Consider the following 124,833-nt stretch of genomic DNA (forward strand, 5'->3'; position numbering starts at 1 on the left):
TCTTGTATACAGCAATTCTACATATATACCAAGAATCAGTATCTTTAAAGCTTTATTTATAAAGATAATATAAAATACACTGTATTTTTGAAGTATTTTTAAAATACTGGTATAGAATAGTTTACAGTTTTATAAATCTAATAAAACTCTTATTTATAGATCTATACTACTATACTCTTTATATATATATAATATCTAGCTATTCAAATAAGTAGATGTTGAGATATAGAAGTTTAAAAATGAGCTTTTTTATATGTAATACACAGGTGCCCACTCGCTTGCGGTGCCCACTCGCTTACCGATTACGTTATCTTGAGACTAAGATTCTAGTAACTTATATAGTAGTTTATCTAGAGATATTTCTTAATTTTCTCACTCTAATAATCTAAATCTCGTCTTCTATACTATATATATAAAGAAGATAAGATAAGAAATAATTAGTTTCTTCTATTCTAATATAAGTAGTAATAAAGTAATAAAGTAAATTAGTTATAATATATATTATAAGAATATCTATATCTTTCTTAATTAACTTGAAAGATATTATTAAATATTATAAAAGAAACTCTAATTAAGATAAATCTTTCAGTCTATCTTTATAATACTATTCTAGTATAGTATATAACTAAATTATCTAATATAGAGAAGTATTTTGTATTATAAATAACTCTTATATAGCTAATTCAAAGAAATAAAGAAGAAATTTAAACTAAATATCTTGATAACTATAATATAATTAAATGTAATATATTATAGTTTATTTAATATCTAAGCTAGTAGATATATTAGTTAATTTACTTAGAATATATTATATTATACTTAAAAAGCTTAATTAAATAATACTTTTAATTAGATTACTTATATCTAGAATTATCTTACTCTATATTTAAGAACTAATATACTTAGATCTACTAAAAATATGATTATATGTATATTTTTTAAATATCTTAATTAAAGATAGTATAACTAGAAGAAATTAGTCTATATTACTAAAAAAGATAATTCTCTTAGTAATTCCTATTCTATATTCTATAGTATTTAAGAATAATTTTAAGAAGATTATTATTTCTAAGATACTTAGAATAATACTAATCTTTGAAGATGTAATAATAGATACTAGAATAACTATTTATATCTACTAAGTTAATAATAGATTATGAACTACTATATTGTGTTTTAATAATTAAAGTAGTCTAAATACTAACTATATTAATAAAATTAATAGTTATACCAACTATCTTGATAAAGAGATTAAGAATAATAATAGAATTAATATTTCTATTAATAGTATATTAAGAATCAATCCTAGAATATAGTCTAAGACTAAGGTCAGAATAATTGCTAGCCCTGGAATTAACTATATTAATTCTAGAGTTAGACTCAAGAATAGTATAACTAGTAGTTCTATTACTATAATAATTATGATAATGGGAACTATAATAGAAAATATAATATATATACTGCTATTACAAATCCTATACTATCTAAATTATAAAATTATTCTAATACTTCTTATTAATATAATAATTCTTAATTTAACTTTACTTTTTTATATAAGACTATATATAGAGATAATTCTATATAATATATAGTGAATAAGTTATATCTAATTTATCTATTATTCAGATTTATCAATAAACTTTCTAATAGTTCTATTAGTCTCTATGATAAATAAAATAATATTTATAATTATAATAAAGTATATACCATTAATATTTCTTCTTTTCTTAAGCATAAGAATACTAAGACTTCTAATATTTTGTTTATTAGGAATACTAAGATCTTAGAACTTCTCCTCAATAAAGTATTTGAAGTTAAATAGAATATCTTTTTTATCTTATATATTAATTATACTATATCTTTCTTTTACAGAATATACTATATAAATATATCAAGATATATAATACTAAGTCTCAAAATATAATTCTAAGTATATTCTATATTTTTAATAACTCGATAGTAGACTCTAATTACTATAGAAAGACTTAATATCTAGACTATCTTTATATATATAGTAATTTACTAGTATGTAAGTTAAAATAATACTTAAAAGTATATTTATATATATCTTATTATAGAATGCTCTTCTACTATTATAAATACTAATCTAGTCTATTTGATTAATATCTTAATAATATCTACTAAAGTATCTTATCTCTTAGTATTATAGATATTAGTTCTATATACTAAGTTAAGAAGTATATTATTTTTGAAATATATTTTCTATACTATATTAGTCTAGTATTTATAATTTAATTAACTATTTAAATAGTTAATAATCCTAGAGAATCTATCATATCGGTATCTAATTCTATATATAATATTTTCAATATCTCTATAGTTATATATGTTATACTTAGAGTATATTTAGTTAAGAGTCTCTATTCCAACTAGTTAAAGTTAATATAATTAGATACAAAGATACTTCTTAACTATAAAATTTAGACTACTATTATTTGAGAATATTCAAAATTTATTTTTTTTATCTAAACTATCATTAAGATAGACTAAATCTATATATCTATATGTAGAGTTTAGTTCGTAGTAATTTCTATCTATTCTAAAGTATAAGTTCTAGTCAAAATCTATAACAAGCTTTCTAAATCTAACTTTATTTTTAAATCGAAATATAGTACTAGTATATTTTTAGTTACTTATTTAATTAATACTAATCTTTTCTTTATTGAAGCTATTAATAAGATATCGAAGTCTACTACTCTAGAACACTATACTTATATTAGTATTAATACTAATAATAACTATATTACTATATACTATATCTAGAAGAATTTTATTAAAGTAGTATACTTATCTTCTATATCTCTCACTATATCTTAATATATTTGAAAAACTATATTTAATAATCTATATTCTAATATAGTTAATTTAAGCTATTATCTCTATATTACTAGTATATTAACATATACTTCAAATATATTAAAAATTCTTGAGAAACTATCTTAAGTCTCTACTTTGAAACTATTAATTTTTTAGTACAGTAGTAACTTCTTAGATACTCAGTTGTTATCCTAAACTAAGAATATATCTCTAGATATACTATCTCTTGATATACTATTTTAACTATCTATTAATAGACTATCTTATAGTATACTATCTTTTAATATACTATCTAATTTATTACTATCTATTCTATTATCTTTAGAATAGTTAAAGTTAATTTAGCTATCTTTATATATTACTAATTAATCTAAATATCTTATAAATATACTAGTAAATAGTATTATTATCTATACTAAGAATCTAGATATGTAGAAAGATCTAGAAAAGATGCTCATATTATATAATATATAGATCTTATCTAATATCTTAAATAGAAGTATTATTAAAATTATAAAAAGTAGCAGCTTTATATCTCTTTAAAGAAGAGATAGAAAGAATATTCTTTAAACTATATATATATTAAGTTTCTAAAGTAAATTAAGATATTATAGATAAGATATTATAAACTACTAGATATATATCTTTATTATATTCTATCTTTATAGTATAGAAAGTTACTAATAGTTAATTTAAAGAATGTATTATTATAGACCTCTATAGTACTAATAAGAAAACTAAATGTAATCTTTACACTATTTCTATATAAGAAAATATATTATAAATAATTTAAGAATATTATTATATTAGTCTCTTTAATCTTATTATCTACTTTTATTAATAGTTTATTAGAAACGATAATAGAAAGTATCTTACTATTATTATATATAGAGATTAAGAGATCTTCTATATAGTTATTATAGACTTTATTAATTTGTTTTCTTTTATATAAAGATATATAAACCTTATATTATAAGAATTTTATATATTTACTTCTATATATATTAATAATATAATCATCTAGTTCAAAATATTTAATAAGTATTTTAAGTAACTATCTACTATTTTTATATATTTTAAAAACTTCAATTTAAAGCTTAAATTAGAAAAGACTTACAGAGAATATCTATCTATAATTAGTATATTAATATATTTAGTCTCTCTATACTAGATTTAAAGATTAAAGCTATTTAAGTTTTATTATTCTTTATACATCTTATAAAATTAGAGTATTTTCGTATACTTGCTAGCTAACTATACTACTATATAAATTACTATACTTAGAAAGTCACTCTCTTATAAGAATATAAGATATAGCTATTAAGACTATATAAGAATAAGAATAAAAAATAACAATATATATTAAAAACTACTATTATTAATTTTATATCTAAAAACTATAGTTATTTTATCTCTTATAAGATAAGTTTATAGATATAAAATATCTAGTTTATTTCTAGACTAATAAATACCTCTATATTAATATTAATATAAATTATAAAGGTATAGAAGTTATAGTCTATTATTCAAAGCTTAATTTTATTTATAATAAATTATCTAAAATATCTCTATACACTACTATTTTATCTATTATATTTCTATCTAGAATACTTATTAGGACTAAGAAGAACTACTAGTAACTAAGCTAGAAGTATCTTATCTTATATAGATATTATAGAAGATTAGATATATAATTAAGATGTTTAGATTAGATATAATTATCTATATTAATCATATATCTACTATTAGAGTTTCTCAGTTGACTATATTCATACTATCTTAATTAAATAATTAAATCTATATTTTACTTATTCTAAATATACTATAGATAGTAATATTTCTATATCTAAGAAAGTATAGCTATATATTCTATATATATTTATCTATTAACTTTTTAAAATTATCTATAATAATAATTAGTACTAAGAATATAAGAAGTATACTTTTAAGTAAGATATTCTTTCTATATACTAAGAAAGATATTAATTATAAAAATATATCTAGAGATATCTAGTATACTTAAATAATAATATTTAATACTACAAGTTATATAGTCTACTCTAGTCAATCATTCTCATTACTTTTTTCTATACTATTATTATAGACATCTTGATATCTCTTCCCTTAGCTAGTTGTAATATCTATAACGTCTTACCTATTATAGTTAATAAATTTACTAAATATGTTAGACTTATTCTAGATAAATTATTCTAGGAAATAAAGTAATAGAATATTATACTTATTAAGTATATAAAGTCTTGTAATTAGAATATACGATACTATTTTATTTTAGATTATAATTCTTATTTTATAAGTACTTTTCAAAAAGATGTCTTTTCTTATCTAAATATAAAAGAGTTTTATTCTACTATTATCCATTTATTGACTAATAGTTAGAGTAAATATATAACTAGATAGTTAAAATCATACTCTACTATAGAAATATATAAGAATATACTTTAATAGATATTAATCTTATTATTTATCTCTACTATAAATCTTTTATCTTTCACTGCTATAAAAGATATAGTATTTTATTTTATACTTAGTATCTTACTATATTAGTTATAATATTTTTAAAAAGTAATTCTATATTGGACTATTCCTAACTATATAGTCTCCAATATTTCTCCTCTAGATATAATATCTATATCTATTCTAGCTATATCAGTTCCTTTATTAGACAATACTAAGTCTGAGGATAGTCTATTACTTCTAATTATTCTGCTTATTTATATCTATATATCATGATACTTGTTTCTTCTTATATTTAAGATATTTTACTTAAATATACTATAAATAAAAGATAATATAAATATCTTAACAAAGTATTCTATTCAAGATACTATTCAAAATATTAATCTAGAAGAAGTCTAAGACTTTTTCTCTTATTTTAATACTAAGAAAGTTCTCCAGTTTACTACTATATATATAAAGTATTTATATAACTATTATCATAAATCTCTCTCTTTTACTTAAAATAATATAGTATATCTTTATCTTCATTATAGATATACTATATTCTCTATTATAAAGAAGTATCTTTTATCTTAGTATGTTAATTTATTTTATATTCTTAAAGTTATTAGTTATAATATATATTGACTAGATCTTTCTAAATTATAGAAAATATATTCTGTTGATTATACAGCTGAAATTAGTCTATTATACTAATAATTTAGACTTTTTCTGATTATACTCTATCTAAGCTATCTAAGATAATTGATAAAGTCTTTTTAAATAATAATAACTATTAGAAAGTTAAGTATATTCTAAAGTCTCATACTATTTATTATAGTTAATATTATGTTCTAGTTTTTTTATATCTTATTTAGTAGTATGGAAGAGGTTCTAAAGTATATAGATTTAAATTTTAATATCAATATTCTAGATCTTATATATATTTTTAAATATCTTAAATAGTTACTATATTAATATATTTATCTACCTATCTATTTATCTATTTATTTTACTTAGTTTTTTTCTCTATTAGAATATATTATCTTATATATTTAGTAATAAGCTATCTAATTATTCTTCTATTTATACTCCTAGTATTATATATATATAGTAATACAAATATCTATCTTGAAGTATAGTATATATATTATTCGGATTTATAAAATATTCTCAAATTAGAGTTAAAAGCTTCTCTTATAAAATAGATTTAACTTAAATCTTTATAAATTTTCTAGAGAATTTATCTACTAGATTAGACTTTTCTATTTTATATTTAATAATAAAATTAAAAGAAATTAGAAATATAAATTACTAGATTTATCTTCTGTTAATTTTAGTCTAATATATTGATAATCATAAGTTAGAATAGTTAAATAAGACTTTAATAATTTAAGAAGTATTCTTTTAAAATATTATTACTATTATTTAAATAAGTATATAATAGTAGATAACTTTTAATCTAGAGTACTATAATTTACTTTAGTATTGAAGAACTTATATAATTAAAAAGTAATTAGATAAAATATATTCTATAGTACTTAGTTAGAATAGAATTCTTTTTATTTATTCTTTAGAAGTATTAGTTTCTAAATATTGAGACTTTATAGAATTAGAATATGTTAAGAAAGATACTTATTAAAAGATAATAATTAAATAGTAGAAAGTAATCTTTTTATATATATTAAGATAAATTTATGAAGATTCCTATTTATTAACTACTTTATAAAATGGAAAGATAAGAAATAATATAATATAAAAATAGTCTCTAATAAATTATTAATAAAAGTTATAGAATTGTAAGAAGACTTAGATATTATAATAACTCTTAGATATCATCTTCTAGAGTTTTAGATACTACTTTTTATTACTATTAAGTAGATTTAGATTCTAATAGACTATCTAGAATATAGAATAAAGTATATTATTAATAGTATAGAAATTCCTAAAGCTAATAGAATCTATCTTAGAAATTAGAAAATGCTATAAATAGAACTATTCTTCTATATTAGAACTATAGTAATATATTTAATTAATTATAAACTTCTATTATTATAGCTACTATAGTTTTAAATTCTTTTCTATATTCTAAATAAAGTATTAAGATATTTCTATATACTAATAATAAATAAATTTAGAATTTAATTAGACTATTTCTATATTCTAGTTAAAGAAGACTATTAGTACACTGTAAAAAGAATATAGATAATCTATAATTTACTAAGTATCTATAATCTTAAGAAATATTATAATCTACTAATCTAGAAGATAGATAATTAGTATTATAGTTAGTTAATAGTTCTCATAAATATAGAAGCAGAGAAGATATATAATAGTCTCTATTAAACTAATATAATAATTTTTACGATACTAGTTTATCTTATTACTAGTCTAGAAATATAATATAGTATAGTTTAAATTTTTATAAATATACTTAATAATATATTTAAGTACTTAAATACTCTAGTTGACTTATATATCAATATAATTATTTAACTATAAAAGAAGAAATACATTATATAATATAATTCATATACTATTAATTTTAATCTTCTAATATTTACTAGTATTTAGATTCTTTCTATAATAAGATATCTAAGAATTATATAATAGACTATAAAAATTATACATTATATGTATATAAACAAATTTATATAGCTTGAGCTCTATAATCTAGATTAAGTAGCCTAGTTAAAATAATCTTATTTATAATATTTAGATCTAAGAATTAATTATATAGTCTATTTCTTCTAATAGAACTTTTCTTTATTATTCTAGAGTTTATAATAATAAGTAGTAATAGCTACTATTCTATACTATTGTTTAGATAAATAGAAAATATACTTCTAAATATACTAATTTAGTTCTAGAACCAGTTTAATAAAGTATAATAGAATTCTCTCTCTTTTAATTTAATAAAAAATACTACTCTAAGATATTAAGATAGATATAGAACTTTCTTAGATTTTAATTATATTACTAGTATACTTATTTAAGTTAAGCTATTATATCAGATTAAAGTATTATAATATTTGTAATTAAAATAAGAGTCTAGTTCTTAAACTAAGATTATAATTTTTTAGAAAGTTATTTTTCTTTTAAAGTTTTATTAATAATATGTTAGTACTATATCTATCTGTGAGGTGCGTTGGGAACGTGATATACTGCGTGGAATGTAGGGGTACCGTATATATTGAACTAACCGCTGAGGTCTGCTGCGGCTGCCCTCAGCGGCCCCAGTAATGGGTGTGCGTCACGTGCGCGCACCGTCGCTGCGCGGCGACCCGGGTTGTAGCCTGAGGCCGCAGTTAGGCTGCGCGGCCTGACACTATCTATATACTAGATTTATATAACTAATAATAATAATAATCTTATATTTTTCTAATAAATATTTTCTAGAGACTTTTTAAAATATATAATCTAAATTAATAATCTATTTCTAATACTTTTAAAGATTAAAGTTTAATATGAAGTAAGAAATATTAGTAAACTTAATTTTCTTTTTATTTTTATCTAATTTAGAGAATAATTAGTAGTATCTTAATAAGATTGTATTAGACAAATAATTTTCTTAAAGATAGATTATTTTTTATTATAGACTTTTAGTCTACTCTAGTTACTATATATAGTTTTTAAGTTATTAAATCTCTTTAATAGTAAAAAAAGTATATAATAATAATTCTATATTAATTTAGTTACTATCTCTAGTTCTTTTCTATCTTAATATAATAGTATCTTTCTTAGATAGTTAAAGAGAAAGAATTAAAATATAATAGAATCTACTTATTAGAGTAGAAAGTCTATTAACTAGATAAGAAATCAACTACTAAATACTATGGATTTATCTAATAATAATAAACATAATCTATATCTATAAAATAGACTAATTCCTTAAGAATCAGTAGTCTTCTACAGAGGAATTAGTATCTTATAGATATTAGAAAGATATAGATTTACTATTAATAATCTTATAACTTCTATAACTACTATAGTATATTATTCTGATAATCTTAATCCTAATAGTAGTTATTCTATTATAAAAAATATCTAAATAAAGTCTTTAGAGAATTAAAATCTTTATAATAGAGTAATAAATCTAATCTATAAAATTTTCTTAAAATAAAAAGAATAAGAGAAAAGAAATTCTTTATTACTATATATATAATAATAAATTTTATCTATTAAATTAATATTTCTAAAAGAATAGAGATAGATCTAATAAGAAATTAGTAAAAAATAAATAGTAAATTTTAATTTATATACTAAAAATAATCTTATTAGCTATTAACTTATTAGATGGTTTAATCTAGATATAGTCTATCTTATAGCTCTACTAATTACTACTATTAATTATCTTATAATATCTATATATAGTATATAGTAGATTTCTATTAGTATTATTAATTTAAGAAGAACTATATAGTCTTTTATAAGATACTATATAGTTATTAATTACAACTAATCTTTTAGAAAGCTCTATTTTACTTTTATTAATAATCTTTAAGGATATATATATCTATTTATCTATATATAATTTATTCTAACTATATATTATAAGATCTAAGTTGTCTTAGAATTTTATAATTTCTAAGACTATTTTATTAAGAATTAATTCTTAATTACTTTACTATTAATTTCTCTTTTAAGAGATACTTAAAATAATAAAAAGTCTAGAAAAATAATCTTAACTAGTAAAGAAATAATATTATTCTATAAGTTTTTTTATAGTTTTAAAAGTTATATCTCTATTAAGACACTTTAATTCTTAGAAATAAATCTAAATAAAAACAAATACTTTTTAGTAGAGTATAGTAGAAATATTATTTTAACTAGATAATTAAAAAAAATATATTACTCTATTATATTCTAATCAAAGATATTTAATAATACTAAAATCTATTATTCAATTCTAGACTAAGAGTTTTTTATGATTATTTATTTCTCTAAATATTGATATTAATATTTTGAAAAGTTATTACAAGCCTTGGTGATCCTCGCTTCGCTCGGATTACTAAAGGGTGGGCTGGGCTGCCTTACAGGGCCGGTGGCAGGCTTGCTCGTAGGGCTGTTGGCAGGGCTATTCCTTATAGGCTTGCTTACAGGGCTGTTGGCAGAGCTATTCTTCATAGGCTTGCTTATAGGGCTGTTAGCAGGGCTGTTCCTCGCAGGCTTCCTCGCAGGCTTGCTCGCAGGGCCGTTGGCAGGGCTATTCCTCATAGGCTTGCTCGCAGGGCTGTTGGCAGAGCTATTCTTCATAGGCTTGCTCGCAGGGCTGTTGGCAGAGCTATTCCTTATAGACTTGCTTGTAGGGCCGTTGGCAGGGCTGTTAGCAGGGCTATTCGCAAGCTATTCGCAGGACCGTTCGCAGGGCTGTTCATAGGATGGTTGGCAGGGTGGTTGGTAGGGTGGTTGGCAGGGTGGTTGGCAGGGGGGTTGGCAGGATAATTAGTAGAGTGGTTTATAGAATAGTTTATGTATGGATAGGGTATTAAAATCATATGATTTAGGACTAAAAGTAGAACAGCTGCGCTTATGGTATATATAGATAACCACGGGAGAGAAGTGGATCTATCTACCCTATTAAAAATAGTTATAAATTAGATAAAAATTCAGTAAAATTCAGAGAATAACTATTAGAGCCTGGGCTTATTTTTTCTATATAGAGATATATTTTAACTAAAGTATATTCTTTTTTCAAAGAGAAAGAATAAACTATTAGTATAGTATCCAATTCTAAAAAAAAAAACATATTTTTTCAGAATAACTTTCCTAAACTGGGATGGAGAATTCTAAAAATAGACCCAAAAATCCAATTAATAGTTAGATTTTTGAATCATCAAAAAGTTTTAAAACACATTAAGAATTGATTAAGTTATTAATCTTTAAAGTCAAAATCCCAAAAATTGATATTTTCGTATGGTATATAATAATAATATACTATTGAATTTCTTTTAAATTATTAGAATCTCTAAACCTTTATAAAATAATAAGACTAAATGATTATTAGACTTAATAGTATATACATCTGTATAGATATAATTATAATAATATTAATCTAATAAATATAATTCTATTAATCTACTATTAAGAATAAAGAGAGACCTAGAGTTCTATCTAATATAGAGATTCTAAAGTTAATATAATATTAATTAATTAGTAAATCTCTAGTAGATTCTTAGCTAATTTCGTCAAAATCCTATTTTATATAGAATAAGATATCTTTATAGAAGAGTTCTAAACTTAGTATCTATATAATATAAAGCTTCTAAGAACATTAAATTAAAAAGCTAATATATAAATAGCTAACTAGACTATTAGTATAATTAATTACTATATATAAAAAGTAATTATAAGGAAGTTTCTTATTCTATTGAGAGTCTGGGAGGTCGAAGGATTATACCTTGTAGTATTAATTCAGATAATATAGAAAGAAACAGAGATCTTAACATACTAGAAAGATACAGAGGCCTGTCTCTATATACCAAGCCACAGAGATAGTAGTTATAGTTATCTTTACTAAAGAAAGATATATTATTATTCTTAATACTATATATATATAGATAGAAATATATAAAGATAATATAGATATAATAGAAACTATAAAAAGATAAATAGTTAATTAATATCCACTTTAAAGATATAGATAATATTAGGTGAGTTGAGATTATATTTATATACTTATTAATTATATTCTAGACTATAGCTGAGCTAATAGACTAAGTACTTGGTATATATAGAACCATATCTATATTAATATATATATTTATTAAGAATATATTCTACTTTCTACTAGTCTTTGGCTTTATTCACTATAAGTAGTTTAGATAGCTGATAATTAAATAGATCAACTTCTTAAGATATAGATTTAAGCTGTAATACTAATATAACTAAATAAATTTTCAATATATCTAATACCTTATCGTATATATAGTATCTAATATATTTAACAATATTAAAAATATTAAAAGGACTAGAGAGCTAATATTCTAGCTTATATAGAATATTCATAGTTTATAATATAGATATAAAATAATCTTTTTATAATCTTAAATATATCTTATTATCTATATTATATTATATAGATTTATATCTAGTATTATACTTATACTTTATATAGGCTATAGTATATTCAATAGTATCTTTAATATTAAGATATATAGATATAAAGTCTTGATATATTTATATCAGTATAGGTAACTTTAGTAAACTAAGTAGCTAATTAAGCTTTATACTATATATAACTTTATATAGTATATAGTTAGTAGAGGAATAGATAGATCTATTAAAAGATATACTAAGATTTAGTAATTAAAAAATCTAGAATAGCTCTTTGGTAGTAATATACTATAGTATAACTTCTAGGAACTGGATTATATACTCTAAACTACTATTTATCTAAAAATAATATATAGTATAAGTAGCTATTAATACTTTAAGCCCTTAAATAGATTATAAGATATCTTAGTAATAAAGTATTAGTCTTAATTAGAGATCTATATATAAGATATATTCTGATTATAGATCTATAGATATATAAGAATTACTCTTCTCTATTTAAGTATCTTCTAGTTTAGTCTTATCTAGAATATACTCTGGTCTTTTAGTAAATTTATTTACTAGAATAAGTAACTAATTAAATCTATTATATATAGAAAAATCAGTAATAAAACTAGGAATAATAGTGTAAAATAACATAAAGAATAAAATAATAGACTATAAATTACTATATAACTTATATTTAGAAACTTAATATAGATAATAATAGATAATAATTAAAAGAGGAAAGTATATAGTTATATAGAAGATATTAATAATAGTAGAATATTAATTCTTCTAAGATATTAAGATACTTCTCTAGTTCTTAGTAATATTATTTATTATATACTATATAGAAGATATCTTAGATAAGACTATATAATAGATATAGTTATAGCTTCTTACTTAATATAGTATCTTTATCTTTATTATCTTAATATATACTGTATTTAAGTATATATAGAAGACTATTATATTTCATATAAGAGAGAATAATAGGATTTACTACTATAATATTATTTTAAAGAATATCTAGAATATTAAATATATAAAATCTAATATATATTCTTATCTTACTTAGTTCTTAAACTTATTAGATATATATAAGAATATAGTAAATAAATATTTAAATATATATATTATAAATACTTTAATTAGATTAAATATCTTAGTATCTTTACTAATAAATATTCTGTCTTTAATATTAAGAATAAATATTTTTCTATATAATTATCTAGATTAATATTATAAGATAGAGTATCTACTATAGTATTTATGATATCTAATCTATAATAGATATAGAGAGTAAACTACTATATATATTATAAGATATAGATAAGATATAAATTTAATTTCTTAATTATAATAGTGGTATATAAAGATATAGTATTATAAGTATAGATACTAATAGTAGATATATAATTAGTAAAGATAATAAATAGCTTAAATATAGACTTAATTATATAGCAGAGTTTATAGATTATTTACATAGGATAAATAACTTTATCTTAATAGACTAATATAATCTCTGTGTGAGCTGGCTGCCTAAGCAAGCCGGCTTCCACGCCTAGTAAAATATACTTCTATAAAAAGATGAAGCTATTATAGTCCTCTATATTAATAAATAATATGTTTAATTCGTGTTTTAGTATATTGGACATCTTGTTCTTTTATATTTAACTATATTATACTTACTATAGTGAGGTGGTGCCTAGTAGTAAGGTTGTTCCTTGTGTGCAGCTGATTCTATAGACTAACTTCTACCAGTCTAATTAGTCTTACTAATCTAATTAAATATATTTCTTACTTCTTTCATAGTAAGACTATTAAGATTAGCTATTTAATAATAAGATCTCTTCTTCTATTATTATTCTATCTCTCTAATTTAGTCTATAAACTATTAACTTTCTACTTAAGTAAAGTAGTTTAGTTAAAGATGATTTTGCATCTCTTAATAATATAAGATAATACTATTATTATCTATAATAATAGACTAATTATATATATATAGAGAAGTCTTTTAGTTATACTTTTATACCTCTTTAATTGTCTTATATTCTTAGGTGTTTTTAGTACTTTTAATATAGTAGAGATACTATTAGTTAAAGTAGACTTATAGAGCTATATAATTAGCTTACTAAGAACCTTATCTAGCTAGAATAGAACCAATCCTGAAGCTCTAAAGATATTATATATAGTTAATTCTTTAAAGATAAGAGAATATACTTCTAGATATATATCTAAGAAATTAATCTTATCTATAGAGTAAATATCCTAGCAGATCAGTTATTTTACTAAGCTATAATATACTTATTTTAATAGTATAAAGTAAGTAATATTAAGCAGTTGATAAAGATATAAAGAATATAGAGATATATAGATAGAAATAATACTATTTTAGCTATATATATTATTAAATTCTAGAGTTAAATAAGAATTATATCTATTAAGAATTAAGAGACTATATTATCTAATTTACTAATTCTTTATAAAAGAAATAAAGTATTCTTAAAGCTAATATAAACTAATCTTATTAGAAGTCTAACTATTTAGTAATAAATTAATATACTAGTTAAATAGAATAAGATCTTAGAATTATATTTTAATATAGACTTTATCCTTAAAAATCAAGTATAGTCTTAATACTATACTAATAGTATTTAATATACTTAATTAAGATTATCTATTCTTGATTCCCTAGCTGAATAAGAGATGGCTTATTAATATAATTAGATCTTATAATTATATAGACTATAGCTACTATTCTTATTATAAAGCTAGTTTTATTAAAATTCTAGATTTCTTTATTAAGAATACTATATTTATTCTTTATAGCTTTAAATCAGTTAAACTAGTTACTTAAGAGCTTAGGATCTTTATATTTAGTATACTAGATATTATATTTATAAGAAAAATAACTTTTTAAAGCTAATATATACTTAATAAAGTTATATATCTAATTATTATCTACTAAGACTATAGAATCTAAGTTATATTTTTAAAGAAGAATAGTAGCTATATTCTAAATATATAGCAGCTGAGAATAAAGTCTATATTTAATAAATAAAAGTATCTAGTCTTTTAAGGCTTCTTCTTTAGGAATAGTTAATTTTATAGAGTTAGTATATATTTTAAGATATAATTTAACTTTGTTAAACTATTATTATAGAGTTAAATATAGAATATTAAAAATCCTTATAACTTTATTTATAAGCAGAATTTTGCTAGTTTAAATAGTCTTAATTATAAGATAGATATAGTCTTCTTATTCTACTAAATAATTTAGTAATTAAGATATATTTGGTGGTGTTCTTAATAACTAAATTACTTTAAGTTAAAGAATATAAAAATAATATATATAGAAGCCGGTTTACTTAGGTAGTCAGCTTATATGTGGATTACATTAGTAGTAAGTCTCTATAGAGTATAGAAGACGACTTATAAATAGTACTAACTATATTTTAGTATAAGAAGATAGAGTTAGTTTCCTACTAAGAATAATTATATATTTAGAGATATAATATACTATAATATTATAGTCTCTTTTTATTATATTAAGATTAATATATAATTAATTATTAGAATTAAAATAAGAGAGTATATAAGAATTAATAAGATTATATTAGAGTATTTTAAATATATTAAGTTCTTTTATAGTAGACTTACCTAGTATATAAACTAAGTCGTTCTTTCTAGAATACTTTTTAGTAGAATTATCTTTTAATAAGACTATCTTCTACTATTAGAGTAGAGCAGCTTTTAGTATATATTAATATATCTAATATTAAAAGTAGCTAGTAAGATCTAGACAGTATTTTAGCTTAGTAAGAATATAAGAAAATAAGAGAATATATAATATAATAAGCTTTAATTCAAATATAATAAAACTAAGAATATTAACTTATAGATTAAGTATTTTTATTAAAGAGAATATAATAAATACTTTTCTTAACTTAATTTTTAGATTAATTAATTCTATATATCTGAAAATCTTATATAGATAATATAGATAATTATTAAAAATAATTTTATTTTTCTTCTATTCTCTATTGTTAATAATACTATTAAATATCCTAGAACTAGTAATAAAATTATCTATATATATCTTAGTATATATTAAGCTATTTAGAAGTAAATCTATATTACACTAAATATATATAATACTATTAAGATACTCTATAATAGTAATATTAAAGATTTCTTAATCTTAATAATCTAGAATAATTAAATAATTTTGATAATTATATTATACAAACTACTAATAAATATCTTAGTAGTATTAATAATAGTAATATATTAATAGTATTAAATAAACTTATATATATCTTCTTCATAGAAAATAGAATAGATATCTTAAATAGCTTTAGTATTAGTACCTCTAAGATTAATTAATATATAATTCTTATATTTATATTTACTGTCTTCAGTCTAAATATCTTTCTAAATAATAAAGATAGAATAGCTAGATAGTATAGAGAATTTAGTAAAATTAAGCTTATTTTACTTTTATAGAGATTTAAATATATTATTAATTACTTTTCTATCTTAAGAACTTATATAGTAGATATAGACTTTACAAATTTAGTCTTTCTATATATTATATAGAGATATCTATATCTACTATTCTTTAAGTATAGTAATAGTTCTAATATTACTTCTATTAGATAATACCTAACTATTATTGCTATCAATAACTTTGGTTAGATACTTAACTATATTCTTCTTACTATAGTTATATATGATTACTCTGTTTGGTAAGACAGTAATATTATTAGTATTAGGGGTAGTAGAAATACTAGATTAATAGTATTCAAGAATGGGATGCAGGTCACCGGCTATCTCTTGGATAGTCTTAGATTACAGGATGTCTTTCGGCTTTTTATCTCTAGCAGTCTCAACAGTCATAGTATATACGTCGGCCAAATCCCTAGAGATATAGTAATGGTAGTTATAGTTGATTGAATTAGTAACTATATTATAACTTAGTAACTTAATATTATCTTAGCTAATATAGATATATTTAGTATAATTATAGCTAATATATAAATTTATTATTAGATAAGATATCTAAGTAAGTATAAGAAGCTAAAATAATAGATTTAGATATCTTATTAAATACTGTAAGAAAGAAGAATTCGTAATCTACTAAATATATATATAGTATAGTATTACTAGTAGATACAGTAGCTATAGGACTAAAGACATAGTTATACTTAGAGAGAGTCTTAGATATCTTAACTTTAATAAGAATATAGATTTTTAAATATAGTAATATAATAGTATACTTTTAGGATATTATATAGATCTCAATATCGTCTATAGCTTTATATTAGATTATAAATACAAAGTTTTAATATAAGTATATTATATATATACTATATTTAAGATTAGGAATAATTTCTTTTTAAATAGTAATATTATCTTCTATAAATAGATTAGAACATATACCTAGTACTACTTAGGCTTAGACTATAATATAAATAAATAAAGGTTATTCTAATTAAGAATTTAAGTAAGAAAAATTTATATAAAATAAAGTCCACTTTACTATATAGTACTTAGAACTAAGACCTCTAATACTTAGTATCTTATATAATAATTAGATATTAATAGTAGTTAGTTTAATAAAGTCCTTACTAATAATAGTAGCTAAATAGCTAGAGTTAATATATATATTATATAGTATATTAGTATAGTTAATTCTATTCCTAGTAATTATAGAATAGAAGTTATACAGAGATACTAGATATTTAGGATTATATACTTCTTTAATTAATAAGAATTAAGTAGACTTAATAATATTAGAAGATACTAGTAATAATATAATTAGAGTAATTAGATATAGAGTATTTCTATGGAGAAGATATCTATATAGTTCATTATTTAATATAAAACTAATTCTATAATTATTATAGTATATTATAATTAGAACTTATATCTAGAATATATCTTTAAGACTTATAAGCTAAGTATCTCTATTAGTATCTGTCTTAGAGCTAGAAGATGAAGTAGAATTATCTTAAGTAATATATACTTAATTATTATATAAAGAATAATTAAAATATAGCTAATTACAAGATAGATTATATAGAGAAGTATACTTAGTCTAATAGAATTTATAAAATATAAATAATAAATATACTAATAACAGTAGCTGTATCTAATTACTAGAAGTAATATTAATACTATATATATATAAGAATAGTCTACTGTCTTAATAGTTCTATAACTAATAATTATTACTATTCTAGAATAGATAATTCTAGAATTAATATTAGATTATATTAGTTCTATTTTCTTATAGATTATTACTAAGAGTATAATTAATACTAGAATAGTAGTAATTAATATAAGATTTACTACTAGTCTTAAGAATATTATAATCTAGAATACTAGTTAGTAGTATTTATAGTATAAAATATACTAGAAGATCTATTAAATATATAGAGTGTATTTATCTATCTATATTTATATCTATTACAGAGGATCTAGAAGTAGGAATTATAGCTATATTATAACTAATCATTTTTATTTTTTTAATTATAATAATTAAACTGTTTTTTATTATTTTAATAGTTCTTTTTCTTATTATTATACTTATAATTCTAATATCTATTATAATTCTTTTTATAACTATTATATTTAGTAACTTTATCTTACGATTAGAATATCTAATACTCTAGATATTATAGAAAGATTAATAATATAGTATACTCTTTAGGCTTAGATATATTATTCTATAGATTAGGATTAAGGTGCTTCTATATTATATAAAGCTAATTATATATATTATTAATATAAGTAGACTATGTATATAGTAAGATTTCTTAGGTAAAAGTATTAATTGATTAGTTAGTATAAATATCTTAATATAGATATATAATACTATTAAGATAGTAAATAGTGTTATATATATATTAGAGTAAAACTAATATAGTAACTTATAGAATTAACTATCTTTCAGACTAAGAGTATATATTAAGTACTTCTTGTAATTAGTAATTTTAGACTAATACTATTATAATATAGTATTAAAAAGATATATCTAAATATTTACTTTAACTATAATTTTATCTTTGTAACTAATAATATTATAGAGAAAATTAATAAATAGATATATATTCTAGTAATATATCTTCTGACTATTCAGGTCTTTGTAGTAATTAGCTATTAGACTATTAGAAAGATAGTTGGGCTAGAAATAGCTAATCTTACTAATTTTTTACTAATATAAATACTTAGAAAAGTTAAATATAGAATCTTAATTATTAATTTATTATTATATCTAGGATTAAGAAGATCTCTATCTTAATTATTATAATATCTATTATTACTACTATAATTACTACTGTAATTATTTTAATATTAATTATATAAAGAAGATAGAAAAGAATTATTATTATTATCTCTATTATTTAAACTAGGATAACTAGGATTATTATTAAATTAATATTAATAATATCTTTTAGAATATTAAGAAGTTTGATATACTAAATATCTTTTATTATTACTATCTTAATATATGAAGTATCTTTTATTTTTACTATTTTAATATATTACTTCTTTAGCTTCTTAATATCTTTTATTAGTCTCTAGATATCTTATATCTTAAGATAGAAGTAGATTTAAGAAGCTAATAGTATTATTATAAAAATTAAAGTATTCTTTAATATATTTAAGGGCTTTATTATTTTAATATTTTATATTCTCTATATCTAGATATCTATTAATATCTTTAAAATATATATGAGTATTTCTATTAGTAGTATGAATTTGAGCTTATAATATAATAATTAAAGTATAAAGATCTTTCTATAAAGGGTTTTAATAAGACATTTTAGGATTAGTAATAATAATAGGATTTATTAAACTATCTAAAGCTTAAATAGCTAGACTACTAGATAGTTCTTTATTAATTTACTCCGTGTTTGTTACTCTGAATATACTAGGTATATTAGTATTACAAATCTGTGTGTATTAATAGTGTACTATGGTTAAAGGTGTGGTAGATAATATATATATAGATTTAGATAAGTTGAATTAGTTAGATATCTTAGGGATAACTGGGTGTTCCAAGTTGGTAACTAATACTATACTTATAATAAATAAGGTATATAATTATTCTAGCGAATTTAATGCGTTAATTCTAAATCTAGTATCTAACTTATATTTATTTTATTATATATAATAGTTAGGTAACTCTAATATATAATATATAAGATATAGGAACTTAGAGATAGTCTTATTTAAAGATAGGTAGTCTATAGACTAGTCTAGTAGCTACTAGAAATTATAATTATAAAGTAGATTAGATATATATAGCTGTATATATTTAGTATACTATAGGGTGTTGTTGTTAAGTTGATATATGAAGTTATACTATATATATAGTTAAAAGTTTTTATAGCTAATAGACTAACTCTATAACTTGGCTTCTTTAATATTAATAATTTAGTAATTGACTCTATACTTATCTAAGGTGTTTTCGAAGAATTAAAAAGATTATCTATAGATAGAAAGAATAATTTAAAAAAGTTAATAAGATAATACTATTTTCTTATATAATATCTTAATAATATATAGATTAAATAACTAAATAGCTATTATATATAATTTATAGAGTTTAGAAGTAATAGAAAAATTAGATTTAAAAGATATAGAAATAATAAAAAGATAAAGTTTAGAGTATTTCTATAGTAGATAAAAGTTCTGTCTTATAGTTAAGATAATAAGAAAGAAAGAAGATATTATAGTAGTTGTAAAAACAGAAGATACTATAATAATAGATTACTAGGATAGATTACTAAGATTAAGTAGAAGATATTGAGTAGATAAATACATATTAGATATAGAGAAAAGTAACTAGCTTCTTGAATAAGACCTAAGAATAATATATCTTAATATACTTTTATATATTATAAAGTAGAGAGATATATAGAATATAGATATTAAAAGAAATAATATAATTCTTAGATATACTATAGAATAAAGTACTTAAGTATATATACTATAGGATATACTATTAATTATAATTGATTACTATATATGAGAAGTGATTAAAAGAAAGTTGTTTATTCTATTAAGGGTCTGGGAGGCTGGAGGGTTATATCCCATACTATTAGTCTAGGTGATATAGAAAGGGACGGAGACCTTAATACACTAGGAAGACACAGAGACCTGCCTCTATATAATAAGTCACGGAGGCAGCAGCCATAATTAGAGTAAAAGTATTCTATAATCTATATATTAATATATTAGTAGTTCTAAGTATATAAGTATAAGAACTTATTATATTCTTTAATTAGAGGAATCTAAAATAAAGATATAAAGATATATTATTAAAAACTTACTATTTTATAAGATAATCCTAGCTTTAAATATTAGAAAATTAAATAAGAATTATATTATTTGTATTATTATAAGTAAATTAAGTAGTTTATAGTATTATAAATTAATTTAAGCTAAATCATTGAAATAATATTATAAATATTATTCTAGTATTTTATTTATTCTTTCTATTTAACTATTAATTGAAGAATAATATACTATTAAATTTTTAGAGTAATGTAACTATTATAGTATAAATCTAACTAGAATTTACTAGTAAAAATAGATTTATAATCTAATATAATATTTTTAGATAATCTAAAGACTAATTTAACTTTTTAATAAAAGAGTTTAGTAGAATCTAGAATAGTAATTGTAGATAAAATAAATAAGAAAAGAGAGTATTTTAACAAATAATCTACTGTAATTAAGATAATATTAATAATCTTTCTAAACTAAATAATTAGAAGTAGTTTTATAATAAAATCTAATATTAATTTCTTAAAGAGACAAGATAATATTAGTAGTAATTTAACTTTATTATATAGCTAATACTTTAGAGTAGTATTCTCTTAATATATTAGATAAGTTTAAATTTATTAGATTATATTATAATATAATCTATTTTAGTAGAATTTTCTATATTATAATATTTTTATTAGATTTTTTCAAAGTGTTCTACTAAGATATTATTATAATATACATAAATAAGTATCTAGTATAAGATTTCTAAGAGTAATATATAAAAATAATTCTTAAAATAATTATAATCTATAAAATTAATATTTTAATTTTTTTAGCTTCATTAATTATATTTAATAGTAATATTTTATCTCTATATTATTAAATCTTTGTTCTATAAATATAAGATTATCTTCTAGAGTTTAGAATTATATATATCTAAATATAAAACTTCTATAGTATATATATTTATTATTATAAATTAGAGAATGAATCTCTTTTAAGATAAGTTCTAAATAATCTAGTTAACTATTTCTACACTATTTTAATTATTAGAATTCTTTAAGCTTAATATTATATAAATATTAAATCTAGAATAATTCTATATATCTTAAGATTTAAACTAAGATTTCTCTTTAACTAAATCTCCAAGTACTAAAGATAATATATCTATAAGATATTTTTAAATTAGAATTAAAAGCTTCTCTTATAGAGTAGATTTAATTTATATTTTTATAAATATTCTAGAGAAGTTATCTACCAAATTAAACTTTTCTATTCTATATTCAATAATAAAGTTATAGAAAACTAGAAATATAAACTATTATATTTATCTTCTATTAATCTTAGTCTAGTATATAAATATATATAGGTTAGAATAGTTAAATAAGATCTTAATAGTCTAAGAAGTAACTTTAAATTATTATCTCTATTATTTAAATAAATAAAGAATAGTAAATAGCTCTTAATCTAGAGTAGTATAGTTTAATTTAGTATTAAAGAACTTATATAATTAAAATGTAATTAGATAAGATATATTCTTATTATTAAACTAGAATAGAATTCTACTTATTTCTTCTTTAAAAATATTAATTTTCAAATATTAGGATTTTATAGAATTAGAATATATTAAAAGAGATACTTATTAAAAGATAATAATTAAATAATGAAAAATAATCTTTTTATATAGATTTAAACAAATTTATCTAGATTTTTATCTATTGACTATTCTATAAAGTAAGAGAATAAGAAATAGTATAATATAAGAATAGTCTCTAAAAATTATTAATAAAAGTTATAGAATTCTAAGAAGACTTAGATATTATAATAATTCTTAGATATTGTTTATAAAATAATCTTATTTATATACTAAGAATTTATACAGATATCTTCACTATTAATAATATATTCTAGAAATTTAATATATAATTGATAGAAGAAATACTTGAAAAATTCAATATAAAACTAAGCTTCTTAAAGTCTCTTAAGTACTTAATAAATATATTTCATAAAAGAATCTCTATTAGATAAGAAAATAAAAATATTATCTAGATATATTATCTAAGAGTTATTAAGAAGTCTATAAAGTATAGTATATATATAGTTTTAAAAGATTATTAGAGTATTAATTAATCTAAATAATATTATTATATACTTAAAATAACTATATTTTATATAAAATACTATTTTCTATTTATCTTTTTCTTTAATATAGATTTAATAGTAGAGTAATTAATTATAATACTTTATATATAGAAGTACTTCATATTTTATAAATTACTAATCTACTAAAGATAAGAAGATTTAATCTACTAACGTCTATTTATTCTCTTTAGAATTAGAGAAAAAAATAGAGAAGTTAAAGTAGTCTTTATAATTCTAATTCTTTTATTTATGATAGAAATTATATATTACTTTGATATTTCTATTTATATTTAAAATAATCTTAAAATCTTTATAGATCTTAATAATTATTGAACTATACTAGTACTGGTCTAAAAATCTTAGTAATCCTAATTGAATAAAGTAGTTTCTACTTTTCTAACTTATAATTATAGATAATAAGATCTGACTAGTTGTCTATAGACTAGCTATAGAATAGTTTATTTTTAATCTCTAGTTAGTTAGAATTTGCTATTATAGTAATAAAAAGTAATATTAGACTATGAACTTATATAATAGCTATAGTATTATAGAAGAGCTATTATATATAGTATAGACTATCTAGAGAACTAGATAGTAGAACTACCCTATAGTCTAATTCCTTATCTATAAAGTCGATACTATCTATATATACTATTAAATCTATTAATCTACTATATAAATTAGTCTATAACTTATTCTAGTTATATTTTATCTACTCTAACTTATTATATATCTACTAAATACTACTATGCTAATTATCTAGTCTATTATGGTATATTAAAATTATTCTTGGAAATAAAAATATAATATATATAAAATATCTAGATTATTAATCAGCTATCTTTATAGTCTAGATTATTATTAGAATATAGAGTAGTACTCTTATAAAGCTATAGACCCCAGTACTAGTCTGGATTACTGTATATAGAAAGAAGAATATAATATAGAGTAAAATAGAAAGTATAGAAAGAACTAATATAGATTAGCTATAGCTATTCTTTAGTAGTATATAAATATAGAACTATGTATTAAAACATATAGTAGTTATAATTAGTATTTATATTTAGAATAATAGTAGCTATCTTAAATAATATAGAAAGATTATACTACTAATAGTTTATATCTTTCTACATTATAAGATTGATCTATAGTACTAATATAATATTAACTAGAATGGAATATAGATTAGTCTTATATAGCTATTTTTAAGTAGACTAATATATTAGAATATATAGATTATATTCTTAAGTATCTAAACTAATTAATTTAGTATATAGAACAAAAGACTTACATTATACTAGATATCAATATAATTATTAAATTCTATACCTTAAAACTAAACCTATATAAAGAAAGATAAATAATTATTGTTATATTCTAGTAGTTTATATAAGTAGATCAATTCTTCTATAATATTTATTAGAATATTTCTACTAGTAATATATCTATTAATCTAATATTTTATAGATATAAAGACTACTATACTATCATAGTACTAAGCTTCTAAGACAAATTAATAGTTATCAGAATTCTACTAAGGATAAATATAATAAAGAAACGAAAATAATATATAGATTATAGATAGAATTATATTACTTTTTATATAGTACTTTGTAAACACGAAAGAATTTATAGATAAATTATATATATATTTATCTAACTAGTATAGAGCTGTATAGAAGAAATATAGTATATTTATATAGTTAAAATTACAAAATTCAATAGATTATTAATAGAAATAATAGATATATAGTATATTCTATACTACATTTTATGATTATTTTTAATACTATAGAGATCTTCTATATAGATAAAGAGAGTTATTTCTTTATATAGTAGATAGTTAATAGACTATATTATCAATAAGTATTTATATAATTACAAAGAATTTAGAAATTAGATTAAGAGTAGATATTCTTTACACTTTATTTGATCTATAAGATAAAATAACTAGAGATGAAGAAATTATAAAGTAGCTATAAAGATATAACTAAGAATCAAGATAGATTAGTTATAGATTAATAGAAGGGTAATAGAAAGAATACTTAATAGTTCAAATATTTAAAAAAAATATATAGATCTAGAAAATAATCTAAAATTATATAGGAAAAGTGATATAGTGGATACTCATAATAGTAGTATAAACAAAGTATACTAATCTATAAAGAATTCAACTATTATAGTGATATAGAGTATAATAGAGTCCTATAATATTAGAAAATTATAGAAGAATAAAAGTAAAAATAGACAAAGCTATAAATAAGTATATAAATAGAAGTAATAGACTATAGAAATATCAAGTAGAGTTTTTTTAAATAGTAAGAACTATTAGTTAGCGATTAATAGACTGAGTAAAAGTAAAGTAAACTATTTACATCATAAAATATCAGAATTTATATTTAAAAATTTTATAAAGATTAAAAGATTGATATCTTAGGCTTTAAATAGTATTTAGCTATAGACAAAAATCTAATATATTTATAGAATATTAAATTCCTTAGAAATATAAAAAATCGAGTCTATAAAGCTAATATATATAATTCTTCTTTTTTCTTCATAACTTATGTATGTAGACAGGTGAGGCTACAAAATTAATATAGAATAAGAAATAGAATTATTCTGCATCAGATACGCCTACGTTTAGGAAATTATATAAAGAATTAACTTAGAAATCGACTTTTTAATTAAATTATAATATTTTCTTATATAATAGTAGAGATAGTATATTCTATCTTATAGTCTAGAGAATAGTAGTTAATTTAATTATAGATACTAGAATAGTTAAGGGGTATACGATAGTAGACTTATAAGAAGTTAATAAGAAAACTATTCTTATATTGGGCTCCTTCCTTTCTTCGGGCTCCTTTGGGGTCAAGCCTGTCCCTTTCGTTCATCTTTCTGGAGGCCCCCCCCTTTTTCCTGTATCTATCGGAACAACAGATTAATAAAAGAGAATATGAGCTCTAATAATAATAGCATGCTCTTTATTATATTAATAGATATTAACTTTTAATACGTCTGACTTCTCTGGTTGAGTCTAATCATTAAGAGATTACTTCTACTATTCTCTAGAGTATTCTTTTACTCTGCCTATCGGTTATCTTATATCTTGGATTTCTAGACTAAATATCTGATTATATATATTAAGAATATAATATATAAAGCTTAGATATAAAATTACTTTCTTTATCTATACTCCTTTAAGTAACTTTATTTTATAGTTTAACTATAATATAGTTAACTAAGTTATCTATATTCTATACATAATATATTACTCTGTTTCAAAGTCTTATATCTACTCTCTAGACTGGAATATTAACTCGTTAGTTCCAAATAAGATAGTTTAAAACTTCTACTGTATTATAGACTACTACCAAGTATACTATATTGCTAGTAATAGCTATAGAATTGAGTACATAGCCAGATCTAATTAAGAGAATTAGAAAAATACTCCTCAAATATTCTATCTCTAGATTAATAAGCAGAGTATCTATCACTTTATCCATATAAGTTGAATAATCTCAGTTTTTAGTATAATCTAAGTTCTCTAAATATTTGACTCTATTGATATCTACTATATATAAGTCTAATTTATTACTAACTAGACTATATTAATAATAAACTATCTATACTAGAGAAATAGATACTACTAGATATATTTTCTTTATCTTCTAGATATCTATACTATTTAAATCAGACTCTATATACTAACTATCTTTCTACTATTTAAGTTACTAAATTAAAAGTAGTATTACTGATTATATTTATATCTTCTATAAAAATTATAGTTAACTTAGTAAATCTATAGTTAACTATACTTTCTTCTCTTCTATATATTATATTATCCATTAGACCACAGATCTTTAATCTATTAATAGATAATAGACTATATTAACTAGATATATTTAGTTTCTTATATATTTCTCTATTAAAATATATTTTTATTACCTCTAATTTTTCTTTAGTTACTTCTACTTTATTAGAGAATTATACTTATTCATCTTAGTTTCTTCTTTATTAGATTATATTTTTATTTCTAGTACCTCTACACTACTATACTAATACAAATTATCTTATAAAGTTAATTTTAATGAATAATCTAGAATAACTACTTAGAAATAGTTTTATGTTTAGTAGTTGCTTACTACTATTCATAATCTGACTAAATAGATAACTAGTATTATAGACTATATAAGAGATATTAAGTAATATATCAATACTCTATATATATCATAATAGTATAGTAATACATCTATATCTATACTAGATAGAAACCACAATACTAACTATATTATCTAGATATAGTTAAGTACTAACACTAGAAAAAATTGGATTCTTCTATTTAGATATAAAGAATAACTTTAATTAAAAGTAAGTTAAAAGTATAATATAGTTTAGAAATATTAATATATTTATTAATAGAATAGATAATACTATATATTATTATAGAGGCACTATGATTAAAGCTAATATTTAGCAATATCTATATAGAACTATTCTTAACTGGTATGTATCCCTATCTAATTATTAGAAAAATATATATATTCAACTTTCTATTATTACTAAAATTCTAAAGAAAATGAAACTCTACTTTAACTAGATTCTATTTATATATTAAACTATGTATAGAATAGTAGTTATCATAATTAGACTAATATTTAAAATAGTAAATCTATTTAGACTTTTACTTACAATATTATTTATAACTATTAAGTGTCTTTAAATACTAAGTTATATAATTAGATATCTATTATATAGACTTATCTATATTTTGATCTAGTATCTGATATCAACTAGTCTACTCCAGTAATCAATATGATTAACTTTTTTAAAAAGTTAAATATAAAGATAATATTATAGTAATATAAAATAGATCTTAAGTAAGAAATCTATAAGAGATATTAGAGAAATAATAATAACTTTAATAAGAATAACTAATACTTAGATGGATTTACTATCAATTCTAAACCGCGCCAGCTACACCAAACAGCACGCCACCATTGAATTATCGATCAGGAAGAGTGGAAGATTATATATGATTCTATTCTCTATCAATCTATTGCTTTTTAATAGTGTTTCCAACTCTTGTAGTTATATAGTAGCTTAATATTATCTAAAATATTCTCTAGAAAGCTAATATAACTTTAAATCAGGACTAACTACTATTATAAAAATTTATATATATATATAATAGCTATTAATATCCTTAAGTAATTTAAAGAAGAGTAGAGAAAGATAAATAATATTTTATTAAAGTTAGTCTTTCTTCTATAAATTAAAAATCTTATTGATTCTACTAGTTAGATTATAGGGATACTCTTAGTAGATATTATCTATAAAGATCTTACGAAGATTAAAAATACTCTTTAGATATAGATAAATTAGTAGCTATAGATTATAAAAACATAAATACTCTTAGTACTAGATCTACAGCTACTACTCCTATAGGAATACTAAAGATATACTTATATATTAATACTATCTACTATATAGTTGCTACTACTATTTCTAGATTATATATAAGTAACTGGTTTACTAAGGTCTAAAAATTAATATAAATAATACTATAGACAAGTTAACTGGCTTAAGTAGTCTATTAATATAGTTAGTACTTACTAAGAATCCTATTATTTATATATATAAGACTATAGACTCTGTTGTTGATCTACTATAGTATAATAATAGAGTTCTAATAGACTATATTAATAAAAGTATTACTAATACAAAGAATAAGATAATTATCTACTATAGAATTCTTACTAGACCTATATTATCTAGTTATAATATAATTCTTATAACTAATAATCTTGAGAATCTTGAATCTTGAATATCTTATTTATATATAGATACTCTAAATTAAGATACTTGGTCTAAATATAATAATTAAGAAATATAGATATCTAATTATAGTATATAGTATAGATATTAACTATATTAGTAATAGAGACTTTATAAAACTATAGAGATTCTTAATTAAGAGGATTAAGACTACTAATATTAGTTATTTAATTATAATATCTACTAAGATTATATATTAGTTAATATAGCTATAGAAGACTATTACTAAGAAGAGTATATTCTCTATACTAGTAGTTAAATTTAATAATCTACATACTATAAATAGTAAATCTAAAGAATATACTATGGTTGATTTATATAGTATTGATTATGAAACTAAATCCAACTATTACTCTATTTCTAACTAGAATAACATTCTTAAGATACTTCTAGACTATAAGTATATTACTATTCTAGATACTATATATTACTTCTACTAATAGCTACTGAAGTAGGAATATTATAAATATCTTACTATAGTTATATATTATAGTTAAGAGATCTTTTATATATATATTATAGAATTCATCAACTCTATTTGTATATTTAGAAATATATAGATATTAATCTTACTAAATTTAAGGAGTTTTATTATAAATATATATATATATATATTAATAATATAGTTATTGCGTCCTCTATCCTTAATAAGTATATCAAGTATCTTAATCTTATCCTAGGATATCTAGTGTATTTAAATCTTAAGCTTAAACTATCTAAGATATTTATCAGCTTTCTATCTATTATACTTTCAGAATAGAGAGTAGATACCCTTGGTCTGAGTATATCTAAAGATAAACTATAGACTATTTAAGATCTTCTATTTTCTACTAATCTTACTAAACTCAACTATTTAGAATTAATAAGTTAACTTTAGTATTATATTTCTTATTATTCTTAAAGGATATTGTATCTCTAAAATTAGAAGATATTTTTATTAAAAGACTATTCTAGTAGTTATTAAGACTATACTACTTATAGAATATTTATTTCTACTAATAAGAAGTATCTAGTATTTAAGATATTAAAGTATAGATTTATAGATCTAAAGATACTTATATATTATAATCTAAAATTATTAGATATATATTAATCTTAATATATATTGAAATGGGTATAGAGTTATAATATCTTATATTAGTAATAGTTCTAAATATATTAACTTAAGTAAATTGTCTACTTATATACATTCAATCTATTCTCTTCTTATCACACACTCTGACTCCTACTGAATATAACTATTAGTCTACTAAGTTAGAGATATCTTACTTTACTTAGATATTATAAAAACTATATTATTTTATATAGACTACACCCCCAACACTTTCTATCATTATCTATACTAACTATTTAAGTACTATTACTATATCCAAGCAGACTATATTTAATATAATTATAGTTAAATACTTAAACTTATATCTTACTTATATATTATAATATATAGAGTAATACAAGCTACTTATATTATACTATATAGAGTAATACAAGCTACTTATATTATACTATTTATAAATCTTAAATACTATTACTAATACTTTATTAAGACTTTCTCACCCCAAAAGTATTCCGTATCTTACAGAAGATAATCTTGAGGATACCCTAATTAATATATTCATATCTTTAAAAGAATATTAAGAATAATAATATTATCTCTAAAGAGCTCTAGCTATATCCTCTATATTTAATTATATCTAAAGTTTTTTATACTATCTATAATAAACATAATTATCAAGGCCTTATAAGTATATAATAGAGTTGAATAGTCTTATTATTTACTAAGTCTATAAGCTTTTAGATAACTATATCCTGAGATATCCAACATATTTGAATAATCATATCTGTAAGTATTATTCCTATAGATAGTTATAATCAATCTCTATACCTATCTTACTATTCCAGATCATAACAATAGACTTTATTATTAGTCTATCTATATTAAATAGATATAACCAGCTTCTCAATATAATCAATAAATTCACAAAGCATCTTAGTCTATTACCTAGAAAGTTGAATCTAGATATCCTAGTAGTAGAGTATTACTCTTATTAACTATATTTAATCCTATATTTAGGATATTGTGGTGGTTTTCAGCCCTGTGGGCATTCTGCCCTTAGTTTCCGCCTTCGGGCATCCTTTCGACGGAGTCGATTCCCGTCTTCCTTCTTCCGTCGTCATTATCATCATCATCATCATCATAACGAATAATAAATACAGAATCCTTGCAATACCATAACAGATGGTAGCATGTCTTGCTCATGACGATCCAGTGTTTTACTCCACTGCGGAATAAGTCGTCTATGGCGTCTTTCTAGACGCTTATTCGTTATTCGTCGTTGCTGGGAAATCCGCCGACCACCACTTACGCTCTCCCCCCCCGACCGAACCAGAACCTCATTCGTGCGGCCTACATCCCGAATGTCGTCTGAACTTGCGCATCAAATCGTCAGATACTATGACAGCCATGTTCGCTCCTTTCAGAATCGTATAGAAAAAAAAAACATCCAGTTCGATTGGCTAAGTTACACTGCTTTCTCATAACTACCTGTACTAACAGATGAGAGGTTGTCCTCCGTCCGGTACCTGTTATTAACCCCCCGTTGTTGTCCCACAAGCATGTAAACTTTTCTTTCTCCCCCTTCTTCTTCCTCCCCCTGCCCCGGCCTCTCACCCCAGTATCAACCCCCCCCTCCCACAGTGGCATTATGGCAGGCATTATCTCCGCCGCCAACCTGGGTGGCATCGCTGATCCCAGACTCGGCAATGAGGCGGACCTGATTGGCACCGAGGCCGAACACGGGGTAGTCATCGAAGACCACACCGGCCACCCCCAGCATGGCAAACACAGATCGCTGCACACCATCTCCGCCCCCGTCATGCACGGCAAGGACACCATCTACCTCGACAAGAGCATCTCCTTCGAGAACTACCTGTTCTGGGCCAAGCGCTCGCGGGAGGTCGAGAAGCACATCCGCACCGACAACCAGGGATTACAGCAGTGGTGGAATCTGATGCTGGGTCGGGGCACGCGGAACACCACCCCTGCGCCGCAGATTGTCGATTCCACCGTCCAGGAGAAGAGCCCCGTGGCGGACGGGGCGATGGCTGCGGCGGGGGATGAGAAGGTGCGGCCGGAGAAGGAGGATAGCAACACCGCGGGCGACCAGCACGGCCACGATGGCGGTCGGGTGGATCAGTATGGCATTCTCGAGACGGAGTGGGAGCAGGCGCAGCGTGCAGCCCGGACGGCGACGTGGGGTAAGTCGGGATGGAGGGAGGAGGGGTGAATGGATTGATGGTTGATGCTGATGCGTGCGATCTTAGGGTCCATCTTCTATCTAATCACGACCGATATTTTGGGTCCCACGAATGTGCCGTGGGCGATTAGTGTGAGTCCATTTCTTGCATTGCATGCTGGCAGAACAGGACAGTGGTACTAACGAACTCTGTGTCCAGCAAATGGGTTATGGCCCTGGTTTTGTAAGTCGGAGGGTGGCTGCGCGCGAGGTGCTGACTGGCACTGACTGAAGGACAGGCGCTGTATACGGTGTTTGGTATCATGGCCTATTAGTATGTTTCCCCTCCTCCCTACCCCATTTTTTTCTCACGCTAACTCCCCTGTCAGCTCCGGAATGCAGCTCTGGAAGATCTTCAATGGTCTCGATTCGGCCCGCTATCCCATGCGCAGTACGTGGCCGACCCCAAAGCCCCCAGCATGACTGACTGACTGACGGACGAACGATGACCAGACTACGGTGATGTCGCTTTCCGGATCTTCGGCTCCTGGGCGCGCATCTTCGTCAACGTCCTTCAAAGCTTCCAGTTCTTCCTGAACGTGACCTTGCTGATTGTCAGCAACGGACAGGGGTTGGCGCAGATGGTTGCCGGAGAGGATGGGACGGGCTACCTCTGCTGTGAGCTCTTCTTGTCACTCCCCACCCTGGTTTTCTGCATGACTGACTGGTAGCTCGACTCGTATCTCGGTGGTAGTCATCGTGTGCGAACTCATCTTCATGCTCTGCGGCTTTGTCCTGGGCCAGATCCGCACCCTGCAGCGCCTGTCCTGGCTGTCGAACCTCGCCATCTGGATGAACTTCACCGTGATTCTCATCACGTAAGTCGCATGCATTCTGCCCATCCCTGGGGCTGGACGCGATACTAACCCACGGCCCCTCACTGCCCAGTATGATCGTCGTCTACTACTATCCGCCCAACTACAGCGCTGCGATCAAGGCCTCCTCGGGCCTGACCATAGGTCCCGTGGTCACGAGTGCGAACTGGCCCGCGCATGGTACCTTGTATAGTCGCATGACAGCGGTGATGAATTGTGTGTTTGCCTATGGAGGAGCGACGCTTTTCAACGAGCTGATGGCGGAGATGCGACGCCCGTGAGTCGCCCCCCCCTCCCCCCCTTCTCTCTCTTTCTTAAGTGGGTGGTTGACCATCGAACAGATTCGACTTCTGGAAGGGCTTCATTTGCGCCGAGGTGTTCATCTACGTATGCTATCTGGTGGAGGGTATGGTGGTGTATAACGCGCAAGGACAGTTTACCTACAACCCGGCGTACCAGGGTGAGTGCTTGTCAGATTGAGAGAGAGAGAGAGAGAGAGATCAACCAGCTGACCACATCCTCCCAGGCATCCCCGACTCAGCCTACCGATACCAGACGGCCGGAAACGCGCTCTCCCTCATCACCGGAGTCATCGCTGCCCTGTTGTACGGCAACATCGGCATCAAGGTCTTCTACGCCTCCGTCCTCCGTGACGTCTTCCACCTCCCCCCACTGGACCACCGGACGGGGAAATTGATCTGGATCGGACTGGGTGCGTTTCCCTTCCCTTCCCTCTCCCCTCATTCCCCCCTTTGCAAAAAAAAAAAAAAAAAAAAAAAAAAAAAAAACAAAACCTTCCCACAAACTAAACTTCAATTTCCACAGTCCCCGTCTACTGGTGCCTCGCCTGGGTCGTCGCCGCCGCCATCCCCCAAATCAGCAACCTGACCTCCTTCGTCGGCGCCCTCTGCATCCTGCAATTCTCCTACACCTTCCCGCCCATGCTGCTCGTCGGCTTCAACGTGCAGAAGGACGCGATCCTCCCCGAGGAGACCTTCGACCCGCACACGGGCGAGACGCGGCGCGTCGATGGGGGCTGGCAGCGCTGGATGCGCGGGTACCGGCAGAAATTCGCCCGCAATACCTTTGATGTGCTGTACTCGTTGGCCGCGCTGGGGACGGCGGGGCTGGGCCTGTGGGCGTCGATTAAAGCGATGGAGGCGGATTTCGCGTCGACCCCGTTGACCCCGTTTACTTGTACGAACCCGGCGAGTTAAAGTGGCGGAGGGGAATTTGGTAAGTGGTGAAGCTGGCAGTCTGTTGCTGCAAGGGTAGATGTGGGATGGGCAGATTGTCTCGGTAGTCTATGGCATTTCGCTTTCGCATGAGGGTACTTATAAAGGCTATTGGTGTGCCTGGCGGGTTTTGGATTTGCTGGTTGTTGATGGCACTGTCTATCCTCGCGTTGGATCGCATTGAGACGTCTTTTGCTGTCTGGTTTTGAAGGTGCTGTTTCTGGGGTTTTGCTCAGTAACTAATAATCACATAGAGCACACCCCCATTCCTTTTCCTGGGTCTTCTCCTGGTACGTCCATGACTGGCTTGACCGCCACCTGCAGTAGCAGTCCGTTCGCGAGGGGAAGAAAGAGGAAGAGACCAAACAGCCGTCCCGGTTGCTCTATATTATCTATCTGGATGAATCAATGCACATACACAACAACCAACCCCGTCGCCCTTCAATCATGCTCCCTCCTGCTGCTGCCCCTGCGCCGGGGACGGAGACGGAGACGTCGTCGACGACGACATCCCCGCGGAACTCGTCCCCGACGACGCCGCCGTCGCCGTCGCCCCCGAGGCCGACACAGTCTGATAGACCTGAAAACTATTAAACTCCCAGTAGGCATTCGTAAAGTTCGCCCCGTTGCCCGCCGCCCACTGCGTGCACGTCTCCGGACACTCATAGAGATCGGTATAATACCTGGTCGCACCGGCGAGATCGCCACAGACATCGATATTCACAATGATACTCAGGTTCGTGAAATGCGCACTGATGTCGCAGTGCGTGCTGGGGAAGTCGGCCAGCGCCTCCCCCCAGCCGGACGGGTCGGGGCGGCTGCTGACGTTGGAGATGTCGTCCGGGATCTCGTCGCGGGCCCACATCCACACCCGGATCCCGGCGTCACGGAGTTCCATTGCATAAACCTGTTTGCCGGGTGATTGTTAGTGTGTCTGTCTGTGTGAGATCTGGCGACAGGGAATGGGTTGGAGTTTTGGGTTGTGAGCTACACACGCACCCCGCCGCCATTTGCATTGAACTCCTCCCCGTACGTGGCTTTTCCCCCGGTCACGCCGCAGCCGGCATTGTCGTTGGCCGTGTTCAGGCAGTTCGTGTACGTCGGGGCGCCGGTCTCCTTGCGCTTGCCGTTCATCTTGCAGCCGCTGGTGGTGTGCAGCGTCATCGCGTTGCCCTGGGTGCCCTTGTTGTTGGACTCGAGCACGTCGATCTCGCCGTGTTCCGGCCAGTGGTTGGGGTCGGTCAGCCACAGCGCCGGCCACGTCGCGCATCCGTACGGGGTGTGCACGATGTCGAAGAGAAACAACCCGCTCTCGTACGTCTGCTTGGAGGTGATGCGCACCGACTTGCGGCCGCTGGTCTGGTTGGCGGGGCTGGTGTCGACGCGCAGGACGGCCCGCGAGCTTGAGGCGTAGGTCAGGTTGAGCTCTGATGCGGTTGATGAGTCTACATATCTGAAACGCCGACGTTAGCTGTGGCTGGTTGTGTTTGCGCGAGACGGGCGGGGGGATGGAAGCGTGTACTTACTGCACAAACCCGTCCGTTGGGTCGGTGGCGGTGTAGTAGTCGAACTCGTCGAAGAACGAGGACCCAGAGTATTGGCGGGACAGGGTGTAGTTCAGCGCAGAGTAATTGGGGTAGGAAGAAGATTTGAGCCCCTCGACGAGTCCGACGATGAGGGCAACGATGGCGACCACGACCCCGGCGCCCACAAGCGATTTGGTCAACAAGGACCAGCCACGCGGGTCATACCAGGGTCGCGCCGCGGTCGCCGGTGGGGCGGTCTTCTTCATGCCTGCTGGATGGATGGAATTGGCTGCGTTGGGGCCGGTGGTGGTGTAGGGGAGAGTCGAGAGGGGGAGGGCGATGGAAGTCAGTCAGTCAAGGGACTTGAGCGAGTCAAGTCCGTACTGTATACTCCGTATATGCACCGCACCATTTGCCCGGATTGTCCGAGAGGCTGTGGGAGGGGAGGGGCAGAAGCCAACGAGATGCTGTCCTCACGACAAAGGCATACGTAAGCCCCTGGCGGTGCCAGCAGAGCGATGCGGATGCTGGCCATCCAGGGGAGAACCCGGATCTTCCATCGGAGATGAGCACCACAGAGCCATTTCCAATGGGTCAATCCAAGGGAGACCAGAAGGGTCTGAGCCAGAAGCTACTCCGGAAGCATTGAAGGTGGATATTCAAGGGTCCAGCGGACACACCAGGGCAGAGGAAAAGATGATATGGATGAAGCTCATGCATGCATGAATCAGTCACTTCCACGTCAACGATCCACTTCTTAGCACCCAATGGAGTCTAGACCCGCTGGAAGATGATGCTTCGTTGGCGAGAAGAGGTTGAGGGATCAAAACAGTGGATAAAAGTTGATGCCTGAGATTGAGTGGGGATGTTCAATGATGACTAAGCCAAGTGGCATAAAGTGAGTCATGCACGACACATGGAATTTATGCACCACTGCACAACTATCTCATTGCAAGTCAAGGATTGAGTTGGAGGTCAACACACAGTTATACTCAAAACACAAACGCAGAGAGAGAGATGAACCTCACAATGGCTCATGCAACGCCCATGCGAGAAGGATCGAAAGAGACAGTGCGGCCAGATGCACCGACTGTCCCAGCACTGCACCTCTACTTGCGATGACCGAGGGTGAGCTGCTGGGAGTCGCAGAGGCAGACTGAGTCTTGGAAACGGCCACCCCCACGGTCGCATTTCGACATCGTGGTCAATATACAGGCCTCGGAAAAGAGCTGCCAGAATCGACCTCGGTAGATCATTCGGGAGGGAGGAACACCAAAGACGAGGGGGGCACGTCCTTCGTGAGAAGGGTGTCGTTGACGGGCACGTCGGCCAAGAAGGCCATGAGAGTGCCTTCCAACAGATAGGAGTCCAGCTCGCCCAACACCTACCTGGGTGCCAGTCGAGTGGCTCCCCAGCACAATCCCGAAGCGACACGAGGAGACCAGGCCCTGCAGGCAGAGGGAGTGGAAGAAAGGCGGTGCACCGTGGGGGAACTGAGCCACCTCACCACCCGCGAAGCCCACGATGCCATCCCCCGGAATGAGAGGGGTGCCATCGGCAGCCCCAAGGGTCTGGTCAATGGTCCAACGGCCGTACGTGAAGGGGTCGTTGTATAAGGTGCCTGTTACCTGCTGCGAATCAATATACGCCGCCGAAGCACTCTTTCCCGCCTGTCACATACCGAGCCCGTTCTAGCGCCATCACTCTGTGTCGTCCCTTAAGCATTCTCAAAGGGGAGATTGAGTGTCACAGATGAGGGACTCGAGTTATATTACCCCGGGTTTACAATGTGCAAGCTCGCGAACCAGAAGCCCTAACCCGCGGGGAATAGCCATGCAATCCATAGAACGTGGAATCGCCTACATCGGACTCGGAGACGGTCTCAAGACCAGATTTGGTGCGACGCGACCACCTGGCTGCTGGATCCGACCGCCGTACTAATGAGAGGTGCGCGGAGATTGGACGCGCTGAGTTCTGGGGCGTGGCCAGGCACAATGCCAGCAACCAAGAGCCGTAAGAACTACCCAGTGCTGGGGAGGAGTCATTCTGGATTACAGATAAGGTCTCTTGAGTTATATATGAGGTCCAAAGCAAAGAGGAGCCGTCGGGCGCGTGGATCTGATCTTTCCAAGGATGGAGGCCATCTCTGTGACTTTATAGTCCATCTCGCACATCTCGCAAAGAGGCTGAGCAGACACATACCGTATCCCATTCCAGCAATGAAGACGAGCGACGATCTGAGAATCTGGGGTCCAACGCGATCTCCACCGGTGTGGAGTATGATCTACACCAGGTATCTCGCTTAGCAGAGTACCCTACTCAGCCTCGTGTTTTCTCTCCCTGGAAGGTCAAGGTAGTTCCAACTCAGCCACGACTGGTCCGCTCGCGTAGACTAACCCAACGTCGATTAGCCGCCGGATTCGCATCAGGCTGAGGCTCGTTAACCTTAGTTTTAAAGTCACACCTGCGGCCACGTCGGGGGGTCTGACCGTTGGTGACTTCCCTGGCTACATCCACTCATCGGTCTGCCCTCGCGTACGCTAACCGCCATAGGCTTCTTTCTCGGCGGCACCAAGGGCTGTGATCAACGGGCAACCGGCGGACAACCAGCGGACAACCAATCGAGTTCAGCATGAACCTTTGTCCGAGACTCGGTTCGAAGGCGCCATGACCATGACGGGAAGACCCCAAGCTGCAAGGTCCCGGAACGGCTGCATCACCTGCAAGTAAGTGAGGGATCGTATTGGGATGTCTGCGTCGTGGTCGAGCAGATTCAACTAATCCTCGGTAGGATTCGTCGAGTGAAATGTGACGAGCAGAAGCCGGAGTGCAACCGATGCGTGTCCACCGGACGGACTTGCGACGGATACCAGGATGGATCCCAGTCGCCGACGCACCGGTCCTGCTCGTTGCGAATCATCCAACATATTCCCCCGGGCCGAAAGCCCCCGTCTGCCGTGCCGCTGACTGCCGCTGAGCTTCGTTGTCTGGAGTTCTTCCACCACTATACCCTCCCGAGCTTAGGACCAGAAGTAGGCTCGTATCTGCTGCAAGCGACGAGCAGTGAGCCGGTCATCCGATCAATCGCGCTGGCCGTGGGCTCCGTGCACCGGTCCTTTGCTTTCTTCAGCGACGAAGACACCACCTTTACCTTGACTCACTACAATAAAGCCATCCGACAGCTGGTGGGGACGCAGCAGGACAGAAACCTCGTGCTCCTGGCATGCATCCTGTTCTTTTGCTGCGAGTGTCTGCAAGGCCGCTACAGGACCGCCATTCAGCATGCCTTATCAGGCATTCGCATTCTCCAGCAGCAACAGGTGCTCTCCGAGGCCTCTTCCGAGAAGGCCCCACCAGCGGTGGCCACCCTCTTCCATGCCGTGCAAAACCAGGTGCTCGAGATCGAGGGCATGGACGGGATGGACCCTGAGTCGCAGCCCAGGCTCTCCCCATCCGCTGCAACGTTAGCCCTACTCAGTCAGCCACTAAACATCACGGACCACCAACGCATCTTCCGACAATTGTACCATCGATTCATGCAGATCGACGCACTAGCCGAGGCGTTCGAGATGACTCCCCACGACCACTCCCCGGCCCGCGTTGCACACGAACAACAGTTGCTGACGGAGTGGTTCCGGGTCCGCGCGGACCTGAAAGGCTGGATGCAGGACTTCGACCATCAGATCATCCATGCATGGCAGACCGACCCCACCACCGGATCGCTGCGCGCCAAGTCCACCGCCATCCTCCAGGCCTGGAAGCTGCTATTCGACATGTACTTCCGGATGGACTGGCCCCCGTCTGAGCTGGCGTGGGATCCGTTCATCCCCGTGTTCCAGTCGATTGTCTCCCTGCTATCCTCTGTGCCGGCGATTCTCCCCAGGCATACCCCCTGTGGTCAGTCCCTTCCACGGACCACACCGGCAACATGCAAGGTCTTCGGCCCAGTGCCGCACTCCCCTCCCAGCCCACATTCACTCTCTCTCTCGGCTTCCTCACCCTCCTCTACATCTGCGCCACCCGCTGCCGCGACTCCACGATCCGCCGCCGCGCGCTCCGGCTGCTGGAGACTTGTCGCCGCCGCGAAGGCGTCTGGGACTCGGATCTGGCCGGCCGGGTGGCGCGTCGGCTCATCGAAATCGAGGAACATGCTGCCGGGTTGGCGCCGGATGCTGCCTATTCGCCAGCCGACATCAGCCTGGATGCGCGGGTGCGGTCCTCATCGCCGCAGTTTGGGGAGGGGAGGGAGGCCCGACTGCGGTATATTGGCGGTAGTTGCCAGTCTGAGGTGGAACCGGTGGAAGAGACGATCCTCTGGTGACTCTGTCTTAAATTACCGGATACGTTGGGAGGTCTTTGAAGGACACGAGTTGTGCTTTCGTGTTTGTCACTCTATAGCCAATTCGTTATGATAATAAGGTCAGGTCAAGATCAGACCTTAATGGCCAAGCTTTTATTGACGGCCCATTTCACAGAGCTTGGTTGCGCTCACAGACTAAATAATGACTGCGAATCGGCTGTCTTATGTATGTTCAGGTCTTGTTGTCTGGCTTCATTATTGTTAGAACTTCTGTTAACCCGAACGCAGCGTAAAGCAGTCCTGTGTGATATATACATCCACGCAATAGTTGTCGGTGCTGGCTGGGAGACGTTCACCGCCCGTTGTTTGACATGAGAGGACGTAGAACTAGAATCATCCGTCTTTGGAGTGTCCAAGTAGACTGTTTGATGATTAAACACCCTTCAGATGCTAGTCATGTGCGTGCGTTCATATACAAAGTGATCAATTATCATCGGCAGCGTGGTGGTCCTAGGCATATATTGCTATAAAAGAACACAGTTTTCAACAATTGGGGCTGTGGTTTAGTGGTATAATATTCCCTTAGCATGGGAGAGGTCCGGGGTTCGATTCCCCGCAGCTCCATCTTTTTGTTTTTTTCCTTCTCTTCTTTCTTCTCTTGTCAACTTATTGATTTATTGACTCCTGCATCAACAGTGGCTCTCTCTACTCACAAGCGTCGAGTATTTGATGATGAAGCAATTGAAACATGAAGATACATCATCGTCCACCTCCATCCCCACCGTGCTGTGCCTCCATCCACACCGACCGCATGTTATCCACCCATCCCAACGACGTCAACCTCCGCCATACGGACTGCCCCGGAATCTTCATCCACAGCCACCATCCACCATCCACCATCCACCTCTTCACTCCGATCTCCATCCCAGACTACTGTCTTCAAAATGCTTAGTCTCAACAGGCACATCAATCATCATGACACCCCCATGACGCAACCAGCGCAGACAATCAACATATATCCGCCCTCCTCATCACCCTGCTAGCTAAACCATTCATCACAAACCAAGCCATCTCATACACTGCTACTACATCCACCTTAACAACAACCAACCTCAACCCATCCACCACAAACTACGCAACCTCCATCAAACCAATCCTCTTTACCCACAGCCAACCCCAAAATGTCCTCGCAATCCACCAACCGCGACTTCGCGTCCGCCACGAACGTCGAGCCTCTCAACGACCGCAACACCCAGTCGCAGGACGCCGCCCAGCAGCCCTCCTTCTCCGGGCCGGGGGCCAGCACCTCTGCCGCATCGACCACCAAGCCCCACGGCAACAAGCTGCTGAACAAGCTGGACCCGCGGTTTGATAGCGATATGCTGGAGGAGCAGCAGCAGGAGCGGGAGAAGCGGGAGGGGCCGCAGGAGTAGGAGGCAGCAGATCCCAGCGGGGATATGATGCATGCACGCGTCAGATAGGGGTGGGTCTATGTTGGTTATGTTGATTATGTTGAACAAGCGAGGGATGGGATTTGTACTGTATACACTATATTACTATATGCACAGGAAAGTTAAAAAATGACTGTCCCTGCAAGGGTCAGAGGCGTAAGCAGCAGCGCTCTACGCATCAATTCGAACCGTTAATAATCGCCTCGGAGATCTTCTCTGCCAACATATCTACCCCCCCAGAAATTAGCAACCCATCCTTTCCCTCGGACCACCACGCATAGAGAAATCAAGGAAGGGTACTCACAAACAGTCGATTGCGGATGCCCCGGCGGCAAGAAAGGAAACGCACTCGCATCCACCACCCGCAACCCCTGGACGCCATACACGCGCGCCTGGGGGTCGACGACCGCCATCTCATCGCTCGCCACCCCCATCTTGCACGTCCCCGCGGCGTGCCACAGGGTCATCACGTTCTCCCGGATAAAGGCGAGGATCTGCGCGTCCGTCTGCGTCTGCGGGCCCGGGAAGTACTCCGCGCCCAACACGACGGGCGCCATCGCTGCGCTCTGGAAGGCGGCGCGCATGCGCTTGAACATCGCCACTGCCACCTCCTGATCGGTCTGCGTGGCCAGCCAGTTCGGCTGGATGAGGGGCAGGTCCGCCGTGTCCGCGGACTGCAGCGTCACGTTGCCGCGCGAGGTCGGGGTGATCAGCACCCCCAGCATGGAGGCGTATTGGTAGCCGTCGCGGGGCTGGCTGGTGAGCAGGTTGGAGAGGTTGCCGATGTAGCCGGCGCCGGAGATGTACTGCCGATAGGTTAGTGGGGGGTGTATGTTTGAGAGCGTAGACGATATCTGGAGGGGAAGGGGGGCTATACCTCTGCCTCGGGCCAGTCGTCGGGGAAGGTGGCCAGATCTGCCTGGGTCTGCTGGCTGAATGCGGAGCGCAGGCTGGCGGGGATCTTCTCCCAGGCGAGGTAGTCGGCGATAGGGTTGGTCAGGGGCCCGGTGCGAGTGGCAACCATGTTGAGGAACTGGCCCACCAGATCCAGCAGGTTCAGCGCAATAGCCGTGAAAGTTGGCACGTTGACGCGATATGAGGGGGCGAAGAAGGGGTGATCCCACATATTCTGCCCGACACCGGGGCGGTTGGCGACGAGGGTGATCTGATGCTGCGCCAGGATCTCCTGGGGTCCGACCCCCGAGACCATCAGGAGCTGCGGCGACTGGAAGGCGCCGGCCGACACGATCACCTCCTTCTGGGCCTGGAGGGTGAAGACGTTGCCCAGCGCCCCCTTGACCTGCACCCCGGTGGCCCGTTTGTCGCTGTTGAAGAGGATCTTCTTGGCGAGGGTATTCGTGTACGTGGTCAGCGTGGCGGGCTTGATGGTGGCCAGAAAGGACGACTCGGAGCTGCTGCGCAGCTCGTCCTGGGGGTTGATGGTCGAGGAGCAGTACTGCGCGCCCAGCAGCGAGCCCGAGTTGAAGTCGTCGGTCGTGTTGATCCCGATGGCCTGCATCCCGAGATCCATCCACGTCGAGAAGGGCATCGCGTAGTTGGCATACGAGACCTGCAGGGGCCCGCCACTGCCGCTCGATGCGAAGGCACTGCTGTCGTCTGCGACCGTCGCGTTTTTGAATCGCAGCTCGCTGTTCGCGGGCGTGAACGTCACGCTGCGCTTGTAGTAGGGCAAGACCTGGTCGAACTCGTAGCTGCTGTCGTTCACGGCCGTGGCCCATTCATGCATCGCGTCACGGGTTGGTCTGTTGGGCGCAGCAGTCAGTCACACGACCGTCTAATTCTCTATCCTGCCTCGCAGTCGGACACTCACCGTTGGTATATCATAAAGTTCATCGCCGACCTGTCATCCCTTTGGTTAGCACCACTCGTCTCAGGCGTCCCGGGGAGCGCATCACATACGACCCGCCCAGGCACTTCCCCCGTGCATAGTGAATCGACCGTCCATTGGCACCGGGCACCTTCTCAGCGACAAACCCCCAGTCATGGAGCGCAGAGGTCGTGGGGTCCGATCCGACCGGGATCACATCCGCCGCCGGCACCTCCGCCACGGACTCCAGCTCGTATTGGCCGCCAGCCTCCACCAAGGCAACCTTGAATTTTTGCTGCGCCAGACGCGTCGCCATCACAATGCCTCCCGTGCCGCCCCCGACGACCACATAGTCGAAGCTGTCATCGAAGAGGCCGCGCGCCGGGTGGGCCGTGGGGGAAGCGGCGGTCCCCGGGACCAGCCATGGTACAGCGAGCGACGCAAGAACGAGGCGACCCTTCATCTGGGCTGTGGTTAAGAGAGTGTGAGTGCCAGAGAAGGCAGAGAACGAAAGCAGAAAGGAGAGTGGGAGGGATGAGAGGACAAGGGGTCAAAGGAGTGGACGACCAGCGGGAGGACAGCTGCAGCAGTAGCTTCTGAAATATGAAGCCTACTCGAGCGGGTGTCTCCTCTGAAGTAGGGCAGAACTAAGGAGATTGGGATCCTGGCCGTCCAGATTCCCAACCGCCATTGTGGATCAGTCGAGCTGGAAAGTGACCAGTCCATGGCCCAATCTTCAGCCACAAACTGTATCCTCATCCCCCCTGGGAGCAGCTGTACGCGAATGCTGAATCCGCAATTCCTGCCAGGGGGCCCAGGAATGAATTTCTCTCCGAGTCAGCATTCCTGGCATCACGAGACAAGATTCCACACAACACATAACGGCACTGTTTCCTCACTGCCTGGCTGGAGCAAGCCAGATATCGCGATCAGGCTCTGGACTCTGTGCTCCCCTTTGCGCGTGGGGGGAGGACACCACGAAGCTGGCAAAGCAGGAATTTTGAGCAATGAGATCGACAGGGACGGGAGACTCAGGCTGAAACAACCGAGCGGAGGCGTTCACGAGCGAAGTGGATGCGGAGGACTGGCCCGATCGCAAATCTGAGATGGGCCCAAAATTGGGTGGTTTTAGGATTTTGGCGGAGATACACTAAAGATCGGCTGGGGTTTCTTGGAAAAGTGCCTTGACTCCTGAAGATTCGTATCTGAGACACCTTCCAGACAGTCAAGCGCCATGACGAGATGATCTTGCACTCAGAGAGACCCGTAAGACCAGCCAGCGAGGCTGGAAAAAGGCCTTGGTGTGGGATTGTGTGATATCAGGGCTTGCCGAGGTGTTCCGATGCACGCGTCGGGGAAAACCAGGCAACCCCGCAATTTCTTCCTGCAGCTCCTTTCGTACTGCCCTGTACATATTGTACATATCAACGGTCTGCCATCGCACCCTGCAGGAGAGCCAGAAATTCAGGTTAGCGACATGGTGCATCGAAGTAGGGCTGTGGATTGTATGTAGATGAATTGTTGTGCAGGGGGGATTCAGAGAGGGGCTGACTAAGCCTTCTGAGGAGGAGAGGAGAGAGGAAGCTCGGTCTACGCAGTGTATCTACCCAGAGGATCAGATCCTCAGGATGATGTGTAGTCCTCATACTCCAGGAAGCGAGGTCGTACATGCAGTTGAAAGTAGGAGAGTCCCCTGGCGGAGTATACGTTTAGCCGATGATACTGACTGAACCCTCATTCACCCTGAGCCACGATCTCCCCTCCCCCACCACCGAGGTATCATCCATCCCCAACAGAAGATAACCCGCAAACTCTACTGCATGTGCAAGGGAGAGGCTCTGAGAAGTCAAGTGCTACGAGCAACTCCAAGGCCGGTTGAGCCGCCCCGTTGTCGCCGTAGCCACCGACGGCCCTACCCTGCAAAGGAAGATCTGCATAGCCGCGGTGATTGTCCCCTCACCCTCACCCAGCAGCCGAACCATTCTCTACCACCGCATGAACTCGGACGCCAAATTGTGACTTATCACATGCCAAACCACCGAGTTTATCCAGGAGTCGGAAGGGGTTCTGCCTCTTCATAACCGCTGGGGTCAACGAGGTACATCTTTCTATATAGGGTCCCCCCTCCACCACCCCCCCTGACAGCCACTAGACCCCTCCAACCACCGGCCTGAAGAACCTCCTCGCCTTTGTGACAGCACCAACACCATGAGTGGAACACATCCCAAGCCACAGGACTCGATGAAGTCCACGTGGCGCCAGATTGAGCGCAAGCAGTGGAGGTATCCTCACTGGATGATCGAGCTCCTGGGCATCCACCACATCAATCTGGATCAAGAGGTTCCTGTCCACGCCAAAGATGCGAAGATGCCCTATCTCCCCGAATACTCGCTTCACCGCTGGATTCTCTGGCACGCCCTGCTCCCCCTGCTCGTGCACCAGCTCTATGTCACCTACACTGGCCACGCGATGAGCCGGGTCGGCGCCTTCGTCTTCTACAGCGTCGCCTTCAAATTGATCGCCGTTCACCAACTGCACGTCTTGCGCCGACTCGGCCATGTGGTCGGCTTCTTCGATGGCGACCAACATCCGCGCGACGGGGTCCCCGACGTGGGGATTGGCAAAGTCGTCCAGTCCCTCCTGTCGACCTCCACCTTCCGCCCCGTCATGACCGTCTTCTTGGCCTACCAACCCAGTCAAGCCCCCTCACACATGAGCTGGACCTGGCTGATGCTCGAAATCGGGCTATATGGGATCGTCCTCGATTTCTGGTTCTACTGGTATCACCGCCTCATGCACGACGTCGAGGGTCTGTGGAAATACCACCGCACCCACCATCTCACCAAGCACCCCAACCCGCTGCTATCCCTCTACGCCGACACGGAACAGGAGATCTTCGACATCGCAGGGATTCCCCTGCTGGCATACTGGTCGCTCAAGCTGATGGGGTGCCCCATGGGGTTCTACGAGTGGTGGATCTGCCACCAATATGTCATGTTCTCCGAGCTGACCGGCCATAGTGGGCTGCGCGTCTGGTCCACGGCGCCTTCGACCCTGAGTTGGCTCCTGCGGCTCACGGGGACGGAGCTCGTGCTCGAGGACCACGATCTGCATCATCGCAAGGGGTGGAAGCAGAGCGCCAACTACGGCAAGCAGACCCGTCTCTGGGATCGGCTGTTCGGGACCTGTCGCGAGCGGATTGAATGCCGACCGGAGAATGTGGACTGGGATAGACCAGTCCCAATGCCTATCTTCTAGCCTGGGTGGGAGGCGAGTGGTTGGTGGATGGACGGCTGTGGGGGGGGAAGTGGTTGGCCCGTTTTTTTTGGATTTCTGAAGAGTGGTTTGATATTGGGATCTCTGGACCTTGTCACGAATTACTCTTGCCAATGAACGACGTTTCGGACCTCGTTGCGCTGCTTAGGCGTATGTGACACCCATTCAAGCAGACTTGGAGTAGAGACTTCTGAACCCCTTTCCCGGGGCCTAAAGTCTCTCATTGATGATCATCGGTGTCTACAGCTCTGCCGTCCGTGGCTCTCACTCGCCCACCCTCATCGCCGGTCAGGTTGATGCAGAGCTATGTTGAAGGTGGGTGCCGGATGAGGGCACTTGGAAGGATCCCATGGGTGGTAGACTTCGCATGCCTTGGCCATTGACGATTTAAAAGGGGGCCTGATGGCGAGGAGCTCGCCGAGCACGGTGTATGGTCGATCGATGAGCGAGTCTCTCGAAATCTACACAAGTCATCAAACTGGCAGGCTCGATTTGGAACCGGACTTACGAGCGTATCTAGGCATCATCCACTGGCTCTATCTTGCCTTCTCTCTTTTGCGCCTCTGTTCCACTCTCTGCTGAAGACTAAGCCAGTAGGGATATTTAGTAGTCGAAACTTGGCAGCCACAGTCTGGGTAATTCACTTCTTTTCATACGATCTGCCTAGTACCCCGTCCAATGTAGCAGAGTAACATCTCTGAATCTTCACGGTGTGCCGTGGCGATTTGCATCTGGGCGGCGAGGAGCTGCAGGCCAGAGACTGACAAGATCCGGTCAGTGCGCAAGGAGTCATCCTGAATCTGCTCTCATGCCTGTAGGGAACCTCTCTATAAAGATTCCCCGGACGGGAGGTGGACAAGCCAGCAGATCCTTTTCTAGTTCCTATTAAAGGCTGGAATTGCTTCCTCCCATCAAACATCTTTTTCTTACATATACCTCCATACTATCTACCCTTCTTCTTCTGCTGCTGCTACCCACCCTGTTACCCATGTTGCTCCCAGCTAAAAGCCTACCCAACGAGTCTGCCATCCCAGCGGTATGGATGCGCTCCGGCACGTCCAAGGGGTTGTTCCTGCGGCGCGAGCACCTCCCCGTTCACGAGGCAGAGTGGGAGCCCACCCTCCTGGCCCTCATGGGGTCCACGAAGTCCCAGCAGTCAGGGGAGGAAGCACCGCAGACCGACGGTCTCGGCGGGGGAACGTCCACAACGTCCAAAGTAGCCATCGTGGCGCGGTGCCCCCGGCCCGGCATCGACTTGGAATACAGCTTTGTCCAGGTGGACTTCCAGGCCGGCCGGGTGGATCGCTCGGGGACATGTGGGAATATGGTCGCTGGAGTGGGCCCATTTGCGTGGGATCAGGGGCTTCTCAGTGCATCGTCAGGATGGTCCTCCTCCTCCTCTTCTTCTTCTTCCTCTTCCTCCGCCCTGTCAACGACAGGGGACGGAGAGGATGAAGCAGTCGCCCCGAGTGTGAGTTATGATTTGCCGCAGAGACTGGGTCCGTTGTGGTGATTGATGCTGTTTTCTCTAGATTGATGTCCGAGTCCTCGATACGAATACCGGCCAAATCTTTCGTCTCACGATGCCGAACCCCCACTACCGCCACCAACCTCCCCCTTCATCCTTCCTGTCTACATGGGAGAACATAAAGGTGACGCTCATGCGCCCTGCAGGCCGCCTGACGGGGTCACTATTCCCCAAGCGGGGGAGCAGCAACAGCAGCAGCGAAGGGGAACGCACTACCGTGCTCGAGATTCCCTGTGGCTGGACTAGCCAGCTCCTCCGCGTCCGCGCTACGCTGATCGACTGCGGCAACCCCTTCGTGCTGGTGGTGGCGGCTGACATGCCCGCACAGTACAATGAGCAGCCGCAGGATGCGCTCTCCAGCGAGGCAGCTCGCCGGACGGTGGAAACCCTCCGTCGAGCTGCCTCGCTCTGCTTCGGGCTGGCTACCAGCTGGGACGCGGCGGCTCGCCAGAGAACGATCCCCAAGATCGCAGTGGTGACAGCCGCGGCCCCAGAGACAGCTACAAGCACGGTGCATGCGAGCGTTACTGCCTATAGTCTGGGCGAGGTGCATCCGACGATCCAGCTCACCGGCGCAGTCGCGGTGGCGGCGGCCCTTACTGTGCCGGGCACGGTCCTTGCTGCGGCGTCAATGGCCAAGGGGGAGAATAATAATGGCTGCTCCTCAACATCCACTCGGGCCTGGCGTATTGCGCACCCCCGAGGTACGGTGGAGGTCGAGGTTGTCTTGTCGCACGGGGCGGAGGGGTACTGCATTGAGAGTGCGTCGGTGATGAGGTCAGCGCGGAAATTGTTTGAGGGGCAGGCCTTTTATTCCTTGAGATAGATAAATAGTAGTTGGAATCGAGGAGATTGCGAGATCAGCATGAATGGGGGACGAATACCTGATACGCTGTACTTTGAAGGACTTTTGCTAAACTTGCCGGATTAGCTCCAGCCCTAATGCTTCTGCTTCTGTTTTCAATCTGGGACGGAAGTGTCACTGTAAGAAGACCGCTCAGCCCAAGCCGGGGAGGAAATGGTCTCTCGCGTGACATGCAGATACAGACTAGGAGATCAGCAGTCACACGTCAGTCGCGGCCTGATTTGGCTAGAAGGGCATGAAGACATGTCTTCTCGCGAACAACATCACGCGGACTCTAGCGCCTACTGGCGTCGACTCAAGGTCTAGACCAGGATGCATGAACGAGCGATCGAAGACGCAGTGTGACAAGGGAAACTTGTATGAGTCAGTGATCTGGCCCTTGCTACCAAGTCATTACTGTCCTCCCCTCACGAGAGAGCCTATCCGAAAATCATGTCCAGCGACGCCTTTCAGAGGCTCGGATTGTACGGGCCTAGTGTCATGCGCAGGGAACATCCTGGCTTAGGAATGATTCAGGATGCAGATCCAGACAAGCAGTCACTTACAAACAAGACTTACACTTGAGAAGCCTCAGCATAGGGCTTATCTCCATCACAAGTTGGACGCTAATAACGGTAGCCTGAGAATACTATTTATAAGATGCTTCCCCCTATCTCACTACAGGGCGCCAGAACTTCTACTGAGTTGATCGCCTCACTCACAGCAACCCATCCACATCGTTTTCACAACAGACTATCCTTTACCCTAGCTCATCACCAAAATGAAGCTATTCACTGCCGTATTCTTGTTTCTGTCTACGCTGCTTGCAGCTGATGCTGCCCCGGCGAAACGGTAAGCTCTATCATTATGGCTGGTCGTTGGCATTCATTTTGTGAGCTTTTTGGCCGATCTGGTGAATAGAGCCCCCAATTCCGTGGATGTGACGTCCAACTATGACTGGAACGACCGCGAGGCGCGAGCTGTGGATATATCATCGAAGTACGATTGAGGCATCCGAGGGGCATTGGGGTGGCTGCAATCTAGGAGACACAGAGCAGTCATGCTTCCCCCGGAATGGTCAGACTCAAGTCTTAGTGAAAGGATACCATGTTGAACAGATTGAATCTCATCCTCGCTTCCTCATGTTCCTCTGCCACCGTACGAGATACTCTGTCCTCAATCAGGAAACGTCTGAGAAGCATTATCAATGAATCCAACTCCATGTCCCAGAATGCGCAATCCCTGTGTGACAGGGAACACTTGAGTACATGCCATGCTAGACAGTCATTCCAATTGGAAGCATAAGAGGCTAGGTAGAAACTGTACTTGAAAGACGATAATGGTCATTCCCCGATCACCAATGGAACACACCTGTCCAGTCCATCATCCCAGAGCACTTTACTATGATTGATCCCTGGTATACAGCCCCTGTGACCATCACCGACATTCTGTCCATCCCATTGATCCGATCTGCCGCGCCACGACTGGCTGCTGCTGGCAAATCTGACTCCGCAGGAGATTGTCCAAAGAGTACAATATCGGCCACTGACGGCTGAGATCCATACCAGGTTTCAGTATAACCACCTCATGTATGTTGCAGCAGCCCCGATCATTGAGTCTGTTTGCGGTCAACCCTTGCAATCCTTCAAGGCAGAGAGAATCTGCGCCCCCTTGAACATGTGCGCAGCCTATCTTTCATTGGCCGACGCCCAGCAAGCAGGCAGTCATGTCTCACAGGGCTATTACATCGAGACCCAAGCCAGGCTCACACCCATCCACGCGCGTGAGATGAAGAGTGCCGGAGGTGCGGGGAACATCCTGTCCTCTGTCTCGGATTCCGCCAGATGGAAACGTATCTACCCTCCTTCGTCGAGGGCCGCCGATCTCAGAGGCCGCTTACCACGCTTTCTTCGGTGCAGTCGCACCTTTCTCGTCACCCCCACTATACGCACTGGGCTAGGTGCTACAGACACACCGCGGTGAAACCGTAATCCAGCACACTGGATTCCAGTATGGGTACGGCTCCCTGGTGTTACTGTACTACGGTCTAAGCGAAAACTGGGATTCGTGATCATGGGCGATAACCTGCGTGGAACCAATGCGGCTGCGGATATCATTTCTGATGATCTCATCGATGATGTTCTCAGCGTTCCGATGAATGATTGCTTTGACTGGATACGAAGGGTTGTGACAGCCCAGCGATGGGATTGTGTAACTGTGGTCTGTGATTGACTGGATGCACCGTGTTGTAATCCATAGAGCCGATCAAAGGCTAGAAGCTGATGACTGACGGCGACACTTTTCGTCAATTCCACCCCTCTACCCTACCCGCTCCACCTGCCGGCATCTGAGGGCACATTTGTGCCTCCTGCAATCCTCATTTGACGATATCCAGTGATTGTGGCAATGTTGAAGGCCGAATACCGACGCGGAAGGGAAAGATCCCGGGCTTTGCGCATTTTCTGTTGCGCCTGGTGAGCATGTTGTCGGTGGAACTGTATCTGATCACTGAGGCCTCTTGGGGTCTGGTCACCACGATGTATGGTAAGTCATATGAATGCTGAGGTGGAATTGTTTGTGGCTGGCTCGAAAGGGGGAGAAGATCTGGTGGACGCAGGTTGAAACATCGTACCCGGGGTATATCGGATAGTCAGTTGAGTGATTTTCAGTTCTGTGTTTGGCGAGCACATCCTGAAGCCAGCTGGCTATAGTGCTCGGATCCATACAAAGATCAGGTTGTTCTCTGCACCCTCAAACGCTTCTCTTAACCATAAACTGCGGAATTGAGCCTGATCCAACATCTCTCCCTAGAAGACGCTCTTCAGAGCTCCATAACCCCTGGGACAAACTGTTCAGAATGGAAAGGCCAGAGCTGCAGACCCTATACTCCCTTCTTGACCATGTCAAAGCCTGTATCGCGTTATACGAAGCGACGTACTCCGATCGCGCACGACTGCAGGCGTATGAAACGTCTGTGAAGCTGACCAGGGCTCTCGAAGACCCCAAAAATGCAGTGTTCAAGCTTTTTCTCTCGGTAAGTGAAACACCCTACCACTCCTCCACGTCGAAGCTCACTCGCCAGCCGACCCAAGCGATGGCAGTCAAGATTGCGCATGACCTCGGTCTCTTTGCGATTCTGGCAGCTTCAGACGTGGCGGTTTCGTGCAAAGAATTGGCTGATCGGAGCGGTGCCCATCCACTGCTTGTCGGTTCGTCATCCCTGTTGTTGTTGTTGTTGTTGTTGTTGTTGTTGTTGTTGTTCTGTCCCCAACCCCTGCTGCTCCAGAGGCCCCTTATCACACGTACGAATCAATCATTTACTAATCGTGTTCCAGAACGGATCATGCGGGTCCTCGTCGCAATGGCCTTCGCCCAGGAGCATAGTGGTCGGAAGTATTGTGCGACCTTGCTCTCGAAGGAGATGGTAGGCAAGAAATCTGCCATTGTCGACACGTTGTATGTCGCACATGGTCCCCTGCAATCCCTGCGTATATTTTCGACCCAATAACTGAGATGGCGTGCATCAGATTCGTCGACATTGCCCCAGCGATTCTGAAAACGCCCAAGATCCTCCGCGAAACGAACTACCAGAACCCCGAAACCCCCTGCGCCGGACCGATCCAGCATACGTACGGCACCCCGCTGGCGACCTTTGACTGGCTGGCTGAGAATAAACCTATCCAGCAACGCTTCCACGCCTATGTGGAGGCCGTCAGAGCGGGTCAGCCCTATTGGGTGGATTGGTTCCCCGTGCAGGAGAGGATTCTGCACGACTGCTGCTGTGGCCCCGATGATCCACTCATCGTGGATCTGGCGGCCGGCCGTGGAGGTGATATGTGGGCCTTCAAGCGGAAGTTCCCTGATGCCACCGGGAGAGTCATTATCCAGGACCTTCCGGCGGTGTTCCAGGACGTCTACGGTCAGGACCTGGGGCTCGAGAGGATCGAGCATGATATTTTCGATCCCCAGCCGATAATTGGCAAGTCGACGAATTTTATCTCCTGTGTGGCGAACATGGGCCAAGAGCTAATATCGCACCATGCAGGGGCGCGCGTCTACTACCTCCGATGGATTTTACATGAGTTCTCGGACGACGGCTGCAGAAGGATCCTCCAGGGCCTCACCCAGGTGATGCGAAAGGGGCACTCGAAGATCCTGATCGAGGAGTTTATTCTTCCGGATGAGAATGCAGGGTTGTTCCCGTCGATGGTGGACATGCTCCTGATGGTCTTCGGTCCGGGAATCGCGCGTACGGAGGGCCGGTGGCGCACGATGCTGACCTCTGTGGGGCTCAGGGTCAACCTTGTGGCGCACGCGAACGGTGAAGGGCCGTCTATCATTGAGGCGGAATTGTAGGTTGAGGTGCTGCTTGCGTTTGGCCCACCTGGGCTGAAGTCGGGTGCTACACATGTGGACGCACTACTGCCGCTAAGCCCATGCATGGCTGGGAAACATGCATTGGAAGGACGATGTTTCTAGGCATCTAGCAGGTTGGACACAGTCTGATGTCAATACAATCACCTTATCATTGGTTTCCAAACTGGCGAAAAAAGCAACTCCAGTCCTCACGGACAAGCCTCATCCGGCGCAGCATTCGTACATGGTGGCTCCAACAGCTCCAGGGAATCGGAGCGTCTCACCGGCTCCGTGTCGATATCGTTGGCCTCTGAGTACCGCAAGATTGGATCGAGCTTGCGGCACTTATGCCACACATTGAAGTCCGGATAGCTAATCCGACGACCCTTGACCCAGCTGCGAGTCACCACGCCGACATCGCCCCCGCACTGGATCACTTGTCTCAGCAGATCGATGCAGTGGTCTAGGAAATCAGCAGTCTGCACGCACAGGGAGACCGCAGATGCCTTACCCACATGTAAACGCAGGGTTTCCTTGGAGTCGTGGAACTCTGCCGGCTTATTGTCCAGGTTCGCGTAGTAATCGTAGTAGGTATATTGTCGGACCAGATTGACGCAGTGGAGCTGATCACTGGATTAGTCTTGGGGGATCTGTGTACGGAACAGCTGTGATGCCATGCAGGGATAGTGAGCAACCTGATGAAACACCTCGATCCCCGCCGCGTATCCGTCGCCTTCCGTTTCGGCCACCTTCACTTGCGTCAAGGGTTTGTTCAATCGCAGCATGTCCTCGGCGGAGACTTTCAGTTGCGCCACTAGAGACGTCAATAGCAAGACCTGTGAGCCGGGAGGCCAGGATGAATACTATGAGTTATGCGTTTCCATGCCGCATCCAGGTCTGGGGTTGGAGGTCCCTTGTATGGGTTTGTGTCGAAGAGACTGCCCTGGAATCGAACCTGTTCGTACTCCACGAGACCTATGTAGGGGGCTGAATGGTTGTCATTTAGCTGTGAAGCTGGTCTGAACCAATCGAACCACTCACAATATGCCGATAGCTGTTCTGCACATTTCTGATCAGTAGGAAAGGCTTGACGTCGCTGTAGTGCAGAGAACATCATCGAGAAAGATAGAAGGAAAGACAAGGTGTGCAAAAGCCAGAGCCATCGCGCGGTGCGATTGTGAAAGCGAGATGGACTGGGTCTGTTCACGTCACATAAGCGAGCGTCACTGTTAGCTTCTCCAAGATCCTCTGCGGAGGTCTTGTGGTGGAGGGGGATTGAATCCATTGAATCCATTAGTCTCAGCTCATGTTGTTCAGTTCAGTTGAATTGTCAATGCATCTGTGTATGATGATAGGTCTCATGTCTTATCATTTGAAGTTATGTCTTTGAGGGTGTCATACCCCGCGCTATCCAGCATGTCGCACAATGACAAAGACCTCATCTCTACGTGACAATCCTTGTGCCGCCAGCTGTAGTTGTGTCCTGGGTTACCCCAGTTGATATGACTCTTACTCTTATTATGCATAGTAGTACCTTACTAGTTATAATAGTCTAAAAACATAAGGAAGATATACTCCTTGCAACCCCGCCCTTAGCCGAGTCGCGCTCCGGGCCGATGGCGGACGGGAGATCATTCGCCCGAGGCTAGCCGATCCACCCAAAGTTGGCGGGCGGGTCTTTCCTCTCCTTCGCTTTCATCATCCCCCATCCAAATATACACACATATATATACTATACATCCACTCCGAGAGTCTCCCTCATGGCTCCCCCTCCAATCCATATTCTAGGATTGGGAAGCATTGGGACATTCATCGCTCATTCGTTACGATCCCTGCCGACACGTCCACCCGTGACCTTACTTCTCCATCGACCTGGCTTGTACGACCAGTTGGTCGCCCGCCAGGGAAACCTACGCCTCCAGATCGGGGAATCTGGACCCTCGGCCGAACAAGGCGGGTTTGATGTTGAGCTGCTGGGGCAACAAGAATCCACCCCCATCCAGTGTTTGATTGTCACCGTCAAGGCGTCCGCGACTCTCGCGGCGCTGCAATCCATTCACCACCGCCTCAACCGCCAGTCCACGGTCTGTCTTCTGCAGAATGGGCTGGGTCAGATCGAGCAGCTGAACGCACAGCTCTTCCCCCACCCAGATACGCGACCCACCTATATCTCCGGCATCATGCGTCTCGGGGTCTACCTACGAGCGCCCTTCGACGCGGTGCTGGCGGGCATGACCGGCTCGGTTACCGTGGGGATTGTCGGCGGCCACGGCGCTGCTCGCTCGGCCGAATCCTCTGAATCCGCCTCCACTCGCTACCTACTGGATCGGCTGACCGAGTCGCCCATCCTGAGCTGCACGGAAGCACCCTGGACGGAGCTTTTTCAGGCGCAGCTCCTCAAACTCTCCGCCAACTGCATCATCAACCCGTTGACAGCCTTACTGGATGTGCGCAACGGGGCTCTGCTCCACAATCTCGAGGTCCTCCCCCTCCAGCGCCAACTGCTCCACGAGGTCTCGCAGGTCTTCCAACGGTTACCCGCGCTGCAGTCGCACCCCGACGCGCAGCAACAGTTCTCGTCTGCCTCGCTGGAGGCCTCGCTGGTGAGTGTAATTCAGCAGACGGCCAGCAACTCGAGTAGCATGCGCGAGGATCTGCACAAGGGCCGTGCGACGGAGATTGAGTTTATCAACGGGTGGGTGGTGCAACAAGGCGAGAAATTGGGGGTGGATTGTTCGGCCAACCGCCTGCTGAGACAGCTCATCCGAGCCAAGCGCAGTTCGGCTGGACCGGAGGGCTGAATTTCTGCTGATCGAGAGGGTTGGTGGTTGGTGCAAGTATCGGTGTATGATCGTTCATGCTGTGTGGGCGGTGGACTGAGTCTATTCTTGGAGTAAAATGAAACGGGCGGTGAGTTCTTCCGCCGACTGTCCACTGCAGATGTTGTGCCTGGTGTAATTGCAGCGGAGGGAATAGCCGAAGTCGATCAACCACCGTATGATGGATGTCTGTGAGAGATGAGGGAGCGTATGTATGTACTGAGTAAGTACTACTACTTACCGACTAACGTAATCGGTAAGCGAGTGGGCACGGCAAGCGAGTGGGCACCCTGTGTATTGCATATAAAAGAGTATATTTTAAAGACTTATAGCTTCACCAACTTTAATAACAACTTTATCAAAATTATAAAGTAGTCTTGTATATAGCAATTCTATATATATACCAAGAATCAGTATCTTTAAAGCCTTATTCATAAAGATAATATAAAATACACTGTATTTTTGAAGTATTTTTAAAATACTGGTATATAATAGTTTACAGTTTTATAAATCTAATAAAACTCTTATTTATAGATCTATACTACTATACTCTTTATATATATATAATATCTAGCTATTCAAATAAGTAGATGTGGAGATATAGAAGTTTAAAAATGAGCTTTTTTATATGTAATGCACAGGTGCCCACTCGCTTGCGGTGCCCACTCGCTTACCGATTACGTTACTACTAGGGATGTACTTGGCAGTGGATCCTGCCACCCAACCCAATTATTGAGAGGATAATTGGGCAGCCATGATCTCCAGGCAGCCGCGCGGGCTCTCCTTCCGCCTTCCCGATGGGGCAAGAGTCAGCCCCACTGCGGTGAAGCTTCCGAATCGATCGATATTAGTCAAGTGTTAGTAATTGAGTTTTCAGATATTAGGCGCCACCGAAAAAGGAATTTTCCAGTCGCCTGCAAGCAGAAAAAAGTTCATGATCTCCATTCACGTGGCAAATTATCGGAACTTTGAGACCGTGGGCGCGACTCAACTTACACCTTCCGATGAGAATCGAGGATGGGTATACCATGTGCGAAAGCCACTCACTCAATGCGCACAACATGTGTGTGTGTGGGAAGTAGAACAGTCGATTCTAATCTTGGATTTCTCCTTCCATCACAAGGAAGCATCAAGAAGGTTCATGATGAATAATAGTAATGAAAAAAAAAAAAAAAAAATAGTTACGACATGCACGACTAATCAAACACTTGACGTCATGCCGGGATTTTCTCCGCTATCTTCCTTGATGCCTAGACACCTCAGGCCGTCAAGGCTCCTGGTGTTCGTCGCAACCGCTGCCTCATACCACCTCGCTCACCCACTCAATGGGTAGGTACAGTACGAGATAGTACGGTTTTGATTGATCACTTGCATCTCGCATCTATCATCATGTATTGGGGTGTCTGGGAGCTCTCTGTGGTCGTCTGGGGATGGCTGGGTTCGGCAATGCCTTCGATGCCCGGAAGCCGTTAAATGTGGGGCTGGAGCAGCTGAACGGATAAGTCGGAATCTTCCATTGGGGCTGGATTATGGTGGCTCTGGCCGATGGCAAATTTGGTCAAATAACGCTGGTGTCCCTTATTATTTGTTCTGCGATTCGGCGTGTATCTGGTCCAGTCCCTGAAGCTTCTGGAGGTCAATTCTCGATTCAACCTCCTCCTCCTCCTCCTCCGACTCCTCCCCCCCCCCCCATCCTCTCCTCTCCTCCATCTCCCGTTCCCTGGAGTCGATCCAGCAATCATGTCTGAATTCGACAAAGAGCTCGAGATGGCGGAGGCTGATGCTCGGCCGCATGTGCCCCATTCGACTAAAGAAGACACCCACCGGAATTCGTCTGACGACCTCGTCCGGCCGACCTCGTCCGGCTCAGCCTCGTCGGGTTCGAGCAGCTCCGTCGACTATAACCCTCAGATGCACCGTCTCCAATCGCGAAATACCGAAGTTGATCTCGAGCGCCTGCGCACGGGCACCTCGCATGCCCTCAGTCGCATTGAAACCCAGCGCCTGCAGCACGCCTTGACTGTAGGGGAAAGTGTCAAGTCGCGACCATCCAAAGGCCCGTTGCCAGCCTTTGGCGCGGGCAAACCCTATCCGCCGCCTCTCCCCGCCCGCGAAGACTATGTCGTCGAGTTCGACGGGCCTGCCGACCCCTTATACCCCCAGAATTGGCCTTGGAAGCGCAAGTAAGTCCCCCCCCCCCGACCCCGACGGCTCTGCGGGAGGTCGCCGCATGGGCTGACTCGTCTGCCAGAATCTACATTAGTGCCATCCTCGCGTTCACCAGTATTTGTTCCACTTTTGACTCGGCCGTCTTCAGCGGCTCCTCCTCGAATGTCGCCAAACACTTCCATGTGGGTCTGGAAGTAGCAACGCTGTCCAGCTCGCTCTATATTGTCGGGTATGCATCGGGTCCGCTGATCTGGGCGCCCTTGTCCGAATTGAAGGGGCGGAAACTGCCGATTGTCCTTGCGATGTTAGGGTTTGGGATTTTCAATACCGCCGTCGCCGTCGCCAAGGATCTCCAAACGCTGATGATCTGTCGCTTCTTCTGCGGCATCTTCGGCAGTTCCCCATTGGCGGTCGTCGCCGCCATCTTCTCCGATATGTATGATAACCGCACGCGCGGGGTGGCCATCGCCATGTTCTCCGGCACCGTCTTCCTGGGTCCCCTGCTGGCCCCCTTTATCTCTGGGTTTATCAACGCCTCGTATCTGGGCTGGCGCTGGACCGCCTATATTCCGGCCTTCATGGGTTATGCGGCCTTTGTGATGAACCTCTTCTTCTTGCGAGAATCCTATCCCCCCGTCATCCTCATCGCCAAGGCCTCCGAGCTGCGCCGGCGCACCAAGAACTGGGGGATCCACGCCAAGCAAGAGGAAATCGAGGTCGACCTGCGCGAGCTGGTGGTCAACAACTTCTCCCGCCCGCTGCGGCTGCTCATAAACGAGCCCTTGATCCTGGCCGTGACCATCTATCTCAGCTTCATCTACGGCCTACTGTACTGCTTCCTCACGGCGTATACTCTGGTCTTCCAGGGGGTCTACATGATGCCAGCCGGGGTCAGCGGGCTGCCGCTCTTCGGCATGGTGGTGGGTCTCTTCATCGCGGCTGCGTATATCATCTATAGCTCGCGGGGCTACAACCGGAAGCTGGAAGCCAACGGCGGCGTCCCGGTGCCCGAATGGCGGCTGCCCCCCGTCATGGTGGGCGGCGCGCTCTTCGCGGCGGGGCTGTTTTGGTTTGGCTGGGCCGGGTATACGGGGAAAGTCCACTGGATTGTGCCCACGCTGAGCGGACTGTTCACGGGCTTCGGGCTGCTGATCATCTTCATTCAATTGTTCAACTATCTGATCGACACCTACCTCATGTTGTACGTACCACTCCCCCTCTCCTCTGGCGTTGCGCGCGCGGGAGCCGCCATCGCATTGACCCAGTCCGTTACTAACCCCGGGGGTATTCGCACAGCGCCGCCTCGGCCATCGCCGCCAACACCTTCTGTCGGTCCATGGTGGCCGCCAGTTTCCCCCTCTTCTCGCGCCAGATGTTCGACAACATGGGCATCGAGTGGGCCTCAACCCTGCTGGGCTGTCTGGCGGCCATTCTTGTGCCCATCCCCGTGGGCTTCTACTTCTTCGGCCGCCGGCTACGGATGAAGAGCAAGTTCGCCCCCTTCTACGAGAAGGCGCAGGAGTCGCATGCGCCGGACGAGGATGACTACGTTCCCGAGGCGCCGGAGAATGGTTCTGCGGGACATTAGACTCTGCATTCTCGCCTTCATTGGGAGGAGTGCTGTCTGTTGATGTCACGGCCGGCAAGGAAAAAAAATACTTAGATGATATACCACATGTTACATTTTAATGATAATCTTGGACGTGAAGCGTTCTGTGGGGTGTTTACGGCCCTTGCATATCTAGCATAGAAAAGTTTAATTGAATGAGATATATCTTTCACTGTCATTGTCTTATGTCTGGAAGAAGTTATGGGAGGAGATTATACTCTCGGTCAGATGTTCGTGCTGGCTTCTTGTAGTAGGCGGCGTGTTAATTGAGATATATAACCAAGAAGAAGAGCAAATTATATAATCAAGGTGCTGTGGTCTAGTGGTATGACGTCACGTTGTGGCCGTGCCAGCCCCGGTTCGATTCCGGGCAGCGCCACTTTCTTTTTTAATTCTTTACGATTTCTTATGGTACTTGTTCTTCTTGTTAGTTATTGGATTTCTGGGAGGATGAAATAAATTTCTCTTCCTGCTTTAAGTTTAACTTAGTCCTACATTTTGTGTACTTAGCAGCCTAAAGTATAGGAGAAGTATAGAAATCTCTAAGTAGTAGGAAAAGGCACTCCCCTTGCAGACCAAGTCCCACCCAGCACAGGCAACATCACGTGACTGGTCGGTGCCTGGCCGGTCCACTCCCGCTGTGGCCAATCACAGCGGCCAATCTTTCAGGGTCTTCAGGCAACAGCCGGGCGCTGAAGGCCTCAGGCTCGCGATCGGCCTGGCTGCGGGGATAACATTGCATCTATACTACACCTCTTCATCGGTTTATAAACATGCACGTCTCCTTCAGTTGATCCTCTCCTTCAGCTTCATTCTTCGCGATCTTAATTGGCTCTGCCTTTGATTGTTGAGCGACCTTCAACCTCCTCCGCTCGCAACCCCTCATTAAACACAATCCGAACCGCAAGGCCTCGTTGGATTCGCAATCAAACTAACCAACCATTGTGAATTTGCCCTCTGCATCTCACCACATCTTGTCCTGTACTCCAATTCTATGACGAAGCTACCTTTCGACGGGTTGGTCATCGCCGTGGGCGGGACTTTCCCCGGCTACAGACAATGTGAGCATTAGTTATCTGAGGATCTACTCGTCTCATCGGCTAGCTGGCAGGTCCCCCAAGCTAACCATCGACAGCCGACCTCAATTCCATCATCAAACGCCTTGGCGGTGAAGTCAGTGCCGCCATCACAGAACAATTGACCCACTTGATCTCAACTCCCAAGGACGTTGCCAACAAGAGTCGCAAATGTGAGCTTATCCCCCGCGAACAGGCCCAGCGGACACTGCGGACGACCGAGCCTCGCATTGTCTGATCAATGAGCCACCACTCTGGACGTCTATTGACCCTCCTCCTCAGACACGCAGGCATGCAAGGTTCCCTACTGCAACATTGTCTCGCTGGACTGGCTGCTCGATTCCGAAACAGCCGGGAAGAGACTCGCGGAGAAGGACTTCCTGCTGGGAACCGCAGACAGCAAGGGGCAGAGTGACGGTGAAGCCGACGAGGGGACTAAGAAAAAACGCACACTGGAACAGGCGCTGGGTGTCAACGAGGATGGCACGAGCAAGAAGCTCAAGAACGCGCAGAAGGCCGGGACGAAGCCCTTGAACATTCCGGTCGATGATGAGTGTCCGCTCCGAGGTACGTGGTCGGGTCTTGATGGCGAACGGAGTAGATCGCGCTGACATGAGGTCGATCAGGCTCTCATCAAGTGTACATTGATCCCGATGCTACCATTTGGGATGCCACCCTGAACCAGACCAGCTCGACCAACAACAATAACAAGTTCTATCGCATCCAGCTGCTGACCAACCGCTCCAAGACGGCGTTCAAGACTTGGACGCACTGGGGCCGGGTGGGCGAGAGCGGCCAGCATGCGCTGTTGGGGGACGGCTCCTATGCGCGCGCAGAGGCCGAGTTCAAGAAGAAGTTCAAGGATAAATCGGGTCTTACATGGGAGAACCGGCTCGAAGCCCCCAAGAACAACAAGTACACGTTCATCGAGCGCAACTACGAAGAGGGTTCGGACTCGGACTCGGAAGATGAGGCAGCCACGGCCCAAAAGAGGGCCCAGAAGCAGTCCACGGGGGAGGTGAAGAGCGCTCTGCCCGTCCAAGTCCAGGACTTGATGGCTTTCATCTTCAACCAGGAGTTCTTCTTGTCGACCATGGCGGCCATGTCGTATGATGCTCAGAAGTTGCCGCTGGGTAAGCTGAGCAAGCGTACGCTGCGGGCGGGTTTCCAGGCGCTGAAGGATCTGTCCGAACTCGTGGCCGATCCCGCGTTGGCAGCCTCGAAGTACGGGATGACTTTCCAGGCGGCTGCGGAAGGCCTCAGCAACCGATACTTCACCACCATTCCCCATGTATTTGGCCGGAACCGCCCCCCGGTCCTCACCCACGGGGATCTCTTGAAGAAGGAGATTGAGTTGCTGGAAACCTTGACCGATATGGAGGTTGCGAACAATATCATGAAGGATGCGGAGGACGCGGAGATGATTCACCACCTCGACAAACAGTTCCAGGGCTTGGGCATGAACGAGATGACTCCCCGTATGATCCACCCCCGCGTCAAGCGCTGCTTGGTTACTGACTGGAGATAGTGGCGCGCGACTCGACTGAGTTCGCCGAGCTAGAAACCTATCTGGTCCGTTCCCGGGGTGCCACTCACGGAGTGGGCCTCAAGGTGAGACGAAGTATGCCATACGGACGGTCGAGCGGACAGCTAATTCAGGTTAGGTTCTCAACATCTTCCGCATCGAGCGCCAAGGGGAGGAGGACCGTTTCAACTCGTCTCGGTTCGCCCAACTGAAGAATAGCGACCGTCGTCTCTTGTGGCACGGATCCCGCAGCACCAACTTTGGTGGTATCCTGAGCCAGGGTCTCCGGATCGCGCCCCCCGAGGCGCCCGTCAACGGCTACATGTTCGGCAAGGGCGTCTACCTGGCCGATATGTCCAGCAAGTCGGCCAATTACTGCTGCGCCTCCGGCAGTGGCGGCAAAGGTCTGCTGCTTCTGTGCGACGCGGAACTCGGAGACCCTATGCTCGAGCTAGAACACGGAAACTTCCACGCCGGTGAGGATGCGGCGAAGCAGGGCAAGATCGCCACCCTCGGCCGCGGCCGCTCGATCCCCGGTGGGTGGAAGGATGCAGGCTGCGTCCATCCCAACCTGCGCGGGGTGAAGATGCCGGACAGTGCGCACGGGGCGGCCGTGGCCACTGCGGCGTCGCTCATGTACAACGAGTACATTGTGTACGATGTAGCACAGATCCGGCAGCGGTACCTTTTTCATGTGGACATGCGGTAGGCTGCGGGACGGGGGCTTCTTTCTTTTCATTTGTCTGCTGGTGGTGGATTCGGAGCATGCAAGGCATTAGCGGGCGTCATGGGCATATATTAGTTATTGCTTGAGGTTATTTCGATTCGATGATTTTCCCCAAGCCCAAGGCAAATTTTAGCATAAGGATGTATTGATTCATGATAGATCTGACGTTTTTCCATACCTAGCGAGATACCACGAGGCGAAAGGCAGCCCGCATGGTGGCTGGAGTAGAAAAGGGATTTGCTCTTCTGCTCGCTAGAATGTGTATTGTGTGCCTCAGGCAGCAATATCTTACCCTAGACGCCCAGGTCACTTCTCTGCTCAACCATGACCCATCCTCTTTTGTCAACGCCTTGATTCACAGGCGTAGACTCTAAATGTATGCTTGATCACCGTTTCCATTCAAGATATGGAGCTACTAGCAGCAAGCAATCAAAGGTCGCCACTGGGTATGACACGGGAGAAATGTCCTACCAGTACAACCATGAGGACATTCACTTACGTTCACTTATGTTCACTTACAGTCACTTACAGTCACTGTGGGATCAACCGACAAAGAAGGTCCTCACATGGAAGCGAGATTGATGGGATCTGCAGGTAATTTCACCAGTCGGTCACCAGTCGGTGAGAATTCAAGTATGACCCCTGGTCGACTTCTTTGTTATCTTGGCTGATCAAGCAAACTTTCCTCCTTTCCTTCACCGTCTCTCCCCCAAGGCATACCTTTTATACTCTCCTCAGGTACCACCCACATATGCCGATCGCCATTCCACCACAGACTCTGTCATGCTGCTCTCTCATATCGCGCACTTCTTCGCCCAGGCCTCCCTGCTGGGCCACCGCCGGGGCCCCCAGCCCTGCGAGGGAGTGGCCATCAAACCCATTCCTGGCATTGAGATCCATTCGCTCACCAGCCACGAGGTCCACGGCTACGAGTCCCCCTACACCCTGGGACACCAGCTCGACTTCTGCGATGTCACCGTCCTTCTCAGCCACCAAGGCGAAGACGATCAGGTCCAGCTTTCCGTCTGGCTGCCCTTCCCCGAGGCATGGAACGGACGCTTCCTGGCCACGGGGGGCGGGGGGCTGGCGACAGGATATATCGGATACACGCAGCCCGCCGCGGTGATTCAGGGATACGCCGCGGCAGCCACCGAGGGCGGACTGACGCTCAACAACACCATCGACCCGCAGAGCGGCCAGTGGGCGCTGCGTGCGGACGGCTCGCTCAACCGGGCCCTGCTGCAGAACTACGCCCACCGCTCCATCCACGACCTGGCCGTCGTCGGCAAAGCCGTCACCCAGGCCTTCTACGGCCGGGCGCCGCGCTTCTCCTACTGGAACGGCTGCTCCACGGGGGGCCGGCAGGGGATTGTGGCTGCCGCGCTGTATCCCCGCCAGTTCAACGGCATCCTGGCCGCCAGCCCGGGCATCTACCAGCCGGACCTCTTCGCCTGGTTCCTCTGGCCGCCGCTTGTCATGCTCAACAACACCACCACCATCCCCCCCCAGTGCGTCTTCTCCGCCTTCCAGCAGGCCATCCTCGCCACCTGCGACGGGCTGGACGGGGTGGTGGATGGTCTGATCTCCGCATACCGCGAGCCCTGCCCCTTCAACCCGGCCTCCCTGATCAACACGTCCATTGGCTGCCCCGAGACCAACTCGACCCTCACCATCACCGCCCACCACGCAGCCCTCGTGCAATCCATCCTTGCCGGACCCGTCGACCCCGGCACCGGCGAACAACTCTGGTACGGTCTCCCCCCCGGCGCATCCTTCCGCGGCACCGCCGACACCATCACTGTCAACCGAACCACACAAATCAACCCCTTCCTCCCCGCCACCAGCTGGCTCCGCCACTTCCTCCTCCACGATCCCACCTACAACATCTCCACCCTCACCATGCCCCAATTCCTGGCCGCCGTGCATCGCTCCCGCACGCAATTCGGGGACCTCCTCACGGCGGAGCAGCACCACACCCTGGACAAGTTTCAACAGGCAGGAGGGAGATTGCTCGCGTGGCATGGGCTCGCGGATGAGATCATCCCCGCCCAGGGGACGATCCAGTACCGAGAGGCGGTGGAGAGGGCGTTTCAGGCTGCGGGGAGGAAAGTCGAGGTGGATGACTTCTTTCGCTTGTTTCTGGCGCCCGGGGCGGGACATTGTGGGGGGACGCTGCAGGTGGGGTATGGCCCTGTGCCGGTGGATGCGTTGGGCGCGGTGGTGAGGTGGGTGGAGGAGGGGGTGCGGCCGGATACCTTGTTTGCTGAGGTGGTTAGTACAGGGGAGGGGGGGTCTGGGGCTGGGGCTGGGGCTGGGGCTGGGGCTGGGAAGCCTGGAGGAAGGACTGTGAGTAGGGGGCTATGTCGATGGCCTGGGGTGTTGAAGTATGATGGGCAAGGGGATGTGGATGTCGCGGGGAGTTTTGTGTGCGAGAAGTAGGGCTGGGGGTGGAGGGTACCTAGCAATGGTGATGGTGGTTTTGTGGTGCCATGGAATTCTCTATGGGTTCCCAGATCTTGACTGATATTTAATTTAGTTGGAGCTTCTCAAATGAACTATGAGGATTGTCTTTCTCTGATGATTAAATTCTGCTATTCTTGACTCTGGTAGTGTGCATGTCAGATCTCAACAGCACTTCAAGCCTAGGCTCACAGCTGGCTCACAGCCATCTGGCTCGGACAAGGTTAGCAAGCCATACTTGCATCATCCCGGCTGATCCAATGCCCAATCGCACTAGTCCAGACTGTCAGACCAGAACGACCGCTGAGAGGTCAACGAAAGCAAGGAGGCCCCGAGGCTGAAGCGGGGCAAATGCTCGACCCCGCCCTAACTCCGCTGCCCACCGAATACAAGAGATGCTTCTCCCGTCAGCGTTACCTCCCAACCCACCCATCGCATTTATCTAGGTATATTACTAGGTAAAGTGAAGCTATCGACAGTGGCAGACGGAATTCCAGCCAGATTAGCATCCATCATGGACTCAGAAGTCGCTAAATGCTCCTTTGACCTTGTCATCGTTGGAGCGGGCATCGCCGGTAAGCCCCCCCCCTTCCCCCTTTTTCATCGCCACGACTAGTAGACTTGCTGAATGCCGATTCAGGCTGCGTCCTCGCGAGTCGCATCTCGCAAGCCCGCCCCGACATCCGCATCCTTCTCATCGAAGCCGGCATCGAGACAGACGACCGCGTCACCCCCGCCCTCGGCATCCTGGGGGGCCTCGACTCGGATCTGGAATGGAACTATCGGTCGGTACCGCAGGCACGGGGGTTCGGCGGCGCGGTGGTCAATCTCACCTCGGGGAAGATGGTGGGTGGAGGCTCCGCGGTGAACTATCAGGTCTTCACGCGGGGTCCAGCTGTGGACTAGTACTCAACCTTCGACTTCTCTCTATCACACACACACTAACCCCGAGCCACCCTCGCAGTCATCAATGGGCGGAGCTGGTCCAAGACCCGCGCTGGTCCTGGGATAGCCTCCTGCCGTACTTCAAAAAGTCGGAGACATGGTTCCCTTCCACCGAATTAACCCGACAAGGTCTGTTGACACGGGATGCGCATGGGTTCGACGGTCCGATCAAGGTCGGTTGCTGACGGCATCGTCGCCGTGGGACTGCGATGATGGCACGATGGGCGCTAACTCGTGCTTTAGGTCAGCCATGTGACGAACAGCGGCAGACCGCGCAACTATCCCCTGCGGGAGAAGATTCGGCAGTTCCACGAGCTGCTAGGCTGCCAGCACGCGGTGGATATCAACGCGGGCCAGCCCGAGGGCTACGCGGAGGGGTTCAACTCCACCTACGAGGGGCGGCGGAGCTATGCGGCGGGCTACGTGCTCGGGGCGAATGTCACGCTGTGGAGTCGTTCCTGGGTGGAGAAGGTGGTCGTGGAGGGGGGGAACGCCCAGGGAGTGATCGTCACGCGGTCTGGGGAGGATGGTAAACCGGCGCGAGTCTACGTCGAGGCGACCAAGGAGGTCATTCTCTCCGCGGGGGCCCAAAGCTCGCCCAAAATCCTGCTTCTGAGGTGGGTGCATGCCCCAACACGACCGGGGGTGAACCATGAGAATACTCACAAGAGTCCTGGGGGGGCAGCGGCATCGGACCAGCTGCCGATCTGGCCCTCCATCAGATCAACCCTATCGTCGACCTCCCCGTCGGCCGCAACTACACCGACCACGCCGGCATCTTCACCTACTGGGCCATCGACCTCCCGAACGCAGTCCTGGGCGACGGCGAGATGCAGGGCCCGGACCTCGACTGGACCGCCGGCCTGCCCTACGACTGGATCTCCTTTGCGCCGGCCGACGGATCAACCCGCGAATTGGCCCGCCAACTCCTCCCACCGGACAAATACCGCCGCTACTCGGCGGCCGGGAAGCTCCAGATCGAGGTTTTCATCGTGTAAGCCTGCCGATCGATCTTTGCCCCCCTTTCCCTCTCGGCTTCTCTTGGAGCGATGACTTGTCCCGTTGACCACCCCCCATCAGATACACCTCCGTCGACACCTGCACGCGCACTCCGCCTCCAGCACCCGGCTGGCCCGGCCGAGGCGTCTTCACCATCGCCCACATCCTCGTCGATCCCGTCTCCCGCGGCACCGTCACCCTGCAGTCCACCGACCCCGCCGACCCCCCGATCCTCGACCCGCAGCTCCTAGCTTCCCCCGTCGACCGCTCCGCGCTGTACGAGTGCGTGCGCGACTGCGCGCGCGCCGTGCAGGCCGTGGAGGGTCTGAACGCCGTGGAGTGGGGGGTCGAGGATGCGCTGCGCGGGGATTGGTCGGATGAGGCGATTGAGCGTCGCACGAGCCGGATGGGCGCCGGCACGGTGTTCCATCCCTCGGGGACGTGCTCCATGGGGGAGGTGGTGGATAGCGAGTGTAGGGTGTTTTGGGTGGAGAGGTTACGGGTCGTGGATGCGGGTGTGATCCCGCTGCCGTTGGCGGCGCATTATCAGGCGCCTATCTATGGGATTGCGGAGCAGGTGAGTGTTCTTCTCTGCCGTGTGCTGTGAAGGCGTGCGCTGATGGGGTTGGTAGGCTGCGGAGATGATTGTGAGGGGGTTGTGAAGTTGAAAACTGGGGGTGGGAATCGGAAGACGTGATTAAGATGTTATGGGTGGTCCAGGTGGTTAGGTGGACAATGTTTCTGTCAGATACGTGGCGGTTAGTTCCAATAATGAACGAGGATGATGCGAATCGATGGCGGCAGAAGATGCAGAAATGATGGAGAGAGAAAAAAAGAAACGACCGAGACGTGACTCGAACACGCAACCACTGCCACATCCTGCACCGGAAGGCAGCGCGCTACCATTGCGCCACCCGGCCATTATTGAGAAAATTGGCTGCAGCTGCGTACCATATTCAACATGGCAACTGTGGCAGATTGGGTAGACCTCGAGGTCGTTTCCTCCATCAGCTACCAAATAAGACACTCCTCGCCGTACTGTAACTCAAGCTACGCTTTTTTGTCAAGTCTCGTTCTCATATATGCTAAACTGGGCTACTGTTTCCTTCAAACAGAGCCGTTGCATCGAATGCGATAATACATCAGGGTTAGGGCAGCGGCAGCGGGAATACATGGTACTTGATATATTTCTCCAGCAAGACCGATGTATCTCGATTACTTAACTCCCAAAAGCAGTGAGGAAACCCTCTCTACCCGGCAAGTATCGCCACTTTCCACGAGTCAAGGGGTGGCTGTCCAGAGCTACCTTCTCAACTGTCATTAGCAGGATATCGCCTACTCGAGCCGCTCTGGGTTTCTTCCACCTGTCGGACCAGGTTGCTCGTGTATCTCTTCCTGGCGAACGTCAGCAGCCAATCCGAGGGCTACCGACGCAACCTCTTCCTCGAAGCAATCCAAAACCACTACCCCGTGCAGAACACTACCAGCAACATACGTGAGGGTGATATGGGGGGTAGGGAATCATCCACTTTGCTATACCTTGGACATCCCATCCAATGCAGCTACACTTTGGTCCAGCCCGGGTTTGTGCTTCTTATCAATCATGAATCCGCTTATCAGTCGGTGATAGTCGGCGAATCGATTCCCTTGAGAAATTGGCCCAATCAGCGACGGCCACATCGTCCCCCACTTGCTATAACAAGGACGAATATAGAGAGGCACACCACCACGTGCCGGAGGATATCAGCACTACCAGCCTGGCCCAGATTCATTCCTTCCGCACTCCGTAATGACTAGCTTATCTTTGCTTCTGTGTAGCTGCAATTGACCTGTGTTTGTCCCCTAGTCACCCCCAGGTTACCCCCCAGTCACCCCCGAATGTCTTCTGCATTTTCGCCCGATGAGACATGGATCGAAGTCGATGCACAGCCGTATCCACTCAACGATGAGGAGCTGTTAGCCAGCGACGCTCTCTCCTTTGCCTCCTCCTTGTCCTCATCCGTCAAGAAGTACCGTTTCGAGAATGGCCGTCGCTACCATGCCTACCGGGAGGGCGAATATCCCTTCCCCAACGACGACGCCGAGCAGGACCGCCTCGACATGGTCCACTACATATTCCGCATGGTCTCGCGGGGGCGTCTGTACCACGCGCCCCTCCGCGAGCCTGTCGGACGCATCCTCGATCTCGGGACCGGCACGGGGATCTGGGCGATCGATATTGCCGACGAGATGCCGCAGGCCAGTGTGCTGGGCAATGATCTGAGTCCGATTCAGCCCACTTGGTGCGCCTGCCACCCACGCCCTGCCTGCCTGATGTAGCGAGAACCGGACCCACGGCGCACTGCATCATCTTCTGAACTAAGGGACCCTCTCTCACCATCTTGTGTTGCTATCTCCTAGTGTGCCCCCGAACCTCGAATTCGTCGTCGACGACATCGAAGCCGTCTGGCCGTACGCGACAACCGAGGTCTTCGACTTCATCCACCAGCGCAACCTGGTCGGCTCCATCTCCGACTGGGACCACCTCTTCGCGCAGGCGCACCGGCATCTCCGCCCCGGCGGCTACTACGAGATCCAGGAGTTTCGCGTCGACTTCCAGTCGCAGGCCGCCGGGGGGTTGCCCGAGGACTCGAGCCTGGCGCGCTGGCAGCGGCAGCTCCGGGACGCGTCCCGCCGGTTTGGCAAGCCATTGAATGTCGTCCAGACGCTGGCGGACACGCTGCGCCGGCAGGGGTTCGTGGATGTCACGGAGCAGATCCGCAAAGTGCCGATCGGGACGTGGGCGCGCGACGAGGCGCTCAAGCGGATGGGAATTCTGATGCAGGACCATGCGATTGAGTCGGTCGAGCCGCTGACTATGGCGCTCTTCACGCGCGTGCTGGGCTGGTCGGAGGGGGATTGTCGCGCGGTAGTGAAGGAGGTGCAGGCGGAATTTACGACTCGGCCGCAGTTGTTTGTGTATATGCATTTCATTTATGGGCGCAGGGCGTGATGTGGTGGGTAGCGTAGCGTTTGCTGGCGTTGTTGGCGTCTCGAGAGAAAATTGGATTGGTATCCAATTTTTTTGATATCGAAGTATGGAGCAGAGTATTCTTGCGCGAGACAAGACTCATCTTACCCACAATCATGCAATGAGACTTGAACCTCGAGCATAACAGACCGGAACACTGCCACATGGTTCCGGGTCTTGTGGACTACCTACAATTGATCTCAGAGACTGTGCCTAAACACGGTATATGCCGCCTTAAATTCCCCGGAGCATATCATTTGTGTCTGGTCAAGTCATGTATGTAACTTGCTGGCACCGATAGGCTGATGTTGTGTAAAGGGGGATACGCGGGGATGAATGCGGGCTGCTCTGGGCGTGGCTACACGTGTATAGGGCACTATCTCACAGTCATTGAACGTGTGATACGGTGCCTAAGTACGACGTGAATGAGAGGGTGTTGTTACTCTTATTCCCGTAAAACTCCATTGGCCCAGGAGACTCTCCGTCTGAATTCGATGGCTGATCTGCCTTCACCCGCATTTTCCTCTCATCCAAGCCACTTTCGAGATCTCAAGATCACCTCCATCAACTCCTACACGGTTCACAAGGTGGAATCCATACTAGAGATGAAAATCGTGACCTCGACGACTGTATTCAAGTCGCTTTCTCCGGCCAGGAGGACCTGCTCGAGGTTGCGCGGAGCTTGAACCTGAATAGAATGGTGGCAGCTGGGCCACTTGGACGAGATCGCGAACTACATACGGTTCTTTCTCCCACGTCCTCACTGAAAACGTCCCTGAAGCGGGGTAAATGCCCAGACTACCAGAGCAGTACAGCATGCCGTTGGAGTTGATGCCCTGCGAGGGGTCGGGGCGGGGCTTGTTGGCTGAAAACGGGGCCTTTGGTGGGAGGCATTGTGAGGGATGGGGAGTGAATTCGCGGTTCGTTCTGCGATTATTCTTCCTTCATATTCATAATAAAGAGCGAAGGGTTATCCCGACTGAGTGTCTTCATAGATATCATAGTTTCTGGGATAGTTTTCCTCGTTGATGGGTATTTGGGAGGCAAGTCATCCCGCAGACGGGCAAGTAAGCCCTATCCATGACCCATGCGGTTGCAACCTAGTCGGATCCTACGAGAGTGCAAAATAGCTAAGGTATCGCCTAGAGTGGGGCGGGGGCTCGCTCGTACTTTGTGATTTATATTGTCGCTGCGATGATTGGCAACCGGCAAGCCACGACCGGCGTTGTTGTCCGTTGCCGTTATCGAGGTACTAGAACTGTTCATGAGTGGGGTCCCTTGAGTCCTCTGGAAGGCTACGGCGAGAATTTTAATCTTTCGAGGCTCGCTGATTCCTAGCACATGTGGGATTGGCTTGACGTTAACCGAGTCCCTGATAAAGTCATGTTTCTCGAGCATGCGATCCTTTCATGTCACATCAGCATCCGTGGTTCTTCAGGTACGGATGCGAGTTACAATAACTACAGTCGGGCCTGAGGTGGGGGTTGGAACGCTATTCCAGAATCGAAGGCAGACTGATTAGGGTTTATATTAAGTAGGACCGAAGGAGCATTGGCTTTAAAAAAAAAAAAAGAAAAAAAAAACAAAGGAACATGTCCGAGCACCGACCGCCGCTCGGGAGAACCAGACCGGCATCCCAAATATTCACTGCCACAGAATATCGTCCTGATACCCTTGATTAAGAATCATGCACAGTTGCCCGAACCCGCAGTCTCGATCCCCGACGGCCGATGATGACAGCCGGGAGGCGCCTCCGACGGGTCATGACGTCTGAAGAATCTCGGCGCTATTGACCACTATAAGCAGGAAATTCTCATCCACACTCGGCCGTAAGATCTAAAGCCGACGACCTTAGCCCTGGAAGTCTAGGGACTTTGCGTCACGGCGCGGGAGAATCGAGGTTTCGTGGGGGCATCATGATATAGAGGTGAATACGTGGACATGGGCCGTCTGCCATCATTGCCCTGCGATAAGTCCAGGCAACCACCAGTCGCAGAGTTGCAATTGGAAGAAGGGCCCTTAGGGCGTGCTAACTATAGCTGACGGAGTGAGTGGACGGGAGAGCCGGACCGAGGTTGGAGGAGGGGAGAGTGGCTTGGCAGGTGGGTATACAGTGGGTATACAGTGGAGATACAGTGGAGATAAGGTGGGAATCACCTCGGAGGTCGGGGCTGTCTGCCTCAATTCATCACCGACCACTTTATCACTGACCCTGGGCCCCGACGATTTCCCGCAACGCAGAGCCCCCCGGCTCCCACTCGTGCGGGTCGAGGGGGGGGTAAATCCCTTCCTTTCTAGTGGGTTTAGTGGTCTCAGCCGTCTGGGTCCCCCCTATCAACTTATCATTTCTTCTCCCGCCCGGCCATAATCTTATTATCTGATCGGGCCCCGGTCATGCCCTTAGCCTTGGAAGTGGATCACTCGGGGGCGAAGAGGGAGGAAAACGAAAGAAAGGGAAGGCGTTTGGGTAGCATGTTTGTATGATATCATCCGGTTTATTCACTCAGAGGATGATGCTTTCCATCCCGATAGTCGTCACGCTTCGCCTACAGTGCGTCTTTCTCAATCTAAACTCAGCTCGAAATTAATACGAGCTCTTATCGAGACTGCCAAGTAACTGCCAAGTCGGAGGTCGAACGGACAAAGGGCGATCGTCATCCCCCAGAGACAAATCAAGGCATTTTTTGCCCCGGATGGTGTCGATCGTGATCTTTTGGGCAGTGGAGAGAATGTCGGGGGTCGGAGGGAAACGTCTCGTGCCAAGCATGTAATTTCAGCATCATCTTCGTGCACTGATGGCTTCTGCGATTCGAATCCGCGGATTCTGATGGGCTGCTTCGCTTGACAGGGCGTCAGCTCCAGGCGAAAAGCCATCACCACCGCTCCGAAAAGATTTAGCCCCGCCGCGAGCATATAAGGAGGGGATCGTCCCCCGTTTCACAGACTCCTGACGATCTTTGCAAGTCATTACCTCCCCTTCTTTCTCACTGTAAAGGACAAAATGCGCCTTCCCAGTGCCGTCGCATTAACAGCCCTGGTGGCCGGGTCTGCCGCCGCCGGCTGTCCGTATGCAGAGCGTGCCAACGAGGCTGCTGCTGGTTCTGTTGGATGTCCTTATGCGAGACGCGCAGCGGCGGCGGCGGCTGCTGCTGATGCCGTCCACATGAAGAAGTCTTCCATCCCAACATCAAGTGGCGCCATTGAGGGCAAGAAGGGAATTTTCTACAGTGAGTGCCGTCCAGAACCCCTCACCGAGTGAGCGAAGTGACCAACCAGCCTCCCAGTGAACCGCATTGGCCCTTCCGGGTCGCAGCTTTGGATTGCCAACGCCGATGGTAGCAATGCCACCAAGCTGATGGGGAACCAAACACATGCCTTTGACTACCACCCGTCCTGGTCCCAAGACGGCCAATGGATTGTCTTCACGAGCGAGCGTCGTGGCGCCGGTCAGTCCGACCTGTACCGGGTGCGTCCGGACGGCACGGGACTCGAAGCCCTGGTGACGACGAACAGTGCGGAAGATATCGGGGTGCTGTCGCCGGATGGAAACCAGCTGGCTTACGTCTCGACCCAGGGCAACTACACCATGAACGTCTGGGTCAAGGATCTGAAGACGGGCAAGGCGCAGAACCTGACCGATACCGCGCTGACGCGCGCGGATCCCACCTGGCCCACGGGTCATTTCCGACCTTCCTGGTCACCCAACGGCGACTGGCTGGTCTTCAGCTCGGATCGCAACACTGACTGGACGGGCCACAGCGAGGGTGTGGGCTGGGAGCACACCCAAAGCCTGGGACTGTATGTGATCCGGCCCAACGGCACGGATATGCGCACGCTGCTGCGTCAGGATGGGTACTCGTTCGGTACCCCTCAGTGGTCGCGCGATGGCAAGCGCATCATCTACAACAACATGACCCGGGAGGCCACCTATGGCGCGCACGGAGTCTCCGAGCAGCAGGCCGCCGTCTCTTCCCAGATCTACAGCGTCGACTTTGCCACGGGGACCGATATCCAAGCCCACACGACGGGCAGCTACCCCAAGGTCGGCCAGCACTACATCGGCAACTCCTCCAACATCGGCTATCTGATCAAGGCCGGGCCCTACGAAGGCATCAACTACACCAGCCCCGATCGAACCCACAAGGGCTTCAACACGACCAACATCCGTGATCCCTGGTGGTCCCCCGACGGATCGCAGGTCGTGTACGAAGTCTGGAACTGGACGCAGCAGGCGGCCGGGCTGAAGCTGTGGAGCTTCGATGACGAGTGGGAGTACCGCTATATGGACGTCTTCCCCATGCACCACCCCCCCACCAACCGACTGGCCACGACGCAGAAGGTGTTGGGCAGCGCGAATGGCTCGATGGTGACCTCCACCCCGCTGTACACCGACGTGCACGAGGCGCTAGACTCGTACGACGTCTACAGCATCCACAACGCCACCGAGGCCGAGTACCTGGCCGAGGGTCAAGCCGGGGCATTCCAGCCCTCCTGGAACCCGGACGGAGACGAGCTCGTCGTCGGCTTCGGCGCCTGGTTCACCTCTCGCGCGGCCAACAACGCGACGCTCTACCGTGCCTTCGCCAACGGGACCTTCCACACGAACCTGACCGACGGTAGCACCAATGCCGGCTTCCCCTCCTGGTCCCCCGATGGATCGGCCATGGTCTATCGCCAATGGAGCCTCGCGACCGGGGCCCCCGAGGGTCTGCACATTTTCAACTTCACCACCGGCCAGACCCGCCAACTGACCTTGGGCTGGGACAACACCCCCGGCTGGTCGCCGGACGGGGAGCGCATTGTCTTCACCCGCAACAACAACTGGACCAGCGCCTACGGGGCGCGCTGGTACGCCGATCGCTTCGACATCTACACCATCCGCCCCGACGGCTCCGAGCTCACCCGTGTGACGGACAGTCTGTCGAACGATGCACAGTAAGGAATCTCTATACCTCTTGACCTACCAAGTACATGCTAACCCCAGACAGCGCCGTGTGGTCCCAGGATGGCCGCATCATGTGGAGTACCGGTATGTACGGCTTCAAGGACGAGAGTCCCCTGTTCGACGACACCTTCCAGCCCTACGGCCAGATCATGGTCATGAACTATGATGGGTCGAACAAGACCTTGGTGACGGATACGATCTGGGAGGATTCGATGCCGTTGTACATGCCTAATGAATATCTCGAGTAGTAGGGCGTGGGGTGGTTGTTGGTGACCTGGGATTGATATACCCTCGAGTTGTGTTTTTTTGATTTAATGCTGCCAATGAAATCACCATGTTACGTTTTATGGATGCAAGTAGATGCCCATACAGGGTTGGAGTACTAGGAATGCACGATGCCTACTCCACAAATGTGCAAGATGTAAGCGGAAAAGAAATTCGGTTTATTAGATTATGTCCGATGTGTATCATCTGAGTTCAAGAGGGGAGTCACCTAGGGAACAGAGCACAACTCACTTGCTCCAGGCGACAACGGCGCAGTGAAATCTCCCCAAGCCAAATGGAGCGGTTCCACCTCCATCGGAGCATCTTCTCCCCCGCGCTTCTCCACAGACATCTCCGGCTGAATGAACGGTAGTATGTTGTGGCTTCTTCCACCCACAGGGTCCAAGCCGTTCATAGCTTGAACACTCTAGCGACAGCATCTTCGGACACATACTACTGCTATGGCCGTGACGACAAGTTTACTGGGTTTTTGCTTCGCTCGTGCACCAGGCATATCATCGGGAAAGAGTTCATCGTGGAATTGCAATTGCACTGTTTTTCTTGCCGCTATAATCTCCACAACACTAAGATAATGGCATAGATGAAGATTAACTTTCGGCACACTCCGGCTAAGACGCGATCTCGGGAACGAGATTCGGCAGCGGGGATTGCCGCGAATATAAGCCCCCCCCCCCCCCCCCCCATCTCCGCAACTTCCACCCTCCCTCTCCCTCTCGTCTCCAACTCCATCTCAACAACCCTCAAAATGATAGCCCCCATCCCCACCACCCAGCAGGGCGCCGTGGTCCTCGACCCGGGCCCAAGCTACCGGATTGTCCACCGTGACGACCTCCCCGTGCCCACCCCGGGCGACCACGAAGTGCTCGTCAAATTATCCTGCACCGGCCTTTGGTAACCCCTCATCCTCATCCTCCTTCCTCACAATCGCTACACTATTCCCAAACCAATCCATCCCCCCCTCGAAACACTAACACCCTACCAGCCACTCCGAAATCCGCGCCACCCTGAACTGGAGCACCTACAACCCGATCATCGGCCACGAAGGCATCGGCACCGTCGTGCAACTCGGCCCCCACACGTCCCCCGCCCTCCTCGGCCACCGCGTGGGGGTGAAATGGCTCTACAGCGCCTGCGCCACCTGCTCGGTGTGCACGCGCGGCCACCCGCACTACTGCCCGCACCAACGCAACACCAGCCGCCACGTCCCCGGCACGCTGCAGCAGTACGTCCTCGCGGACGCGCGGTTCCTCACCCCAATCCCGACGGGGGTGGCCGACGAGATCGCGGCGCCCTTGCTGTGCGCGGGGCTGACGATGGCGGGGGCGTTGGGGCGGTTGGACGGGGTGGTGCGGGCGGGGGAGGTGGTGGTGATTTCCGGGGCGGGTGGGGGACTGGGGCATCTGGGGGTGCAGCTGGCGGCGCGGGTGAAGGGGCTGCGAGTGATTGCGGTGGATACTGGGGCGGAGAAGCAGAGACTCAGTCTGGCGGCGGGGGCGGAGCGGTTTGTGGATTTCCGGACGGAGGATGTGGTGGCGGCCGTCAGGGAGTGGACGGGGGGGGAGGGGGCCCATGCGACGATCGTCGTGCCGGGGACAGAGGCGGCGTTTGCGATGGCACCGGAGTTGGTGCGGAATATGGGGTATGTGGTTTGTGTGGGGTTGCCGAGGAATGATATACGGTTGCCGGTGTCGGCGACGCTGTGTGCTGCACGAGGTAGGTTATTTTTTTCTTTTGTGGCTGCCCTGCTGGCGGGCGGATGGAGAAACGAAGGCTGATGGATGGGGTTTTGATGCAGGGATCTCGATTATTGGCTCCTCGGTGGGGACGGAGGCGCAGATGGAGGAGCTGTTGCAGCTCGCGGCCCAGGGGGTGATCACGCCAGAGGTGAGGACGTATGCATTCCAGGAGACAGAGGCGTTGATTCGTGGTCTGGAGAAGGATACGATCACAGGAAGGGCGGTGGTGCAAATCCCACAGTAGTTACAGTAATCACAGTAAAACGGAATGGGGAGATGGGACTGGGTTAGGGTTGCAGGAAAAGGCTGGCCCTCCCCTCAACACGCAAAGAGCATTCATTCCCATGTTCACTGGCACACATCGACTCGCGGTTGATATCTTGATCATCGCAACAATTCCAACTTCAACAAGCATCCATTTTTCCCTCATGCACCGCCGTTCCACACTCCGAGCCCTCCCCCTCCCCTGCCAATTGCACCCCCTCCTCACTACTAGCCACACTGGCAATCTGCCACCCTCGAATCACATCCCCCTTCCACATCAACAACCCCACACACAGAAATGACACCACCGCGAAGAAGGCCATCATGCCATACACCCAGCCGACGCCCACCGCCGCGACCCACGGGTCGATGTAGAAGCTGATCGTCAGCCCATAGACAATCCGATACGCCCCGACCACGATCCCTGCTTCCGCCGGATACCGCGTGAAGCACTCGACCACATAGTTCACCGTCACAGGCACACTCGCCAAGGAGCCGATCGTGACGAGGAAGACGGCGAGGGCCAGCACCATATAGTGCAGATGATACTGGAGAGTGGCGCCGAAGAGGCCCAGCCCGATGGGATTGAGGATCAAACTGGGGATCCAGAGGACATGCAGCCGATACTCGGGCTTCCACACCCCGTGGGAGCGACGGCGGGCCAGGAGCAGCGGCAGCCGGTCGTTGTAGTGGTGGCCGCCGAGCTGGACGAGGAGGATCCCAATCCAGTGGCAGAAGGTGAAGGCGGCGTTTTGCCGCAGGGTGAACCCGTAGCCGCCCTCCGCGGGGGAGCGCTGCAGCCAGACGGGGACGAGGGCGTTCATGCCAACATAAAAGCCGAAAGAGATCAGGGTGAAGGTGCCCATGATCAGCGTGACGGGGCAGAGGCCGATGAGGAGGGGGGCCACCGCGATCCGCGCGGTGGTGGACCAGGGGCTCGGCGGAAGGAGCTGCTGGCCAAACAAGAACGTGGCGCGCCGGTTAGCGAGCCAGTTGGCCGGGGGGAGACGATTGCGTTCGGGGTCGATGCGGTCGAAGGCGGTTTCTTCGAGGCAGAGCAGGATGAGAATGGCGGTGGCGCCCAGGAGGCCCACCGACCACCAGAACTCCACCGGGAAGAAGGTCCCCGCCGAGATGAAGGCGGAGAAAGTTGGGCCGGCGATGGTGCCCATGAGAAAGGACATGTGCAGTGCTGTGAAGGCTCGTCCGCGCTGGTGCAGGAACAGAAGATCGGTGATCATCCGCGGCCCGATGACGGTGGGCACTGCCCCGAAGAACCCGGCGAACAACCGAGACATCACGAAGGCGATATACTCGTCCGAGTGGGTCATGACAGCGGCCCAGATCTGGCAGACCAGGGTACACACCATACACCAGAAGATGACGGAGCTGCGGCCCAGTCGATGGGCCAAGGGCGCCACAAAGAAGGGCCCGAAGGCCATGCCGGCCAAGGCGGCCGAGTTCTACGCGAGTCGCGAGTCAGCTCAAGCAGTGCGTGCATGTGGCAATCATGAAAATCAATCAGGAGAACAACATACCGCATACGACTCTTGGACTTTCGTTTTGCCATAAATTTGAGCCTGTTGAACCAGATTGAGCTGACCCGACAGGGGGGCAATAGCCCCCGAGAAGGAGGCCAAGCAGAGCACCGCCAGAATCCGGTACTTGCGCCATTTGGGCCAATTCTGGGGTCATACGTACAGTACCGTAGTCAGCTTAGGCGTGTCAGCATCAGGGGCCACTAGGACCCATCATGTCTCACTTACCAGTGGATCGTTGGGGCTGGGGCTGGGTTCGGGCACCAGCACGACAGTCGGGCGAGAACCCTTGTCGGTCTCCATCTGGACCAGTGTGTCTGCAACACCTAGAAGAGCAGGAGGATGACAAGGAGCACGTTGAGCTGGCTTGAGGAGAATTTCTTCTCTCTAACTCTGTACAGCCCCTGATTTTCTCCCCGCGGTCGATCCTTGCCCTGACGCGTCAGCGGCTCGGCTGTACTTTTTGGGAAATTAACTCCGATCTCGACAGCCTGGGATCCTGAGATGCGAGCTGAGGACCACAGTAGAAGAAGTACTATTATCTGGAGCATATTGAGAAAACCCATTGTTCTTGCTAGATCAGCAACAGAGGACTCCAAGAGGGAGCTTCTATACCACAAAATACCACCTCGTTCTTTTGGCTTCGAATGATGCTGGGTCCGTGCATACGAGAAGCGTAAATATTACCCAATCTGGTAAGTCGTATAATGTTAGTACTAAAGATTAAAGATGTCAATGATGCAAGCATATCTTCTTGTCGCCTTCTCTCCCCCGTTCTCTCCAACAGTGAAACATGCGTCTTCCCGCTGGTGGTCTTGCTCTCCTGTCCCTAGGGTTTATCACAGCGGCAGGCATTGTCCACGAAAACCACCCATGCCAGATTCAATCGAAGTAGTCCCATTGCCACGATCGACAGATGCGACTGGCGCCTGATGTCGTCGATGATACTACGCTCAAGGTCTTCGTGGCGTTTTTGTGTCTGTGAGCGGGGTGGAATACAGGCAGCCACAGAATGGAGCTTGGACACGAGGATGATGATTTGTGATTCTTGCTACCGGTGCCATCTGGTCTCATGCGCTCATGAACCAGGAACGACTCGGCTGGGTTTCGACTGAAACAATCCCCCATAATCTCACTGGTGAAATCCCCAGTTCAATTGCCATGCACATCTTCTCGACCCGTCTGCCTCTCCCTCCACTCCCTCTCCAACATCCCAAACACCAGATCATCATGCCACTTCCCATCATGCCAAAACGCCTCCCGCCGGCGCCCTTCCACCCTGAATCCCAACCGCTCATACAACCGCACCGCGCCCTCGTTATACGACAGAGCCTGGATCTCGACGCGGTGCAGACCCGCCCGCTGAAACGCCCAGTGCAGGACCCAGTGGATCGCCTCGCTCCCGTACCCCTGGTTCCGGTAGGGCCGCGCAATGTCGAGGGTGATGGATGTGCCACGATGGTGGGCATAGTCGCCGCCCTCTTTCCGGAGCGAGATGATTCCAATTGGGGTGCCGGAACCTGCACTGGACCCTGCGTCCGTCTTCGCGCGCTCATCCCCCTCCTCCTCTGCACGCCCCGAATCAGGCGGCAATACGAGGATAGCCGCCAGCAGGGTTCGTTCCATCAGGGATTTCTTGTACCCATTGACGGTGTCGCGTTTGGCCTGGGGCTTGGGTAGGGCGGGGGTCGAGTTGGCGTAGGCTTCCGGGTCGGATTGGATGGAGTGGATGAAGTCTTCGTCTTCGGGGGTGTCTTCGACGGCGCGGTAGATGAGGCGTTGGGAGCGTAGGGGGGTGGGGTAAGACATTTCGAGGAGGAGTCGCTAATTTATAGGTGATGTTCTAACGATGGATCCGCTTTATATGTGTGTTTGCTTCTGTGTCTGTGTCTGTGTGTGTGTGTGTGTGTGTGTATGTGCTGGTGAGAAGGGTTTTTATAGTGTTGATGAAAGAAGGTGATGGTGAAGCTATACTCTTTTCGGACCCCGCCCGGTGGGAGTCCGCGATATTCCCAGCCTTTTCGTTGACGGTGAGTCACAATCGTCAGTTTGTGCGGTTATCATTCAGAAAGGATAATCAATCTTATTGACTCAATGATTCTCAACCGGGACATGCTGTGAGGGAGTTGCAGCTGCGAAGTACTTGTTGTTCTCAGAGCGGTAGCCCAGGAAGTGGCCGTAGCCAACGGAAACCCACCATAGGACCCTTTCCCAGCCCCAAGCCAGCAATAGATACATAACCAACTAAAAATTAAACCCCACCAACGGGGGACAATCTACCTCACAAAAGCATCAAGCTGAACCTGCTCCCTCACCAACCAAAGTTCCAACAGTTAACCAAAATCCGACAACCCACCGCCGACGCCACAAACCGCACGACAAGAAACAGCGCATCCGCCACCGAGATGAACAAACCAACTCGAAAACAGCAGAATCCCAAACAGCCCGTTCGCCGCTGCGAGCATGCTCGTGAGCTAGGCGAGCAGCACGTGGCTCACGGTTCGTTCGCGGAGACGCAGGTCGATAGAGAAAGTATGATGAAGATAATCACGCCACATTGCTGTGCCTTACACATGGTGCGACAAACAAGAGCTATAAGCTCCGAACGGCAGTGCGATGAGAGTCAGAAGAGTTCAGAGGCACATTATTGTCGGGTCAAGAAGCATTCTGCAGGAGGCCTGACTCGCTCCCCGAAGCTTTATCTTGCCGAGGTGGCCAGAAAAATGATATCAGTTCTGCTTTTTCGTATTGTCGTATGCGGATCTGTACTATAGGCCCATAGCCACATGCTTGGCGGGTCAAACGTGCATCTTGGGAATCACTGATGAACGTATCTCTATACAATTACTCCTCCACACGACCCTGCTCGATATAATCTCTTCAGATCTTCGGCATCTGTTGGTGCTGGGATTTCTGACGGTGTAGGTGCAGCGCAGCGATGGAGTCAGTCATTAAACTTGCAAAGCCCTCCTTGCCGAGCTTCCCGTCGGTCAGATTGTACATGATGGCAGGCTGTGTCTTTCTTTGCATCCTTCTAGAAATTTTTCTAGGTAGCTGGGTATAGTCGCGCAAGCAGCGCTGTCAGGGTTCCGAGGTGTCGACTTCGTCCTTGATGCACTGTTGCCCGAGATATGCGTGCCACACTGCTTTAAAAATCTCGAGTATGCATGAGGAGCTTAACTAGACAGCAACGCTTGGGGCTAGTCCTTTTCATGATGGTACGACCACCGCTTCGTCATTGGGAACGATGAAGGTGACATTTCTTTCCAAGATGCTCTCGCGCTGGAATCTTGGCCAATCATAACTCAAGCCTGAGCGTCTTGGGACTTGCTCATGGTGTTTTGTCCTGAAGGAAAAAAGAATTCGAAGTTCCAGTCATTCAGCTTGTAGAGATATTTCTCGAGAGGTTGCCCGTCAGGACAAGACCTCTAACCCTCTACCGCTCAGGTACTATAGGAAGAAGTCGGTCTATGCTCTTGAACCATTTGTGCATTGAAGAAGAATCGCAATCTTGGCCGGGAGTCTACCATGGTACTGGAAGCTCAACTACCGAGGCTCAACTTCTTCATTCCCAGGTTTTCCTCCTTGATGGAACTCGGTGGCCCTTACCCGGCACGACAAGTCTTCCAGACAAAGGTAGATCTAGCAATACTGTTACCTCATCCTCTGAGCTCGACCCCTCATCGAAGCTTCTTTAAGTCTCTCTATCACGAGTTTCGTTGTACGGCAAGTGTCACAAGACAACCATCCATCGGTTAGGCTCGATCCCAAAGCAAACCCCGATACCTTTGATTATGGACCCCGAATCAACCAGGGTGTCTTCCAGCCGAATCGTATCATTTTAGAGGCAGGGGTCGAACTCCGGGACTCTGTTCCATGGGTTTCTCCAGTTCGTGATCCTTTTTGCCACCTTAACTGGGGGGAGAGCTGGAACAAGGATCTGAGGTTATAGTTGACTCTGCTAATCACCCAAATGGCACAATCCTCCCCGCTGATGAGGCTTGCCTAGAAGGTTCTCGGGTGATGCTCCCCGGACCCTTACCCCTTTCTTGCTCTAGGGCTGACGCAGCCAAGGATTAACGCAAGAGATGGGTTCATTGTCGAGGTTCTAGAGCTGTCTATCCGGCTGTTCGCGGGCAATGACAGCGTCGATCACACTGATTGCCTGCTAGGAGGGGAATTGAGGCAAGAGGGGCCGTACTGAATAGTGTATAGTAGTAGCTATAGCATACATTGCTATACTAGAGAGTAGTACACAGTATGGTAGAGTGGACTAGAATCCAGATGGCGTGATGGAGGATTACATCACTTGGATAGTTCTTGCTTGATGGATGATTCTGGTGATTGTTTGTTGCACAATACCGTCATTGTTTGCGCCAACTGGCGGAAAATGAAGGTCACGTGGCGGCAGTCGAAGCGCCCAGAAGCGTCGCGGGGAGCCACTCGGCCGGTCCGGCCCTTTCTCGCAACTTCCAGGCTGCCACTACCGCTGCCTCAGGCACCTTCCAGAGTCATCTAGAGCCATCCACTGCATCACCATCCATGGATCATCCAGATCGTCCATTCTGGCAGCCAAAGGTATAAAGCCACCCTCGACACCCGGTCAAGTTAGTCTTCCTCAGATCAGAATCAATCAAGCATACAAACGAGAATCACAACTTCTCTAAAGCCTCTACCTACAATCACAAACCACTTTGCACTCTTCTACCACAACTCTTTCTACTACAAAACACCACTATCAACCCAACAATCACCATGTCTCTCTTCCGCAGCATCCCTTCTGGTACTGAATTTGGTCCTCTCTTCCGTCTTCTGGACGACTACGACCTCCACCGTTCCGGCCAGAGCGCCAGCTCCTCTGCTACCACCCGCTCCTTCGCTCCTCGCTTCGACGTCCGCGAGACCGCGGAGGGCTACCACCTCGATGGCGAGCTGCCCGGCATCGCCCAGAAGGACATCGACATCGAGTTCTCCGACCCACAGACTCTCGTGATCAAGGGTCGCACCGAGCGCGAGTACCACAACTTCGACGAGAACGAGGAAGCCCAGCAGGACAACAAGTCGGAGTCCGCCACCCCGGACAACAACAAGGCCGAGAGCAGCACTGAGGTCGCCAAGACTGGCGACAAGCAGGTCGGCAAGCACAAGGCCAAGCCTCACTTCTGGGTCAGCGAGCGCTCCATCGGCGAGTTCCACCGCACCTTCAGCTTCCCCACCCGCGTCGACCAGGACAGCGTCAAGGCCAGCCTCAAGAACGGCATCCTCTCCATCTTCGTGCCCAAGGCTGCCAAGCCCAGCTCTAAGAAGATCACCATCGAGTAAATGGGCTCGCCTCCACCGACCAAATTGGCAATCTTTGCTGTGATGTGATGAGACGACAATTTTAGCATAGCGACTGCGATTCTCTCTGCTTGGGTTGCACCTGACTTGCGATTTGTTTCCTTCTTGAGCTGGTTGATTGAGGGGATGATTGCACGTTCCTTGAAGTTGAGCCTGTTGTTGAGCACTGGATGTCATTCCTTACGATAATGTTTGCTAATAATTAATGCAATTTGTTATTCGCCATATCCTTTCCAAGTCATTCGCAATCCTGGTAGACAGTAGACTATGTCTAAGTAACCAAGAGAACGTAGTGCTATTAGTAGTACCAGGATATGACAGCGGAAGGGGACTGTCTAAAGTGGGCGGGTTTTAACTTCAGCCCAGCAGTATTGAATGAAATCAAGCGGTGGTACGCATCTCAAACCGCACCGAGCGATACTCAGAAGCAGTAACCGAGGCTAGACTCGTGACCTGCTCGAAGTGAATGGCTCATAGATGTAAACTCTGCATAGTTCTTTATCCGCTTCCTCGATGGTCTAACGGTCATGATTTCCGCTTGTCAATCCCATTCGGGAACAAGCGCGGGAGACCTGGGTTCGACTCCCAGTCGGGGAGATTTCTTTTTGCTTTTGTCCTCATCTTCATCTTAGACCTTCTGGTACTAATCTAACACATTCTGAAGAAAAATGATTCTTTGTGCGATAGTTCCGTCTCGGTCTACGTATATATGAGCACAGCATTTTATATGCTGTTCGTGCTGCTGTGTGCTAAGTCGTGCTTTTGCACACCGGGGATTTACTGCGGAGCTCACTGAAACATATATCCCCGGGCCCATGTTCGCTCGAATCCTACTATTACTAGTAAGCGTGGACACGAACAAGTCCGCTACCTCTTCACTCCCGTAATTTTCGAAACATCCATGGTTCCACAGCAATGAGAAATAATTTCTATTTGAGTCTTCCACCACTTCAGCGGAAATATCCCTTTCCATGAAGACAGCCTACAGGCTCATCCATATCACGTGACGGTTATTGTTCGTCGCATTCTGGTCACCTTCGGCGTACCTTCGGCTATTATTCCTGCGACCCCACTGCTTGCTGCACTGATCAAGCGTAAGTTGCTCAGAGCTCGACCTGTCTGAGCATAAACCACAGCAGCTTGAATGTTCACAGCTCCCGTATAATTTCTGCTCCATGAATGACGTCATACCTTCAAGACATATAACGATGCACCAGACCGTGTCCAACATCTAGGCCGAAGGTCTCTGTGGAAATGATTCCCTGGGACACTCCAGCTTGATGTATACCAAGTACCCTGACTATCTCTATACTCCAATATTATCTCGAAGCTACGCGCACTCATATTTCCCACCAAGCAAGAGCAACGCACAGATAGATTCTAGTCGCAGAGGATATAATACATTCAAGACATCGACAGAAAAAAAAATCATCACCGAACACAAACCAGGCCAGAAAGTCTAGCCGGGATTGGTGGAAGAGAGAAAGTAAGTAAAATCAAGCAGAAACATCAACCAAAAAGAAAATTAGCTGGGAGAAACGACCATTATATCATCCTAGCCCGCCAGATGGAGGGCTTTCATCACGGTATCATACGGTAGCACGAGAGTCACGGAATCGAGTTCTAGGAGCTCAGGGTGCACTTGGTGGCGGCGTTGACCCAGCCGGTCAGCCGGTTTGCGACATCGGTGGCATAGCAGGCGGTGCCGACGCCAACGTTGAGGTTGGCGGCGTCGGAGATGGAGCCCGAGTTGTAGAGGCGGGCGGTGCGGTAGAAGGCGGAGACGTCGGTCTTGCCCTGCTGGTTGATCAGGCTGGCCAGACCGTCGCCGGCGGCGGTTCCGATGGCTGTGGAAGGGGGAGTGTCAGTTTTTGGTGCTTCGAGCACGACTCTTGAGGGGAAGAGCAGATTCTGCCGCACGTACCCCCATCGCGGACCATCTGGAGGATCTCGCTCCTTGGGCAAGGATTCTGGACCACCCCGTTGTCGTTGCAAGTGCCGGTGCCGTCATGGTCCTGCATGAGGCCCGGGTTGCGGACGCCGTAGTTGGTGGTGTCCACGCGCACACAGCCCTTGGACTCCTGCATGATGATGGCAAGGATGAACCGGTGGTCCAGGTGGGACTCCTTGGCGACCTGCTGGATGGACTCGTAGAGGGTCTGCGTCTCGTTGGCGGAGTTGTTGGGCACGCCGAACTGGGTGCATGACTCCATGATGGTGGGCTTGTTGGCTTTCCACCTGGTCGGGGGGGTTAGTTTATAGGGTTCTATCGAGTGGAGGCTGGGAAACATACATGTCGTCGAATGAAACCCTGTATGCGCAGTCAGCAAGATGATCTTCAGACAAATCGGAGGGGCAAAAGCACTGACCAGCTGGACTGGGCGGGCCAGCCGTCGGCGACACTGCCGTCACCGGAGTAGAGGGTGTAGACATCCTGGCCTGCTCCGCTGCCGTCGGTGCCGTTGAGCGTTGCGACAGCCAGGCCGCTGACGCTCACGACCGCGTTGGTGGCGCGCGAAGCCAGGTTGTTGGTGCGACTGCCCATGGGGACCGCGGCGGAAAGACCAACCAAAGCGGCGGCAACCACAAGGAAGTTGTTCAACTGCATGGTGATAACTGTAGTGTATCGATTGGGAGATAAAGAGATAGAAGCTGGAGGAGCACAGAAAGACAGACAGGTGGTTGATTCCTGCAAGGAATAATCAAGTGAAAGAGGATGTGTGAAGGAATGTGGTGAGACTAATCAATAGTCTCTGGAAAGCGAGGAAAAAGGAATGACGATGTCGTGAACGACTAGAATCTGCGAGCTTGCTCTGCAAGTGGTGAGGATGATGCGAATGAAGAGACATGCCGACAGACAGCGGACGAGGCCTTTATACTCCATCTTTGTGACGAAGAGAGAGAAAAAAAAAAAAAAAAAACCATCGCTGCAGAGAAGAGGAGTATTGACTCGTGCAGGGAAGGTTATTCGCTGCCACAATGGGCACCAGGGAGTTCGTTCCTGCAGCCCCTGTTCCTGTTGGCTGACCAGGCACAAAAGACTAAGGTTGAGTTGCGCAAACGGCCCTTTCACGTTTTGTTGGAAGCTGTAAGACATCTGTGAGAGTGACAGTTCGTCCAATTTCTCCCAATTAGAGGCATCATCAAGCGAGTGGAAAGCATCGGAGAATATGGGTTGGCTGCAGCACCCAATCAGCAGCCACCGGACCGTCCGCACGGATGCAACCGAAGCCGATCTGCGCTTTCCATTGGTTCATGACGGTACGGCCGGCTATAAGCAGTGTGACCAATCAGGGAGCAGTACAGGACGATCCGGATTGATGTGCTAGTCTCCTTTTGGACTAGTCACCGGAAGAGACCCCCCGTTTCAGAATCGAGCCATGGAACCACCGCAACCTTTTCAGCTCAAGACTTGAACTCGTCAACGGAGGAGAAGAAAATGACTTTCCACTTCCCCTCTTTTCCCCTCATCACTACTTTACAGATAATTTCTCCGTAACTACTCATGGCTCTATTCCTGCCGTCTCACACTTCCTTGTGTGTTGAAGATGATCTGCAAGTGGCAGTCAAAGAACCAGCGCCCTCATCGCCTTACTTCGATTCCCTTTCATGCTGGCTTGGCCGTGAAAGTGGGGTCTACCCCTCCGGTGAGGCCACATGGGGTCGGTTTCAGGTGTCTTTCGGTGGACCTCGGGGTTCCGGTTTCAGATTTGTCCAACTCCTTGACTGAATAAAGACTCGATCTCGACACTATTAGTCATACACTTACACACCGGATAGGGGCCTGTAATGCATCAACTCGGGTCTGGTCCGTGCTGAAACCGGCAAGGTTCATGGATTGTCTTCCCCGGGTCCCCAAACCACCCGAATTGGTCAGTTGGCAACATCTCCCGATGATGTGGCCCCCTCTCCTCTAAACCACACTATCCACACTATTTGGATTTCCATAGTTGAGACCCTAAGCTATGGTCTCTTCACCTACAATAAAAGCTGGCGGTTCCGCCCCCTTCACCAGCAGGGACCATCGCTGCCTGTGCGGTCGCCCAAGAGGTTCGCTCCAACAGTGCCTATCCATAGCCACCACTGACTGGGTGTGCCTCTACCGTGCCTGTCAGCACAACACGGCCCCCATCAGAAGCTTCCCAACTTTCCGACCCCGTTGGACATGAGAAACCAAGACATCACTCCCCCTTTTGTCACGCAGAAGCTAGGATGACAGTGCTGCGAGTTAGGCTCAATTGTGTGCTATTGTTCTTCGATGTCAGCGGAGAGATGGAGGTTGTCTCCAAATAAGAGTCTCAAATGACAGAAATCGCCGCCCGCCAACAAGTCTCCTATCTGAGCACGAGTGCGCTGGCGTCTTTGGTGCAGTATACCCCTGGAAAGCCGGACACCAAGTCGAGAACTTTGCCAACAAGCGAGCAGGGACGCTTTAGATTCATTCCAAATCCCGGCTGGCGCTGCGCCTCATCCCTGAATTTATACTCCAGGGGCGAAATTAGTGGGTGCGACATGGTTGAGAATATGTGCACCCTAGGAAGGATGTCTCGTCCAACGCAGCCATGTCTGGAATTGTATGTTCGACGCAATCAGGGAATCTCGGATATTGGCCACAGCTGGTCCCATCAAGATTCAACAGCAACTCAAATGAGGTTGAAGGCACATACGGTGGTTGCCAGGTATCGGCCATGTTATCGATAGTTCTCTTGGAGTCATCGTGACAGTCAGTCGTGCAAGTCCATGTCGCCGTCGCGCCCCTTGCACGTCGATTTGCATCCAAGAGCTTGGTATCAATTCCCCCAGAACCTCCTGTCATCCCCCGTCGCGAGCCGAATCGTTCGCTTCTGCTTCCCACAAGAGTAAGTACCGTTGACGCATGGGGCGATAACTATTCTGTGCAAAGGAGCTCGAGCAACCAGTCTGACGGCCACAAAGGACGACCCAACTTTCTGCAAGAGGCGACTGAAGAATTCCGTTTGTCATTGAGTGCACAGCGACTGGAATCGATTCCTCTATTGGAGCTCATCTCATGGGCCTTTCTGGCGCTCCCATCCTTGATCCCTGCTCCAGAAGGGTCTATATGAATATCAAGCCACTGAGGTACACATGAAGCTGAAGAGAGAAAATCATCACTCGCAGAAATGATACAATCCACAGCGCCCCAACTCCATCTATCCCATGCTTACTCCTCATACTTGCAATTCCCCACCAAGCGACGCACATAGAGCAGAGCATTCTCCACCCACCGCGCCCGATCCACTCCCACCCGACTCAATAATGCCGGATTCCGCTGCAAAGCAGTCGCCGCAATACTCAGAGGCCACACAATCGCCAAGCCTCGCATAGCCTCCCCTTCCCCAGCCCCGCGACCGTTGGCGACCGAGCCTTCCGGAGTGCCCACGATCGCAATGGTACTTCGCGCAATATGCCCCACCATCTCCTCGATGGTCTCCAGGGGACCCACTGGATGTCTCGGCCAGTCCCCATGCGCAGGATCTCGTTCCGCGATCCACCGGCTGCACCGGAGCAGATTCTGGGCCAGAAGGATCCGGACGGCGAAACAGAAGGTGCGGGGAATCGCTCGCCAGCAAGACTCGTAGACGTAGACTCGACGCGGCGCCCCGGGCCACTGAAGCATCTCATGGTCCCTGGGGCCGGCCTGTCGCTCATAGAACTGGAATGCCGCGGGGAGCCGGGACTCCCATTCCTGCAGCGCATTGTCTGCCTGCACTAGCATCCACGCCATCTCCTCCATGGGGCTGCGGGTCAGATGATCCGTGGACCAGGAGGCTGGTTCTGGTTCCTCAGCCAAGTAACTGTCGATATCCGCCTGCCACTGCGCGAGATTGTACATTACTCGAAACAGTTTCGCTGCCGGCAGGCGGGGCCCGAGGACCCCGGTCCAGAGATGCAGGGGCAGCTGGGGCCGCGTCCGCGCATTCAGACAGCTCACGATCATCAGCAGGTACATGAATTTCAGCAGGCGCGGATCGACAGCCGCCTCCGGTGCTGCGCCGTCCGGAGCGGCCTGTGTCTGCTGCTGGATCATGGAGATAGCGCCGTGCTGATGCGCCTGCCACGACTGCGCCTGATGCTGCGCATGCTGGGGGTGGGCCCAGGCCCCGCTACTGCTACTGGGCAGGATGGTCTCGAAGAGCCCCATCAGCGAGACGGAGACGATCACATCGGTGCCCGGAACGCCGTCGCGCCGGTTCTCCAGCTGCGAGCGGATCAGCCTCAGGGTCTTGGAATACTCGGTCCGAGCCAGGATCTCCAGCTGTGGGATGGTCTGCTGCTGGCGCGCGTGGTGGGCCAGGGCCAGGGCACGGATGGCCTGCGCGGAAGCCGGATTGCCGGCGGCTTGCCGGTACAGGCTAGGCAGCATCTGAAAAAACTCGAGCCAGGGATTCGCGACCTCGGCGGTGCATCCGAAGTCCCGGTAGAAGGCGGCTAATGCACGGTGCTGCAGATCGTCGCCGGGGGGACGGGGCTGCTCGTGCAGTGGGGTGGCCGCAGCAGTGGCCGCCGCCCTCTGGCGCCACAGCGTCACGGCGCGCACGGCGGCTTTGCTGTTCTCGCTGCGGAAGTCGATCTCCAGCGGATCTGGATAGTGGCAGTCGGTGCCTTGACGGGTGCATCGCGTGCATCGGGGTTGATCTTCGCTGCACTGTGCGAATGGGTCAGTTGATTGAGCTTTGGTTCTTCTAGTGGTGGTGGTGGTGGTGGTGGTGCTGTTGTTGTTGTTGCTGTTCGTGCTTGTACAGTACCTTAACTTTGGACTTACGACACCCGAGACAGCCTTTACTCCTACGACTGCGGGTGGTTGTCTCCATCTTGCTGCCCAGGGTGAAGTCTGGAGTGGGGTGTGGCAGGGTCTACAAAATGTGGAAGAAATCTGCGAGACCCGCACACAAAAACACTGCCACGTGGGTGGAGGGGCTCTAGCTTTGTGATCTGCCGCTTGAATTGTGTCAAGTTGCGCAGTATCTGCAGGGAACCCCGGTATATGAAGAGAGATGAACAGTCGAGTCAGAGATTTGGGGAGCCGTTTTTGCGGCTGACAGCCTTGCGGCCGGTGCAAGGCTGTCGAGCTGGATCCTGCCCGTCCACTTCCTGCTGAAGCTTCCCTGGAGCGGTGGATACTAAGTTATCGGCTGTTCGCGCCGCCTGCCTCATACTGCTTAGCGGGTGCAGAAATACGTGGTGTGGCTGAGCTGGAGGCCAATGATGAGGGAAGAGAGGGTCTCTGGAGGGTCTATACTTGGCCCCTGCTATGGATTTCGGCTCGCCTCGCCTGCCGCAAATGGACTAGCGTGGATGGAGATTGCCCTATACTCCATACTCACTCCAGAATCCTTCAGCTGGAGCTGTTTGATCAAGAGAGGAACAAGAGAGATATAAAGACAATGCGCATTCACATGGAACACATCTTGCTGACTCCGGTCTCGCATTTCATTTCTTGCAATTGACCGTTGTACTGGTGGATCGCCCTACTAAGTCTATTTTCTATCGTGACGCGGCACAGTTAGTACGAGATGGGAATATTCCACCATGACAGCAGCAGCAGCAGCCATGCGAACCACACATGTCCAGTACAGTCGCTCTCGGAAGGCATGTCACTACTCGAAATGGTGCCAGAGATGAGACTAACCCCAGATGACAGAGGCCGCTCAGCCATTCCTTCATGACATGTCATTCCATACCTTCAACATGATCCTGTCCGGAGCGTGCACAGCTTTTACGTGTCTATCCATCTTTGTATTGATGTCGATGCATGCAACGCATCTCAGCAAGCCCAAGGAACAACTCAAGTAGGAGACCCCGTGGGGCTGCGTGAAGGAAGTGCCCAAACTGACCGACGATAGAATCATGCGAATCAGCACCCTCCTGCCCTTGTACTCCGTTTTCTCGTTTCTCTCGATCTGCTTCCCAGAAATATACGTGTACTTGGAGCCATGGCTCGACGTGTTCCAGTCCGCCGCCCTGGGAACATTCTATCTGCTGATGCTGGAGCTCCTCGCACCGGCCACCTCCCGTCAAGACATGTTCTTCGCAGCGTTGGCGATCCCTCCGAGTGGAAGTGAGTCTGCGGCGGATAGTCTCAGCTGGTACCGCGTAAGTGCCCCCCAAATCCACATCCTACCGGATGCCGCTCACAGTCCCCAGAAAACCTGGATCGCCATTTTTCAGTACCCAGCCGTGGCGGTGATATTGTCCCTAGCCACCGACATCACCCAGGCTGCAGGTGTCTACTGCCTGGAGAGCAGCAAGCCGTACTTTGCTCACCTCTGGGTATGCATCCATCTTTCCACCACCACTGCTTCTCCACAGAATCAGAAAATCTAATAGTACCATGACAGATCACCATCTTCATTAACCTGTCCCTCATTTCCGCCGTGATCGCCGTGCTCAAATTCTACAAGAGCTTCAAGTCCCAATTGAAAAGCCACCAACCCCTCGCAAAGCTACTAGCCTTCAAACTCATCGTCGGCCTGTCGTTTCTCGAACGAGTAAGCCGCCCCTGCCCCTGCCCCTTCCCCCTGCAGAGAAGAAGACTGACATGCGCAGATCATCTTCTTCGCCCTCAGAGCCACGGACGTTCTCAAACCCGATGACCAGCTCACCTACGCGGACGTCAACATCGGCATCCCCACCATGGTCATCTGCCTCCAGATGGTGCCCTTCGCCCTCTTCTTCCACTACGCGTACTCGGTCCGGCCGTACATCATCCGCCGGACATTGCCGGCCATGGAGGCGAGCGTGAACCCGGCGTATTCCGCGGTGTCGGATGAGCGGCGGTACCAGGGTGGACCCCTGGGTGTACGCGCGTGGCTGGCGATGCTGGATCTCAGGGAGATTGCGGGGGCGATTCGCTTTGCGTTCACGATGGTCTTTGCGGGGAAAAGCGTGGGGCGGGGAGAGGAGCTGAATAAGTTGGGGTCGAGATAGATTTTGGTGCTGGTGGGATTGTCATTTCGTTTAGACTTCTTTTGCTTTGGTTCTGTGTTCACATCACGACTTTGTTAATCTGGCTTGAGACTACTTGGTGGTTGGTTTGGTATGTGCACTTCGATGATAGAGGTGTTAATGACTCAGATTTGAGTTATGCAGACAGGCTTCGCGAGTGAGACGAAGATGATTAGCTTTGCGAGGGGTTGGTGGTTTTAATGAATCAAGCACCTTCAAGTCGAGCATTAAGTCGACCATCCCTTTTTATGTTGTAGGGTAAAATAGTCAGTGTTGATGGTGACTATGCTGTCCGGGCTATGCGTTCGTTATCCTACTGTCAATCGGAACATTTTGTTCAACTGGAAAGGGTTCTGTACGCATAATCTTTAGCATAAGTTAGGGCAGATGCACTCGATCCCCTTCATCAGGTCAGACAGGCATTGAGGCTGTGCGACAGCCCCGGCAATGCAGTTGTCTGAGACCAATTGGAAAATAACTACGGTGTAACTCGGGTTGGACTCGCTCTTAACATATGATCTACAGTAATCTGGTCTCTCCTCGGAGGAAGTACTAACTATAGACAGCGGTTTAGACTTGACTCAGCTTGTTCAAGTACATAAGCACTCCCCACGTAGGTGACAACATGGTAGTCTGAAAAGTCAGCATGATGGACATGTAGCCCGACTGCTGAGTGATGTACGAAGTTGACTCGACCTCATCTGCTGCAGAGGACTCAACAATAATGGACATGACGCCAAATAAGCTGGCCATGCACTCCAGCAACAGCATCATTCACCAAACTATAGAATCCGCCCGGCCCTATCTCGAAGATCAGAAGGGCATGTCTCACGAACCCACAATTCGCCGACCATGACACCATCCACCGGAACAACTGAAGCTGACAGACCCTGCAGACTTTGGGTCGGGCTGGAGGATCCAGAGGCCGGGTCCAGCCAGCCATCAGCGGCGTCGTCCAGCCCTCATTCCACCCATCGTTTCGTTCTTCCCCGCAGCAACAGCAACTGACCACCAGCTTCAAATGATCACTCAGCCCCGCCAACTGATTCACGCTCCGAACAGACATGGAAACCGCATCTCGCTCGACCGATCGCGATCTTGAACCCGGCGGCGACAATGCCTTTGAAGTCCGCTGGGACGAGCACGACACCGAGAACCCGCACCGTCTGACCGCGCGGCGCAAATGGGCGATTGAGCTGCTCATCTGCTCGACGACGCTCTGTATCACCGTCACCAGCTCGTTATATGTCAGCACTCTCCACCAGACCATGACCGAGCTCCACTGCTCGCGCATCGTCGCCACTCTGGGCTTGAGCCTGTTCATCGGCGGACTCGGCTGGGGCCCGCTGGTGCTCTCGCCGGTGTCCGAGTTCTACGGTCGACGCCCCATCTATCGCATCTCACTGCCGTTGTTCGTCCTCTTCCTGGTGCCCTGCGCCGTTGCCCGCAACATCGAGACCCTGCTCGTTGCGAGGCTTTTGACCGGACTGGCGGGGGCGGCGTTCACTTCGGTCGCGGGCGCCACGGTGGGTGATATGTATACCAAAGACCAACTCCACTTTCCGATGCTCGTGTACACGGCGTCGCCCTTGTCAGTCGGGCTCCTGCGGTGGATGGGGGGGGGGGGGGGGGGGAGGCAGCGCGGTAGCTGACTGGAGTCTTGCACAGCACCGGATCGAGTTTCGGACCGATGGTGGGAGGACTGATCAATTCGTTCGCCTCATGGTGAGTATGCGATATCAAGAGCAAGACCGTGGGAGAAGCTTACTGATCATGCCTCGTACAGGCGTTGGTCGTTCTATACCCTCCTGATCTGGTCCTCAATCCAATGCCTCCTCGTCCTCTGCTTCGTGCCCGAGACCTACCATCCGGTCCTCCTCCGTCGAAAGGCCCGTCGCCTGCGCAAGGAGACGGGGGAGGAGCGGTGGCAGGCGCCGATTGAGCGGTTGGATCGGTCGATCTTGATGGTGCGTGTGAAGCCCCCAACCTCACGCAGATTGAGTTGCGTGGGTGAGATAAGAGCTGGGACTGACCTCCCAGACCGTCATCCGCTCGCTCTACCGCCCCTTCATGCTCCTCCTCCTCGAGCCCATGTGTTTGAACCTCTGCATCCTCTCCGCGATCGCCTTGGGCATTCAATACCTCTTCTTCGGCTCATTCAAGGTCATCTTCGGCACGGTGAACGGATGGGGGCTCTGGCAATCCGGCCTGGCCTTTGCAGGAATCACCGCGGGGATGATCGCCGCCGTCGCCGTAGATCCCTGGTACGTTTGTTCATTCTAGCAGACGCTCCCCAAAATCCAACTCTTCGCAGGTGTCGCAGACTATACACCCGCATGATCCCCTCCACCATCGACGCCACCGATCCCGAGCGCCGCCTCCCCCCCGCGGTAATTGGCGCGCCGCTTCTAACCATCGGTCTCTTCTGGTTTGCATGGACAGCGTAAGCCCTGCCCCCCGCGCAATCTTCCGCCATTTTGACCCACTAAGCTGGACAAGAGTACCCTCCGTGCACTGGTCCGTGCCTATCATCGGGAGTTCCCTCTTCGGCGCAGGGTGCGTACACTCTCCCCCCCCCCCCGGGTCATTGCAACGGCAGACATGGTTGATGATCGAGCAGAATGATCCTTGTCTACGCGGGGGTCTTCACCTTCCTCGTCGACGCGTATTCCGTGTACGCGGCCAGCGCGTTGGGGGCGAATAGTTTCACGCGAAGCACCTTTGCGGCTGCGTTTCCGCTCTTTGGGTATCCGAGTAAGTCTGTAGTACCCGTGGTGTGGTGTGGTGTTGGGGAAAGGAGGAAGGGAATGAGGGAGCAACAGCTGACGGGTGCGCACACCCGCACAACAGTGTATCGAACCCTGGGCAATCCGTGGGCGACCTCGTTGCTGGCGTTCTTGAGTCTGGTGATGGCACCGTTTCCGTGAGTCGATGCGCGTGGCTGATATTGGGGTGTTGGGATTGACTGACTGACGCTGGGGGTGATGTCTGGATGTCTAGGTACGTGTTTTTCCGATACGGAAAGAAAATTCGACGGAAGAGTCGGTTTGCTACGCGGAAATAGTGGTGGCTGGTGTTTCAGTTATTTGCGGACTCGCGAGTTGCTCTGCTCGAAAGGAGGAGGACGATGACAGAATGATGGGGGTATAGAAATGATAGACGGCTGTAGCACTGAGTCCCTTGCAATTTCATACGGCACACTCACTTCATGTCTCATCTCGTGACCCAAGCGTAGCTCAGCTATTTTATATCTATCCTTCCCAATCGACACATTCATCAACCCCCCGGTACAATCCATGCGGGGGAGGCCACCCGCTCAGGCCCGGAGCAGCATCACCGTCACCTTCGCGTGGAAGTCCTCACTGCTGAAGCCAGCCTTGGAGGTCAACTGACCCGTCGGGATGCCGCCATCTGCGCCGCCACATTCGAGTACGTTGGCGTCCCAATCCGGTGACAGGAAGCTGAAGCGACAGGTGAGCTGAGTTGAAGCGTTGACAGGTTTATGTAGGTAAAATTCAGAGGAGACTGTGATATACTGTCAGTGATGAACACGAAGGGGGTGCGCACTATTATTGCTCACCGTGGCGAGTCATATTGAGAATCGGGCTGCCTTAGGGCAGGCGGTTGTAGGCTCTCTTACACCTTAGCTCTACTTCAAGTACCACGAAGTATGAGTATAGTACACTCGGCCTGAGTGGAGAGAGGAGAAATCTGATCTCGGAAAGTACCCGAGGATTGGGTCTGGTAGTCGTGGAGTAACTCAACTTGATGTAGTACTGCATACACAGTTGAGGTGAGTACAAAGGGTAAAGCCAGCCAGCCACAAAGCGGGCAACTTATCTACTGACGCCTGAGGCATCACATTTACATCAATAGACGGAGGATAGTGCGGTATACAAGCGGAGTATAACTGAATTTTCCTTCAGCTCTCTCTATTTCTCAATTCTTTTTCCTTTTCCCTTTGTTTTTTCTTCCCAAGGCTTTTTCCCTCGTCTGGAAAGTGTCCGGGAGACTCGTCAAATCTGAATACTTCACTGCAGCCCTGGGGAATCTTGAGCGGCGACGGTAGTTGAAGATGGTTTCTACTCGGCAAGCTCCAGTAAGAAGACAAGCAAAGCCAGCCACCTCTCATCTCTCCACCAAGTGCTAGACAAGGCTTCCTCCTCCGGGTGAGCAGAGGAATAGTATCTGACTTGAAACCCTCCTGTCTGGCTGATCACGATTTCGGCCAGTTGATAGGCAACAGTCACGTCGATGGGGGGCTGGTAGCGTGCGTCCACCCCACCTTCGCCGTCCCCTCGATACAATCCGTAGATTTGCAAGTCTTTGACGGCCCGAATGCCGGTGACCATGTAGAACTTGCACCTACCGGAGGAGTCCCAGCTGGACTCGTGCCGCATGATCGCGCGGATAGCGGGGTTGGCCAGACGGGCTCGCACTTCCCTCCCGGCGGGTAGACCTTCAAACTGGGTTCTCGACAAGCCATCAACATGATACCGTGCCTCAAAGCGACCCGCAATCTGCGTGACCATTTGCGTCCAGTATCCCTCCGGCATATCCTCCGCAATGGCGGGGTACTTGGCCTCCAGCTCGGCCGGAGACAGTCTCGTCAGCACTGCGTACGTTTGGCCAGGGTCCTGGATGATATTCCCCAGTTGAATAAAGTCATGAGGCCCCGAGTGAAGGTCGGGGACTAGCAGCCACTCGGACGCGAAGGTAGTCATCGTGGGAACACCGAGAACAGACGGGGGTTGATCTTTTGTCTCAGGATGTGAAGGAGCTCTGAGCAGGACGGGTCTTTACATACTTCTACCCTCGCGGAGGAGGCCTGACCATCCCATGCGGTGCTACTTTGTCACAAAGGGTGATCACCAGTTCCACTAATCGAACGTAAAAGACTTGGGAGGAACCAGACCGTGTATTCGGAGAGTTGCCGTGCACGCGTAGAGGAGATAAAAGACACCTGGTCAAAGAAACACGCGATGGCAGCCTCCTCTATGTTCATCGTTACGCTGCGAGATGGAGGAATTGTTGAGGAGAATTCGAAGAGATATACGAACTCAGAGATACTTTTCTAAGATTCGTGCAGAAAGGTGTGGCGTCACGTGCTCCTTTCCTCACAAGTAGCATCGCCATGGGTGACGGTCTCAAAGAGTTCCAAAGCAAGGAAAGACACGATATCGACCCAGGAGAAGCATGCGACAAGCTCGCTTCAAGCGCTGCTCTTGACTGGTAGTAACATGTGTGAAGAAGATACTTGGTAGAAGACTCTGCACAGACTACCGAGGCATAAGTCAGCAGAGAATTACGTACATGTAGGAGAAGTAGATTCAAAAGAACTACAATTCAAAGCAAAATAAGAGTGAAGGAGCTCCAGGTATCCTTAGCTCTCCATTAATGATCTGATCTGATCTGATCGGTAGTATTACATAGCTAGACCAGCAGAGTCTGCATTGAACCCGCAGTTAAACCCAGACCCACGCAAACATCACGAACCGCAACTGCCCACTACTCATCATCGCGAATATCCACGACCGTCTGCTTCCACTTGCGAGCCGGCACCTTGCGCTTGAACAGAATGTCGATCTCACGGAAGGACCGGTTCTTCATCTCCGGAACCCACAGCCACGCCATCGCGGTGCAGACAAAGGCAGTACCCGCCCAGATGTAGCCGCTCTTGCCGCCCAGGTTCCACTTGTCCGTGTTGAGCATGTAGCTGGAGAGGAAGATGCAGGGGATATTGACCAGGTAGTAGGCCCCGCGTCCGATGCCCGTCGTCAGGGGCCGGAGACGCACGGACGAGGTCTCGCCGATGATGACCCACGAGGCGGGGGCGGGTCCCAAGCAGAACAGAACGGAGACGATCAAGCCCAGGGAGGCCTGCGCATTGCTCGCCGCAGTACTCGCGCCCACCGAGGCGGCGATCCCGAGCGCGATCAAGAACGCACAGTTGATCAACTGCCCATAGACATAAATGGTGCGGCGGCCGAGGTAGGTGGTGAGAACCCAGGAGAGCATGACCATGATCCACTGGAGGGCGGAAGTGATCAGACCCAAGGCAAATGCGGTGTTGTCGGCCATACCGGCCTCTGCGCTGGGGGGTCAGTGTGCGGGAAGGGTGTTTAGGGGGTGGGTGGGACTCACGCTTGAAAAAATAGACCGCTTGGTTGGCGATCAGATTGCCCGTCAGATTCTGCGACGCGTACACGCCACACACGATCAAGGTGCGGTAGAGATCGGTGCCTTTCCACAGTTCAATGAGACTGGGCTTCTTCACCGTCTTCTCCAGCTCGATCGTGCGACGCATCATGGCGACTGCGTCGGCGGGATTCTCAGCGCCACTCGCGCGCCCCAGACGTTTCACAGCCTTCTCTGCCTCAGCCAGACGGCCCTTGCGGACCAGCCACCACGGGGATTCGGGCGCCAGGAAGAGGAGGATAGCCAGAGGAGTCGGGAACATCCACTGGAGTGCGATGGGGACTCTGCGACCGGCGGTTAGGACAGACCTCCTCAACCTCCTCACCGGGAGCGGATACGAACCTGTACGCGGAGGAGTCATTCTTGGATTGGTAGTGGTAGGTGATACCGCCGACGATGATCGAACCGATCGCCCAGAACATCTGCAGCATCTGCGTCGCGGGAGCTCTGAGTCGCATGGGCACAATTTCGGCACAGTAGGCGGGCGCATTGGCGATAAAAATGCCCCAGGGGATCCCTTCCAGGATCTGGGCGGCGAAAAACATGCCCTGGCTGTTGCCAAAATAGAAGATGAAGATGAAGGCATTCAAGGCCATGAGACCGCCAATGGTGGCCCATCGATACCCAATCCAACTCGTGATGGGACCCGCCACAAAGACACCGATGAAGGCACCAATGGGGCCGCTACACTGGAATGCTGACTGCCAGGAAGCTTCAATGATCCAACCCTTTGACACGTCACTGTATACCCCAAAGTCCACGGCGAATTGATGGGTGGCGATGAATTGTCCCATCAAGAACACACAGTATGACTCCATGATCTATCGCGGTATGATTAACAAGAGGCATCTGGCTACTAGTATGGTGGGTAAGACTTCACTTACAATGGTGCATGACATGACGAACGCCCACCAGCTGGCCGCAGGATAGGCCCTGACAGCCTCCAGCACCGTCATTCGATGTTCGACCTCCTCAGCATCGATGGCGCCGGTTCGGTCGTAGTCGACCTTCACGGCAGCATCGTAGATCGGTTCGCCCTTTTGCGCCTCGATCTCCAAGGCGGAGGTTCCCTTCTCTGAGTTATCAGTAGCCATAGTGACAATCGGTTGAGAAATGGGGGTGAGGGAAAGAGAGAGGCAGACAGGACTAGGGGAGGAAATGGGGGGAGTGCAGGGGTTTAATAGTAGCTGTGATACCCCGCTTGGCTGTGAAAGGGAGATCCGGAAGTAAGCCTCATTGAGTGAATCTTTTCTGACTGCGGAGTCCCCGGACTCAGACCTCGTGGCCTCCCCACCATCGGGTTATTCATTGCCCCGAGTGTTAGTCGCGGAGTCATGGAAGTGAATGAAGGACTGTTGAATCGAACCGGAAATTCCGGGGAGGTCACCGTATCATGTGGAGATTGAGCCTGGGGTGATTCCCACCGATCGGTCTGATTTCCCCCGCAAATGCGGGGGTAATAGACTTTTCACCTCCATTTCCTGTCAGGTTTTTCCCCACTCGGTTAAATTGAGTCATCCAATCCAAATTTACCATTCAGAATTATAGTTGCCACTACTTACTACTAGGACTAAGTACTTACTGTGTAGTAGTGGCTCGAATCGATGTAGGACCCCTATTCCACTGGTGCAGGGTCTGGCCACCGCCGGTTAATAGTAACTGCTATCTGAACCACACACACACGTGTGACTGGTCTTCCCCTGCATATCAGCCGCGTCGGTTGTGCTCTAAAGGAAGGACTGTGTTCACTTGCCGAGATTGTCTCACGTCGTCCCAGTCTCGTTGGTGCCGCACAGGTACTCAGTGGCACACATGATCCTGACCGACAGATCGGTATATTATCCCGTCGGCAAAGAGAAACCAATAATCTGCCAACTTTGTTGGGGATATCCCTTGCCCCCGCAATGTGTGTAGGATACCGTAGACGCAATAGGATTAAGTTTGTGTGATGACAGCTTACTGTGAGAGGACGAGGCGCCACTGGACGGTCGGTCTCAATGCTTGCTTCCGTCGTAAGCGAGCGGGGGACCCTGTCTGCCCAACGTGGCGACCTCTCCTAACTCTCACCTGTGCTGCTCAGATAGATTGGGGGGTGTACTAACTAATGTGATTGGTTGGATACTCTGACTGATAGAGAAGCTCCCATAATCCTCGAGGATTGTGGGTGTGTGCACCGCATGTCCAGTTCAGTACTTCCATCACTGGCATGTTTTGCTGCAAGTCCTGTCTGCTTGCCGAATTCGGGTATCCCCGCTATTGTGAGGGCAGCACATGACTGCTTCTGCTACACTTCTATATACTCACAATTACTTACTACATATTTACCAAGTACTCTGACTATTTCTAAACCGTCATAGAGAGACTTACTGAGTAATTCTAGATTTATAACATAATCTTTACTCTAAATCTAATAGCTTCTATTTAACTAGTACTAGACCTCTAAACGATAGAACTAACTGAAATAGAATAGTATACGATACCGATCTATGACTTTTATAAAGATATTCTAACGATTAGAATCTAAGAGTCTCAAATGCAGGACTGACCCTTGCAACGAGGCTACTTGTCCCATGACGGACAGCCAGGCTGGCATCTTTTCCGAGTGGCAGCGAAGCGAGTGTGCGGCGCTGAGAGGATGCTGCTAAAGCTTAAGGTGCAGGGACGCGTACTATCTCACTGTATTACTAGGTCATCGATAGTTGTCTCGCCACCAAAGTGTCTGTCATTGCATAGACACTATGTCGATGCCCGAGGCATGTAAGGCTGGCTTCTATGCGGGCTCTGATTGGCTTTCTGACATCCTAGCAACATTAGAAGGTAAAGCCACTGGCCTTCGCTTAAACTACAGTACTGTAAGCATAGGATGCAACAAATTCATCTTCCACAGAATACGGAACGCCAATACCTCCGATTTCACCGTAATAGCTCCAAGTACCCTTCTTTCGGCTGCCTACACTCTACCCATTCTTCATACACTCTCGAGCTTCTGCTTCTCCTTCTTTGTTGCATGCTCTATGACATCCAGAAAATCACCGTATGCACGGTAGCAGTGACTCCGAACAAGCATAGACACATCTTGGCATGCATTTCCAAATACCAAAGCACGTGTCTCAACCTGATCATCCAAGTCGCGTCAAATATGTGTAATGGGCGTGTGTTGGCGGCTGACAAAATATCTCGCCTACTCGTCTGCCCCGTCGCTGCGATGCTGACGGTCGCGTTATCAGTCGTGCAGGCTCTTTCTGAAAGATCGATGAGCTTGTGCCAGCAGCGGATCGTCTCCCGCGGAATGGATGCAAGTATTCAAGAGTTGGCGGAAGCGGGTCGCCCAGAATGCTGGATGGGCGGTATACGCCATCGTTCACTGCCAATGGTGAGCACATATAAGCCAGAACTTTCAAGGTCAATTCTTCTCTTCGTCCCTCGAGTGACATTATATTGCCCGCCGGACGATGGCTCCAAATGCCTCGTGAAATGCCAAAATCGCCTAGTGTCTGGTGGGTACAGAACCCACTGGATATAAGCTAATAATAAATACCAAGCTAATGCCAAGCCAGTGGGACTATCTTAGACAGCAGCCCCAAAGTTACTCCTATGGTTTGAAGAACCAGCGGCCTCTTCTGTATCGACTGAAACCGAGGTTGAAACTTCTGAGACATGCATGATACACATAGGTACTCTTCGCCTTGTTGGGTGAGAACAGCGACAGATTCCAGCCCGCCCCCGCCCGACTGCGCGCCGTCGCAGGCTGGAGGGATTAGACCCTGAAATGAAGTGAGACTGCGCGATCAGCTAGTTGAGTCTCGGGGCAGCTCCCTGTGCGAGTGCCTGTCAAGACTAATCCGATCTGGTCTGTTAGTGTACACTGGAGGTCATATGCGAGACATTGCCGTCAGAGGTTGCTCCGACGCTGCTCTAACTCGATGACACGAAATGCTGACACTCTCGGGGTGCAACCCCAATCAAGATGCGTCTTACCCTGCATCACTAATTGGTACATATGAAGTGCAACACACCCACCATCGGGAACATCATTTGTACTCTGAAGCAGGGAAGAAATTTGCTCCCAGGCTGGAAAGAAAAAAGGCGCCGGTTGGAACACTCTCGATGGCCAAAGAAATCCAGCATGGCGATATCCCCTCTCTCCTCTCAAGGAGGATTTCCAACCCACAGAAAGGTACGCCTACAGAGCGATCGCAATTCCGACTCCCTGCTTCTTCCGCCTGGCAATAAACCAACTGACGCCAGTCCCTACCCCAGCCCCCCATAAGCACTCTCAAAATCGGCCAAGTCCTTTTCTCGACAGTCGAATACTATCTTTGTCTCTACGAAATTCTCGTACATAGATGTCTGGTGGAGCGCAGCGCAGGTCCCCGCGCGCCCGACGCTGGGTACGCTACCACTGCATAACTAGTGCCCACACTGTGATCCACTACTCCACCTCGGCACTTACCAAACTGTCGCCGACTTGCTATTTTTCAACTGGAGCACAGTCGACTGCCACGAACGCATATTTGGAGGCGCGCGACCGGAGGGAGCTCATCTGCGCGGCTCATACCTTCGCCGCCGCGCGCGCTACAAGGGAAAAAAGTGTATAGAAGGCACTCGGTGGCACAGTTACAACGGTGCGGGCTCTGCAGGTTACGAGAGAGATATACTCCGCGTTCAGTGATTGCACACATCGATGCTGATACTGAGCGAGTTCTCCAGGGACTGTTTGACCGCCGCGTTTGCTTACCATGGTCAGAGACTGTGCACTGTCCTGTGAGCGTACTCAATGGGGAATGTCATTCAGTTCAATTGGCACGTTCTGAATGAGGCTGTATTCGTGTATGAGCAAGCCAGTTGCAAAAAAAAAAAAGAGGATAAGCACAGGCTTGAGGTACCGTCAGTGACTGCGGCCCACACACAGGCAGCGGAAGACCATATTCAAGAAATGACGACGATGGCAATATGGAGAGCGGTGATTCGAGCCATCGACATCAGGGGCAGGGGATACGCTGCAGTGGTCCATGAGTCGGTCGCATTGTCTCCAGAACCTATCACTGCAAGGACATTCTCGGGTTGAGCTGTCGGGAATCAACGGGGGCTAAAATGGGGCTGGATCATCCTGTCGCGGAAGAGGGTGGGGATGCCACAGCCGGAGCACTCACTCCTCAGCCCCTCATAGGGCTAGCATTTGACAGAGGTCGGGATGACCACTGCAGTTCTACATCTTCGCGAAAGATGCGATTCGTCTCAACTTATGCCAGGAATGAAGCTGATGATGAGTCTTCGAGCACTGAAATGGTATACTCGAGAATTGCAGTACCCACAACTGTTCATTCCCATGATAGTCTCATGCGGAGTATGATGCCACCAGGATGAGCGGATACTCATTTCTTTACTAGTATGAGGTTATCCAAGGAAGTGGGCACTTGTCGCATGATTCGGAGCAAATTCATGTGTCTGCATGACTTTCGCACATGGCAGTCTGCACGGCCACGAGGTCCGGCCCGCTGCCCTGACTGGCCCGTCAGCGGCAGCATTAGTAGGATGCAGCTATACCTTGACTACGCAGTAGCCTCGTCAGCACCAGCATCAGGTGCTGATGGATCGCTCCTTGGAGCCGGGATGGGGACGGATGCGCGACGGATCACCGTTCGGGGCAGGCTTCCGAGCTGAAAAGCTCTACGAAAGCAAGAGCTTGTCTTCGACGACTGGACTAATTTCTGGTCTGATGCAGAATCCTCCGCGAGACGAATGATCTATAAATACAGCCCGACGATGCTATCCTCGGTCCTAATGCGAGTCAGTCATTGCACGCTACAAGCCTCCGCCCCCGAGCAGGCAGGACAAACACCTCAATGATGCCACTGATCCGCCAATTGACCACCTTCCTCGCCATCGCCAGCCTGGCGGTGGCAGTCCCACGCCAAGCAGGAAAGTCCCTGCTACAGAAACGCGAGACGCTTCCAGAGTACGCGCTCACCTACGCCCCGCTGTCCTACCTCTACAGCGGGGAGAAGTGGTGGCCCTCCGACATCACGACGCACTTGGCCAACGTTGAGCCCGAGGTCAACTACACCGCGATTGGGACGAACGGGTCGGTGACGGTCGACACCCTCGACTCCTACGCATCGGATGTCTACCTGACTGCCTCGGATGGGCCGATCCTGAATCCCTTGGAGAGTACCCCGGCGTGGCTCGCGTCTGACTACGGGATCCCCGATAGCGATGGCCTGAGTGCAGCCCCGGGACTCATCATTGCGGTGGAGAAGAATAGTACCACGACGGATGTGTTTTACTTTTATTTCTACTCGTACAATTATGGCGGAACGTGCGTGCAATCTTCCCCCCCCCCAGACCCCCCTTCATCTCTGCAGTGACCGCAAAGTTAGCAAGCGAGTGGCTCACGCAGCGCGTTGAATGACAGGGTTCTCGACATCAACTTTGACGACCACGTGGGCGATTGGGAGCATGTTATGGTGCGTAGTTCATAATTATCCAAAATCTCCGCTTCGCTTGACGACTAACGTGCCACGACCCTGTCCACCATACCAGATCCGATTCATCAACGAGCAGCCCTACGCGATCTACTGCTCCCAACACAGCGCCGGATCCGCCTACTACTGGGACGTCGTCGACTTCTCCGGTGACCGGCCCCTCACGTACATCGCCTACGGCGGACACGCGAACTACGTCACCGCTGGCACGCAGGACTACACCATCGCGCTGGGGATCGTCAGCGACACCACCGATGCGGGCTACCTGTGGGACATGACGCTCAACTACCGGGGGTACTGGTACGACGGCGACACGGGCGCGTTCACCGTCGCGGGGGGCGCGGGCACCGGCGCGACCGAGGAGGCCGCCGAGCAAGCGGACTGGCTCAATTGGTTGGGCGCTTGGGGCGATGAGCAGTACCCGGATGATTTGCTCGACGATCTCGAGACCGGCCAGTATTGTATCGTGGATGAGTGTCGCTACACGAGTGGGCCCACCGGGCCGGTGGATAAGAATCTCGCTCGGACCACCATGTGTGAGGATGATGATGATTGTACCATTTTTGATAATATTGATGATTTGACGCATCAGTCTTGAGGAACTTGGTCGCATCGTTGTGGATACCTCGAGGTGGGCTTGGTGGGTTCGAGTGTCAGTGGACAGTGATATACAATGGCAGTAGCTGTTAAGTCCGGACCTCGCGCCTTGCAAGTCATCAAGTCTGCTCTACGCAACTGCGCCTTTCATGGCTTTTCGCTACCTAGTCATCTACACTGCGGAATACCACCCAGTTGCGTCGCACCACAATATACCTTGTTGACATGCGAAATAGTCCTCTTGCAATGTTATTCTACAATCTACTAGTATAATAAAACCACATCCTGATGGTGACCATGCTTGTGCAACAAGGTACCCATCGTCATGCGAGAGATTAACTTCATCGGGATGGAAATTGCACCAAGCGATGCAAATATACCGGGTCGGAACAATGTGGATTTGAATATGCACAAATGCTGAAAGAATATTCCCTAACGCCATATATGCAGAAAACGCCGACCGCAAAACTCGCTCGAATAAACCTTCCGATACAAAGTCGGACTGTGAAGAAGGCGTAAGTAAGTGTACGCAATGCGGAATCAACGCCCATCAGATCATCACAATAATATCAGTATTGCCCCCCTTCTTGTGCATTCACAGATTCAAGTTGCGGCAAGGCATGAGGACAAAAGAAAGTTTGTACAGATTTCATCCCCCTCCCATCCGACCGGAGAGTCGCAAAATCCCAGCACCCCCCACGCAATCAGGTCGTGAACATCAATCTCAACCGACTGGACCGCTTCGTCTTCTCCTTGGGTTTCTTAGAGTCACGAGCCTCCGATTGCGAAGAAGGGTGGTGATGCGACGAGGGCGGCGCCTTGGAGCCGAGATACGACTCCGGGGGCCGGTGGTCGGCGCGCGATCGGCCGTGCTGATGCGAGCGGGAACGGCGCGAGCGACGCGAGGAGGCCCTGGAGTGCTCGTCGTCGTCGTCAAACTTGAAGCGCGGGTCGCGGGTCATCCTGGCGGTGGTCACGTCGATGCCGGACATCATGGCGGCCGTCGGGGTGATGAACTCGCCGTCGACGGAGGTGCCCGCGCTCTCGGCCTCGGCGTCGGCGACCCCGCGCCGCCACATCTCCACGCTGCTGAGGCAGTCCGTGTTGAACTCCATCATGTCCTCCATGCTGGGGTCGTCCATCGCGTCGCGCGGGTATTGTTGGGGGAAGGGAGGTGGTGGTTGTTGTTGTTGTTGTTGATGCGGGGCGGCCTCGAGCACGGGGGTCGTGGAGGACGTGGCCGATTGGATCTGCTTGACGATCTTGTAGCCGCCGAACATGACGATCGTCACCCCCAGACCCACGCCGGCGGCAATGAGAAACTGCGGGCTCGCGAGCAGGGCGAAGACGCTGGGCGCGGCGGCCTTGAGGGCCCCCAGCGCGGACGGCGCCAGCTTGGTCACCAGGTTGCTGATTTCCGCCAGCGTGAGCGCGACGGCCGCCATGGAGTCCGGGTTCTTCTGGAGGTGGGCAATCGTGGCGGTGGCGGTGTGCTGCATGCAGTCGGCCTCCTCGAGCAGCCACTGTGCGCGAGAAACCAGCCCGTTGAGTTCGGGGTCCTCAATGCGTTGCAGCTGGCCGGAGTGTGGTGGGGGAACGAGCTGGTCCTGACGGGGCGGCTCGAGGGCGGACGGGTGGAACTCGCCGTAGGCCAGATCCATATCGACATGGGGGGTATAGTCGGAGCGCGTGCGGACCGGAACCGGCCGGTCCAGCTCGCGCACGCCGACATCGTGGTGCGTGTGTCGTCGCACCATCTCGCGCGGTTGGTTGTAGTATGGGTCCTCCGCCTCGTAGTCTCCTCGCCAGTGCACGTCCTCCTCGTACAAGGACCCTACCCCGGGATGATGGCTGCGGCTGCGGCCCGCGTACTGTCGCGAGCGACTCCGCCGCGACGATGCGACCGAGGGAGCAGCCTCGTAGCGGCCATCATCGATGTGGTAGTTCTGGAGCATCTTCAAGGCCTCCCTCTCCGCAATCTTGGCGTTCCGCTCGGACTGCACTTGGGCTTTGCGCTCCCGATAGGCATTCTTGGCTTGACTGAAGACCCCAAAGAGGTGTTTGCTCTGTGCGGCACGAGCGAGTCAGCATGGATCCCTCTTCTCGTTGGGAAGTAGTCGTGCGTACCGTGCTGACCACCTTCCCAGACCTGTCAATCACGGCGATGGTCTCGCCCAACGGGGCCATGGTGGTGGATGGGACTCAGGTTGTCACGGTGCAGGGGCTGTCAGGGACCCAAGTGACTTCTCCCTGTTCGACATTCAAATATGACCACCCTTCAACCTTATCGCACGGTGCAATTTCCGGGCAAAAGGGGGGATGGACGTCAGACGAGCGGTGTAGCGCAAGACTAGTTAATAGTTGGGATCCTCAGTGGGGGGGACGTAGAATCTATGGCCCCGATCTTGGCTCCAAATGTGGAGACCAGGCTGCACTGCACTGATGTGATGGTGGTAGGGGAGGAATGTTGGCTCCTGAGAAGGAAGGTAATGAAGCGTAGACGAGATATACCTCCCAGATCTGATGGCAAAATAACCACTGGGACAGCTGAATCTGCAGGGTCTGGATGGCGGGCTGTACACAACTAGTGAGTGATGTCCAGCTGGGGAGGAGGGGATGCAGCCCTGCAATTCCCCGATAAGCGGCGGCAAACGGCGGGATGTTGGCTGTGCGACCGCGTCAGTCAGGGATGATCCACGCCACCAGGACGAAATTCGATATGATCGGGAGGAAAGCAAGAAAAGACAAGGCAATCATCGGAGTTGAACAGGTGAGGTTGGAGGGGGGCTGGGAGGGGATTTAAAATCATAGGACGCCATGACCGCGGCGGCGCCTCGGATGGGCATGAAGCAACGAACAGGAACAGCAATCACCGCATCGTCTTCCAGGCGGTTGGGTGTCGACGGAGCCAAGAGCAAGGCAGCAGACGGATTGGAAAATAGACTTGAGTGGCCCGCAGGGATCGCTGGAGGAGTGCAGTGTTGGCACGGTCTCCGGTTGACGTGTGGATGGGGAAAATCAGGGCCATGTCATCCGAAGTGTCAGGGTACCTGACGTGGAGGGGGATTTGCTATGTGGATGAAGTACCCACCATGTTATGAGACATACTGTTTACAAAGTGTACAGAAAAGTAAACATTCCCAGCCTGTACCCCGTACTAGATTCCTGAGAGAGACAGAACAGTTGGGATAACATGCAATCATCTAGAGCTCCTCCTGTTTCTTCTCTAGTGACTCCCAAATTGTACGGAGTAGACCGGGGATGATGCGACCGACGAAATCACGCTAAAAAGAAATACAAAGACTAAACAGAGACTAGAAGAAAGAATCCCGTGGCCTCACGAACCCCTCTTTTGGCGGGTTGGTGCCTGAGAAGTGCCTGAAGGAATGGCGGTGATGCTCCGTCCGCTGATTGGATGGCCCGAGACACCGCCACAGTGGCGGTGCTCTTGTCTGCGCACGGCAGCAGTACTGTTGACCGGTCCAAGCATCAGACATGTCGCAATTTGAAGTCGAACAATTGTCGAGATGGGAGTAGACTCAGTTGTAGACTCTGATTGAGGCGATTGGTAAAAGAACGACGTGAAGACGCCTGTTAATGTTTAACTGTATATACACAGTCCTGCCCGGGGTTAGCTGTAAAGTACTCCGAAATAAGAACGAAAGGAAGATAAGTGATGGCCAATAAGATTCTGCCAAGACTGGTAGCTTTTCCACCGCCCACACAACCCCAATTTTCTGCCGTCAGTCACGGGTGGGCTCTCTTTCGCATAGCGTGAAAATATTCTTATCCTTTTCTACTCTCAGGAACAGTGCACTCCCCAATTGCAGCAGTGGGTCACTACCCCTTCTGTGCTCGGGTATGGGGCCACGCAGAATTCCATCACTGGTCCGTCGCTCCACACCGATTGAAGCCTCGTTTGACTCACTGACACTGACTAAGTGGCGCCGTTCGACGCGATGGAGACCAAGACCGACCGCTACGATGTCCCGGCGCAACGCAGTCCCCCGGCTACGCACTGCACATCCAAGAAAAGTCACAAAGGGAATCATTATACAGCATTAAAATAGGATAAGATAGGCTATTAACAAAGGTACGCTATTTTAGGGAGAATCCCACGCCAATCACCACGCCCTCCACTCCCCACGCTCTTAATCCTGATACTCATCGTCCTGACCACCCTGAACACCCTGCCCACTGACCTCCGCCTGCGTCTCGGGCTTCTTCGCATGCTTGAGGTCTGACAGCCCGTAAAGAACAATCGAACCCATGCCCAGGATCGCACTCAGGACGGTGAAAACCATGGACACGATACCGCGCGTGGTGAACCCATCGGGGATCCAGCCGGGTTGCTGGTTCTGCCCACTGAGGTCCAACAGGTCGACCGTGTTGCCGGCCGCGTTGCCCTCGTGTTCGACGTCGGAGGCGACACATGCCGCGTAATGGTCGGCGGGGATGGTCAGCTTCTCCTGGATCATGAGCGGGGCCTCGACGAAGGTCATGGCTAGCCCCTGCATCAAGTGCCAGTCGATGTGGCAGTGGAAGATCCAGACGCCGGGGTTATCGGCGCGGAAGCGAAGCACGACGTAGCCCGCGGGGGGCACGACGATGGTGTCGCGGCGCGGGGGGTAGGCGGGAAAGGCGGAGTGGTTGTTAGGGTCGTAGGGCTGGGGGATGCCCGCGTCGGCGAACTCGAAGAAGTCCGATCCGTACGGGGGATAGCGGTCAACCACCTGGAACACGTGGCCGTGCAGGTGGAAGGGGTGCGAGCCCGTGTCGTTGTTGTTGAGGATGATCTCCACGATATCCATGTGGTCCACCACCTGCGTGTGCGTGAAGTCGCCGTAGACGGTGGCGTCGGTGGCCAGATCGCCCGCCGACATGACGCTGTACAGGGTTGGCACTTTCGGGGCGGTATAGCTGATGTCGTTGAGGAAGGCATAGCCCTTGCCGTTATCCAAGTTGTCCATTACCACCGCGACGTTGACGGTCACGGTCGGGTTCTCCAGGAGGGGCATGTGGTCGTAAGGGATGAGGGTGGCGTCGTCGAAGGGGCTCAGGTCGGACGACTCGGCCACCGTGATGTTGGCTTGCGGTTTCGTGGCCGAGGCGTCGTACTCCAGCCAGTTGGTGTGATTCAGCTGGAGATCGGGGGTGATGGTATCCAGCAGCGTCGAGTCCACTACGGTGACGATGGCGTAATTCTTGTCCGCCGTGTCTTTGGTAGTCAGCAGTACGCTGTACCGCTGCGCCACGGCGACATACAAGAGGTTTGCCTCCGTGGGCTCGGTATACACTCCGTCGATCTCCACGATCGTGAAGTTGTGGTCCTCGATGTAGAAATACTGCGCCGTGAACGCGGCAATGTTGACCAGCCGCAGCAGATACGTGGTGTTTGGTTTTACTGACAGGCTCATCCCCTGCGTGTCGTTGAACAGCCAGGAATTGGGAATGGGCTCGGCACCGGTCGGGTTGTAGACGGACATGAACTCGGGCTTGATATCCTCGGCCAGCTCATGGTACCAGTCACTTAAAGTCACGGTGAACTCCTCTTCGTACTCGTTGGCAAAGTAGGAGTTGTTGTCGTGGACGATTAGGGCCTGGCGGTAGCCGTCTGGGTAGCAGTAGTCGGTGTGGCAGTGATACCAGTAGGTGCCATTCTGGTTGACGGTAAAATTATAGGTGATGCTGGACCCTGGGGCCACGGGACATTGCGTGACCATCGAAGCCCCATCCATCTCGTTGGTGCCATTCTGATACATCCCGTGGAAGTGAATACTGGTGCTCTTGTCCCCCAGCCCATTATACATGTTCACGACGAGCTGATCCCCCTTGTCGACCTCAATGACGGGCAAGGGCCATTGCCCGTTAATACCCACCACCTTGCGGTCCGCCAGGCCATCGGGATTGGCCGTTACCCAGGTGACATTGAAGTCGTAGACAACCTCTTTGGCCCGCAGAGGCTTGCTGAGCAACAGCAGCAGCAGATAGCCGAGATAGGGTAACATCCTCGGAAGTCCTCAAGTAAGGTGGAGGGAGGAAAGTCGAGGGAGGGACAGAAGAGAAGGGGGGAAGAGCAACGTAAGACTTCCTGGGAGAGGAGAAGGAGTAGTAGCGAGCGATATCTACTTTATACGGAAGCGCATACCGCGGGATTTTTTTCTCGTTCAGCTTGGCGTATCCTGACTAGTGGTAAAACAAATCGAGAGAATTGGGGAATAAGTGGTAATCAGTGGTTAAATACGACCACTTCCCCCCATCCAGACCATATCAGATGGTGGGGGACCCTGGAATGATTGGCCAAGAAGGATAAGATTTCGCATACTTTCTGGGTCGAGGCTTGAGAGGGCTTGGATTGTGGACCCTCCAGCGAACCAGGAGTCTCGAACCGGGTCGACCTGGCGAGGAAATGAGCCGACTGATCTGATAAGATGTCTCGCCGCAGACCGGTTGGGATTTACGGCTCATTTGAGTAAAATTTGGTCCGATTCTCGCCAAAAATTGCCCCCTGTAAAAAAATCCATCCAAAAGAAAAAAAAAGAAAAAATAGAAGGTACTAAGGGGAGGGGCACCCGACCGGGAGTCGCATTCCACGGGGCGGTTATATAGTCCTCCTCCGAGACCTACATTTTCTTGGGATTGTTTGGTTTAAACACTCAAATCTCAACCAGTCCCCCGCCATGGCCAACGTCTTCGCTGTCCAGGTCTTTTTCATTCTTTTTCGAGAGTGTCTGGAGGCGGTCATCATCGTCTCCGTGCTTCTCTCTTTCCTCAAGCAGAGTTTGGGCCAGCCACACCAAGACCAGGCCATCTACCGGCGACTACGGCGTCAGGTCTGGGCAGGCTCAATCACTGGCATAGTTTGTTGTCTGATCATCGGCGGTGCCTTCATCGGCGTCTTCTATGGCCTGGGCCATGATATTTGGTCCAATGCGGAGCAACTGTGGGAAGGCATTTTCTACTTGATTGCGACGATCATCGTGACGGTCATGGGACTGGCTCTGTTGCGCATCAACAAGACCAAGGAGCAGTGGCGGATCAAGATTGCGAAGGCTCTGGTCGAGAAGAACAAGCATGGGAAAAAGTCCCGTCTGCTCGGCAACTGGGCCCGTCGGTACGCCATGTTCCTTCTGCCTTTCATCACCACCATGCGCGAGGGCGTCGAGGCTGTTGTTTTCGTGGGCGGCGTCTCGCTCGGCTACCCTGCCACTGCCTTTCCATTGCCGGTCTTCACGGGGATGGTGGCCGGGTTGACCTGCGGGTATCTCATCTACCGGGGTGGGAACGTCCTGTCGATCCAGCTGTTTCTTATCGCCTCCACCTGCGTGCTGTACCTGATTGCCGCGGGCATGTTCTCCAAGTCCATCTGGGACCTGCAGTACTACGTCTTCCAGATGAGGGTCGGCTCCGATGTTGCCGAGGAGGGCAGCGGCGCGGGCTCCTACAACATCCTCCAGACGGTCTGGCACGTCAACTGCTGCAACGCGGAGACGGACAACGGATGGGATGTCTTCAACGCGATTCTTGGGTGGGAGAACACCGGGACCTACGGCTCCGTCATCTCCTACAACGTCTACTGGATTTTCATCATGCTGTGTGTGGCCTACATGTTGTGGGAGGAGCGCTCGGGCAGAAAGTCCTTGCGTGAGCGCATGCTGGTGGTGATGGCCAAGGTCCCCGGCCTCAGCTGGTACGCGAAACCCAAGCTGGCGGTCCTGCAGGAGAACCCGGAGGATATCGTGCGCCAGGTGCACAGTGGGCTGTTCAATGAGGAGCCCGTGGTGGAGCAGCAGATGGTGGAGATGAAGTGATGAGCTCGTGGTCCGAAGAGAGCGAAAAGGCGCCAAAAGTGTCCTTGATTGAGGACGAGTGGGAACTCCACCGACCGTCTGGGTACCCTGTTTATTGTATTGCATCTTGTTTTCTGCTGTCATATAATCCTAATAACCGAGATTATATTCGGATGTCCTTGTCAGTGAATGGTTGTTTCATCAGATCGTGTCGCACATTACGAGAACAAATCCGATGCGAGTTGACGCCGGTCTGGTGGGACGAGCAACCGGCTTAAAGCTTTGTAGTTTGTAACTTTGTAGTAGTGTATCGTGGTGCCATCCCCCTGGACATAGCGTGCAAAACCTTCTTCTTGGCTACCGGCGACCCCAGTCTTCCCCTCAATACAATACCTCGAATTTACCACACACTAACACCTTCATGGTAGATTCCAGGAACTGGTTTCTGGTGTGACAAGGACTCAACTGATTCATTGCCTCTGCATCTTTGCCAATACTCCCGCTTTCCGCCCCCCGTTCCCTCTTGCTGCGGGCCTCGGCCGTCCGACGTCGGATGTTCGGAATTTCCGAAAGCGGCAATACCGTTGTGTACCGCCGCATATCAGATGGATAAGATATCTAGTTTATCAATCTTGTCCCCATATCAATCTAATCTGACCATCTGATAGGGGCTTGGACCAGGTTGGATTACAGTGGCGATGTTGATGTGCGAAACTTGCTGTCAGGAACAGAGCTGCATAAGGGGCGTTTGTGGCTTTCGTGGAGTCCTTGGGTTGAAAAATTGTGAGAATGGTAGTTATGTGCGGCGTTCTCGCCTCCGGAGAGCCTCGGCTGCTTGCAACTTACCAGCTGGCCTCGCGCGGGTTTCCTCGCCCTGCTGATTACCACGAGGGTTTGGCTTGTCTTCGGGCCCCGTGACGAGGATGGCGAGATAAGGCCAGTCGCAGATCTCTTACGAATTTCCAAACCATGGAGTAATCTTTCAAAATGTCGATTTGTGGGGCAGCCTGCTTGTGACTGACTCCGAGGACTGATAGCAGTTGGAATTCATAACTGTTCCCAGCAACAGCTTGCTTTGGAGTTGATTGACGATCTTACAGGGTTTGCTTGTTCACTGTCTGCGGCTCTATTCCTATCTCTTACACTATTGAATGCCCGATTATCCTACCATAAATCAAACAGTGCAGCTATCGACGGTAAATGTCGCCGTCGCCGTCTCATAGAGTGTGACGGTCACAACCGACTCAACTCCCGCATCGGAAGCCGTGGTACCAGTCGGGACATGTGCCATTGATGCAGAGCTGGAGGATGCGGGGGGTGGGACGATTGCGCTTCTTGACACGCTGTTGGATGCCATCACGACAGCTGATGAGCTAGCGGCGCGAGACACAGGGGTTGCCGAAGACGCGATCGGCGCTGTGCTAGAGACGGGCTGGGATGGTTGAATCAATGGCTTTGAGGGACTTGGATGGACTGTCGATGGGGACGGTATAATCGAGGACGACGCTGGCTGCAGAAGACTGCTGGAAAAGCTCGACGCACGGACTGCTGATGACTGCGAGACACGGGGTACTGGACTCGAGGCGATCGCAGACGATGACGCTTTCGCCGAGATCACCGAAGAAGCAGAAGCCGCGGACACGACATGAGGAGGCCCGCTAGACACGATCACCACGCGGGCTGACGACCTCATCGGGCTGGATGAAGGAGTCGGCACAGCAACAATGACAGTAGAGGTGTACAGATTGGTGTAGTCAATGGTGGATGTGATGACCGCGGTCTCCGTCGTCATGCTCGTCACGGTAACGAGACACGGATTCGTGGTATAAATTTCGACAACTTGCCCCGATGAAGGCCCCGGGACAGCCGTCATGGCACCTTGCCACAACGCACAATAGGTATAGAACATGATTGTCTGTATACTCACTGCTGCACAGCTCGTCGATTGCGACTCACACTGAGACAAGCAGGCAGAGTAGCCTTGTTGCATATACCCCGCGTAATACGAACCGCCACTCAGACTCGCAGAGCAGACGGCTTGGTAGTACTTGGAATTCGAGGACCAGACCCCCGCGGTACAAGGCCATCCTGCATTTGGGGAGCCCAGGGTACATGTGCTGGTTGTGGTAGTGATGGCGAAGGTGCTGGTGCTGATTTGGGTGGTTGTTTGGCGAGATGTCGCAGTGACGGTTACCAGCGATGTTATTGCTTCCGTGGTCCGGAGCAGAGCGAGGAGAAGAGCCCAGGTCTTCATTGTGGAATGTGGTTGTGAAGCTTAAGAAAATGATAGGCAGATTCTACAAGTCTAACAAGAGCATAGGTTCTGAATCTCTCCATCTGTTCAGGACCCGGATTTTCAATGAGGCAGAAAGTGAGTAACCCGTCCAAAAGAAATCTCTTCTTATTCTCCTCCGGATTGATGATTGCCAGGTTCCAGGTGAACAAGGGGCAGATCTGTGTAGCGATCCAGTGGCTGTAAAATCATCCCAGATCGCTTAATTTCACCTCAAATCACACCTGGCTTGCGGGGCTAAACACGAGGTTTCAATATTTTCGGTTCAACCGATTCTTTTCGAACACGAACTTGGGCGAAGTCAAGGTCCAAAGCAATCGCAAGTGGAGGGAAAATAAGATGAGATGTCAATATACCCTGATTACGAATGCTCTCATGGTGGGAGGATGCGCATGCAGTGTAGGCCAGCCTATCATAGTGACTGGAAGAGGATCTGACACCGGAATTAGTCTGTGCTGCGACCTGCTAAGACAGACCCGGATGATAAGTAGGGATCTTGTCTTGCACTCATAGACTTTTCGTTCTATCTGACATAGAGAACAGGCTTGACGTTTATTTCATCTCTGCATTCCACTCATTGCGCCCGGAGAAAATCAATCATTTCCTGCATATCTGGGTTGTCACCATAGCCGCGCTCCAAATACCGACAAATTGCCTCGCCCTCTAGGGCTGTGCGGGGGGTCATCCACCATACTCCCAGTCTGCGAATCTTCGCAAACCAAGAGGCCAGCAACAGTAACGCCCGAGGGTCTTTGACTATCAACAAGGACTTGAACTCCGCAGACATGGTGCTCAGAAATGTCACGAAGCGCAAGACCGTCGGCAGAACCGGTTGGTCATTGAACAGCGCCCACGCAACGTCGACGGCCACACTACAATACCGCGATTGGGCGCCAGACAAACATCTTTCTGTGTCCAAATCGAAGAGCCGCAGGAATGCGGTCGGAACATGGTGGATTGGCAGGGGTTGTGCGGACGGCATCATGAGTGGATTATTGTGATCCACGGGTGTTAGAGCAGCCGAGATGCGGTCTCCCGGCGGACTCGGCATCTGCCGCCAGACTTCGTCTTTCCCTCTGGAGATCTTCAGCCAGATAGGGCCACTGTCCATGCCTGGGGACAAAGGCCATGACTCCTCTGGGATCGATGCGTCGAGGTGGCAGAAGACCAGCAGCCACAACAGCATGGAGGTGCTGAGCAAGGCGGCCTTGTCGTCCGGTCGAGGGTCCTGCGAGAGTGTTCGATTGAAGCCAACTAGTGCTCGGTCCCAGTGATATGCTTCGGTCCCAGTGACAGCTGACTTGATGGGAATTGTTGTGAGACGCTGGTACATGAGAGCGACCGTGGTGATGGCATGCCTCAAGAATGGACTCTGGGGGATGTGGGTGAGTGACTTATGCGATCCTGGAGCAGGAGAGGAACTCACCGACCGTGCTAGTTGTACTACTTCATCCTGATATACATCCAACCGGTTCCCGTAGCTCATCGTTGGGGCAATCTGAAGTTGGAACTGGCTTATTAGTCGGTCGGTTGGACGTGCCCAATACGATAACCCTCTCGAAGGCTGCGGTGGAGCAATGACGCGCTCGATCACCGGTTGCAGGTGCTGCGTCTTGACTTGAAGGGAGATGAAACTGCAAGAGACGCCATAAGCCTGGCATTGTCGGCATCTAGGCCTAAATTCGTCGCACTGTCGCCGACAAGGCCCATGGGGGGCAAATCAGTCACCTCGCCATCAAGACACGGGACCAGATGATGGGTGGAAGGAGGCCCACCTTCACCCGTCGGAGCTTGCAGTTCTTGCATCCCCATTTAGATCGCTGTCGAACACGAGCTGGACTCATCCTTGAACTTGGCTCAGTCGTTGGATCAGTTTTGAGTCTGAAGAGAGGAGGTTGATACGGGGATGACTTCAGTCGCAGCCTTGCGGGACATGGAAGGATGGCGGAATTACCGGATTTAATCAGGGCAGATTGCGCTAGTCCTCTTTTCGCTTACAGCTTTTTCTAATTGGTTCGATTCGTTCTACAGCTTCAATGACGTGTGTAGGAGTCTATCTATGCGTATATCGAGTATAAGACGGCCAGGAATTCTCCTTCTTGTCACCTTGATTCTGAATCTTCATGCTGCTTTTCTTCGAGCTCCTCAAAGCCAGTCTATTCCTCGTTCCTTTTACCGTCTCTTAGTTCCTATTCCTACCCGCGAAACACAAATACCTCGAGTGGGAAGAGAAGATATCTGCCTAACCCCACCCGATATGCCATCAAACCAAGCAGCCTGGCTCGTACGATCCAAAGGCCACCCATTTGAAGTACGATCAGCACCCTACACCCAGCCAGGTGAAGGAGAGGTCGTTATCCGAACCCATGCCGTGGCCATCAACCCCATCGACTGGACCTTGCAGGGACAAGGAACCTCATTGATGTATCAATGGCTCACCTACCCCAACATCCTGGGCACCGATGTAGCCGGGGAGGTCGTCGAGGTTGGGCAAAAGGTCTCCACCCTACGCATCGGAGACCGAATCCTGGGCAAAGCCTGCGGCACGGACGAAAAGATCAACTCGCACACGCAAGGCGGCTTCCAACTCTATGTCGTCCTGGCTGCCCACATGGTCTGTCCCATCCCCACAGGGATGTCCTACGAGGCAGCCGCCGTGCTACCCCTGGGAGTCTGCACCGCCGCGTGCGGACTGTTCGAACCCGACCAGCTCAATCTCCAGCCCCCGCGCGCTGATCCGGCGCCGACCGGCCAGACCGTCATCATCTGGGGCGGGGCCAGCAGTGTGGGAAGCTGTGCGATCCAGCTCGCGCGAGCAGCAGGGTATAAAGTCTTCGCGACTGCCTCCCCGAAGAACTTTGCGTTTGTGACCGAGCTCGGCGCCACTCGGGTGTTCGATTATCGCAGCCCGACGGTCGTCGCGGACATGATTGCCGCGTGTCAGGGCGAGACCCTGGCTGGGGCGCTGACTGTGGGGTCTAACGCGGGGGATTGCTGTTTCGATATTCTCGCTCACTGCACCGGACCCCGGGTCATCTCCATGGCCGCGTATCCTGTCCCCCAGCCACCCCCCAAGCATCTTACAGTTCCCCGGACGGCGCTGACTTTCATGGCTGGGAATGTGAGGTACTGGTACAAGTCTCGCATGCGAGGCATCAAGTATAGCTACATTTTTGCCAGCACCCTGTATCACAATGGAGTCGGAGCCATGCTATTCCAGGAGTATCTGCCCCAAGCGTTAGCGGACGGTCGGTTTCGGGCGGCCCCTGAGCCCATGGTTTATGGGACGGGATTGACGGAAATTCAAGGGGCGGTGGACTTTCACAAGTCGGGGGTGTCTGCGAAGAAGGTGGTGGTCTTGCTGAGGGATTGATTTAGCTGTTGGGTAATCTTGCTTGAGGGGGTTTATGGGCATATCATCTCGATTTTGCGTTGTTCTAATTCAGTCCATGTTCGCGCATTTCTTTGAGCTTGTTCCGATCAACACATGTGTATTGACTGTACTTCAAATCTTAACCCTGAACCCGATGATTCATTGGAGCTACATGCTACCTGGATGTGATAAAACATAACCTCGTTGCTGGGCATTTGCTTGTCCACACATAGACTTCATATCATCTATATCGTGCATCCGATTTGCCGCATCGACAAGGACGGATTTAGACTACATGCACAGTAATGGCAATAACAATGGTCCATGGAGTACTCGATATGACTGTAGTGTACCATAGCTTAGCTCCCTAGAATCTCGACAAGATACATTTCGCCATAGATGCCATAGATTCAGAGGCTATGCATTGATAATCATTTAATTTCCCATGTATGAAAATCGAAGAAGAAGCAAGAAGAAAAAACAAGAAGAATCAGTAAGAGAGAGAAGAATACAACTGACGAAGAAAAATTCATCAAAGGTAGCAGCCAATTAACCATGCAGCAAATACTTTCAACCTCGATCCAGAGAAACAGACCGATCAGGCTGAGAGCAGCCCTGGTGCAATAGGAGATATTAACCATTATCAACGGTCATAATCTCGACATACTGTTGGGCGTGGGATAGGAACCCAAGGGAGAATGAACCTGATATTCATATGGAACACGAGCGAAGTATCCCGGTTGGATGGTAACGGCTTCTATGGAAATACATGTCGATCCGTTTTCGACAATTGGGGACGGGCGATGATGAATCGATATGATTGGGTAAAAACATACAACAGAAGGGATTCGCTGGTGGTCATTCACCCAACTACTAACCTCCCGGCGTGTGGCTTGAACGCGGCCAGAAGGCGGGTGGGTGCCGCCCGGGTGAGTTTAGAATGAGGCCGCTTTACGGTCGCGCGACTCGGGTGAGATTAGGGTGAGTGCGCAATAGACAGGGTGAGATTCTCACTGCTCAGCTCACTTGCCTTGTGCAACCTGCTTTTCCTGCTAAGCGATAAATCTTAGTACCCGCTTACTTATAGTAATCCATCGAAGATTGGCTCTATCTAAACCACAACTTCAAAGACCGGCGCCTAACATAGCCACAATGAGACGTTGCTGCCTAGACTACTAACATAAGGTTTTAAAGAGTTTGTAAGAGCTTAGGATAACTACTACATTACTTTTAGCACTCGGAGTGGTTTACCAAGTCAACTCCGCGGGCAGTCGAGAGAATGATGCAATGTACAACCAACAAATTCCCCCTCTAAATGGCTTATCTTTGTCGTGATAAATACCGCCCTTACTAGTATATGCAAATTGACACTTCCTTTTATAAACAATTTAAAGAGAGACTAGAGAGCATGACTCGTTTGCGACAGTACTTATGATTGGCACGGGAATGTGGGGGCCTCATCTTTTTTAACTACCTTGCATAATACTGTCGACCCAACTTTAACGAGACATTTAAGCAGATCTGAATATCTCCAAATACAGTTATGTCCTGTTACTGAGCCTGCCAAGCAAGATCTTAGGAATAGCACTTCTGATAGATGAGCCCATTCGCTGCAAACGCCCTAGATTAGGGGACCCGAAAAGTGCTCCAAGGATTGACTTTAACTCCCTTCCAACAGAGCTCCAATCGATAATCTGGGAATATACATGGTCTACAGTACAGGCAATCAAAGCTGCATCGTGAGAGAAGTTTAACAACGCTACGCCCGAGGAACTCAGTGATGAGATCGAAGAAGACATCTATAACGGCGAAGAAGATAAAAACTCTCTTGACACAGCAGCATACATATAATTCAGTATCCTTCGTCCACTGGGCTCTCTTGATACGCTCCTGCGAGAAGATTTTAGCTCGAAACCCTTAGAGGCAAGGTACCTATTGGAGGAGTGTCCGCCTCTAATACCTCTCTGGATATGTCACGAATCTCGTATGTATACATTAAGAGAGTACGTCTTGATTTAACACCCAGATTTGCCCAGATACTCTTTCTATTTTAATACGCGCTATGACCTTTCTTGGTTGAGTTAGAGTGGCTAACGGCCAGGTCAGGTCAGGTTAATTTCAATCTTTATACCTGACCGCAGGTTAATGGTCAGGTATAAAAAATATATATTCATCGCAGAATGGCTACTATTCAAAAAGTCTATAGAGATAATTATGGATTGTGTCCAGTACTATATTACAGGCTATTCAGTTCATTCCCACTAGCCTCTTGAAGGGTTAGCAGATATTTTAATAGAGTGGCGACTAGATATCGAACCCATAGTTCATCGACCGTCGATCCCTCAGCCTTCTGTTGCTCTAAAACGGCTCTGCGGTCCAAGCGGAGTTTAAGAGTTAGACGGTCCTCGAAGTAATATAACATCAGCACAAGCCGTGGACGGAACTATTTTATACAGGTCGGCGACAGCTCTGTCCACAACATACGGGCAAAGCACCTATGACCCTATCCTATCTGAAAATCCCCCGTCCTGACATATTAGTTGGTATCTCAGAACAAGCACTTGTAAATGTATTAATACAGATTAGATTCTCTAGTTCAGCCCAGAATGTAAACAGCCTAGGTTGCTTCGCACGCTATATAGCCTATTTCTGTTTCAAAATACTGGTATGTATCCCTGACTTGGGGGTGTGCTCATGTTGGGCCCTGTTCATGTGTGGTGAATGCCTGGAATTGGACAATGGGCAACGCAAGCGGTAAGCAGCGAGCCAGGGGGCTGTAGATTCACAGAAATATTCACTTTACGCAATAACAGCAATCTGTTCTGAGAGATGTTCTAAGTCCTTCTCTGTATTTCTTCCTACCCACCCTCCTCACATTATCACCTCCCTTTATCCTAACAAGAATTTAGTGTTCCTTCTTTCGAACTCAATAAGCCCGCGTAAAACAGCACATGATTATTTATTTAGGCAAGTCATGGTTGCACAAGCCGCATTGTAAACTACGTCGATCACTCCAGGACTATAGAGAGTTGTAGAGTGCTTGCAACCAATATCCTCTTGTTGCCGAAGGACCAAACAACGCAAGGAACGCCTTCGACATTCCGCAGCATTAGCAGTGTAGGGCTTCCTCATCGATAGCTTGGTTGACTGTAAGATGAGACTATGTCTGTGCTGAAGCTCTACTATGGCTCCCCGATTGAAGCACTTTCCAAATTTCAGCGTCAGCCATTCCTAAAACATTTGAAGCGCGTCGATCTGCGCAATCGACACCCTGACAATAAGAGGATTTCAGCGTGACATATTTTTTTCTGCCCCAACTGGACTATAGTGCGACTTCGACTAGCAACATGCATATCAGTGTTGAATCTATTAATACCGCCATGGACAAATTCTTGAGAGGGCCTGCTAAATGATTCTGTTTCTTGCCTGATGAAGCAGCTTGACAACCTCATTGTGTCGATTTCTGCCCCCAGCGGTTGGCCGTCGCCCGCGGCAGGAGGGCGCCGGCGCGTCCGGGGGGGGGGGGGGGGGTGGGGTTCCACCTATGATAGAGATGTCCGACTAGACTGAGACTTGGAATCCACGTCCACCTTTTCTGTCTGAATAAGAAGCTGAACAACCTCCTCATGT

General features: G+C 46.3%; 40 protein-coding genes and 4 non-coding genes across 44 annotated transcripts; 27 read left to right on the plus strand and 17 right to left on the minus strand.

The window, feature by feature from the left end:
• Nucleotides 1–8,522: 8,522 nt before the first annotated feature.
• Nucleotides 8,523–10,551, minus strand: BP01DRAFT_387084 (uncharacterized protein; the record flags this gene model as incomplete). Its single annotated transcript, XM_025577715.1, has 2 exons — nt 8,523–8,591; nt 10,333–10,551. 2 exons carry the CDS (start codon nt 10,549–10,551, stop codon nt 8,523–8,525), a joined length of 288 nt encoding a protein of 95 aa, XP_025426671.1.
• A 21,752-nt stretch (nt 10,552–32,303) lies between these two features.
• Nucleotides 32,304–35,165, plus strand: BP01DRAFT_426875 (putative amino acid transporter; the record flags this gene model as incomplete). Its single annotated transcript, XM_025579819.1, has 11 exons — nt 32,304–32,856; nt 32,923–32,987; nt 33,055–33,078; nt 33,134–33,168; nt 33,224–33,285; nt 33,348–33,512; nt 33,589–33,712; nt 33,819–33,986; nt 34,051–34,169; nt 34,236–34,421; nt 34,535–35,165. 11 exons carry the CDS (start codon nt 32,304–32,306, stop codon nt 34,924–34,926), a joined length of 1,893 nt encoding a protein of 630 aa, XP_025426672.1. The 3' UTR covers nt 34,927–35,165.
• A 224-nt stretch (nt 35,166–35,389) lies between these two features.
• Nucleotides 35,390–36,736, minus strand: BP01DRAFT_369654 (glycoside hydrolase family 16 protein; the record flags this gene model as incomplete). The annotated part of the gene is made up of 3 exons (XM_025576561.1): nt 35,390–35,851; nt 35,944–36,397; nt 36,471–36,736. 3 exons carry the CDS (start codon nt 36,734–36,736, stop codon nt 35,390–35,392), a joined length of 1,182 nt encoding a protein of 393 aa, XP_025426673.1.
• Nucleotides 36,737–37,579: 843 nt separating this feature from the next.
• Nucleotides 37,580–38,171, minus strand: BP01DRAFT_395649 (uncharacterized protein; the record flags this gene model as incomplete). Its single annotated transcript, XM_025578407.1, has 2 exons — nt 37,580–38,098; nt 38,148–38,171. The coding sequence occupies 2 exons, from the start codon at nt 38,169–38,171 to the stop codon at nt 37,580–37,582; spliced, it is 543 nt and encodes a 180-aa protein (XP_025426674.1).
• A 518-nt stretch (nt 38,172–38,689) lies between these two features.
• Nucleotides 38,690–40,962, plus strand: BP01DRAFT_395650 (Zn(II)2Cys6 transcription factor domain-containing protein; the record flags this gene model as incomplete). The annotated part of the gene is made up of 5 exons (XM_025578408.1): nt 38,690–38,763; nt 38,882–38,960; nt 39,024–39,196; nt 39,262–40,300; nt 40,354–40,962. 5 exons carry the CDS (start codon nt 38,690–38,692, stop codon nt 40,789–40,791), a joined length of 1,803 nt encoding a protein of 600 aa, XP_025426675.1. The 3' UTR covers nt 40,792–40,962.
• Nucleotides 40,963–41,322: 360 nt separating this feature from the next.
• BP01DRAFT_t308 lies at nt 41,323–41,394 on the plus strand. The gene has a single exon. It is a non-coding gene; the product is annotated as a tRNA-Ala (tRNA).
• Nucleotides 41,359–41,845, plus strand: BP01DRAFT_203165 (uncharacterized protein). The gene has a single exon (XM_025571039.1). It carries the CDS (start codon nt 41,500–41,502, stop codon nt 41,758–41,760), a length of 261 nt encoding a protein of 86 aa, XP_025426676.1. The 5' UTR covers nt 41,359–41,499; the 3' UTR covers nt 41,761–41,845.
• Nucleotides 41,846–41,963: 118 nt separating this feature from the next.
• On the plus strand, nt 41,964–42,170 carry BP01DRAFT_269434 (uncharacterized protein; the record flags this gene model as incomplete). Its single annotated transcript, XM_025571378.1, has 1 exon — nt 41,964–42,170. A coding segment is annotated over one exon (207 nt), but the record flags the coding sequence as incomplete, so codon positions are not given.
• Nucleotides 42,171–42,412: 242 nt separating this feature from the next.
• Nucleotides 42,413–44,512, minus strand: BP01DRAFT_369656 (GMC family oxidoreductase; the record flags this gene model as incomplete). Its single annotated transcript, XM_025576562.1, has 4 exons — nt 42,413–43,027; nt 43,099–43,984; nt 44,053–44,082; nt 44,142–44,512. 4 exons carry the CDS (start codon nt 44,510–44,512, stop codon nt 42,413–42,415), a joined length of 1,902 nt encoding a protein of 633 aa, XP_025426678.1.
• A 1,449-nt stretch (nt 44,513–45,961) lies between these two features.
• BP01DRAFT_203171 (sterol desaturase family protein) lies at nt 45,962–47,468 on the plus strand. Its single transcript, XM_025571040.1, has 2 exons — nt 45,962–46,147; nt 46,202–47,468. Exon 2 carries the CDS (start codon nt 46,258–46,260, stop codon nt 47,305–47,307), a length of 1,050 nt encoding a protein of 349 aa, XP_025426679.1. The 5' UTR covers nt 45,962–46,147; nt 46,202–46,257; the 3' UTR covers nt 47,308–47,468.
• Nucleotides 47,469–48,313: 845 nt separating this feature from the next.
• On the plus strand, nt 48,314–50,024 carry BP01DRAFT_395654 (DUF453 domain protein; the record flags this gene model as incomplete). The annotated part of the gene is made up of 3 exons (XM_025578409.1): nt 48,314–48,796; nt 48,858–49,614; nt 49,948–50,024. The coding sequence occupies 3 exons, from the start codon at nt 48,314–48,316 to the stop codon at nt 50,022–50,024; spliced, it is 1,317 nt and encodes a 438-aa protein (XP_025426680.1).
• A 394-nt stretch (nt 50,025–50,418) lies between these two features.
• BP01DRAFT_426881 (uncharacterized protein) lies at nt 50,419–51,929 on the plus strand (the record flags this gene model as incomplete). The annotated part of the gene is made up of 6 exons (XM_025579820.1): nt 50,419–50,549; nt 50,619–50,696; nt 50,816–50,855; nt 51,077–51,227; nt 51,298–51,501; nt 51,694–51,929. Exons 1-6 carry the CDS (start codon nt 50,479–50,481, stop codon nt 51,927–51,929), a joined length of 780 nt encoding a protein of 259 aa, XP_025426681.1. The 5' UTR covers nt 50,419–50,478.
• A 625-nt stretch (nt 51,930–52,554) lies between these two features.
• On the plus strand, nt 52,555–54,185 carry BP01DRAFT_409588 (putative O-methyltransferase; the record flags this gene model as incomplete). The annotated part of the gene is made up of 4 exons (XM_025578856.1): nt 52,555–52,731; nt 52,768–52,906; nt 53,033–53,153; nt 53,225–54,185. 4 exons carry the CDS (start codon nt 52,555–52,557, stop codon nt 54,051–54,053), a joined length of 1,266 nt encoding a protein of 421 aa, XP_025426682.1. The 3' UTR covers nt 54,054–54,185.
• A 45-nt stretch (nt 54,186–54,230) lies between these two features.
• Nucleotides 54,231–55,550, minus strand: BP01DRAFT_350721 (oxidase ustYa family protein). Its single transcript, XM_025573809.1, has 5 exons — nt 55,095–55,550; nt 54,918–55,040; nt 54,749–54,867; nt 54,565–54,676; nt 54,231–54,516 (listed from the first exon to the last, which is right to left on the minus strand). Exons 1-5 carry the CDS (start codon nt 55,345–55,347, stop codon nt 54,263–54,265), a joined length of 861 nt encoding a protein of 286 aa, XP_025426683.1. The 5' UTR covers nt 55,348–55,550; the 3' UTR covers nt 54,231–54,262.
• Nucleotides 55,551–55,755: 205 nt separating this feature from the next.
• On the plus strand, nt 55,756–57,195 carry BP01DRAFT_361015 (ketopantoate reductase family protein). The gene has a single exon (XM_025576039.1). It carries the CDS (start codon nt 55,814–55,816, stop codon nt 56,852–56,854), a length of 1,041 nt encoding a protein of 346 aa, XP_025426684.1. The 5' UTR covers nt 55,756–55,813; the 3' UTR covers nt 56,855–57,195.
• Nucleotides 57,196–58,551: 1,356 nt separating this feature from the next.
• On the plus strand, nt 58,552–60,629 carry BP01DRAFT_350728 (MFS transporter; the record flags this gene model as incomplete). The annotated part of the gene is made up of 3 exons (XM_025573810.1): nt 58,552–59,055; nt 59,124–60,242; nt 60,338–60,629. Exons 1-3 carry the CDS (start codon nt 58,613–58,615, stop codon nt 60,627–60,629), a joined length of 1,854 nt encoding a protein of 617 aa, XP_025426685.1. The 5' UTR covers nt 58,552–58,612.
• A 329-nt stretch (nt 60,630–60,958) lies between these two features.
• On the plus strand, nt 60,959–61,029 carry BP01DRAFT_t309. The gene has a single exon. It is a non-coding gene; the product is annotated as a tRNA-His (tRNA).
• A 394-nt stretch (nt 61,030–61,423) lies between these two features.
• Nucleotides 61,424–64,042, plus strand: BP01DRAFT_361016 (putative poly(ADP)-ribose polymerase PARP). Its single transcript, XM_025576040.1, has 6 exons — nt 61,424–61,711; nt 61,786–61,899; nt 62,009–62,293; nt 62,353–63,204; nt 63,255–63,337; nt 63,391–64,042. Exons 1-6 carry the CDS (start codon nt 61,645–61,647, stop codon nt 63,958–63,960), a joined length of 1,971 nt encoding a protein of 656 aa, XP_025426686.1. The 5' UTR covers nt 61,424–61,644; the 3' UTR covers nt 63,961–64,042.
• A 540-nt stretch (nt 64,043–64,582) lies between these two features.
• BP01DRAFT_329323 (feruloyl esterase) lies at nt 64,583–66,408 on the plus strand (the record flags this gene model as incomplete). The annotated part of the gene is made up of 2 exons (XM_025572982.1): nt 64,583–66,269; nt 66,321–66,408. Coding segments are annotated over exons 1-2 (1,596 nt in total), but the record flags the coding sequence as incomplete, so codon positions are not given.
• Nucleotides 66,409–66,857: 449 nt separating this feature from the next.
• On the plus strand, nt 66,858–69,433 carry BP01DRAFT_361018 (GMC family oxidoreductase). The gene is made up of 6 exons (XM_025576041.1): nt 66,858–67,013; nt 67,079–67,556; nt 67,627–68,000; nt 68,069–68,377; nt 68,464–68,959; nt 69,015–69,433. The coding sequence occupies exons 2-6, from the start codon at nt 67,212–67,214 to the stop codon at nt 69,042–69,044; spliced, it is 1,554 nt and encodes a 517-aa protein (XP_025426688.1). The 5' UTR covers nt 66,858–67,013; nt 67,079–67,211; the 3' UTR covers nt 69,045–69,433.
• BP01DRAFT_t311 lies at nt 69,222–69,302 on the minus strand. The gene has a single exon. It is a non-coding gene; the product is annotated as a tRNA-Arg (tRNA).
• A 740-nt stretch (nt 69,434–70,173) lies between the features above and the next one.
• Nucleotides 70,174–71,596, plus strand: BP01DRAFT_350739 (class I SAM-dependent methyltransferase). Its single transcript, XM_025573811.1, has 2 exons — nt 70,174–70,664; nt 70,783–71,596. Exons 1-2 carry the CDS (start codon nt 70,261–70,263, stop codon nt 71,372–71,374), a joined length of 996 nt encoding a protein of 331 aa, XP_025426689.1. The 5' UTR covers nt 70,174–70,260; the 3' UTR covers nt 71,375–71,596.
• Nucleotides 71,597–74,393: 2,797 nt separating this feature from the next.
• On the plus strand, nt 74,394–76,667 carry BP01DRAFT_409608 (tat pathway signal sequence domain-containing protein; the record flags this gene model as incomplete). Its single annotated transcript, XM_025578857.1, has 3 exons — nt 74,394–74,619; nt 74,677–76,327; nt 76,381–76,667. 3 exons carry the CDS (start codon nt 74,394–74,396, stop codon nt 76,583–76,585), a joined length of 2,082 nt encoding a protein of 693 aa, XP_025426690.1. The 3' UTR covers nt 76,586–76,667.
• A 634-nt stretch (nt 76,668–77,301) lies between these two features.
• On the plus strand, nt 77,302–78,802 carry BP01DRAFT_329332 (zinc-dependent alcohol dehydrogenase). Its single transcript, XM_025572983.1, has 3 exons — nt 77,302–77,513; nt 77,605–78,335; nt 78,418–78,802. The coding sequence occupies exons 1-3, from the start codon at nt 77,368–77,370 to the stop codon at nt 78,600–78,602; spliced, it is 1,062 nt and encodes a 353-aa protein (XP_025426691.1). The 5' UTR covers nt 77,302–77,367; the 3' UTR covers nt 78,603–78,802.
• On the minus strand, nt 78,478–80,824 carry BP01DRAFT_203440 (polyamine transporter). The gene is made up of 3 exons (XM_025571042.1): nt 80,389–80,824; nt 80,161–80,307; nt 78,478–80,085 (listed from the first exon to the last, which is right to left on the minus strand). Exons 1-3 carry the CDS (start codon nt 80,461–80,463, stop codon nt 78,763–78,765), a joined length of 1,545 nt encoding a protein of 514 aa, XP_025426692.1. The 5' UTR covers nt 80,464–80,824; the 3' UTR covers nt 78,478–78,762.
• On the minus strand, nt 80,185–81,006 carry BP01DRAFT_361020 (uncharacterized protein). Its single transcript, XM_025576042.1, has 3 exons — nt 80,911–81,006; nt 80,389–80,852; nt 80,185–80,307 (listed from the first exon to the last, which is right to left on the minus strand). The coding sequence occupies exon 2, from the start codon at nt 80,724–80,726 to the stop codon at nt 80,487–80,489; it is 240 nt and encodes a 79-aa protein (XP_025426693.1). The 5' UTR covers nt 80,727–80,852; nt 80,911–81,006; the 3' UTR covers nt 80,185–80,307; nt 80,389–80,486.
• A 157-nt stretch (nt 81,007–81,163) lies between these two features.
• On the minus strand, nt 81,164–82,267 carry BP01DRAFT_203309 (GNAT family N-acetyltransferase). Its single transcript, XM_025571041.1, has one exon. The coding sequence runs from the start codon at nt 81,967–81,969 to the stop codon at nt 81,313–81,315; it is 657 nt and encodes a 218-aa protein (XP_025426694.1). The 5' UTR covers nt 81,970–82,267; the 3' UTR covers nt 81,164–81,312.
• A 2,275-nt stretch (nt 82,268–84,542) lies between these two features.
• On the plus strand, nt 84,543–85,664 carry BP01DRAFT_361022 (Hsp20/alpha crystallin family protein). Its single transcript, XM_025576043.1, has one exon. It carries the CDS (start codon nt 84,916–84,918, stop codon nt 85,480–85,482), a length of 567 nt encoding a protein of 188 aa, XP_025426695.1. The 5' UTR covers nt 84,543–84,915; the 3' UTR covers nt 85,483–85,664.
• Nucleotides 85,665–86,007: 343 nt separating this feature from the next.
• Nucleotides 86,008–86,097, plus strand: BP01DRAFT_t310. Its single transcript has one exon. It is a non-coding gene; the product is annotated as a tRNA-Asp (tRNA).
• A 1,026-nt stretch (nt 86,098–87,123) lies between these two features.
• Nucleotides 87,124–88,045, minus strand: BP01DRAFT_307574 (uncharacterized protein; the record flags this gene model as incomplete). Its single annotated transcript, XM_025572305.1, has 4 exons — nt 87,124–87,347; nt 87,425–87,738; nt 87,794–87,811; nt 87,870–88,045. The coding sequence occupies 4 exons, from the start codon at nt 88,043–88,045 to the stop codon at nt 87,124–87,126; spliced, it is 732 nt and encodes a 243-aa protein (XP_025426696.1).
• A 5,000-nt stretch (nt 88,046–93,045) lies between these two features.
• On the plus strand, nt 93,046–94,678 carry BP01DRAFT_419251 (OSTA/TMEM184 family protein). The gene is made up of 6 exons (XM_025579389.1): nt 93,046–93,111; nt 93,164–93,311; nt 93,366–93,615; nt 93,667–93,792; nt 93,861–94,010; nt 94,069–94,678. The coding sequence occupies exons 2-6, from the start codon at nt 93,190–93,192 to the stop codon at nt 94,447–94,449; spliced, it is 1,029 nt and encodes a 342-aa protein (XP_025426697.1). The 5' UTR covers nt 93,046–93,111; nt 93,164–93,189; the 3' UTR covers nt 94,450–94,678.
• Nucleotides 94,679–95,531: 853 nt separating this feature from the next.
• Nucleotides 95,532–97,531, plus strand: BP01DRAFT_409618 (MFS transporter; the record flags this gene model as incomplete). The annotated part of the gene is made up of 9 exons (XM_025578858.1): nt 95,532–96,058; nt 96,136–96,192; nt 96,254–96,434; nt 96,508–96,731; nt 96,782–96,910; nt 96,967–97,023; nt 97,088–97,221; nt 97,318–97,390; nt 97,468–97,531. 9 exons carry the CDS (start codon nt 95,532–95,534, stop codon nt 97,529–97,531), a joined length of 1,446 nt encoding a protein of 481 aa, XP_025426698.1.
• A 252-nt stretch (nt 97,532–97,783) lies between these two features.
• BP01DRAFT_387111 (uncharacterized protein) lies at nt 97,784–98,060 on the minus strand (the record flags this gene model as incomplete). Its single annotated transcript, XM_025577716.1, has 2 exons — nt 97,784–97,992; nt 98,048–98,060. The coding sequence occupies 2 exons, from the start codon at nt 98,058–98,060 to the stop codon at nt 97,784–97,786; spliced, it is 222 nt and encodes a 73-aa protein (XP_025426699.1).
• Nucleotides 98,061–98,549: 489 nt separating this feature from the next.
• BP01DRAFT_369675 (uncharacterized protein) lies at nt 98,550–99,191 on the minus strand (the record flags this gene model as incomplete). Its single annotated transcript, XM_025576563.1, has 1 exon — nt 98,550–99,191. The coding sequence occupies one exon, from the start codon at nt 99,189–99,191 to the stop codon at nt 98,550–98,552; it is 642 nt and encodes a 213-aa protein (XP_025426700.1).
• A 450-nt stretch (nt 99,192–99,641) lies between these two features.
• Nucleotides 99,642–102,023, minus strand: BP01DRAFT_329351 (putative MFS maltose transporter). The gene is made up of 4 exons (XM_025572984.1): nt 101,550–102,023; nt 101,008–101,486; nt 100,612–100,949; nt 99,642–100,556 (listed from the first exon to the last, which is right to left on the minus strand). Exons 1-4 carry the CDS (start codon nt 101,757–101,759, stop codon nt 99,976–99,978), a joined length of 1,608 nt encoding a protein of 535 aa, XP_025426701.1. The 5' UTR covers nt 101,760–102,023; the 3' UTR covers nt 99,642–99,975.
• A 1,380-nt stretch (nt 102,024–103,403) lies between these two features.
• Nucleotides 103,404–104,306, plus strand: BP01DRAFT_426895 (uncharacterized protein; the record flags this gene model as incomplete). The annotated part of the gene is made up of 3 exons (XM_025579821.1): nt 103,404–103,517; nt 103,553–104,038; nt 104,068–104,306. The coding sequence occupies 3 exons, from the start codon at nt 103,404–103,406 to the stop codon at nt 104,191–104,193; spliced, it is 726 nt and encodes a 241-aa protein (XP_025426702.1). The 3' UTR covers nt 104,194–104,306.
• A 163-nt stretch (nt 104,307–104,469) lies between these two features.
• BP01DRAFT_203582 (uncharacterized protein) lies at nt 104,470–105,183 on the plus strand. The gene is made up of 2 exons (XM_025571044.1): nt 104,470–104,842; nt 104,926–105,183. The coding sequence occupies exons 1-2, from the start codon at nt 104,599–104,601 to the stop codon at nt 105,009–105,011; spliced, it is 330 nt and encodes a 109-aa protein (XP_025426703.1). The 5' UTR covers nt 104,470–104,598; the 3' UTR covers nt 105,012–105,183.
• Nucleotides 105,184–106,420: 1,237 nt separating this feature from the next.
• BP01DRAFT_203576 (uncharacterized protein) lies at nt 106,421–107,834 on the plus strand. The gene is made up of 3 exons (XM_025571043.1): nt 106,421–106,984; nt 107,081–107,132; nt 107,209–107,834. Exons 1-3 carry the CDS (start codon nt 106,512–106,514, stop codon nt 107,746–107,748), a joined length of 1,065 nt encoding a protein of 354 aa, XP_025426704.1. The 5' UTR covers nt 106,421–106,511; the 3' UTR covers nt 107,749–107,834.
• Nucleotides 107,835–108,127: 293 nt separating this feature from the next.
• BP01DRAFT_329356 (uncharacterized protein) lies at nt 108,128–110,416 on the minus strand. The gene is made up of 2 exons (XM_025572985.1): nt 109,875–110,416; nt 108,128–109,813 (listed from the first exon to the last, which is right to left on the minus strand). Exons 1-2 carry the CDS (start codon nt 109,932–109,934, stop codon nt 108,452–108,454), a joined length of 1,422 nt encoding a protein of 473 aa, XP_025426705.1. The 5' UTR covers nt 109,935–110,416; the 3' UTR covers nt 108,128–108,451.
• A 1,300-nt stretch (nt 110,417–111,716) lies between these two features.
• Nucleotides 111,717–113,811, minus strand: fetC (putative ferrooxidoreductase Fet3). Its single transcript, XM_025576044.1, has one exon. It carries the CDS (start codon nt 113,753–113,755, stop codon nt 111,899–111,901), a length of 1,857 nt encoding a protein of 618 aa, XP_025426706.1. The 5' UTR covers nt 113,756–113,811; the 3' UTR covers nt 111,717–111,898.
• A 563-nt stretch (nt 113,812–114,374) lies between these two features.
• BP01DRAFT_426899 (FTR1 family protein) lies at nt 114,375–115,576 on the plus strand. The gene has a single exon (XM_025579822.1). The coding sequence runs from the start codon at nt 114,428–114,430 to the stop codon at nt 115,556–115,558; it is 1,131 nt and encodes a 376-aa protein (XP_025426707.1). The 5' UTR covers nt 114,375–114,427; the 3' UTR covers nt 115,559–115,576.
• A 1,135-nt stretch (nt 115,577–116,711) lies between these two features.
• BP01DRAFT_395674 (uncharacterized protein) lies at nt 116,712–117,791 on the minus strand (the record flags this gene model as incomplete). The annotated part of the gene is made up of 1 exon (XM_025578410.1): nt 116,712–117,791. The coding sequence occupies one exon, from the start codon at nt 117,789–117,791 to the stop codon at nt 116,712–116,714; it is 1,080 nt and encodes a 359-aa protein (XP_025426708.1).
• Nucleotides 117,792–118,404: 613 nt separating this feature from the next.
• Nucleotides 118,405–119,316, minus strand: BP01DRAFT_387119 (uncharacterized protein; the record flags this gene model as incomplete). Its single annotated transcript, XM_025577717.1, has 2 exons — nt 118,405–119,202; nt 119,257–119,316. 2 exons carry the CDS (start codon nt 119,314–119,316, stop codon nt 118,405–118,407), a joined length of 858 nt encoding a protein of 285 aa, XP_025426709.1.
• Nucleotides 119,317–119,407: 91 nt separating this feature from the next.
• On the plus strand, nt 119,408–121,344 carry BP01DRAFT_419257 (zinc-binding alcohol dehydrogenase family protein; the record flags this gene model as incomplete). The annotated part of the gene is made up of 2 exons (XM_025579390.1): nt 119,408–119,426; nt 120,104–121,344. The coding sequence occupies 2 exons, from the start codon at nt 119,408–119,410 to the stop codon at nt 121,201–121,203; spliced, it is 1,119 nt and encodes a 372-aa protein (XP_025426710.1). The 3' UTR covers nt 121,204–121,344.
• Nucleotides 121,345–124,833: the final 3,489 nt, after the last annotated feature.

Source organism: Aspergillus saccharolyticus, assembly GCF_003184585.1.
Source record: "Aspergillus saccharolyticus JOP 1030-1 unplaced genomic scaffold BP01scaffold_61, whole genome shotgun sequence".
Classification (NCBI taxonomy): domain Eukaryota; kingdom Fungi; phylum Ascomycota; class Eurotiomycetes; order Eurotiales; family Aspergillaceae; genus Aspergillus; species Aspergillus saccharolyticus.

Excerpts from the sequence above, each read along its gene's own strand:
- BP01DRAFT_203165 (XM_025571039.1), top strand. The coding sequence starts at position 41,500 with ATGATGAAGCAATTGAAACATGAAGATACATCATCGTCCACCTCCATC.
- BP01DRAFT_203171 (XM_025571040.1), top strand. The coding sequence starts at position 46,258 with ATGAGTGGAACACATCCCAAGCCACAGGACTCGATGAAGTCCACGTGG.
- BP01DRAFT_350721 (XM_025573809.1), bottom strand. The coding sequence starts at position 55,347 with ATGGATTCAATGGATTCAATCCCCCTCCACCACAAGACCTCCGCAGAG. Across the intron at positions 54,868-54,917 it reads ATGGAAACGCATAACTCATA|TGGCGCAACTGAAAGTCTCC; the intron begins GTATTCATCCTG and ends TGACGTCTCTAG. Across the intron at positions 54,677-54,748 it reads GGATCGAGGTGTTTCATCAG|CTCCACTGCGTCAATCTGGT; the intron begins GTTGCTCACTAT and ends TCCAGTGATCAG.
- BP01DRAFT_361015 (XM_025576039.1), top strand. The coding sequence starts at position 55,814 with ATGGCTCCCCCTCCAATCCATATTCTAGGATTGGGAAGCATTGGGACA.
- BP01DRAFT_361016 (XM_025576040.1), top strand. The coding sequence starts at position 61,645 with ATGACGAAGCTACCTTTCGACGGGTTGGTCATCGCCGTGGGCGGGACT. Across the intron at positions 61,712-61,785 it reads TTTCCCCGGCTACAGACAAT|CCGACCTCAATTCCATCATC; the intron begins GTGAGCATTAGT and ends AACCATCGACAG. Across the intron at positions 61,900-62,008 it reads TGCCAACAAGAGTCGCAAAT|ACACGCAGGCATGCAAGGTT; the intron begins GTGAGCTTATCC and ends CCTCCTCCTCAG.
- BP01DRAFT_361018 (XM_025576041.1), top strand. The coding sequence starts at position 67,212 with ATGGAACTATCGGTCGGTACCGCAGGCACGGGGGTTCGGCGGCGCGGT. Across the intron at positions 67,557-67,626 it reads GGTTCGACGGTCCGATCAAG|GTCAGCCATGTGACGAACAG; the intron begins GTCGGTTGCTGA and ends CTCGTGCTTTAG. Across the intron at positions 68,960-69,014 it reads TCTATGGGATTGCGGAGCAG|GCTGCGGAGATGATTGTGAG; the intron begins GTGAGTGTTCTT and ends TGGGGTTGGTAG.
- BP01DRAFT_350739 (XM_025573811.1), top strand. The coding sequence starts at position 70,261 with ATGTCTTCTGCATTTTCGCCCGATGAGACATGGATCGAAGTCGATGCA. Across the intron at positions 70,665-70,782 it reads AGTCCGATTCAGCCCACTTG|TGTGCCCCCGAACCTCGAAT; the intron begins GTGCGCCTGCCA and ends GCTATCTCCTAG.
- BP01DRAFT_329332 (XM_025572983.1), top strand. The coding sequence starts at position 77,368 with ATGATAGCCCCCATCCCCACCACCCAGCAGGGCGCCGTGGTCCTCGAC. Across the intron at positions 77,514-77,604 it reads TTATCCTGCACCGGCCTTTG|CCACTCCGAAATCCGCGCCA; the intron begins GTAACCCCTCAT and ends ACACCCTACCAG. Across the intron at positions 78,336-78,417 it reads GACGCTGTGTGCTGCACGAG|GGATCTCGATTATTGGCTCC; the intron begins GTAGGTTATTTT and ends GTTTTGATGCAG.
- BP01DRAFT_203440 (XM_025571042.1), bottom strand. The coding sequence starts at position 80,463 with ATGGAGACCGACAAGGGTTCTCGCCCGACTGTCGTGCTGGTGCCCGAA. Across the intron at positions 80,308-80,388 it reads CCAGCCCCAACGATCCACTG|AATTGGCCCAAATGGCGCAA; the intron begins GTAAGTGAGACA and ends GTATGACCCCAG. Across the intron at positions 80,086-80,160 it reads AAGTCCAAGAGTCGTATGCG|AACTCGGCCGCCTTGGCCGG; the intron begins GTATGTTGTTCT and ends CGACTCGCGTAG.
- BP01DRAFT_361020 (XM_025576042.1), bottom strand. The coding sequence starts at position 80,726 with ATGGGTTTTCTCAATATGCTCCAGATAATAGTACTTCTTCTACTGTGG.
- BP01DRAFT_203309 (XM_025571041.1), bottom strand. The coding sequence starts at position 81,969 with ATGTCTTACCCCACCCCCCTACGCTCCCAACGCCTCATCTACCGCGCC.
- BP01DRAFT_361022 (XM_025576043.1), top strand. The coding sequence starts at position 84,916 with ATGTCTCTCTTCCGCAGCATCCCTTCTGGTACTGAATTTGGTCCTCTC.
- BP01DRAFT_419251 (XM_025579389.1), top strand. The coding sequence starts at position 93,190 with ATGTCATTCCATACCTTCAACATGATCCTGTCCGGAGCGTGCACAGCT. Across the intron at positions 93,312-93,365 it reads AAGCCCAAGGAACAACTCAA|AATCATGCGAATCAGCACCC; the intron begins GTAGGAGACCCC and ends GACCGACGATAG. Across the intron at positions 93,616-93,666 it reads ATAGTCTCAGCTGGTACCGC|AAAACCTGGATCGCCATTTT; the intron begins GTAAGTGCCCCC and ends CACAGTCCCCAG.
- BP01DRAFT_329351 (XM_025572984.1), bottom strand. The coding sequence starts at position 101,759 with ATGGCTACTGATAACTCAGAGAAGGGAACCTCCGCCTTGGAGATCGAG. Across the intron at positions 101,487-101,549 it reads TCGTCATGTCATGCACCATT|ATCATGGAGTCATACTGTGT; the intron begins GTAAGTGAAGTC and ends ATACCGCGATAG. Across the intron at positions 100,950-101,007 it reads AATGACTCCTCCGCGTACAG|AGTCCCCATCGCACTCCAGT; the intron begins GTTCGTATCCGC and ends CGCCGGTCGCAG.
- BP01DRAFT_203582 (XM_025571044.1), top strand. The coding sequence starts at position 104,599 with ATGCTGACACTCTCGGGGTGCAACCCCAATCAAGATGCGTCTTACCCT. Across the intron at positions 104,843-104,925 it reads GATTTCCAACCCACAGAAAG|CCCCCCATAAGCACTCTCAA; the intron begins GTACGCCTACAG and ends TCCCTACCCCAG.
- BP01DRAFT_203576 (XM_025571043.1), top strand. The coding sequence starts at position 106,512 with ATGATGCCACTGATCCGCCAATTGACCACCTTCCTCGCCATCGCCAGC. Across the intron at positions 106,985-107,080 it reads TCGTACAATTATGGCGGAAC|GGTTCTCGACATCAACTTTG; the intron begins GTGCGTGCAATC and ends GTTGAATGACAG. Across the intron at positions 107,133-107,208 it reads GCGATTGGGAGCATGTTATG|ATCCGATTCATCAACGAGCA; the intron begins GTGCGTAGTTCA and ends CCACCATACCAG.
- BP01DRAFT_329356 (XM_025572985.1), bottom strand. The coding sequence starts at position 109,934 with ATGGCCCCGTTGGGCGAGACCATCGCCGTGATTGACAGGTCTGGGAAG. Across the intron at positions 109,814-109,874 it reads CTGGGAAGGTGGTCAGCACG|AGCAAACACCTCTTTGGGGT; the intron begins GTACGCACGACT and ends CGTGCCGCACAG.
- fetC (XM_025576044.1), bottom strand. The coding sequence starts at position 113,755 with ATGTTACCCTATCTCGGCTATCTGCTGCTGCTGTTGCTCAGCAAGCCT.
- BP01DRAFT_426899 (XM_025579822.1), top strand. The coding sequence starts at position 114,428 with ATGGCCAACGTCTTCGCTGTCCAGGTCTTTTTCATTCTTTTTCGAGAG.